This window comes from Stegostoma tigrinum, chromosome 33, assembly GCF_030684315.1.
Source record: "Stegostoma tigrinum isolate sSteTig4 chromosome 33, sSteTig4.hap1, whole genome shotgun sequence".
Lineage (NCBI taxonomy): Eukaryota > Metazoa > Chordata > Chondrichthyes > Orectolobiformes > Stegostomatidae > Stegostoma > Stegostoma tigrinum.
This window is the reverse complement of record NC_081386.1, coordinates 24562545-24706723: the sequence shown is the minus strand read 5'-3', so window position 1 is coordinate 24706723 and position 144179 is coordinate 24562545. Positions and strand designations below refer to the sequence as shown.

Genomic DNA, 144179 nt, shown 5'->3' with positions numbered 1-144179 from the left:
CACTGAATTTATTTGAATTGCAAAGTTTAAGCATAGAAGGGCGGAAAATGTTCTTTCTTAACTACCATTTGTGTTGAAGAGAGGGAACTTCCCACCACTCAGATAGATTAAGAAGCCAGGGCACCAGGAGGCAGTATTAGCTTGAAAAAGTGCTGGATAGAGTTTGTTTAAAAGTGATGGAGAGAAATAATAAAGAAATGTAACTGCATCGGTAATCCTGAGGCCAGGATTAATGATCTGAGGACATGAGTTCAGCCCCACAACAAGAATTAAGGAATTTAAACTGAATAAACTAATCTTGACTAAAAGCACATAATGGTGACCTCGAAATTGTTGGATAGTTGTTTAATAAGAACAAAGAGCAATATACAAGCATGGGACAGGAACAGGCCATTCGGCCCTCCAAGCCTGTGCCAATCATCATGCCCTGACTAAACTAAAAAGTAAACCTTCTGCCCTTATTCAATCCAAACCCCTCTACTCCCTCCCTATTCACGTAACCATCCAGATGCCTCTTAAATATCGCCAACACGCCTGCTTCCACCACCTCCTCCAGCAGTGCATTCCAGGCTCCTACCACTCTCTGCATGAAAAACCTTCCTTGCACAACTCCCTTAAACTGTTGATCTCTCACTTTGAACTTGTGCCCCCTTGTAAGTGAAACTTCAACCCTGCGAAAGAACCTTTGACTATCCACCCTATTCACACTTCTCATAATTTTGTAGACCTCTATCAGGCCTCCTCCCAGACTCTGCCTTTCCAGTGCAAGCAATTCCAGTCTTTTTAATCTTTCCTCATTGCCAATGCCTTTGAGACGGGACAACAGTCCTGGTGAATCTTCCATGCACTGTCTCCAAAGCTTTCACATCCTTCTGGTAATGTGGCGACCCAAAAAGCACACAATACTCCAAATATGGCCTAACAAGGGTTTTCTCTAGCTGCAAAATGGTTTGCCAGCTCTTGTACTCCATACCCCGGCCAATGAAACCAAGCATGCCATATGCCTTCTTAATCACTTTGGCTACATGTGTTGCCACTTTTAGGGAACTGTGGACCTGCTCGCCCAGATCGATCTGTATGTTAATGTTCTTAAGGGTTCTGCCATTTATAATATAATTCACACCTAAATTTGATCCTTCAAAATGTATCATTTTGCATTTGTCTGGATTAAACTCCATCTGCCATCTCTGTGCCCAAGTCACCAATCTATCCATTTCCTGTTGTGTACTTTCATAATCATCAGCAAAATTAGCAACTCCACCAATCTTCATGTCATCTGCAAAGTTAATCAGACCACCCACATTTTCCTCCAGATCATTTACATATGCTACAAACAACAGAGAACCCAAGGCTGATCCCTGTGAAACACCACTAATTACCAGTCTCCATTCTGAAAAACACCTTTCCACTGCTACCCTTGGTGTTCTTTGGCCAAACCAGTTTGTATCCATTCAGCCAGCCTACCGCAAATCCCATGTGATTTTAGTTTCTGAACCAATCTGCCATGTGGAACTTTATCAAATGCCTTATTAAAGCCCATATAAACTACTTGGCACAGCTCTTCCCTCATCAATTATCTTTGTCACCTCCTTAAAAAATTCAATCAGGTTGGTGAGACGTGACCTTCCCCGTAAAAAACCATGCTGCCTGTTGCCAACTAGTCCATTTTCTTCCAAATGTGCATATATCCTGTCCCTCAGTATCTTCTCCAACAGCTTCCCCACCTCAATTTCCTGGATTACCCCTGCTTCCTTTCTAAAACAAGGGAACAACATAGAATAGCCAATGTTGATCCTTTGTTTAAGAAAGGTGGCATGGATAATCCAGCTAATTACAGGCCAGTGAGCTTTAAGTCAGTGGTAGGGAAATTATTGGAGAGGATTCTTCAAGACGGGATTTGCTCCCACCTGGAAATCACTGGGCGTATTAGCGAGAGGGAGCATGGTTTTGCAAAAGGGAGGTCATGTCTCACTAACTTGGTCGAGTTTTTTGAGGAATGGTGTCTCGGTGGTTAGCACTGCTGCATCACAGCACCAGGGACCCAGGTTCGATTCCAGCCTCAAATGACTGTCTGTGTGGAGTTTGCACGTTCTCCCCGTGTCTGTGCGGGTTTCCTCTGGGTGCTCGGGTTTCCTCCCACAGTCCAAAGATGTGCAGACTAGGTGGATTGGCCATGCTATATTTCCCGTATTGTTGAGGGATGTACAGATTAGGTGGGTTATAGGGGGATAGGTCTAGTGGGATGCTCTGAGAGTCAGTGTGGACTTATTGGGCTGAAGGTCCTGTTTCCACACTGTAGGGATTCTATGATCTGTGATCGATGAGTGTAGGGCAGTGGATGTTTTCTACATGAACTTCAATAAGCCCTTTGGCAAGGTCCTTCATGGCAGGCTAATGCAGAAGGTAAAGTTGCACAGGGTCAGAGGTGAGCTTGCAAAATGGATAAAAAGAAACTGGCTCGGTCATATAAGACAGAGGGGACCAGTGGAAGGGTGTGTTTCTGAATAGAGGGCTGTGGCTAGTGGCGTTCCTCAGGGATCAATGTTGGGACCTTTGCTGTTTGTAATGTATAAAAATGAGTTGAAGGAGAATGTAACTGGTATGATTAGTAAGTTTGCTGATGACACAAAGGTTGGTGGAAATGTGGATAGCGCTGAGGACCGTCGCAGGATATAGATAGGTTGGTGACTTGGGCAGAGAGATGGCAGATGGAGTTTCATCCAGGAAAATGTGAGGTGATGCATTTTGGAAGGTCTAATCCAGATGGAAAATATACTGTAAATGGCAGAACCCTTATGAGTCTGATAGGCAGAGGGTTCTGGGTGTACAGGTATGCAGGTAACAGAAGGTAGTCAACAAGGCATATGACATGGGCTTGCCTTCATCGTCCAGGGCATCGAGTTTAAAAATTGGCAGGTAATGTTGCAACTTTATAAAACCCTGGTTAAGTTGCATTTGGAATATTGTGTTCAATTCTGGTTGCCACACTACCAGAACAATATGGTGGCTTTGGAGAGGGTACAGAAAAGATTTACCAGGATGCTGTCCACTATGGAGGGCATTAGCTATGAGAAGAGGTTGGAGAAACTTGGGTTATTCTCTCTGAAATGACGGAGGTTGTGGAGGGACCTGTTAGAGGTCTACAAGATTATAAAGGGCATGGACAGCCTGGAAGTCAAAAGCTGTTTCCCAGGGTAGGAGAGTCAGTTACCAGGGGCCATGGGTTTAAGGTGTGAGGGGCAAGGTTTAAAGGTGATGTACGAGGCAAGTTTTTTACGCAGAGGCTGGTGGGTGCCTGAAACTCACTGCTGGTGGAGGTATTGGAAGCAGATATTATAGTGACTTTTAAAGGGAATCTTGAGAAATATATGAATAGGATGGGAATAGAGGAATACAGTCCCCGGAAGGATAGGCAGTATTAGCTTTGACAGGCAGCATGTCAGTGCAGGCTTGGAGGGCCGAAGGACCTGTTCCTGTGCTGTAATTTTCTTTGTTCTTGTTCTTTGCTCTTTTTATTAGCTAATCTCCAGTCCTCTGGAGCCTCACCTACGGTCAAAGAAGTTGCAAAGTTATCTGCTAATGCCCTCAGCTCATCTTCCCTTACCTCTAGCAGTAGCCTGGTTTACTTGTCATCTGGCCCTTGGGTCTTGTCTACTTTAATGCAGTTTAGGATAGCCAAAACCTTTTCCTATAATATACTGATTTTTTCTAGGTTTTTCACCCACTCATCCCTGATCCCAACAACAGTTGTGTCCTTCTCCTCAGTGAATACAGATACAAAGTACTCATTGAGGATCTCTCCCACTTTCTGTGGCTCCACGCATAACTTCCCTCCTTTGTCCTTGAGGGGGCCTACTCTTTCCCTTGCTATCCTCTTTCTTCTAATGTATGCATAAAAAGCCTTGGTATTTTCCTTGATCCTGTTATTGAACACATTTCATGGTCCCTTTTAGCCTTCCTAATTTACACTGTGGTATTTTTGCAAAAATCCAGCATTTAGTGAAGGAAATCTGCCATTTTCCTCAATCTGGCCTACATGTGAGTCCAGGCTCACAACGTGGTGATTAATTCTATAGTGTCTTGCCTTACTGGCCGGACACCAACTTCCCAAAGGTATTCAAGAATGGGAGATACATACTGGCCTGGCAAGGCCATCAGTTTACCCTTTCTATAAATGACTTTATTTTCAAGTAAAACAGACAATGTGTGCTTGTACTGCTAAATCTCAATTTACTTAGTACGTTCTTTCAAAGCCACAGAATGTACTTAGCTGTATCTGTACAGATCAATTCAAATTTAAACTTGCTTTTCTTTTGAAATGTGCCTGAGAAATTTGCAAATGTGACTGGGTCCTAAAACTATTCCGCAGGCGGATAAATGAGATCTAAATCTCAGTGTGTACACCCACAGAAAGGAGCTCTGTGTTGTTGTTCCCCTAACTCTGGGCCAGAGGTCAAGATTTAAGACTCACCTACCACAGAGGTATGTTATCACATGTCAAAATGTATAGTAAGAGTATAAAGAAAGATAGTGGGGTGGATCATTTTACTCGAGGCCTGGTGGTTAGGGGAGATGGGTGAGTATTGGAGGGAGATGTTGTATTGGTTATCTGACATTTTCCAACTTTGTCCCACTTTCTCCATTAGCTGCTTCAGTGCCGTGACAGTAAATTTCCCAGTAGGGAGTCAATTGACCTTGTTAAATGGCTAATTAACAGCAAATTTCCATGGCCTATGCAATTTTGATAGTATTGCATTGACACAATGCAGCATCAAAATGCTCGTTTGCTCAGAGAAGGTGGTTGCAGAGTAGAAGGTGGGAATGTTATGAAAGAGAGATGCAATCTGACTATTCAATGGTGAAATGAGCAAACATATAAGATTCACCTGGCTTGCATGAAAAGGTAAGTTCCCACGAAAAGCTCCCTAAAAACCCTCACCATGAAAAACAGTTCTGAGTTAAATCTTACTAGGTTGGGAAAGAAAAGTTATAGAACTAACCCCTAAGGAGGTAAGGATCAATTTAAACTGTGCTTGGGAGAAACAAATGATGACAAAATATGTAGTATAAAGTATTTCCATGAAGATTTCTAGTTGGGTTGAAGTAAAAGTGGAATGTTCTCTCCTGTAGTTTAAAATACAAGTTACCTACAAAAAAGCTTCTAATCTGCTTGTTGCATAGCTATATAGGACCATGCTTATTAAACCTACCCTAACATCATACATCATGGTTAATCATCTCTTCAGCACCACTTTCTCACGTTATCTTCATATCCCTGAATGTATCCATAAACGTATCAATTGGTGTCTTGAACATGCTCAATGATTGAGCTTCCACTGTATTCTGGGCAGAGACAAAGATTCACCACCCTTTAAATGAAGAAGTTCCTCTTCATTGGTCAGTGCATCAATCATAGGAGTTGGTAGGTCATGTTGTGGCTACATTGGTTAGGCCACTATTGAAATACTGCATGCAATTCTGGTCTCCCTACTGTAGGAAGGATGTTATGAAACTTGAAAGGGTTCAGAAAAGATTTACAAGCATGTTGCCGGGTTGGAGGGTTTGAACTATAGGGAGAGGCTGAACAGACTGGGGCTATTTTCCCTGGAGCGTCAGAGGCTGAGGGGTGACCTTATAGAGGTTTATAAAATCATGAGAGGCAAGGATAGGGTAAGTAGACTAGGTATTTTCCCCAGGGTTGGGAGTCCAGAAATGTAGGGCATATGTTTAAGATGAGAGGGGAAAGATTTGAAAGGGACCTAAGGGGCAACATTTCATGCAGAGGATGATACATGTTTGGACTGAGCTGCCAGAGGAAGTGGTGGAGGCTGGTACAATTACAACATTTTAAAGGCATTTGGATGGGTACATGAATAGGAAGGATTTAGAGGGATATAGGCCAAATGCTGGCAAATGAGACTAGATAGGATGTCTGTTCAGCATGGACGAGTTGGATCAAAGGGTCCGTTTTTGTGCTGTACATCTCTATGACTTTATCCCAATCTAAAGCCTGCACCTTATCCTGAAATTACATCTCCTGGTGCATGGGGGAGTTAAAATCTAGGGGGCATAGTGACACAAGAAAGGTTTTAAAAGGGCATGAGGGGCAACTTTTTTACGCATAGAGTTGTTCATGTGTTGAATGCACTGCCAGAGAAAGTGATGGATGCAGGTACGGTTACAATGTTTAAAAGACATTTGGATGAGTACATGAATAGGAAAAGTTTGGAAGGATATGGGCCAAATGCAGGCAAGTAGGACTAATTTAGATTGGGAACAATGTTGGCATGGATGGTTGGACTGAAGGGTCTAGTTCCATGATATACATTTAATGTCTCTATAATCAGACAGGGGAAGCATCCTTTCAATATCCACACTATCATGCCCTCAGTAAACATCTTAAAATGTTGAATGTTGTTGTGTCATCCTTTCAAGATTAGCCGGAATTCAAATCTTATTTTAAAAGTGATTGGTCTCCATGGAGATCATGCCACAAGAGAATTTTACTTTACACATTTGCTTGGGAAGTTCAGAGAGGCAGGAAATCTTACAACCTTTAAACGAGCACATAAGATGTCATAACATTCAAAGGTATGGTGCTAGCAAAATGAGCTTAATGTATATAAATTTGATGGGCTGAAGAGCCTCTTCTGTGCTGTGTGACAACGAAATGACTATATTGCACTGATTTTAGAGCACTGGATGCTGCCACTGGGAAATGTTCCATCTTCTAACACAAACAACCCCCATCTTAAAAAGCACAACACATCAAGAAAACTCATCGTAAACATTTCATCGGGCTGCTTGATGCACCGCTTGGATCCTGCATGTATCTCTTGTCTGATTCCCCATTGTGTAGGGATGCAGATGATTAGTCGTTAATAATTCAGACAGATGTCATGAGTCTGCCGTACAGTTGAGACTTTGACTCAAAGAATAATTCTTCAGAACAATACAAACAAAAATGCATAGTGCTGAGCAATCTGTACAAACATATCCGGGAGCGTGTTTGCTTTCGTTTTTCACTTTGTAATAAATTGTACTCATTTCTTGTAGGTCTTCAACAAAGCCTAAGCTGTGAAACATAGACTGTTAAGGCTGATTGATGCTTCACTGGACTGAACAAAACAGTGACAAAGAGGAAAAATTGGAAGATCATTTAAACATGGAAAAGAACAAGTATGTAAAATAAAGAGACAGAAAAGCAGAAACAAATGAGTCAGCGAGAAAGAGCAGCAAGCAAGGAAAGCAGGAAGAATAGGTAAAGTTGCAGAGGGAGAAAGAGAATGAGGCAGCAATAGAGACAGAAAAGGAAGGAAAGAACTCATTTACTGATCCTTCTCTTGCATGCTGAATGCCGATTGTTTTCAGCCTCACAATGCAGAATAAATCTATTACATAATTTTTAATTGCACTGCATGAACAGATAATATGCTTCTTTTGTTTAACTATCTCAATGCTGCAAATTTGCCAGTTTTCTTTTCAGAAGAGAATGGGTGATCGAGAGTTTTTGTAGCTGAGTTCGCATCTTGAAATCATGAGGCAGAGAGCAGTTCTTTTTATTTTTTTCATGGGATAAAAGGATCGCAGATAATGCCATTGTTTATTGCCCATCCCTTGTACTGAATGGCTTGTTTGACCAGTCTGGGGCAGCTAAGAACTAACCACAGAACGGTGGAATTGGAGTCACCTGCAGGCCAGGTTGATGCAGGTTTGTTGCATTTTGACATGGACTGCTGCTAGATGTGAGGAATATTAAACGTTACACAATTGTCAGTGAACCTACCCATCTCTGACCTTAATGAAGCAGCTGAAGATGATTGGGCCCAATACGTTATCCTCAGTTCTGCTCTTGAGTTTCATTTGTTGTCAACCTTTGGATCAAAGCTGCAATGAGGCCAATAGATCAGTAGACCTGACAGAACCCACTCTGAGAGTCAGTGAGCAGGTTATTCTTGTCGAAGTGCCATGTGATAGCACTGCTAATGATATTCCATCACTTTGCCAAAGTCTGAGAATAGACTGATTGATTGAACAGATCGATTATTTTTTGAGCATACCTGGGCAATTTTCTGTTGTATTCATTCATGGGATGAGGGCATTGCTGGCTAGGTCAGCATTTATTGCCCATCCCTAATTGCCCAGAGGGCAGTTAAGAGTCAACCGCATTGTTGTGGAGGTCTGGAGTCACATGTAGATAAGGATGGCAGTTTTCTTCCCTAATAGGCATTAGTGAACTGGATGGGTTTTTCCAGACAATTGACAATGGTTTCATGGTCATCATTAAACTCTTAATGCTAGATTTTTAATTAAATATAAATTCTATCATCTACCATGGTGGGATTCAGACCCAACTTCCCAGATCATTACCAGGATCTATTTGTTAATAGCCTAGTGATAATACTATTAGGCCAGCACCTCCCATAAATTTTCCACATCACTAGGTAGATGCCAGTGTTCTAACTACATTAAATCACCTCGGACAAGGACAGTGGTATTTCAAGAAGCACAATTCTTCTGTACTATTGCGTAAACGTTGTCAGAGCCAATGCCTTTGCACTATCCAGTTACTTCATTTCTTGTCGATATCATATGCAGTGAGCAGAATTGGCTAAAGGCTGGCATATATGAAAGATTTCAGGGCAATATCAGAAGAGCAGGGCATTGAGACAAATTGGATAGCTCTTTCAAAAAGATGGTTCAGTCATGATAGACTGAATGATCTTCTTCTGTGCTGTACCATTCTGTGGATTAGATCCAGCGTGTTACACGGTTGAGTATAAGTGATAATTAGGTGTCTGGATAGGTGATGTCTGCACATGGTGACAAAAAGTCATGATTAAGTAGAATACTTGATGTTTCTATAGTTAATGAGTAAAATGAATAGCTAGAACATTTCTGAATGAAAAATTGCATTAACGTCAAAATAAGCCAATTACATTTTTAAAATAACTTATCTAGAAAGGAATGATTGCTGCAAAATCTAAAGGAAAAGAGGGCAATTTTTGCAAAATAATCCAATTTTCAAGTGCAAGGAGCACACTGATTTTTGAAATCCAAAAGACAGTTTCTGAAATGATTTGTCAAGCTCTTGACAAGGAAAAAAGGCAGAGACATCTCACAGAGGTATTGTTAATTTTTCTCAGAGGTTCAGGAACTAAATACAGGAACAAAATGTTTTATTTTGTAAGATGTGCTGTGTCTTTACTTCTCTGCTCAGCCACAGTCTCTCTAGCCTCCTACTTATTCTTCCCTCAACATCTCTTCGTTTTTAGGTGACCCCATTCATCACCCCCCCAACCCCCACAACTTTTCTTTAAGAAGTTGGTTGACACCTTATTTTCCTCACCTTATAGTTCATGTGCAGATCTCAAATTCGGCAACATGCATTTTCTTTTTCTATTAGATACAGCGCGGAAACAGATCCTTCAATCCGACCAGTCCATGCCGAACTAAATCCTAAGCTAAACGAACCTCACCTGCCTGGGCTTGACCCATATCCCTCCAAACATTTCTTACGCATGTACTTATCCAAGTGTCTTTTAAATGTTGTTAACTGTGCCTGCATCCACCACTTCCTCTGGAATTTCATTCACCATACAAACTACTCTCTGTGTAACAAAATTGATCCTGATGCCTTTTTAAAATCTGTCTCCTCTCACCTTAAAAATATGGCTCATAGTCTTGGAATCCAAGCTACCCCAACAGCAGAATAAGCGTCCTTACACTGTAGAACTACAGTGACTCAAAAAAGGAGCTGAAAATCACCTTCCTGGGCCAATTACAGATGGTCAGAAAATCACACTCATAGCCCATGAATACATTTTCAAAAAAATCTTTAATGGCTTGAAGGAGGAAAGGAAGTTGGTTTTCAGGGTCTTCAGGTGTGGACGTTGCTTAGGCATTTGCTGCCTGTCTACATTTGCCCTTAAAGTTCAATTAACCATACTGATATGGATCTGAAAACATTTTGACAAGAATGGCAGAAATTCTTTCCTAAAGGATGCTAATGAACCAGCTGACCTTTACACAACAATCAATTATTTTATTGTGATCATGATGACAAAATGAATTTTATTTCCCACATTTAAAATTTGATTCCAAATCCATTATTTCTTGCGGTGGTTCTTGAACTTGTACCCCTAAAGAGTTAGCTCGGGCCTCTGGATTACTATTCCAATAACATTTCCACTACACCAGCTTCCGTCCTGATGCCCTAACCTAGTTTCAATGGTCATTGAGTTCTGAAGTGGGACTTGATCCCACAGCTTCTAGCTCAAGACACTACCTATTAAACCACAAGACTTCGTCCTTTGAATGTGAAGAATGGCAAAAAAGGAAACCATGTTCAATTTTTACAAAGTATTGATGTAACTATTTTTAGAGGATTCTGTGTGCTTTGGTCCATTAGAGGGATGAAAACAGAGGTATGGGAAGGGTTTAGTGCTAATTCATGAGGACAAAACTGGGGACGATGGAGATAATGATGAAGAAAGGCTGAAATCCATTATGGTTCACTGAAATGGAAAAGACTAACAAAGCATTTAATAGAGATTTTAAAAATTACAAATGGTTTAGAGAGGGTAAATAACTAAAGATTACTCCTGACGGTTGTAAAATTTTAATATGTATTCCTAAATTCAGAATTATCATGAGATGAACAGAAGAGGAAGTTAGAAAAAAATAAGTTTTCAAAGTATGGAGTTTACAAATAAGAGGATTTTATCCTTTGTTGCCCTGGAAGCAAAGATTATAAAAAGATTATAAAAATACATTATGGAGTTGGCAATTTAAAAATAAGGACAATATGGCTCATTGCTGTTTGTTATCTATATCAATGATTTGGATGAGAATGTACGTTTCCAGATGGCACTAAAATAGGCAGTATCGCGGACAGTGAGGAAGGTTATCAGAAATTGTAACAGGATCTTGATCAACTGGGGAAGTGGGCCGAGAAATGGCAAAATGGTGTTTAATAAGTGTGAGGTGTTGCATTTTGGGAAGTCAAATCCAGGTAGGAGTTTCATGGTGAATGATTGGGCCTCAACGAGTGTAGTGGAAGAGAGGGACCTTGGAGTTCAGGTGCACGGTTCTCTGAGAGTGGAGTCACAGGTAGACAGGGCAGTGAAGAAGGCTTTTGGCACACTGGCCTTCATCAGTCAGGGCATTGAGTATAGAAGTTGGAAAGTTATGATGCAGTTGTATATGACATTGGTGAGGCACCACCTGGAGTATTGTGTTCAGTTTTGGTCACTTCGCTATAGGAAGAATTATATTAAGCTGGAAAGAGAGTGGAAGAAGTTTGCAATAACATTGCCAGGATTCAAGGGACTGAGTTATAGGGAGCGGTTAGACAAGCTGGGACTTTTTTCTTTAGAGTGTAGGAGACTGAGGAGGGTGGTAGGATCTTATAGGAGTGTATAAGAACATGTGAGGAATGGATAGGGTGAATGCATTCAGTATTTTTCCGAGGGTTGGGGAAATCGAGGACTGGAGGGCATGAGTTTAAGGTAAGAAGGGAAAGAATACATGGGAATCTGAGGGGCAACTCTTTTACACAGAGCCGTTGCATGTATTTGGAATGAGCTGTCAGTAGAAGTGTTTGACCCAGGTACATTAACAACATTTAAAAGGTACTTGGAAAAATACATGCATAGGAGACATTTAGAAGGATATGGCCAAGTGCAGGGAAATCGGCTTAGTATGGATGGACATTTTGGTTGACACGGACCAGTTTGGGCCAAAGGCCCTGTCTCTGTGCTGTAGAATCTATGACCCTATGATGGGCTATGGGGTTGTGGGCATGGGTATCCTTGTTTGATTACATTGCTATAGCCTTTGGAGATGGTGCTTTGGTCCTTTTGATCTCAGCTTCCTGGAAAACCACGTGGACCATCTCCTCATTTAGGCTTTAAACATGCAACTGATCTCAGTTTAACCAGTGTCTTGAAGAATATTGTTCAATGGTGTGCTCTCAGATCCAACACTGGAGTGATATTCATAAACTTCCCCAGTCCTGCATTAAAGTGTTAGATTGGATTATCTACTTGGAATGGAGTTTAAATCCATACCCGTTGACCCAGATACAAGTGTGCTACAAGTTAAAACTAGTTGACATCAATTTGGAAGAAGAAACGGTGAAATCTTCATTTAGATAGGAAATTGTACTTTCTTCTGCATTACATTTGTCCATGGAGTAACTAAGTTTTCAGGATTTCAGGAGTCCAGGAAAAGAGGCAAGCACTGCAAGCCTTACTTTCTTTAGTCAGATGTATGTATCTGGAGCCGTGAGGCAGACTGTGATTTGTTGTCAAGTCTCAATTTACAACAACAAAATCACTAGTCTTCCATACTGTACCAGACAACCGATCATTCAAAGCAAGGCCTGCCATTTTTGACCCTTAACCATATGAGCTTTTGTTGACTTAATTGAAGCTGAAAGGGTCCTATTAATTAATACTCTTTTTCTTCTTCTTTCTTGATATATTTAACAATTCATTTATGTAACTGGGAAACTGACAACGAACAGATCTTAGCAATAACAGCAAACAGACACACTTTTAATTCTTGCATGGGATAGGGAAAAGGCCACTATTTGTTGCCCACTCCTAATAACATATGTAATATATGCAATAACTGGTTTGCACATTTCAGTGGATGGTTATGAGTCAGCTGCATTGTTATGTAAGCCAGACAGGGTAAGGATGGCTGATCTCCTTCCCTTAAAGGACATCAGTGAAGCTGATGGATTTTTGTAATAATTGACAGCTGTTACATGGTGGCTTTTAAGTCCAGCTTCTACTGAATTGAGATTTCGTCTGTCATGGCTGGATTCAAACACGCACCTAAGGACATTAGCTTGAGGCCCTCAAATCATTAGTCCAGTGACAGTACCATTACATCACTCCCAGCCCTGTATAATGATGTGCTCTCACATCCAACACGGAGGGATATTGTTAAGCTTGCCAGCACTGTACTAAAGTGCAAATGCTCACATAGCAGGTGAGGCAAGGATCATGGGCATGTGCAAACGAGAGAGAAATCAAAGTCCTCACAGAACATGGCTCAATTATCTGTGACAAGGTAATAAAAAACAGAAGATACTGGAAATATTCAGCAGGTCATGTAGCTTCTGTGGAGAGAAAAACAGAGTCAGTGATGACCTTTCATAGGAATTGTTGAGCATTATCTGATCTTATTTTTCATTTTCAGATTTTCAGCATCCACAGTATTCTACTGCTCTAAGACATAGGATTGTATGTATTCACAGTGGGATGAAAAATATCAAAAGGACAAAGTAAAAACAAAATACAGTACATTTTCTTTCATCAGCCAAGTTAAATGTCCAAACGCTAATTAATGTCATCTGTTTACTTTTGGAAGAGTAAAGCAGGAAATCAGTTCTTAAATTTATTAAAGTGACAAAAATCACATGCAGTGCTAGGTGAACAAATAGATACTAAAGAATATATAGAAAGCTGAATAGCTGAATAAACAAAAAGCTGTCAAAGAAAATAAATTAATTTTCCCCTAAATATTCACCATAGGCATGTCATTTCTTTTAAACAAACACGGATTTTAAATTAAAATTGAATGGTTTTGGCCTGTCATGTGTTCAGCTTTGAAAGTATGTGGAGCTAGGCGATGTCACCTTTCAGTTAATAATTTCAGTCAGTGGGCAAGTTGTGCCATGTGATGAGTGTGTCACTGTGAAGCTGCTCTATTATGTGTGCAAGGTCTTCAGTGACCTTGTGTGTGAGCTTCAAAAAAAAACATATTTCATTAGAGGAGGCTCGTTTTCAGAGGTGATCAGCTGAGTCAGTTCACTTACTGCTCTCGGTCTTTTCATTTCTGTCGCCACTGACCTGGAAGAGACTGCAGATGAAATGAAATGAAGATCGCCCACCTCCCTTCACATTCATCAAACCAGAACAATACAGTGATTGTTCCTTGCAGTGGAATCAGTTTCAATATAGTAACTCCCATACCTTGGTATTTAATAATTGTTTCATAAAGGGTAATGGAATCACGCATTGGTCTTGAGAATACATTGGGTCATTTGTGCATAATTGTGCACTTGCTTCGAAAATTTCATCTGCCCCTTCCTGTCTAGTGCTGATCCCATCTTAAATTGTGAGAAAAGCTTAACAAAGTGTCCTTTGGCAATTCAGAAACACAGATTCAGTGTGAAACTGGATTACTTTGGGAGGAGTACATAGGGGTTTAAAGAAGCCCAAAAATGGTTGCGTTTTGGAGGCACAGCTGAGAAGTAGAATAAAAGTTAGGCACAGGAGTTGAACCCCAGGTAACTTTAATGGACAACGTATGGTTCAATGCTCACTTTTAAAGTGGACCTTCAAGTGGAGATCCATATAAAGGAAGAACCGGGGATGATGACTGTCATTCAGATAGACTCATACTCTTGGAAAAGGCATGGCAGAGAATATTCACAGAAAATAAAAAGCTGAAGGAAAATATCTGTAAATTGGTCAGCTGTGATTATGTGGGCCACATGATAGGGAGTACGATACAGAATTTCACCCGATGTGCCAAGGCAAGGAAAGGGTAAAAATGAGTGACAAAAGAAATGAGAATCTTTCTTTCAATCTGAGGAGTAATTTTGTGAACCTTCTAGTTTTAGAATGATTTATGAAATCATGCTTCCACCAGGGATCCTCCATTGTCTTCACAGGGGCACCATTCTTGGCAAAAAATGCAGCCGTGTGCGCTGGCTGCACAATGTTCCAGAGCAGGTATGTCTTTAAAAGCTTTAAGACCACCCACAGCTCAGCAAGTGGCAGCACCATAGAATTCATAGAACAAGAATGCTCCTCGGAATTAACAGCTACAAAGCTTGAATCCCTGCCTGAAATCTACTTGACTATACATTCTACTCTTTCTCTTTCCTACTTTCTTGCTTTCTGAGTCTATTCTCCTTTCCCAAATTCCACTCCCAGTTTCTTGCTCTGTAAACTGGTGCTGCTATTAATGTGGCAGAACCTCTCTTTGGAAAGCGGTATTTGATGAGACAAGTTGGGGGCTGTACACCCAGCAAGAGGCTGATAATGCTGAGCGCAAAGCTGTGACTATTATGATACAGGGAAAGCGTTTTTCCAGTTACAGAGGCAGGAGCTCTTCCTTTGCACAGCTGTCTAATTAATGGCACACTTATGTTCTTGCACTAAGGCAGAAAATTGGCTGACACTCAACACGTCTTGTTTATTTTGCAGGTATTTGTATTGATGGAAAATATCTAAGCCAGCCAAGCTGATCTGTTGATAAATATGCCTTAATAGCAGGTACATTTTTAAAAAATGGGCCACTAATGCTTTTTGTGCTCCTCAGCAGTTTAGTTGGGAACCTGCTGTCAAAATCTCAGTTGCTCTGAGATTGCCTGCCTGTAGCCTTTGCCTGAAAAGCTGTAATCTTTGTGCTCGCAGTGTGGTTGCTTTCACTGGAGATTCCAAAGGTTTGGAATTAAATGGAACTTAAACACATTAAGAGCCATAGGTCAATGCAAGGGATTAGCTACAACTATTAATAAAGAAAAAAAATGGAAAGGCAAGTTGGCATTTGGAAAATTAGATAAATTTAAATACACATTTTTGGCTATGGGGGTGAATTCTGTTAGATTTGTAACCAGATTTAATAGCAGTTAGGGTGAGGGGTTAAAGGATCTTGTTTCTGCATTCACATTGCTTGTTCAGAACTTATGCTTGCACAGATATTTCTGGCACCAAGACCAAAGATGAGACATCTACTTCAATACTGCCTAAACGAGAGCAGGAGGTGGGAACTTGATATATTATCCATCTCTGGGAAATCACAGGGGGCACATTTCCTTGCTATTCATATGCAGCTTTCAGTGCAAGTTGTGCTTTGGAAAAATTCCCACTATACTGTGAACAGAAGTGAAGTATCCTCCCTCCCCAGTTTTTTCCATAGCACCTACTAACATCATGGGCTTTTAGCTGGCGTACACTTCCTTGGGATATTTCAGCCTTCATTTGAGGATAGCAGAAGAATGTTTGATTGGATCCAAGGCTGAAGCTGTTTTCAGCAATAAAAGCAAAATACTCAGACAAAATGCATAGGAACGTTGGAGAAACTCAGCAAGTCCAGCAGCATCTGTGGAGAAAGAAACAGAGTTAATGTTTTAAGACCAGTATGACTCTCTGCAAAACCCCTGATTTCAGCAAGGGTAGGTTATTATGAGAGGAAAATATAATCTCTGAAGTGCCTGGAGCAAAGTCACAAAAAATACCCACCATTATTTTTAATTCACTGTCTACAGATCTAAACATTGTATCATTGTTCCCAATTAAACTGTTGAGGAGCATAAGAAGAATTAGCATCATGTCATCCCTACAGTATAGATTCAAGCCATTCGGCCCACCGAGTTCGCACTGATCCCTCCGAACAGCATCCCAACTTGACCCACTCTGTAACCTTGCATTTTCTGTGGCTAATCCTCCTAATCTGCACATCTTTGGACACTATGGGCAATTTAGCATGGCCAGTCCAGATAAAATACACATCTTTAGACTGTGGGAAGAAACCAGAGCTTCCTGGAGGAAACCCACAAGGAGAATGTGCAGATTCCACACAGTCGCCCAAGGGTGCAATCAAACCTGGATCCCTGGTGCTGTGAGGCAGCAGTGCTAACCACTGAGCCACCATATTAGGAGCCCAAGATAATAAAATGTGAGGCTGGATGAACACAGCAGGCCAAGCAGCATCCCACTTTTTTTTAAGTACACAAAAACAGGAGTTGCTGGAAAAACTCAGCAGGTCTAGCAGAACTTTTGAGGAAGGGTCACTGGACCTAAAACATTAACTCTGCTCTCTCTCCATGGATACTGCCAGATTTGCTGAGCTTTTCCAGCAATTTCTGTTTTTGTTTCTGATTTTCAGCATCCGCAGTTCTTTCAATTTTTTTTCAATGTACATGCTCATTAAAACATATTTATCAACAGATCAACTTTGAAGATACCCAGTTTGATAGTGTTAGGGTGATCTTTGGATTCATTTGCTCAGATTAATTCAACACTAGTACGTGTACTTATATAAACATCCTAATAACCTGCCTTCTGCACATATTAGGTGTCGTACAGTAGCACAACATCACTATGCATCTGGTTACCTGCTTGCCAGGTCTCAGATATTGTCATTGCTTTGGGAAACTAGGAATAATGAGTTGTAAAGAGAGAGTTAAAATTAGTCAAAAAGGTTAAAGGTCATTTGACTCCCTGTGGGCTGCTTTTTGCAGTTCAAGCACTAGTCCTGCAAAAATATTTCTTTGACATGAGATAGGGTGAAACATGCAGTGACTAGGCACTAGAACTGGAGAAATGGACATGGTGGGGCTTCAGAACGGTTGTGAATTTAACACAATTCAAAGAGAGGGTTAAAATTAGTCAAAGAAGTCAACTTTCTAAAGTAAAACTAATAGAAGTTTGATTCCTCTCTGTCATTGTTTTGTTTTTACAGGTCTCCCCATCACCCCATATGCTCTGGTAGCAAAGTGATCATTAGTTGGTCAAAACTTTGCCCAACTCAATTGAAATTTCTGTCTTGCAGCTGCCATTTAATTCCAAGCTGTATTTTAATTCATGTCAGGTTTATGCACTGCCAGAATTTTCAGTTCTGCTTCAGTACATTTAATAAGTTAAAAAGGATATAACAACTTTGGGAGAGTGGAGGTTTGGATTTTTATGATGCTTAGGCACCCATTATCATCATCAGTACAAGCCTGATCAGGTGTAAAACTGGTTGGGTGCCGAATAAAACTTGTATAATGCCCCATCAAACCTCCTCAGCTTCGGACAGCATGAGTAAAACAGAATAAAACTATTATTATGTCATTGCAGTGAAATGGTTTAATGCAAGTTCTTAAGCACTCCAATATGACTTTTCTAACAGGAGCATGTGCATCAGAGCAGAGCTAGGGTTTACAACAGGGTTTTTGACCATTACATTTGAAGTCAGGTGTCAGACTGACAGTTCAAGTAAGCTGAGGATTTGAACCCCTTGCCTCCGAGCCACATTCAAATGTAAAACCAGAGATGGGAGAATTGTGTTAAATTCACAACCGTTTTGAATCCCCACCATGTCCATTTCTCCAGTTCCAGTGCCTAGTCACTGCATGTTTCACCCTATCTCACGTCAAAGAAATATTTTTGCAGGACTAGTGCTTGAACTGCAAAAAGCAGCCCACAGGGAGTCAAATGACCTTTAACAAGATGAGAAGAATTCACTCAACCTATCGATTCTTCCAGAATGATTAGAGACCCAAAACGTAGGAATGAATTTTCACACAACATCTGTATTCTGGTATTTAAATAACACTTACACAAAATAATTTTTCACAAAGTCACGCAGTCAACACCTGTTTATGTCTCCACAGCTATTAGCACAAACATCAACACCTTAGCTAAGATAAAAGCAAATGGTTTCTGACAGGCTTTATGTCAGCATTTAGAATAAATGAGCATGGATGCATAAATATATTTTCAGTAATTCCTCCTTAGCTAAGCCTCAGGTTTTTTTTTGTTTCATTGTCCCTATTGCTCGCATGATCTTTTCTTTTCAGCTCCTCCTGTTCCATTCTCTCCTCTTCCCTAAATTGAAATTCTGTGGCTCCCCCAGTGTCCCAGTTGGAGACTAATGAAATCCATCTGCATGTTTTCTTCTGGCGTTTCATAGATTTCCCACCAAAGTTAAAGGGAGAATCTGGGAAAACCATCAAGAATGCCCACTTCCTGTACGGTACTGTGGTACAGTTACATCAGTGCCAATTGCCTTCCGGTATCTTTCTCCAATAACCATTTACATTTAATCTGATGATGTGTAACCTCAGTGTTTTGCATGATTTGAGCTTCAATTACATCTTCAACCCTTCACAGAAATTTATTGACTGTTCCAATCTCCACCTGGCATAAGCTGCAAGCCAACTAGTAGAATGGAATAGAATAACAATATATTGTCGCTTGCATTTATGAAAACACTGTGAGATGTGTAATAAGTCATGATGGCTCAGTGATTAGCACTGCTGCCCCACAGCGCCAGGTACACGGGTTTGATTCCACCCTTGGGTGACTGTCTGTGTGGAGTGTGCACATTCTTCCTGTGTCTGTGTGGGATTCCTTCGGGTGCTCCGGTTTCCTCCCACAAGTCCAAAGATGTGCAGGCTAGGTAGATTGGCCAGGCTAAATTGCCCGTAGTGTTCAGGGATGTTTGGGTTAGAATGGGAAGTGCAGGAGAATGGGTCTGGGTGCAGTGGTCTTTGGATGGACGGTGTGGACTTGTTGGGCTGAATGGCCTGTTTCCATACTGTAGAGATTCTACGATTCTACGTTTCCACAATTTGGTGCCATTTTAATCGCAGAAATTATAGAAGGGAAGAATTGGGCAAAGTTAGGACCAAGTTCATCTTTTGAGCTGTTCATGGCTCCTAGCTTGCTGGAGTGGCAATGGGATGTTGCCGAAGATGCTCCTGATGCCACCAAAGCAAGGATTTCTGGACCAGACCCGCCACGCTACCACCGCCAAGGCTAACACCAAAGCCATTGCATCATCATCATCATCATCATGGCAACGAGGGACAGACTGGACCCACCAAGTCACCAGCACTGAAACCATGACATTACTGCCATAGCCACAAGGTACCACCATGCCACTACAGCTACATCCACCACTGAAAGTGCCACACACCATCATGAGGAACGAACCAGACCCACTGATGATGAAGACTTCAGTAAAGCGGGAGGTCACTATGGCCACGAGGAACACACATGCACACTGCCACTGTCACGGCAGGCCCTCACAAACACCTTCCTCCTTCGCAACCACAGCAGGAAACAAAAGGTGAACTTTGATACAAAAATGAAATAAAGAAATGAAGAAACAAAACAAAAAAAAAAGAAGAATGCGGCCGGTCAGGTGTGTGGGAGCGTATGGATGCAGAGCCTGAGCACTCCCTACTCTGCTAATGTTTCGCACCCAACGAGGGCCACCGGACCCGAAACGTTAACTCTGTTTTCTCCTCCATAGATGCTGCCAGACCTGCTGAGCTTTTCCAGCAACTTTGTTTTTGTTCCTGATTTACAGCATCCACAGTTCTTTTGGTTTTTACTCCCTACTCTGCCAACTGCAGCCGTCTAGTAATTCCATGGTACGTGCTCTCATCTACAGTGGGGGTCCAGACCCATGCCACAGCCCATGTCTGGTTTTCTGCTGTTCCAGTAGATCACGGTCCTTCTCTTCAAATCCTTCCTTCCATGGTCTTGCTCTTCGTAGTTGAACCTCCTCCAACAGAATGTTCATGTGTACACCCTCAGTTTCTTTGACATCAGCCTCCTTCTCATTTTCTGTTCCCAGCAGTAGCTGTTCCTTTATTCATTTAGCCCTACCCATCCCCAACTCACCCAAGGTGAGGAGGAATGGACAACAAACAGGCTCGTGAAAAGATGTTCATGGGGGAGATTGAACAGATTAGGCCTATGCCTGCTACAAAAGTTTACAAGGATGAGAGGAGATCTAATTATGGCATGTAAGATGCTAAAGGGGTTTGACAAAGTAGATGTTTCCTCATGGGGAAATCTAAAATGAGAGGTCATAGTTTGAGACTAAAGGGTAGTAGATTTAAAACATAAATGAGGAGGAATTACTTCTTCAAAGTGTGATGAATCTGTGGAATTCACTATCCCAAAAAGCAGTGGACACCAAAACACTGAATGTATTTGAGCAGGAAATAGATTTTTAATGTTAAAGGGTTATGGGAGTGAGCAGGAAAGTGGAGTTGAGACTGAGGTAAGATCAGTTATAGTGTTATTAATTGATGGAGCAGACATGAGGAATTGAATTGCTTACTCCTGCTCCTAGTTCTTATGTTCATTAAAAAGAATGCTCCATAACCGCTGCCCCAGTGGTCTCTGAATTTGCCTTTGATCCTAATGCTGCCATTCTTAAATGCAGAGATTGACCATTCCACTCCCACCCGGTTCCCATTTCCCTAACAGTCCACTATATTTCAAAGTGATTCCAGGCTGCAAGAACACACTCTCACACAGTTTCTTTTATTCCTCTTGACCAAGTCTCTGATTTAACACCCCTTCAGGACATTCATGAAAAATGACATTTAAAAAGATACAGAAAATACATGAAAACACAATAGTATCAGTTGAGGCATTCAAAGGGATTGTGATCTGATAAGGCAGAATGTCCAGGTTTGTGGAGAAAGGGCAGAGAAGGGGCACCAGGAGAATGTTCTGATTGAAAACCAGCACAGATAAGATGGGCTGTATGGCCTGATTCCGTGTTGTAACAATCCAGTAACATGGTGCCTCATCATCCAGGATAAAATTTCCTTGCCAAATCTTTTCTAATTAAGACAGTGTCCTTTAAAAGTTTAAAGCCAGTCAATAAAGTATTTAAATATCTCAATACATCAAAGGAAGACTTATGTTTTTATCACACTCTATGATATCACAATCGTTTCAAAAAGCTTCACCCATATTGAGCGTGGTGATCGTGAATGAGGCAAATTCAGCAGCCATTTTGTATAGAGGAAAAAGCAATGGCCAGACGATCTGTTTTTGGTGAAGATTAAACAGGTAATGCTGGTCCACATGGCTGGAGAACTCTTGACCTTTCTTTGTAGCTATGCCACAGGACGTGGAGTTGGTCGTGCTCACCTGAGCCATCAGATTGAGCGATAAAACTGGTTAATTTCAACAAAGTAATTTTGGTTTATGTTTATTGTCACACGTACTCAAGTTACAAAAGAACAGGAGTACAGTGAAAAGTGTACAATGTCGTCAACACACAGCACCCTCTTGGGTACAAAGTCCCTGAGTGCAAATCTTAGGTATAAAAAGTAGAGAAAAAAAGAAAAAAAGTGACACTACGTCACAGATATACATATTATAAGTTAGGAAAATAAGAAATAAAGCTAAAAAGATGGATGTTACAGTTCTTCTATAAGGACTTCCACCCTTAGTAACAGTTTCAAGCAAGAGCAGCACTCATACCTGTGTCTACAAATGATCAGCACATTAAACTCAAATTGTTACTTTACCTGAGTTTTTTTGGACCTGAAACGCCACCCTCCTAGGATGACAAGATGAATTGTGTTTTATAAAATATCAATTAAAAGTCATTAAGTGGTTGGATATTACCTCAAGTGTAAAATTCTCATCTTTTTCTAAAATTTCCTCCAAGCACATATTGCTTCCTTAAATTTGTAACCCCCTGAAGCCAATATCTGTGTACTCCTCCAAAAGTACCTTCTGGACATCCCCAATCCTCATTTCTCCACTGTCAGTGACCCATGCTTTACTCTGCATAGAACCTGAGCTCTGGAATTCTTTCCTTAAACCATGCTTCCTCTCTTTTCTAATTTAGGATGCTCCCTTAAACCTGCCTCTTTGTTCAAACCATTGGACATCTGCACAAATGTAGCCCTACATAATTCAGTCTTATCTTCACTTAACACTCCTTTTAAGTGCTTGAAACATTCAATTAGATAAAAGGCACCAGGTAAATACAGCTTGTTGTTGATTATAATTTGTTAATTGCAAAGACTATTACAGTGACTTCAGCTTAATCAAAATAATGATATTGTTCTTAAAATTCAAGGTTTTAGTTCAGAGCTGACAGCTGGGTCAGTCAGAAAGTTTGATGTTTACACTGATTTTTTTCTCCCTTTCCCTCTCTACCCAGGCAATTTTCCAGGAACATTTCTTGGCTCGCTTTAGTGGAGATGTTAATTGCTCTCAGGTGCTATCACACCTTTCACTGTAATGCATATTATCAACAGAAAGTCATGCCAGGAAACCACTGATTTCACCAATAATGAGGGGTACACGAGGCCAGGAAGCATCTGTTTGGCCACATATGGAATGGGAAGTAATGACTAGGCCTATAAAGCTTGTATCAATATTGAGGATGGCTGCACAACCAATCTTGGATCAAGCCTCTCAAGCTTTTGAAGAAGCTGCTCAACAATGATGGAAAATGGAGATTAGACAAAAATTGAAATTTGTTAATCTGATCGCTGCTGGTGGGGAGAGTTGCTGTGTGTGAATTGGTTGCATTGCAATAGCCAAACTGATGTTTATGCTGTATCCAAGCAAGTTTTATCATCAAAGATTTAACTTTCGATTTTTTGTTTTGTAAACTCTAGACAGACCTAAAAAGATATCATTGTCAGTATATGAAACAATCTCATTGCACATTTGTAATACTACGGACAGATGAGTAGAAATACTCTTCTGTTTTAGACTTGTCGTGGAAGCTCCAAATTGAGAATTAAACTGACTTAATTCAGGTATTAAGTAAAGAGCTATTGGACATGAAGGTAAAGCTAACACTGATACAGCAGACTATAGATTTGAGAGGATTTCTTTGCAACAACTGTGTACCAGACCTCCATCTAACAGCAGCTCACACTGAGAATCCTTCAAAAAGATTGTGCTGGATTGAGTTGAAAATGAATGAAAGGTTTTGAAGGCAGGTAGATTTGTATAGCAGAGGTGAGGAAATGAGTAAAAGTAGCAGAATTCTGTGGGATCCAATATTGATGCAGAAATTTCTGGCAGAAATTAGTGGTTCAATTTCACAAATTGGGGCAATGTACATGGGCTTTGGTAGAAGATTATATGGACCATTAGAAATCGTGATATCTTGAGGGCTACGGGAGGAGAGCAACGGAATCAAGGGAAGTGATACATATGTTGCGAAAATACCAGATTCGAAGGGCTGAATTACAACCAGTTTTTTTTCAGTGCTGTTATACTGAAGACCAAGCTCGGGAAAAGTAAAAATGAATATTTAATTCACAGGACAGACATTGTAAACAATTCTTCAAACAATTAACTTTAGACATGAGTTGTCAGGAAATAAACTGCATTTTTACTCCAACAAACTCCACTGCTCTGTTAATTGAAGTGTGTTATGTACACTGATCTACAATGAGGCAAAAAAACCCAACAACCTTTGCTCCATCACGTATAATCACTCTGGTAGAGGCCAACACATCTCTTTGCCAATTAGTACAACTCAGTGTCCTGAAGGCCTGTGGAGATACTGTTGAGTATAATGCAGCTGCAGTCAAAGGCTAATTACCTTAGGTTCCTTCCAGGTCATTCACTGAAATGCTGTCAACAACCGCAAGATCTGTAACAAGCTAGCAAACTCCCAAATTCACAAAACATTGCAAATATTAGTATATGATGAGTAGCAGCTCAAGGACACACTCAACTCTTCAATTCATGAATTTTCCTGGACTTTTTGTACAAAAAGCAATTCAGCCCTGACTATCATCAGCACTGACCTTGTGTAATTATGAATCACTAAATGCTAGCTTCACTGTAAGGCCCATTTTTCCTTTCAAAAGACAGGCTCGGTCTGATTTCAGCCAAGGCTCTAGAATTAATTTCTGAATAGAGAAATATCAGTCAGGAGTTTTGTTCTTGATTCCTAATCAGAGACCCTTGCAGAAAAATAATCACGTGCATTTTTAAAAAAAAATCAGTCATGGGATTTCTGCATCGCTGGCTTGACTAGCACTTTTATTGCTCATCCCAAGCTGTCCAGATAGCAGTTAAGAGTCAGCCACATTACTGTGGGTCTGGAGTCACATGTAGGCCAGAACGGGTAAGACTGGCAGTTTCCTTCCCTAAATGACATTAGTGAACCTTGTTAGGATGTTACTGAGGACATGGTCAGGCTTAGCATGTGTTGTGACTCTTCTGTGTTGAAATACACTGCTGACACTCAGCAACCAAGCTCTCCCGTGAGAAATGGTCCCTGCTCCCTAGCATTTTCCCTTCTTCTGTGTGTGACACAGTGTCTCATCAACTAGAAGAAAATCTGTTTGCCAAATATTTAATAAAAACTTATTTGACATTTTTTTTCTCGAGACAGGAGGAAATAAAGTGCTGGGGAGCAGCAATGTAAGAACATAAGAACACAAGGAATGGGAGCAGGAGCAGGCCACCTGGTCCCTTGAGGCTGCTCCACCATTCAACCTGACCATGGCTGATCTTTTTGCGGACTCAGTTCCGCCTACCCACCTGCTTACTATAACATGTAACTCCGTTACTGTTCAAAAATCTGCCTAACCTTTGCATCAAAAACGTTCAATGAGATAGCCTTTACTGCTTTAATGAGCAGGGAATTTCACGGATTCATAACTCTTTGGGTGAAGAAGTTCCTCCTCAACTCATTCCTAAATATGCTCCCCCCCTACTTTGAGACTATGCCCCCTAGTTCTAACAAATACCATTGGGACTCTGAGCTGCATTCTAGCACATTTTGAAGAAGAGTTGCTGCGGAAAGGGAATATAGGGAATTTACATCTAAATTGGTCATAATGACAATTAAACATTCATATCTAGTCTTTTCAGGGTGCTGCTAAAGTGGTGCCAGATGATTGCTGATTTATGCCACAAGCTAAACTCCATCAACAGCTGAAACACCTTTCACTTACAGCTTTCACCAGCTATGGAGAGGGGATTTGCACTTCATAACTATAGACTGTTTCAAGCTCTGGTTCAGAGGGCCAGTATTCAGAATCATGCCATTCCCCAAGTTGCAATGCAGCCTTCTTGACAGTACTCCTAAATGCTAAATAATAGACCTGTTTAGCACAAAGGAATTTTGACTGCTTAATTAAACTTCATCGCAACTGATTAAAATCTGAATACCTGACAAGAAAGATACAGCATGAGAGACAGAAACAAAGACAATGGAATTTGAGACTGGCAGATGACACAGAAGGGCTGGCATGTCATTGCAGAGACAGACAAAGAATGCATGACTACTTGCACATGACACAGAGAGAGTGACAAAGATCGACACATCCTGAAGACAGAAACATACTGACACATAAGACAAAACCAGACAGACAAGAAACAGAAAAGTCAGAACTTATTCCCAACTGTTTGGTTTTGATTGCAATCATTTAAAGCAATATTAATCATTGTCTGAAAGAATATTGATTTAAAAAATTAGCTACATTGACTTGATCATGTTTTTTTTAAAAATGAGCAATTATTGAATTTTGAATGTATATGTTTCTAGTACAGAAATTTAATAACAGCCTTGATCTAAACTGAATCTCCCACAAAACAGATTCAGATGGAAAATTGGTTAATATGGTATACAAATGGTCACTGAATGGCAGGGAAAACAGTGCTACAATCTCTGTTGCACTGAACCTTCAAATTTCGAATATAGCAACCTACACTCTCCTGGCCAGCTTCAAATCATGTGCATAGCAAAATCAAATCTCATAAATTAATTTTATCTTGAAATTCTATAAAACTCTTTTTATTTCTCTATACTTGTCTTTTACTCATAGAATTTATCTATTTTTAAAACTTGTTCATCTTCACACTACTTCACAACTTCAGTGGTCTGCTGCATTTTGAGCCTTGGTTCTTAACAGAGTGAGACAGCTCCTGCCCTGGTAGTGCAGTCGACGTTCTGGGCCAGTGCATCTTACACAGCAGGACCAGCATATGACAAGACTCAAACAGAAGCTGGAAGAAACATCATTAGTTCTTAAAAACACACATTAGTCATCTGTGATGTAAGTGCTGTCTTGTTGTCTAATGACACTGGTGCAAATAGATTGACAGCATGTAAATGATAGAGTAACAGGGGCAATGCAATCTCATTTAAAGATGTCCTCCATTTCACCCACCTGGCTGCGATGGAGGCAGGCCAGGTGGTGGGTAAATGATGAGAATGCAAAAGCAGTCCTGTGTGGCTCAGAGTCTCCTTCTCCAAACTTGTTGCTAACATGTGCCCTCTCAGAGCACATCCAACAAGAATACCACCTACCAATGCAGTTTTGCAAAAGAAAATCGAGGTGAAAGATACCAAATACACCTGATATAATTTTTTGTCAGTTCATTTTGCTTCTAACAATCTCAACAACATTTCCAAAAGCCACTGTTAACACTTTTACATATCTTTGATAAAATTCAGCTCCAAGGCAGCTCAATGCCGTCTGCTCTCGTCTGTCAGGAGTTTCCACTTTGCTTTTGAGAAAGCGTTTTAAATCCCTTCTATATACTGTGTGCTTTAGATGCCCTATTTTAGTGTTGTAAACATGCCATAGTCCATAATAACATTTAATTAAATAACATCCGATCTGCGTGAAAAATGGCCCTGGATTTCTGATGATGAGAGATAATGGGAACTGCAGATGCTGGAGAATTCCAGGATAATAAAATGTGAGGCTGGATGAACACAGCAGGCCAAGCAGCATCTCAGGAGCACAAAAGCTGACGTTTCGGGCCTAGACCCTTCATCAGAGAGGGGGATGGGGAGAGGGAACTGGAATAAATAGGGAGAGAGGGGGAGGCGGACCGAAGATGGAGAGTAAAGAATGCCTCACATTTTATTATCCTGGATTTCTGATGTCCTGTTTGTGTCATGCAGATACATTGCCAGTGTCAGGTCCAGATTTTTCCCTATTTAGTTTGTGGCAGTGCAGCATTAGGTACACATGTGCAAAATCAGTACATCCCGTGACACCATCCTCTCTAACTGATTATCTCTCTACTCATGTTAATGTAGCCTCTTTGTGTAGTCAAACTCTGTGCCTCTCGCTAGCCATGTAAAACCCTGCATTACTGGCACAACTTCTGTGGCTGCTAATCTCGCTGCCTCACTTCTCTCGGTTCAAAGCCTCCCCAGACAAATATATTGTAAAAAAGCAGAGTTGAAAAGCAATTTAAACTCATTGGTATCATATAATGTAACAATTTTGGAGGGGCACTGGAGTTAATGTGGTGCAGCCTGAGAGTGGTTTGTGCACACACACCTGAATTTTGAATACTCCTGCAAAGAAGTTCAGCTCCAATATGGTAGATATTTCAGCATTTTCTCCCATCCTTCCTTTCCATTGATCTAACATGCCATTCCTCAAAAGCCTCATGATTCACAGACCTTTATAAAATTCTCCACTGCAATGTTCGTGATCACTACATCTACCTTGATCTCTGCCAACAACACCTCTGTCTTTCTACAGGGCACAAAGGATTCAATACAATGAAGCACACATTCAGAAATCAAGAAGATCTAGCTCTCGCTGTACGCTGTCTGTGTTACTGTGGAAGGTTTCCACTCAGTAGGAAGGTGCGAGAGAGAAGAGAGAGTCAGAAATGCATTACGCAAAGATAAATGACAGCCAATTAAAACATCATTGCACAAATGACCAATATTCAAGTCCACAGTTTACAGGAGCCACATTAATCATGCAACAACTCTTTGTTAAATAAAGTGCAATCGTCTTGTTCCTTCACTGTCTGCTAGAGCCATTAACAGTGCCCTGTACTGCTGCTGAGCTCTGTACTTATTCCCCATTATCTTCATTTAATTTTTTTGGTGCATGAACTCTGAATGAGTTATCTCTCCAAGAGCATCTTCGGGCATCTGAGAACCAAGGAACCATTCTCACCCATGAGTCGAGGTGCTCACACTGAGGCCTGTTCCTGACTTCAACCACTGTCTACATACAAACACATAGGCACAAAGAAATATTCCAGCAGGAGTCATCTTAATTAGAACCTCAGCAGATTCTCCCCAGTGCTAATACTGCAGTGTTTGTGCTTACTTGAGTCTCAGTAATTGACATTAATTAATTACAGAGGGCCAGGGCCTGGTCAGGTGCATTTCTAACTGGTCATTCCTTGAGTCTCAACACCTTGAACAGCAGACAGAATAATTGGTCTGTACTAATATCCCTCAAACTGATGGCTGCCCAGCTGACGTAATTTCTCCTGAGCATCTATTTTTAAACCAGTGCTATAGTAGCAGGCTCCATTATCAGCATGTTGTGCCAGACCATGCAGCATCCATGAATCATAAGTCAGTGTCCTGGCCAATGGAACCAGCAAACAGCACCACTTACCTGTGACACAGACAGCCAAACACAACAGCACTCCTTGTCAAGCATCTCCTGTCAGGGTTATAAAGGATTAGTCATCAGGTTTCAGAGCTAGTTCTTTGTTTGTGGGGCCTAGCTGTGACAGTCAGCTTTGTTTTAATCACCAACGCGTCAGGCTGCAAGGAGGTTTTGTAAGGAATTTTACACTATTATTTGACTACTGCTCAAAAACATGAAGGACATTGAAAAGAGCATGCCAATTCTTTGCTCACAAAAGAAACTGCTTATCAATTAATTATATTAATTTGCCAAGAACCTCAACAGTTGATATTTTGTCCCAACCGGTTTGTAATGAGGAACTGTAAAATTTAAAACATTCAACTTAACTGCGCCATTGCTTATTAGTTAAAGGCACCTACTACTGTACTGAATCACACAGATGGGGATACAAATTAACCATGATCTACTCAAACAGTCTGATCTGATTTCTGTGTTCTTGGACTAAAGAAGTCCCAAATACAGTCCCTGTCTTTATTTCGTTGGGGTATCTGACCCAATTAGGTGGCCACAGCGATTGGACTCAGTGCCACCAGCCTGGGGAAGAGAGGACACATAGCAGCCAAGGTTTCTGATCCTGATCATTATCTAGTGACAACCTGGGGTTATTGGTACATATCTATGTGTGGATGTTAATTGTGATAACAATTGGCTTTAGTTCTGATGGGAATCATGAGCAGGAATAGGTCATTCAGCTCCTTGAACCTGTTTTGCCAATACAAATAATTGTCAATCATCTGCTGCAAATTGTATCAGAGATAATAGGAACTGCAGATGCTGGAGAATCTGAGATAACAAGGTGTGGAGCTGGATGAACACAGCAGGCCAAGCAGCATCTTAGGAGCAGGAAAGCTGACGTTTCAGACCTAGACCTTTCATTAGGGTCTAGGCCCGAAACATCAGCTTTCCTGTTCCTAAGATGCTACTTGGCCTGCTGTGTTCTTCCAGCTCCACACCTTTTAATCTCCAATTATCTGCTGCAATACCAGATTGCCACACTTTCCCATGTCCCTTGATGTAACCACTTCCACAGACCCCAGCGGTATCCTTCCAGGGAAAGCTCACACTCACCTGCAGCATTTTCTAGCCGTAACGTTCTTTCCCTCAGACTGGTCACATTCTCCAGAAGTCCCTTTACAACTCCGTCACACCTCATATCCTCACCAAGCTCTGTGTCATCTGCAAGCTCAGAAATATTACAACCAGTCCCCCCATTTCCAAATCATTGATTGTGAATAAGTCGAGAAAGACCGAGGCCTAAGCAAATACTCCACTGGTATTAATAAATAAAGCATATCCTGCCAGTCAACATTCCTTTTAAGCTGCATGGCTGCAATCATGCGCAGACACTCTGATGTTCCATACATGTCCTACAGCATCAGTATGCCAATTGTGGCATTGACATCCACCTCTGGAAGCCACTATCATGCACTGATCTCGAGGCCTGCACAGCCAGTTAGAGAATTAAAGGAGAGAAGGTTCAATTTTCCTACTCTCTGCCAACTGCCTATAAACTAATCCTTAATCCATGCTAATAGATTGCCCCTAATTCCCATCCATTTTAATTTTGTTTACTCTGTAGTGATTGTAACGAGGTCAGCCAGGTAGACCTCATAGAATATGAGGTCCCTGATTGGGGCTGTTAATCTGATCCAATCAGCGGAGCCCTGGCTGACAGATATAAATAGAAGCGTCAGACATCCTGTTCATTCCGAGAGCTGGCTCCGAGGGAAATAGATCAGTATCAAATACTATGCACGTGTAAATAAAAGGTGACTTGGTGATGAGATAGCGGCCTCAATGGAAGTATTTCATACTCCTTTGCGGGACTTTATCAAAAACCTTCAGAAAACCCAAATACACCACATTCACTCATTGCCTCTCATCCCATAAAAATTGCATTTTCCCAGAACACCATAGAGCTACTCTACCATCAGATGGTGGTTTAACCGAAGGGTTACCATGCCTCGGCTGAGGGGAGTATCTAAGAAGGAAGGACTTCATGGTAACCTCAGCCTTATTACGCTGCTCATAACATCCACAAACTCTATCAGGATTTGTCAAACATGCTTCACCCATTCATAAAGCTATGGTAACACTACCCAAGCAATTACTTTTAGAATTTACAATGACCTCATCCTTCAGCTTAGTTTAGAAAGACATCATGTGTCAGTGCAGTCTTGGTGGGCTGAATGGCCTGTTCCTGAGCTGTATTGTTTGTTTTTATTATAATAGATTCTAGCATTTTGCCTGCTACTGATCTCAAGCTAACAGGTCTGTACTTCCCCATTTTCTCTCTCCTTCCTTTCTGAAATGGTGCAGTTGCACTTTTAAGCTTCCAATCTGCAATGGGTCCTGGGGATTTGTAAATCTTCCAGTCCTGTTAATTTCTCCAATACCACTTTTTCACGAACACTAATTTCTTCTAGTTCCACACTTTTACTAGACCCTCGGATTTTAATTATTCCAGGAAATCTTACGTCTTCCTTGTGGTCACAGACACAAGGAACTCAGTTTCTCTGCCATTTCTCTATGCCGTGCTATAAGCTGTCCTGTCTCTGTCTATAATGGGCCCACATTTGTCTTTGCTAATATTTTATTCGATGAAAACTTATCCAATATGTTTTTAAGTTTCTTGTTATTTTACATCCATATTCTATTTTCTCTTTCTGCATCAATTTCTTGGTCCTCTTTTGTAAATCGTAAAGTTCTCACAATCCACAGGTTTGCAAATTCTTTGGAAATTTTCCAAGCCTTCTTCTGTGATTTAATACTTCAATTTCCTTGTTTGCCAACATTCTCCTGCTTTTCCTGTTAGACATTTTTGGCTGAAAGCAAAGTACTTTCTAAGCATTAAGTCTTTAAATGCCAGCGTCACCTATCCATCACGAAACATTTCATGTATTTTTACAATCTACAATAGCCAATGTGCTCCTTACACCTTCATAATTACCCTTATTCTGATTTAAGATCCTATTTTCAGTTTGAGATACATGTTTTTCAATCTTAATGTAAAACTTTATCATACTACAATCACAATTTCTTAAGGATTCTGTCATAGCATGATAATTAATCAGTTCTTTCACAATGCTGAATACTAGATCTAAAACAGTCTTCACACTTGTTGATTTCTCAACATACTGCCATAGGAAACCATCTCAAACAAATTCCAAAACTTGTTCCTTCACAATATTATTTTGCATGGAGATTAAAGTTATCTATGATTGCTGCATTACCCTGCAATATGCTAAGTTCCTGATTTATACTGTGTCTTGCATTACCACTGCTGTTTGGGTGATCATAAAGTGCTCCTACCAATGTTTGCTCCCCCTTGCAGTAAAATAAAACAATGAACTGCAATTGCTGAAGATCTGAAACAAAAACAGAAACTCAGCAGCACTGGCAGCTTCTGTAGAAAAAAAAACAGAGTTAATGCTTTGAGTCTGATGACCGTTCATCAGAACACTTCTGATGAAGTGTTGCTTCGCTGAATCATAGAATCCTTACAGTGTAGAAGCAGGCCATTCATCCCAGCTCAGATTCTACATCCTTTTCTTCTATTTGGAGGCCTATTTCACTAACATGCTGAACTTAATCCTTTATTGTCAGCATCACCCTACCTGCTGTTCCTTTATTCCCACCCTTTCTAAATGTCAAATATCCCCTAATATTCAGTCACTTTGCAGCCATGTCTCATAAATTATACCCTTTCACTTCTACTAGTGCTAAGTCTTCACCTATCCTGTGGTATATAAAGTGCATTTAATTCTTCCTTTACAGATCTCTTCTGCAATTTGACACTGGTTAGTTAATTCTAAGTCTTGTTTTTGCTGCTTTCCACGTTTGTTAACAGTTTCCCATAATCAGCTCTGTTTTATTCTATGAACTCTTGCTTAGGTTCTCACCCTTCTGACAGGCTAGTTTTAAACCTCCCCAACAAACAGCATGAGCAAATCTCCCTGACTGGATATCACTCCCAGTCCTATTAAACTGTAACCCACCCTTCCTGTAAGGGTCACACCTGCCCGAGAATTGGTCCCAATTCTTGAGAAATCAAAAGCCCTCCCTCCTGCCACATTTTTTCAGCTACATATTAATTCACTCAGCTTTCCAGTTTCTATATTCACTGGCACGTGGTAGTGTGTGGAAGTGGCAATATAGAAGTCGTAATATCATAGAATCTCTACAGAGTGGAGGCAGGTCATTCAGCAATTGAGTCCACATTGACCCTCTGAATAGTATCCCACTCACTGCCCTACCCTATCCGTGTAGCCGTGCACATCCTAGCTTAAACATCCCTGGACAATATGGGCAATTTGGCATGGCCAATCCACCTAATCTGCACATCTTTGGACTGTGGGAGGGAACCAGAGCAACTAGAGGAAATCCATGCAGATAAAGGTAGAATGTGTAAACTCCTGAGATTAATGCCTTAGAGGCCCTTCTCTTTAGTCTCCTACCTAGTTTCCTAAATTCCACATTCAGGACATTGTTACCTTTTTCTGTGTATTCAGTTGGTTCCAAAAGGACCATGGCCTCTGGATCTTTGCTCTTCCTCAAAAGAATGTCCCACATCTACTGTCCACAACCCTAGCCTGAAGGAGGCAACACACCAACCTGCAGTTACATCTACAGCTACGGACATTGCTGAATGATGTCCCAGCCCCATCCTGGTTGAAATGACAATGCACAACATGTGGGTTAATGCATGGGTATTGGCCAACTGGACAAGTGGCCATAGAGGTTCTGATGACCACAATAATATGCCCAAACATGTAAATCAGAATGTCAGAGGAAAATTAAAATTGCCCATATTTGTCACGTCCAAAAAACAGGACCTATCCAATCTGGCAACTCCATCCTATCAGTCTACTATTGATTATCAGCAAATCGAAGGGGTAGGAAACATTGCTAATGACATTTACTCGCCATGAACCTCTTCACCAATGTTCAGTTTGGGTTGCACCAGAACCCACTCAATTCCTGAATTTATTTTTGCCTTCATCCAACTATGGATGGAAGAGCTGAATTCCAGAGGTGAGGGAAGAGTAACAGCCCTTGACGTGAAGACACTAATTGATTCCATATGGCATCAAGGAACTCTATTAATTCAGTGGAAATCAAGGGGAAAACTATAGTAGCTGGATTCATACCTAGAGCAAAAGAAGTTATGGTTGTTGGGTGCCATGCAAGTCTCCTTCAACTGCATCTTTCAACCTCTGACTTCAATCACTAGAAATTTAAGGTCAACGGGTCAGAAACTGCCTATAAATTCCACTTTGAGCCACACACCATCCTACTTGGAATAATATCACTGCATCTTCCTACAGGTGGGTGAGTCCAAAATAAGAGGGCATAGGTTTAAGGTGAGAGGGGTAAGATATAAAAGGGACCTTAGGGACAAATTTTTCACACAGACGATGATGCCAGAGGAAGTGGTAGGGATTCATGTGACTACAAAATTTAAAAGGCATCTGGATGGGTAAATGAATAGGAAGCGTTTAGAGGAATATGGGCCAAATGCTGGCAAATTGGACTGGATGTAAATAGGATATCTGGTTGACATGGATGAGTTAGACTGAAGGGTCTGTTTCTGTGCTGTACATCTCTATGACTCCCTGGCTCTAACTCACTTCATAGCAGCATTGTGGGCATGCCCACATCATATGGATTGTAGAGGTTCAAGAAAGTAGTGCACCATCATCTTCACAAGGATGGCTACGGCTGTGCAAAAGATACTGGTCTTGCCAGCAACAACTACATCCTAGTAACGAATAAAGATAAATAAATCAGAGAGAAAATAAACACTGTGTGCAGTGTTAGATATCTGTGCCAAAATAAAGCTCTGTTTTGTGAGCATTTGCTGTTTCAAAAGGGGATAGGTATCTTGCTTGCACTGGCATTGTGTACAGGATAAAGCAACATTTGGATGCTGCCTTCGGAAGCAGCTTGAATCCAGCTACTATGGAAGCTTGCCCGGGTTGATTTGATGGTTTATTTTCCAGATCAGTTACTGTTCTGCGCTCCTTCCCATCCGCTTTCATCTTCAGGGAAGGGAAGCAAAGAGAGGTTGGTGGTGTCAGCATTGTTCTTAGTTTTGAGAACAAGCATTTCACAGCGGGGATTTCAAGAGGAAATACCATCGCCAGGCAGTTGGTGACTGAGAGACTCACTGACAACAAAGAGTTAAAACTGCATCCAGTTGTCCTGCAACAAGACAGAAACAAAATAGAGTGGGCAACATGTCACTTGCTGGGTCCTGCGCATTTGCAGCAGCTGATTAAACTCACAGAGGTCGGCAAATTGGTAGCCATGGCAACAAGTGTTTTGCCAGGCAACACACCTTTGTACCTTTGGAAAGTGCTTCTGAAAGCTGCACCGGCCTATTTTCACACAATCATGAATAATTAATTTTCAAATTCAACATATTACAATTGGAGGCAGTAGACCTGAGCACCGATATGCAAAGCTAACACAACTAAAAGAATAGTTATTAGAAAGAATTATATTTATGCCAACTCTCTGAATGTTAGCACTTGGTAATTATAGTTATTCATGCATGGGGGTGATGACCTGTGCTCTGAGCTCCATTTTACTGAAGTGTTTTCACTTGATGAGTCGATGGAAATTATTTCTGACAGAAGCTGAAATCCCTGCTCTTGCCCCCTGAAAGATACAAAAGCATGTGACTCTGAAGAAGGGACAGAAGAACAACCAAAAAATCCTGGTAGGAGGGGAATGAACCTGTAAAGTGCTGCATCTAGAAAATATATCTTTTTCAACTTTCCTCTGTGACTTATGAATGTGGAGGCATTCATTACTGATATCCTTAAATAATCAAGGGTAACAGGCATAAGGCAGGAAGGTGGAGTTGATGATTACCAGATAGCCATGATCTCATTGAATGGCAAACTCAATGGGCCAATTGGCCTGCTTCTACTCCTACAGCTTACAACTTTATGATTTCAGATAGAGAGAGAGAAGAGACTTAAGGAGAGTCACAGTAGGAGCCAGAAAAGAGGAACAGAGACAGATAGAAAAGCACCTAAGTTGACGGGAAAAGGTACGATTCCAATAAGCAATAGGAAGATGCACATTTAAACATGCATATTGGAAGAGAGGCAGACAGATACACATATTCACACAGAGAGTCATAGCAAAAACAAATATAAAAGGAGGAACTGAGATTCATAAAGTTGGAGAAAGACATGGAAAAGGTAAAATCTCAGGCGCACTCTAAGAGTGAGAAAGAATTATGCACTTTGTGTTGGGGGGTGTTAGTGGAGAGGTGGAGGTGGCGAGAGGCAAGTGTATGGTAAGAGAAAATCAGAATCACACACATAGTCAATGAGTCATAGAGAAGCACGCATGCTCCTGCTTGCACTCCAAGGGAGATCATCGAGGACAGAATTAATACATTTGCCTAGAAGCTGATTTAACCATTTATAGGCATTTTGTTGTATGAAAGAGCAGTGTGTTGTAATCACTTTTATTGTACATTCTACAATTAATATAACCTCAACCAACAATATGAGTTGAACATCCTCTCATGCCAGTGATCAATTGTAATGTATGATTTGCTTTGTTTACTTAGTACAGAAAGGAAAGAGTGGATTTATGCTGTTCATAAGATCCTGTTTGCCCAATCCCCATTCTATTTTCTGGGACTCTTAATGTGAAAACATGATTTTGTATAAAGGGGGTTAACTAACAGTTAACTGGCAAAACACAATGGAACATAACAGCAATTGGAAACATCTCAAAACTGGGGGATTCCAAATTTTTCCTTAAGCTTTGCTGTCATTATAATCTTCAGGCTTTTAAATCCACACTTGATGTCACTTGCTAGCTGCTTCTTTACCTTGGTCTCACTCATTTCAGTCAACTGATGCCCTGTACTTTGAGCATTAGTCCTTTAGCCTTATCAATTCCAGTCTTTAACTCACCCCCTCTCTGCTTCTGCAATCTCCTGTAGCCCTACAATACTGTAAGATATCTGTTGTACACCTTTCTGGCCTCTTGGGGATCCTTATTTTCTTGGCATTCTTGGCATTCTGCTATCCTTCCAGTAACCTCACAGCTTTATCTCTTCATTTCTTTAAGTCACCTCTTTTTGAATTTTCTGGTCATCTCAACCAATGGGCCTGTTGTTAAAAGCAAATTTGATAATGCTAGGGTGATAAGCATTAGAGTGTATTGCTACATTAAAGGATGTAAATGCAAATTGTTGTTAGGTCATCTCAAAGGAAAATAAAAGAGCATCACTATCTAAACCAACTCAAGTGGTGCCTATTTCTCAATCCAGGCCTTCCTTATCTTTGTGAGTCTTTGTCTCACTTGGTCTTACTTATAAACTGGGGCCTCTTCCCTCACCAGCTCACATTCTGATAGCTTGAGAAACATTCTTGATAATATGACACAAAGTATTGTTGCACCAATCCCAAATATAGCAGCTAAGATGGGGTGCAGTACATTTATTCCTTTTATTCGTACACCCAGAAAAATAAACACACGGTAAGAATATCGCTTTTCCAGATGTTCAATTTCATTTTATAACAGCAAACCGTCAAAATTGCAAAGTATAATATAATGGAGCGACTTCTAAGGGGTCTATTAAATAAATGCGTCATCGATGCACATAGATTGCTGTGTGCTGGTTGCCAGGCATTGAGGTTAAGTGGCTTATTTCTTTTATCAGTTGCCTCCCTCTGAAAACCCCAGTGAGTTGAGCCCTGAAGCTTTTGTCACAGTGTGCTTAGGTTTCACAGGACCAGAGAAATGCCAGTTTATTAATGGATTAAGGTATTTTATTAAAAGAGTTTGAACCACTCTCTGATCCAGTAAGACCAAATGGAAATTAACTGGATTTATAATTACCCACAGAATGTGAATCTAAATCCCAACATAATAGATAAAGAATTTCTATTTTTTTAAGATGTGGAAATAAAAATGCTGATATCCATTAAAAGTGAGTTCTAAGTGACCAATCTGAAGCCAATGTACTTTATTGTCCTCTTTATTGCTCTGTGAAATGTTCTAGCAAGCTGGTATTGTATTTAGGGATGAACAATAAATCCTGGCCTTGTCAGTGATGCCAGAATTGTTCTAAAGAAACATGGAATTTTAGGAGCTACATAAAATTGGTTATGTTTCGCAGTCAATATGCCAGTCTTCATTAAAGCAATATGCTCATGATATTATTACGGTATTCTAGTATGTAACCTCAGAACATGAAAATCTCATAGACACCTTAACTGAGGCCATTTGAAGCATGACATGCTACTCGAAGCATGCATCTCAGTTATATTCTAAAAGCATGGTGTTAGGCCAGTCACTGATGTGCTCACAAATGCAGTGTTTGAACATAAGAACTAGTTGTAATAAACATCTATTTAATTTTTCAATATCAAGATATACATGTCTAGTTTACTATATGATTAAGGCATTGCCAGCTCAGATGAAATATTCTGCTGAAGGCAACACACGCATTGCAAAAAGCCAAACTCTTAGCAAATTCTGATCAAATGACAATACCGAGGTGCCAAATAGCCTACTGGTATCCTTAATTAATCAACCTATTTGCACTCTGAAAAGGACCCCGATTCTAGCTCTCACTGATGGTGCCCTTGGCTGGGAGGTCAGTTATTTCCAACATCTTTCATATAGAATCCTTACTAGAAACGCTCTAGGCTGTCACCAGATAAGCACAACCTTGGTCAGCTACTGCTGTTGTGTAACATTGCCCGCACATGGTCAGTTAGTGACGATGGAGACTGTCCCATCCCCCACTTCACCAAGCCTGTGTCTTCAAGAAAGGAAGGAGTGAAACTGAGGATGAAAAATTCCTTTTCCTTTCAGGCATCCACATCTTGTTTTACACTCATCCTGTCATTGTCTCTATGACAGCCATTTAATCTCTTTCCCAATGGCATCAGCAATCCAGCCTATCATGAACATTTCCACAATGTGTTGTGAACAATCTCCCTCATTATGGTTCCTGTGTAACCCATTTAATCCCTTTCCACAGTCATGTACAAAGTATCTGGCTTGGACTCTGTACCACCCTCACCCACTTTGTCTTCTGACGGGGTAAACTACCATAAATGTTCAACACAGTGTAAAGCCAAATCCTGGAACCTTCTCATGTCCTTCATTAATAATGGTAACTATTACCTGCTTCCGGTAGCAGTAGATCCATCACTTTCTAGAGAGTATTTGATTAATTCAGCTTGTACTTAGCCTCATGATGTTCCTCTCCATCCCCAAACAGGCATTTCCGCATTGTTCTGGATTTGTGCAAAGAGCTATTTTTGCTTTAGCAGTCCCCTCAGTTGCAACGTGTTTACAAATTCTGCTTGGAACTCTGCCCAGTTACACAAAACAACATTTCAGAAAAATTATCTTGGCAATCTGGATTCTCCACAGTTGCAATGCGGAAATTATTTTTTCACAGCACTGCACAGCAGTCACATGTCTAGTATAGCTTATCCACAAACATGCAAACAGGTGCCACTCGAAGGCAAAGTAGACTGGCTGTCCCTTTATCCTCTCGGAATCTGGGATCCAAATCAACAGCATTGTCAGCTAACACAACAAAGTCCAGATGCTGGGCCTGGCAAGGGTGATGTTTTAAAATAACACCTATTGATTCACAGTTTTACCAGCCCAATTTGAGTTCCCAACATATTGTCTTTTTAATTTCGGGCCCACCACCGCCCCCCACCCCACCTTTCCCTTTTGCTGTGGAGTAAACACAAGAATGACAAGGGTAAAAACGATTGGAATTTAGGAGATCACAATCAGGACATTAACTAAATCTGTTATAAAAACGTTTGTTCTCAGGCGGAAAAATATTTCTTTAATTAGAAATATGACATGTGCTGATACACAAGGAGGGCAAGAGGTATTAGAACTGTGACTGAGGTTACCTAGAAACCAAGCAATGATAATTACAGCTCAAAGAGAGGAAGATGACAAAATATATTCAGACTAACCTTTACTGAGAGCATCAAGGGACCTCCTCCTGGTTGCGTGCAGTCAGCTCCGTGAGCCTATGAGCTTTAAAAGGGGAGATATCTGGTTATAGTGGAATCAAACATACCATTTAAAAAGGTGGGAGGGAAAGATAGACAGATGGACAAAGATAAAGGGATACAAAACAGCAGGGGGACAGAAAAAGAAAAGAAAGGCATGCAGCCTGTGGGAGAGTAACGTGCACCTGCAACCTTACAATGGGGAAATGTGAGGGGTAGGCACCCTCAAAGAAAGGGATGCACAATTTGGGAGAAAAGAAAGACATGCAGAGAGAAAGCTCAGGAAGACATGGGCGGGGAAAGAGAGAGAGACTCAAACAGACTCAAGGCAAAAAAAATCACAGAGAGGAGGAGGAAAGGAGGCAGCATTACCCACAGAGATGAGCAGAGAAGGCAGAATAAAAAAAAGGAAACAAAAGGCAAACAAAACCGAGGATGTTATTTTAAAGGATGATATGGTTACCTTGGAGACAGATTAAAAACAGTTCCTATGATTCTGCAATGTTAAACCTCATTGCAGCAATTTTAACCCATCAGGGAGAGCTTGTGAGAGCTGTTGTGAGAGATAGGGGGACAGGTCTGCTGGAGGAGAGATGGTCGCCATGCATGAGAGGGCAAATATTCTGCCGTTAGAAGTTATAATCGGTTAGAGTGACCCAGTTTACCGTTCCTTTCACACTGTGTTCTGCGCCAATTACTTCTCTTTCAACCACAAAATGTGTCAAACTCTGCTCCCAAATTCCGCCAATAGGATAGGCCCCCATTTCTAAGTCCACTGCCCCTCAAGCAAAATCCAGTTCACTTTGCTAAGGATTGATAGCAGAAGAAATTTCTGCCCCTCAAGGGCTGTGAATCTTTTGGAAGTCTCTATGCCAGTTTGCTGCGGGTCTGCAGTTGGTGGAAACGGTGTTGGTCATAGAGTTCTTGAGGAAGAGGTAGATAGATTCTTCTTAAGCAAAGAGTGAAAGGTTGTCAAGGGTAAGCAGGAATGTGCGTTTGAGGTTATATTCAGATCAGAAGTGATCATGTTGAATGGCCAAGCACGCTCAAGAGGCTGAATGGTCTACTCCTACTATATTTCTTATGTTAATTTGAGGATACTCAAGATTGTGAGTAACATATTTTTAAGGACTCAGAGAATTAAAGGATATGGGAGCACGATAGGGTAGTGGAATTATGGTTGAAGTGATGATGTTATTAAGTAAGCCTGTGGAGGGGGTGTGTTATTTTTCTGCTTGTATTTCTTACCTTCTCATGTCTTGGTTGGTTTTGTTTTTCAGTTTGGCACATGTGCTGTGAAGAATTTGGGGATATTGTGCCAATAATTGATTCTGTTTGAAAGAGAGGCTAACTGAGGCACTGATAATAAATCTTCCTTAATCATCTTTAAAAAGAAGAATAATTTGTAAAGATTGACAGTAGCAAGGGTGTGGTCAGGGAGAAGTGGAGAATGTTTTCAATTTATAACCAGTTTGATGCAATGGTCTTTACAATGTAAAGCCTCTTTATTTTTGTCCAAACTCTATGAATATATAGAATATTCCAGCAGGAATGCCACTGTTCCACCCTGATTGGCTCCCACTTAATCTCACTCTTTCCTCCCCAAAAACATTGTATTTTTGTTTCTTTTGCTTGGGGTAATTCTTGTGCAGGGGCCTAGGGAAGGAGGGAGTAATCTGAAGGCATTTAATAGCCAAGCTCTTGGGTTGGTAGGGTCACTGAAAGTTGAGTCAGTGAGCTGTACAATTCTCATTCTCTCTCTCACTCTTCTGCTCTCGCTCTCTCTCTCTCTCTCACACACACACACACACATGACATAGCATCAAAAGAAGTCAATCCTTTCGCCTGTACTTTGTTGCTGCTTTGGAGTGCTCCCTCCCCATCTTCCTCCTTCTACCCCTCCTCCCTGCTGCACAAATTTGTAACCAGCATCCATAATTCAACACTGGTCCCAGCATAACTCAGATGAAGTAAAGCCTTCAATGTACAGATTGTTCAGATTCCAATCAACTGAGTTTTCTTTGTGTGCATTGAGAGCATTTTAACAGTGTGTTTTATTCAGTTCTCTCCACATTTAAGGACATAATCACGCCCGTTCCATAGTTTTTTAAATCAAGCTCATGAAAACTGGGTCTAGGCCCAAAACATCAGCCTTCCTACTCCTCTGATGCTGCTTGGCCTGCTGTGTTCATCCAGCTCTACACCTTGTTATCTCATGAAAACTTTGGTCAGGATTTCATTCCTTGTAGGAAAAAAAACCTTAAAATTTCAGTGTGAAGGTCGCTGGCCGGTCAATGTCATTTGACCTTGGGTATCTATGAATTATACCCCCATAAACTTCATTTAATGCTGTGTGAAACAATGTATGTATCAAATGTGCAACAATCCTCAAAACAGCACAGTTTTATTGAAATAAAATTCTGACTTGTAACATTAACAAGAAAAGATTGTTTGCAATTAAACACATAAAGGTCTCTATTTAAAAGGATTTAATAAATTGGCTGAGATCAGAAGTCACATGACACCAGGTGAAAGTCCAACAGGTTTTATATGAAATCAAAAGCTTTTCAGAGCACTGCCCCTTCACCTGACGAACAGGTAGTGTTCTGAAAGGTTGTGATTTCAAATAAACCTGTTGGACTATAATCTGATGTTGTATGACTTCTGATCTTGTTCACCCCAGTCCAACACCAGCACCTCCACATCATAACTTCGATGAGGAAAAGCATCATGTTTGTCAAGTTTTCTGAGGCAAATGATGTCTTAACAATGCTTAAAAGAATTAGAGAAGCTCTGCAACACGGCCCTTAATAAAGGAGCAATAAATTGTGAATAATTTAAATTACATTCTGATCTCACTTGTGTATATGAGCTTTTCATGCTCTAAAATAGAAATGGAATTGGAAACCTGTTCAACTGAAAATTAAGCAGAAAATTGGCCACTCAATGTATTAGAGAATTTAGGATTAGAAAAGAAATGTAACCAATTGAAATCTGTTGGCTGGTGTAAATAGCAAAGAAGGAACAGAGAAGGAACATTTTGTTTCTTTGCCAGGGCTGTGACATGTAGAGAAATCAATCAAGGTGTTCAAGATCATTAAATGAAGCTACTCAGAAATCCACACAGGTAAAAATACCGTATTCCTGATATGAAACACAATACACATATCAAATTCAGAGAGCTTAGGTACAGGTCAGTAAGTGCCAAACCTTAGGGATAACTAAAATAAGCCAGAGTTTAACCAGATTTTGGTAAAACTCATGCTATTCTCACCAGGAATGTCTTGTCCATTAAAGCTTTCTAGTATCTCCTGTTAAAACAAATAAAGTTTGGAACAAAAGTTTAACTCTACCGACTACACTAGGATAGCTGAGGTTTAGTCCCAGCATGTTGCTTTGACAGTTGCAAGTGCTAGGGCATGTATTGTGAATTGGGTCTGGATTTGTTTCAGTGCTGCATACTTCTTCACTGATTGGATAACCAGAGGGAAACGTGCATCAGTCTTGAGGCGAATTAAATGCCCATGAGGCGTTTGAATATCTGTTTTCATTCTTGAGGGACTTTAATCCCTCAAGAATGAAAATTCCAACCCTGTGAGCTGCCAATCAATCATAACCCTTCATTGTAGGGAAAATCAGTGGCAGCAATGGCTGCTGCAAATAATGCACAAAGGGCCAGGCCCAGGTTCAATTCTGGATCCCAAGGCAGAGGTGAGTGAGAGTAGAAATATGGTTTTGGGGAAGGATTGCCAGTCAGGGGAAGGGATCAGATAAAAGGACAAGGGATGGGCTTCAGCAGAATTTCTTGGCTTGAAAAACAAAATTATGCCGATGGTGGCGTAGTGGTAACATCAACTGTACCAAAACCATAGGTTGATATACGAGGACTGGAGGGGGATGGATCCAAATTCCAACATTGTAGGTAGTGAGATTTGAACTCAACAAAAAGATCTGGAATAAAAACATCCAGCCTGCTGGTGACCATGTAACCATTGTCAATTGTTTTAAAACCCCATCAGGTTCACACTTGTCCTTTAGCCAGTCTTGCTTGCTCTGGCCTAAATGAGATTCCAGACAACTAGTACTGAAGTTGACTCCCAACTGCTGTCTGGGCAGTAATGATGGGTTATAAATACTGGCATAGATAGCAAAATCCCCAAACTGTGAGAAAATATGAAACCCTTTCCCAATGCTGGGTCCCTCAATTAGATACAAAGTGAAAGTGGGATGGTTCCCCCACCCACCCTCACATAATTAGAGGCATTTAAGAGAGCCGTATGACCACCAGGAGGAATGGGACAGACAAATGAGTTCTGCAGAACTCTGGCCACCACTCGGTGAACTCAGGGTTCACTGCTAGCAAGCAGCTTATTAATGAGTCTAATTGCCTTCTCATCACTGGCAGGAAGGATTCCCAGATTGGACACTCTGACCCAAATTTATTAGGGATAGTCTTCTTGACATCAATGTGGACATCAATTGCCCATTTCCACACCACCCCCATGCCCACATCCTTGCCAACATGCCTGTTTCAATGGGCAGTGCAAAACTCACTCTCTGTTACATTGCAAGAAGCTCAAAAACATATGGTAAAATCAAAGATATCGTCTCACCGATCATGAGTGTAGATCATTGCTGCTTCCCTTACAAAACTGATTCTATCTGATCTACACTCCCGAAGACCATAGCTTGTATTGAAATTAAATCCATTGTCGTTAAGGGTAAAAGCAATTAATCTGGTGTCAGCTTACCTCAGTCAATAGCACTCAGAATCAAGAGGTTATGTGTTACAGCTCCATTCTTGGACTTGAGCAAATAATCTAGATTGATATTTCAATGCAAGACTGCAGTACTTGTACGTTGTGACGAGTTCTGGCTTTTGGATGAGTCATTAAGTCAAGGCTTTGTCCGTCTGTTCCTTAGGATGTTAAAGATCCTAAGGCATGATTCAAAGAAAAGCTGTCCTGATGAATGTTCTTCTCTCAGGAGCAAAAATAAATTACCTGATTTGGCTTCCATTTTCATCTTATAGGGCCTGCTCATGCAGATTGGCTGCTACATTGCTTATATAAGAATAGCGACTACTTCCAGAGTAATTTATTGGTTGTGAAGGGCTTTGCAAATTTAATTTCAGTGCAGGGCCATTTATGTTGAATTTCTTTTTGTTCACATTACATAGCATTTGTTTAATACCCAACTAATTCTTAATTAAGTGCTGGTGCATTAACCCATACAACCCAAGACGAACTAGAAGGAGTTTTATTTGATTGCAGTGCTTGGCAGACTGAGAGACACCAAACACAAAGGGGGTATACCTGAGAAGCATAGGTCTGAATATTAACAATAAACACATTTTCTCCTGCCCATCCATGTTTTATTCACTCATGTGTTTTCTCAAATCTCATAATCTTTCCTTTTTGTTTGATACACAGGCTTTTTAAATTCGTGATTAGCAGAATACATCTATTAATTTCTAATTCACCTTCACTTTTGTGCTCAATGCTATCCTTGTTGCTGTCCTGTGCATTGACCTTTCATCTGACTTATTCAATAGCTGAAGAAAATAAAGGATTCCTGTTTCTTTCTAACAGGAATAGTCTGACTCTGCTTTCAGTTTTCTTCCTTGAACCTTCATTGATGCTGATCTTTTGCCTCCAGCTATTGTCACCAAGTCTTTTGACCTATTCATCCAAAAAGAATTGATGCACTTTCATAAACTGCTACAATATCACCAACATTTCCAAAGAGCCTTGTGCCTTCCTAATATCATAAGAAAGCATTTAAATTTCAAAAACTTAATGCAAACACATTCTACTAACATTGTACCATGAAATCTATAAGTGGTATTTTACACCACAGACTTCTTCACATGTAATAAACATATGATTTTATCACCTGCTTTTTATGTGGTCAGATACAGTTCTTATTTAGATATTGTGCAAAGCTACAAGCATGTGGCAATAGTAATAATCATTATGTAGAAGCTGGTGAGGCTATCCAACAACTGTTATTGATTTTGAAAATCATTGGATATATAAATCATTTGGTATGTGGAAATATAATCACATCCTGATTAAGACATCCAAAGTCATTTATTCTTCATAATCACATTCTCCAAATGCAATCTTTATTGAGTCAGATCATCCTTTTGTTATAATTTAGAAATGCTAATGCAATCTTCAAAGAGTTAATTGCCAACAAAATGTTGGCTGATGATATGTGCCCAGTGCACAAAAGAAGATGAGTTTACTTATAAAGGAATCTGTCCAGCACATAAATAGGGTGGACAATCAGAGGAACAAATGTTGGTACATTTTATGGATAAGCGATCATTGCTGTCATCTCAATAATTCATTTATCTCAAACTGCTCATATGAAGTACATGTATCAGGATTTCAGCATGAACTATTATTTTATAATGAAATAAATTTGATTCCATACATCAGAATACATCTTCTCTTGAAGGGCATTAGAAGTATGTTTGATGTGGAGGAACAAAAATATTGGGCACAATGTACAAGGAAATTGATATTGGGAGGTTTTATGTAAAAATAAAGATGTCTATGTGAAAGGGTCAAAACATATAATGCAGGATGACAGCGCTACTGGGAATAGCTGAAGCAGACAGAGGTGGGGATTAGTTTGCACCAAGTTTTGGTTTTGAATGCCTGTAGAATCTGGGAGGAAAGAAAAACCAAAGGAGATGACCATTCTGAATCTGGAGAGACAATAAGTGAATTTTGGCCGTCTTTCTTATCAGTGGATATATGGACTGTGTGTGTGATGGGATGTGGAGGGCAGGGGAAAATAGGGATGCCATGAGGAGGAATGCTGTGGCTTGTAGGAGAATGCTGACAAAAGCAGCCAGGAAAGGTTAGGCCATCATTCAGATAATAAATTGTTTTGATAATACAGTGAGGGACAATCTAAGTAATAATGAGAAACAATTTTTTCACGACTAGAAATAACCAATGGACTAGAGAATAAATTATTTTTGTATACTGGAGCAATAGATGCTGAACCATTAGAGGACTAGAGAGAGGATGTGTGAACATTAGACGTACACTGTTGAATGTTTGGAAATAGAAAGTGGAAATGGATGAAAACGAGAATAGCAGGCGCAATAACTAGCTAGCTTTCAGTATCTAAATATTCAAAAGTGCACTGTATGTCCACCCATCCTCTTTCTAGCTAGCTAGCACTCTCTATGGATAGATAGATACATCGACAGATAGGCACGGAGAATTGTTCCATGTGAACGCGGCCCTGGGAGCTGTCCCTCTTCTGCCGGTGCTGAAACCAGCCGCAAACTTTGACTTGAAACCGGGACTCTACACGTCAGTATACATCCTCTTCTGGGGGACATCGAAAGTACAAGAGCTGTCCGAAGTTGATGAACTAGAAGGCTGGGCACAATGAACAAGGAAATTGCTATTGGCACGTTTTGTGTAAAAATAAAGATGTCCAGGTGAAAGGATCAAAGCATGTAATGCAGGATGACAGCACTGCGGGAAACAGCTGAAGCAGACAGAGGGGGATTAGTTTGCATCAAGTTTTGGTTTAGAATGCCTGTAGCATCTGGGAGGAAAGAAAAACCAAAGGAGATGAGTGTTCCTATCATTCTAATCCTGGAGAGAGAATAAATTGATTTAGGCAGTCTTTCTTTTAGTGGATATGGGGAGCACAACCCGGGTAGCCGGCACTCTCCGGGAAACCTAAGACGAGGAAGGGAAATGGAACGGGTCTAAGTGGACATTAAAGTAAAACCTTTAAATCAATCTTAAAATAATTGTAAAATCCACCGTTAACAACGTTTCACATGTTAGTCAATACGATTATTTGAACTTGACGCGGATTTCTTCTCTCTCGTTTCACAAATCCGCCTTATCTGATTTGCTTGGGGCCGAATGACGGGAGGTGTCTGGAATTCTGACGAGAACGCGGCTTCATCATTGTGAATCCGCTGAATATAAAAATTGGACAATACAATATACAGGTTACTAATGTGTTACAGTCGGGACCTCCTTCCCTAAAATAACTCGCTCGTGGAGCACACCCAGCAGAAGCTGTGCGAGTTGCAAAAGCGTGTTTGCTAAAGCACCAGGGATGTGAATGACCAAGAACGTGTCAATTCATAGAATCGGAGTGGAGTCAAATAGATTCAGTTTGACAGGTCAAGCCACATTTACACCAACGGGTTTTTTTTATACCTGTCGATGGTAATAAATGTGTGAGATTTACTTGAAAGTATCCAGACATGTTGGGAGTCTTCTACCTTAAACTCAGTTAGAATTTTTTAAAAATCTAAATACAATATTTGTTCAACTCAACATTACAAGCAATTGTCATCACAAAGTTAAAGGTTACGAGGCAAAACTACTGAGGTAAAATGTACTCGAGAACATGCACATACAGACACCGAAAGAGTCGGCACGGACAGACGGGCACAGTCAGGTTCAGAGGGGGCCAAGCAAACATCCAAAACAAGCTAAAATACACATACAGGCGCGTGCGCCAGAGAAATATCCGGATCACAGATAAGAGAAATACATAGAGAGACACCGAGACCTCGATCTACAGATAGAAGCGAAGGCAGAGCGAAACACAGACCCAGGCACAGACACACACACGCGCAGCCAGACAGACTTTCAGAGCAAGAGAGACAGGTACGGGAAGAGAGAGACCCGCCCAGAAGCCTGAGGATATTATCAGATAGACGCAAGCCACAGGGAACCACAACTAAACGCCCAGAGAGCTAACCGTTGCGTAGCTGTTATTTAACAGAAACCGCTCCTAACTGAAAACATCAAGTTTCCCGAGTTGACTAGCAAAATTTACATGGGTATTGATTTACGAGCTGGGTGGGTGTAGGTCCTATTGGAACCTTCTTTTAATATGAAACTCTAAAGATTGCTTTGACAAGTGAGTGTTTGGCTGCATGTCGCCACGGTCCTGATTTATGTCTCTGGTGCTCGGTGAGGGTACAACCCTCTAATTTTATCTGTAAAATTCCCCGGCGCTCCTCCACTTCAGAAATCCTAGAAGAGACTAAGTGCGAGCAATCACCAGCTAGTTAATCTCTGGCATCTCCAACGGGATAACCCTGTGACCGAGCAGACAAATTAGCAAGACATTTAGTTCCGCGGCCGAACATTTCGATCTGACTATATCCCTTGTTGTGTTAGTGACAATACTTCTTCGAAGTCCCTGGTCAGGGTTCAGGTGAACTTTCTCAAGTGAGGGAGAAGGTTAGGAGGTGGACACGGCACTGGACGCACAGCACAGAGGTGGGGAGCTGGTGTGGCTAAGTGAGACGCTGCAGGGCGGGTTGATTTAATGATGACAGTTTAGCGATTCAATCGGGATTAAAACAATCCTAGGTTTGTAATATGCATTTGTATTTTCGACGACTCTCTAATTACCAACCTTCAGTCTCAGTCTGCAATACGACTTAGACCCTCTCCAATTAGAATGTCACTAAAACGATGCAATCGGCGCGCTTTGAAAATAAATGTGGATTAACGTGATTATTCCCGTTCATGTCTCCGGACTAATAGCTGGCAGGAAAGTTTAAAATGTAAACGCGCCGACTCCAAATGTATCGTCGAATGGGGTCTGGCTTGTTGACCACCAGGATATCAGTTACACACCGAAACATTAACACAATTAGCAAAGGTACTTTGAATACAGTTTGAATCAATCAAGTTAGAATAAATAATTTCCTTCCCTCTTCCATTACCTTTGTTCGCTTACCTGCTTCAATTTTTGTAGCTCTTTTTTGTAGCTCGCCGTCCAGCCGTGGGGAGAAGTCTCTTCTTGTCGGTAAGAGGGAGCTGACTTATGCACAGCACAGTGCTGCTGCTGGAGAATTGCAACTGAGCCCTTACTTCACAGCATTGCTGTCTCCTGCCCAGTCTGCCTCTGTTTGTCTTTATAAGTGGTGACAGTAGCAATCAGACAGGGAGACTGGCTTGACGGTGACAGCCTTCCTTATATGTTAGCTTGGAACAATAGGCAGGATTGTTTTATTTTGCCCTCCCCCACGCTCCCTTCTCACCTTTGGTAAGGGGTTGTCTAATGAAGCCCCTCTCCCTCCTCCTCATCCCACAGGTGGCCTGTCAATTACAGGGGGACTCATGGCGTCATCTTAAAGGGGGAATCTCATTTTCAAAGAGAAGACTCGTGCTATACCATCAAAACCTCGCAATGTTGAGAGAAGGCTCTAAGCTGTGAACGAGATGTTTGCCGGAACATTCTACTTCCATCCTTTGAGGAAGGAATTGAAATCTGGTCTGTGATGATGTGGTGTATGTGTGTGTTGGAGTGTTGTATCTCTGTTAGTCTCTGTATTCCTGTTGCATCTTCATCTGTTTATGTGTGTTATATCTGTGACGGTATTTGTGTTAATGTGCTTAACCCCGTGTTTGTGTTGTATCTTTATGTTGTGTGTATTTGTGTGTGTGTGCGAGTGTGTATGTGTTATACCTCTGAGTAAGTGTGTAATACCTCTGTGTACCTGCTTGTGTTTGTACCTCTGTTAGTTTTGCGTTGTCCCTCTGTGTTAGTGCGTGTGTGTTGTACAATCGTGTTGGTGCGTGTTGGACATTTCTGTGTTAATCTGTGCGGTATCTGTCTTAATTTATGTGCTGTACCCCTCCGTGTTACTGTGTGTTGTATCTTTCTGCGTTGGTGTGTGTTGTACCTCTGTGTTAGTGCGTGTGTTGTACCTCTGTCTTCATTTGAGTTTTGTATCTTTACGTTGGTGTGTTGTGCCTCTGTGTTATTGTGTGTCCGTGCTGTATATGTATTTGCCAGATAAATATCAAAAGAAGGAAGGCAGAGGAAGCAAACGATTTCCAAAGCATCCTCATATTCTTCTCTCTATAAAACCGTTAAAATCTGCAAAATAAAGCTGGCAGCAATCTTAAGAAGCCCGTTGCATTTAATTGATAAATGAATTCAATATCAGGCACTCATTGGGTATTGTCCCTCACTTCCTCAGCATGTTCCCGAGCAATTCAATAAATACTAGGAGTTTCTCTGAGACGGGATAGGATAATAATGGAAATACCTTACAGATTTAGGAGAGTGTTTTTAGAGGGACACCGCTTATATGCATTACCTTCAATTCTAAATTCACGTTAGGAAGCTGGGTGACTGTATGAACCTGCATTTTATTGTTTTTTTGCAGGTTATCTCTCTTCGGCGGCTCTTAACCACCCACACGCCCGGGTGATAAAAGTCGCCAAAAATATATAGCGTTGCTAAATAAATTCTTAAACCCTTTGGGCGATATCATCTGAGCCCAAGTGTGAGATTCTGGCTACACACATTTATATTCAGCCCCGGTTGCATCTTAGACACAGCAGAGCTGTGAAAATAATTTAACATACAAATGTATTTCTGCTACCTTGGATGGGATTGACCCCGATCTGCTCCAGTTGATATAAATCTATATTGCATGCCAATCAATGATCGAGGTGAGAAAAGGAAGAGGAGAAAAAACCTTCTGAACTGAAAGCCCCCGTCTTAACTCCTTTTTACATTATGTTTGTAACAGGTGTGTTTTTTTTTCAGCTGTAGCCCATTGCATTAGCCCAACATCGCCTGCCTCCAGGCAAAATTTCCCCCTTTGAATACATCCTTTCGCCGTATTATTTTTTATATACGATGTCGAGCTGTCAGGTTATGTACACACCTTTAAGTAGTGAGACTTGAACCTTCTGGCCCAGAGATGCTACCACAAAACCTTTATAACAGGTTTTTCCTGGATGTGAGAGAAGCGCTGCATTACCCCCTTTCATTTGGTGGGGGACATTTGTGAAATTTTAAGCTAACCTACGGGTTTGGAAACCCCAACACCCATTCCAGAGCACACGCCCCGAGGAAATCATGGCAGTTGGTGAGAAAGTGCATGGCCATGGAGTTTGGATTTAGCCGGGTAGCCTGTGCCTGCCAATATTCCCAGCCGTGTTAAAGTGTCTGTGATAGGCGTCCAGGTTAATAGTTGATCATGGCCTTGTGCAACTGTACTGAAGCAACAGGCAGTTCTTGTACTTACTTAGTTCACCCGTTTCTGTATAAACAGGAACTCTATGGTTCATACAACGAATAATGGGGTTGTGTAGCAGCACACACAGGCGCAAACTAGTGACTCAACTAGTGCATATCAGAATTTGTATTCCGCATAAGACTCCATTCAGCAATCTCGGCTTACACTTCCATTACTTTCTCCACAAGGCGGTTTATCCGCTGTCCCTGAATGAAGCTGGATTCTACATGATTAGCAGACAAAGTGTTGCCACTCTGAGCAAATAGATGAGCCATCACTCGTTCCTTCAGATTCACATTAAACCTGTATAATAAAGGACTTACCCCCATCCCCCTTGCGTTGCATTTATTGTTTGGGGTTCAAGTTTGCTGAATAGTGTAAAATCGTTGACTTAATTCCCTGTGTGCAAAGAGACAGCAGATCCCACACGGCACAACTGGAGGCATTGAATTTGGCTAAATGTTCTGGAGCTAAAAAGCAAGAAAATCAGAACCTGTCCAGACTCTGATCTCTCTGGCGCTGTTAACATTCACTCAGAATCTTTACTTAACCATAAAATGCAGGAGAAGAAATCGGCCATTTGGCCCCTCAAGCCTGCTCCACCATTCAATGAGATTGCAGCCAATCTGATAATCCCCATCTCTATTTTCCCACCTTCTCCCATTAATCCTTTATCCTTTACTGATTAAAAATCTGTCTTGCATATACTTAACGAGCCAGGCTTTCCAGCCCTCTGTGCTGAAGAATTCCATAGATTCAATATCCTCAGAGAGAAAAATAAAGCCTCAACAGTTTTAAACAAGCAATCACTGACCCTGAGACAATGACCTATGGTCCTAGACTGTCCCTTTCTTTAGATAAGGGGACCTAAACTGTTTACATTATTCCAGCTGTGGTCTGACTAGTGCCTCGTATAGTTGTAGCAAGGCTTCACTATTTTTATGTTTCATTGCCTTGAAATAAAGATCAGTATCTCATTTGCTTTCCCTGTTAGCTACTAAACTTGGATGCCAGCTTTTTGTGACCTAGGCATGAAAGCCCCTAAATCCCTCTGTGCGGCAGCTTTTTCCATTGAAATAATGTCTTATCAAAGTGCATAACCTCACCTTTACCCATATTATTTTCCATCTGCCAAGGTTTTGTCCACTCACTTAGCCTGTCATTGCCCCTCTCCAGGCTCCTCACCTCTCCCCACCTATTCATCAGTCTCCTGTGAATCTATACCTAAGCTGTGCTTTGACAGGCATCAAAAGGGGAGCAATTTCTCTGAAAGTGTTTATGAAAAGCTTGGAAGCAAGCGATAGCTGTATGATAGATCAGTCTCACTTCTCCAGCAATGTGTACATGACACAAACCAGTGCATACATTGGTGAGCACTTCTCAGAAACTTGCTGTGCTTTCAATTTAATTAAACAGCAGCCGCACAGATTAGCTAGACACCTGCTGCATTATCTTCAGATCTCCAGCCCCTTAGACAGGTGAAGCTGTGGGGTGAGGTGTGGGGATGGGTAAGGCTGGGGGCAGTGATCTGGTTATGGTGATTGGCAGTAACATAGGTAAACAAAGGCATTGTACTCTTAAAGCTTAGAAACAGCCATTTTCAGTATTCTTACAATTCATCATGTCTAACAGTTAAAACATAAATATAGTTCTCTTTAAGGGTCTGTATTCAAAACATTAATTTGTCTTCTACTCATTGTAGCACTATCATCTAATTTATCTCTTTGTATACATGAATATTTTTAAGACAGACTCTTATTAAGCAAGCAGGTGAAAGGTTATTAGGATAGGTGGGAATGCAGATTTGAGGTTACAATCAGGTCAGCTCTGATATTATTGAATCATAACTCAGCCTCGCGGGACTGAATGGCCTGCTCTGCTCCTAAAGCATATGTTCGTAAATTCATCTATAAGTCAGAAGGTTCAAGTTCCAGTTCAAAACTCAAGCATCAGAATCAAGGCTGATAGTCTGACATCGTTCTGAAGGAGGGTTACTGGACTGAAAGTGCGAACACTGTTTCTCTCTTTGCTGACGCTGTCAGCCCTGCTGAGTTTCTCCAGCACTTTCTAATTTTGACTCTGACACAGTAATTGCAGGAGGATGAACTGTAGGAGATGTGGTCTTTCAGATGAGATGTTCAATTTCATCTGCTGCCACAGATAGGTAAATGAAACCGAGTGTTGTAGCCAATACTTATCATTTGTGATGTAGGTGGTGTGAATTACTTACATATATGTTTCATATTATTTGCATCAAGCTCAGATTTTTGGATTTTGAAGTAGTGACAATATGGGCTTTACAGCATGGTCTGATGAATGGCAGGGGATGCACTCCTGGTGTGAAGTTTGTGTGTCCAGTCTACCACTGTATTTGATCATTTTATGCCTTTAAAATGAACGTAATCAACCAATATCTAGACCATCCTGCCCAGCTATTTTGACTCTCAATGTATCCTCTGGCTACAACTGTGTAACATCATTAACCTAGAACAGGTCTCTGATTAGCAAAACAAAAGCTCAGACTATTTAGCAAAATACCGCAGATCAGATGAAATTAATCACATTCTCAGATGAAGCAAGCTGGCCTCGGGTCATCATTGTTACCTTGTTGATTTGCAGCCAACGTTATTTCTCATTGTGTCACAGAGGGAGATTATTAGCAGAGTCAGTACAAGCTTCCTGTGAGATACACCTTCCCGCCAGTCTAATATTAAGACAGCTTCCAGATTCCATCTCTGATCTGAGATGAGTTTCAAGATTGCAGCAGGATTTTTGTTTGGGGCATACATCTAAGTATTTTAAATTTTGACACTGATGGACACTGTGGAGAGACAGTGGTGTAACAGTAATGTCACTAACATAGCAATCCAGGAGCCCAGGTTAATGCTGTAGGGACACAGGTTCATTTCATGCTGCAACTGGAGAAATTTGTATTCAATTAACTAATTTGTTTGTTTCAGTAATAGTGGAGTATGAAACTACCGCTGATTGTGACAAACAAAAATCTGTTCGAATAATAGATAATGAAGTGTGGAGCTGGATGAACACAGCAGGCCAAGCAGCATCTCAGGAGCACAAAAGCTGACGTTTCAGGCCCAGACCTTCCATCAGAGAGGGGGATGGGGAGAGGGAACTGGAATAAATAGGGAGAGAGAGGGAGGCGGACCGAAGATGGAGAGAAAAGAAGATAGGTAGAGAGGAGAGTACAGGTGAGTAGGTAGGGAGGCGATAGGTCAGTCCAGGGAAGATGGACAGTTCAAGGAGGCAGGTTAGTAGGTAGGAGATGGAGGTGCGGCTTGAGGTGGGAGGAAGGGATGGGTGAGAGGAAGAACAGGTTAGGGAAGCAGAGACAGGCTGGGCTGGTTTTGGGATGCAGTGGGGGGAGGGGAAGAACTGGGCTGGTTTTGGGATGCAGTGGGGGAAGGGGAGATTTTGAAGCTTGTGAAGTCCACATTGATACCATTGGGCTGCAGGGTTCCCAAGCGGAATATGAGTTGCTGTTCTTGCAACCTTCAGGTGGCATCACTGTGGCACTGCAGGAGGCCCATGACGGACATGTCGTCTGAGGAATGGGAGGGGGAGTTGAAATGGTTCGCGACTGGGAGGTGCAGTTGTTTGCTGCGAACCGAGCGGAGGTGTTCTGCAAAGCGGTCCCCAAGCCTCCGCTTGGTTTCCCCACTGTAGAGGAAGCCACACCGTGTACAATGGATACAGTACACCACATTGGTAGATGTGCAGGTGAACATCTGCTGAATATGGAAGGTAATCTTGGGGCCAGGGATAGGGGTGAAGGAGGAGGTGTGGGGGCAAGTGTAGCACTTCCTGCGGTTGCAGGGGAAGGTGCTAGGTGTGGTGGGGTTGGAGGGGAGTGTGGAGCAGACAAGGGAGTTGGGGAGAGAGTGGTCTCTCCGGAAGGCAGACAAGGGTGGGGATGGAAAAATAGCTTGGGTGGTGGGGTCAGATTGTAGATGGCGGAAGTGTCGGAAGATGATGCGTTGTAGCCGGAGGTTGGTGGGGTGGTATGTGAGAATGAGGGGGATCCTCTTTGGGCGGTTGTGGCGGGGGCAGGGTGTGAGGGATGTGTTGTGGGAAATGCGGGAGATGCCGTCAAGGGCGTTCTTGACCACTGCGGGGGGAAAGTTGCGGCCCTTGAAGAACGTGGACATCTGGGATGTGCGGGAATAAAGTGCCTCATCCTGGGAGCAGATGCGGCGGAGGCGGAGGAATTGGGAATGGGGGATGGAATTTTTGCAGGAGGGTGGGTTATCACTGTTTGAATAATGCTCTTTGGGGAAGGAAATCTACTGGCCTTACCCGGCCTTGTTTACAGGAGTGAAGATAATCAGGTGGAGGGGAGAAAGTCAGGAACAGTTCATAGAATCTAGAGCAGGAGTAGACTATTTGGCTGTTTGAGGTTGCTTGCTCCTCATTGCTACTCAGTAATGATTGTTGGTATCAGATATAGACAGAATCAAGTCGGAGAACTTGGGTTAATAAATTTCATTTTTGGCCTGTGGATTCTGCAGCCAGTTATAACATCTGAACTGCTGTGGGTTAAATCTGGACAACATCCCACCACAGCACCAGGCAAATCAGCAGCTAGCCGAATCTTTGGAAAACTGAGTGCAGCTATCCCATTAGGCATTTGACAAACTGAGGCAACAATGATACAGCATTCCTGATTTGCCAAACCTTGATGCAATACTACAAGTGAGCTGCATCCGATCAAATCCATTTCCTCGTTTGATGGAAGGAGCTTCATCACTAAAGTCAGGTCACTTCACACTGAATGACAGCGTGATTACAACAGTCTGATATCTAACGTAATATGGAAACTAAAGCAGACTTTAAGCCTACACCCATCAGATGGAGTCTTGCAGCACATATAAACATTCAAAACAACCATAAATTCTAAAATGTCAGGTTGATGTTGGTGGTCATTTAAATAATACTTCTGTCTCTCTTCAAAATTGTAATGATTATGTCTAGAAAGAGCAAATTGATTTCAGCCAATGACTGGATTCAATCAAAAATAAATAAACAAGAGGTTTCTTGCAATCTTAATAGGTCAATTCTAAATATAAAGAGAATACAATTGGCACAAAATCCCTGTTGATAAAGCTTTCTCACTAGTTTTCTCTACTGAAGCTGCTCATTTTGACCGTGACTATCTCCATGGACACTATGGGCTCAGCCAATTAGCTCTGGCTCTTTCCAAGCCTTTTCCCTTTTCAAGGCTTGAAATTGATCACAACCTCTCAATGAGATCAGAGGGTTCAAGAGAGGGCAGTTGTGCAGCTGTTTGAACTTGGATAGAGTTCCCCAGTGGTCATTACTGTCCCTGAGCTCATGACCCCAAGGCTTCAGCTCGCAACCCCAACTTTGGAAAGCCCTAGGCCCTGCTGTGAGTCTGAGCCATGGATTGCCTGAGTGTCAAGAATATCAGACCTGGTACTGATCTTTCCCTCTCTTGCTGTTTACACAAAGCCACATTTCCCAGTAATGGTGGCGTGTCTGCAAAAATTGAAAATTTCTTTGACTCCCCTTCAAGATTCACGAGTCCTGTTGGGGAGCTGAAGACCAGCTGCAGTACTGTGGGGAAGCACTAACAGTTCAAAGGTCTGCCTTCCAACCCTTCAAACGTATGCTGCTGGAATCCTGACTCACACCAAGTTCTGTTCACCTATCACCTCACCTTCACCTCACTGACATATATTGGCTCCTGATCTGGCAACATCTTTTTTAAAATGCTCAGGTTTTCAAATCCTTTTATGGACTCACCCCTCCTTACCTCTTGAACCTCCTCCAAGGTCTCCTTGCACCTTCAACTGTGCCTTTTTGCACAGCTTGAGTTTTCTCATTGTGCTTTGTTGATTTGTGTTTTTTTTTCCACTGCCCGGACCCCAGACTTTCTCTAAAGCTTTTTGCCTCTCTATTGCTCTCTGTTTCTTTAAGATGTTGATTCAAACCTACGTCATTATTGGTACAAGATAATAAAATGTGAGGCTGGATGAACACAGCAGGTCAAGCAGCATCTCAGGAGCACAAAAGCTGACGTTTCGGGCCTAGACCCTTCATCAGAGAGCCTTTTTGTGCTCCTGAGATGCTGCTTGGCCTGCTGTGTTCATCCAGCCTCACATTTTATTATCTTGGAATCTCCAGCATCTGCAGTTCCCATTATCTCTGATACTCATTATTGGTACAGTTGGTTATCTCTCGTACAATCTCCTTCCATGGTTCAGGGTCAAAGTTATGCTGCTGCATGTGACCTTGGGTTACTTTACTATATCAGAGCCTCTGTAAAAAAGCAAGTTATTGCTCCTGCAGAATATACAGGCTGGAGGAATTGGAGGAGAGTTATGAAAGAGGAACAACTGGCCTTCCCTGCCTTGTTATTCTGCTGGGTAACTTTCTGTGGTGTGATTCCCTCATACCACATACATTCCCAAGTAGGTAAGAAAATCTCTCTGCACCAGGGTATTATTTTTCTCCCCACTGACCTTCAGTCATTGGGAACATGATCATTCTACCTCAGGAGAAATTGGTTGCCCTTAAAGGACACAAATACAAGGAGTGCAGGAGGTATGCAGTGGATCCATTATCCTCTGTGGACAGACAAGAATCAGACTAACATTTCACCTGTCTGAATCCTCTGATTGATCAGAAAAAGGAAGAATTTGTCCTTATACTATTCATGATTTCATAAAAATAAACTTGCCATAGTCCCACCCTGTCATTAGAGAAAGATGCCTGTTGGTGAGGTTGAGTGGACAGGAGGGTTGCTCCACCCCAGATGAGGGATGAGGTCAGGAAGAGAGGACTGTCATTGTGACATCAGTCAATGCTTTTGGCATAACTCTGCACTGCAAACCAGCCATCCAGCTAACTGAGCTTACCAAATCCTCAAAAAGAAACGGGTACTAGAGTTTGCCATTTGGTTGATCCATTCCTGAAATATTGCTTGTTCTTTCACTTTATGCCTCCAGTCCTATCCCCATATTCCCTAATATCCTCAGTATGAATGTCGTCAGTATTGCAGGCCTCAACACTTTAGAACAGAAAATTCTAAAGGTTTCACACCCCTTTGAATAAATGTTTCCTCATCTCACTCTGAATTGGCCACCCCCTTGCCTAAGAATGAGTCAGTTGCATTGTTTTCTTGCTAATCAGTTTGACTGTGAGGCCTTCAACTTTATTTAAAAATCTGTAATCAGTGTTCTCAAAAAGAACACTGAAATATCCAACATTTGGTACAAGGGGTACTGAGCACATATTCTAAATTGATTAAGAAATGTATATGACCTCATATTGAAAGAGATGCAAGGAGAATGGAGGAAACAACGATGAAGCAAAGTAAGGAAGAAAACAGATCAAAACATCAAAAAGAGAAAAGAATGAAGCAAGTGAGACAATGAAGGAATTGAAAGGTGAAAGCAAAGGGAGGAATGCAAGAAAATGGCTAAAGGAGTATTTCCATTAAATTGAAATGAAGCATTTGTGTTTGGGAGACGCATTGTTCATTTGAGGAGGGATTAATAAACATTGTTTGCTGCTGCTTTGAAAATCGAAACCTGTTAAACAAAAATCTCCCAGTCTGGAAGAAGACAATAAAGTAATCATTTCTGATTTACACTCATCCTGCTGCAGATGAAATACTGGCAGCAGCTGAGAAGCACGTGGTTACCAATGCTGATTACCACTGTGATTCTGCTGCTCTTTGCTCCTGGTCAAAGGCTGGTACTGAAACTAAAATAAAAGTGTGAATTGATGGATTTTTTTTTAGAAATTGATACATAATTAGTTGGCTGATAGAATTCAACAGAGACTATCCATGGGCGGGTGTTAAATGTGAAGTCTAATAGGACCTACCAGTTGAGGGACTTAATGAGGCATATATGTTCCTCCCACTCACAACATGGAAATAATTCGTGGTGCAAATGTTGGCCATTCAGCCCAAATGTGCCTGCCGAAAAAATTGAATTCTCCCGCCTCCCCTGCTCTACAAGATAGTGAATCGACACTTCCCCACCTTTTAAGTGAAAAACCTTCTCCTAAATGCCTTTCTCATCATTCTAGCAATTATTTAAAATTAACCCCACGAGTTATTAACATCTTTGCTAAGTGAAACGAATACTTCCTATCAACTCGCTCTAGGTCCCTCCAGGCCGACCAAGCCTGCAGGCTTCCAATCATGTATGTAATGATGCGTATCTTCATTTGTGACAATGCTGTGCTACCATGGTGTCTTTGGGATGGCACAAGGGCTCAATTGTCAGCATTGCTACCTCTCAGTACTGCTGTCCAATGTTTGTTGCTAGCCTTGGGTGACTGTCTGTGTGGAGTTTGCACATTCTCCCTGCGTTTGCATGGATTTTCTCCCGTAGTCCAAAGATGTACAGGTTAGGTGGATTGGGGCCAGGCTAAATTATCCATAGTCTCCAGGACTAGAGGGATTAGCCATGGAACATGCAGGGTTACAGTGATAGGGTAGAGAGATCAGTCTGGGTGGGATGCTCTTTCGTGGGCTGGTGTGGACTTGATGGGCCAAACAGCACATTTCCACACTGTTGGGATTTTGTAATTTCATACATTTCAATTTAATCTGCCCTCAGCCCCTTATTTTCCAAAGAAATGTAATCCTGCCTGTCTGATCTTTACTCATTTCTCAATCCTGCCATTTTAAAAGAATCTTTAATTCTCGGAGTAGGTGTTTTTTCTAACTTACTGACATCCCAGTAAGTTGAGCTTGATAGTTGGAAGAACATGAGTGAAGGGTGACTGGACTGAAATGTGTGAGATTCTGAACAATCTTGAAAGGGTGGGGGTGTAATGGATGTTTCCTCTTGTGGGTGAGTCCGGAACTAGAGTGATGGAAGTGGGAACATTTCATATTTTTAAGGTGTTGGTGGATAGATTCCTGTTGAAATGGGTATCAAAGAGCATCAGGGATAGATGGGAATGTGGATTTTGGAGCACAAATAGATTAATCATGATCTTAATAAATGTGTGAGGGCCTGAGTGGTCTATTTAAGGTCCTATTTTGCACATTTGCATATTCGTGTTGCACGGTGATCAAAGAAGTGTTTTTCTAGGCAACAGAAGCAGAGAGTTTGACTGGAAAAATGTTGTGTTTGCATGTCAATCTTACTGCAATACATCAGATAATGAAGAAAACATAATTGCAGAATATAGCCTCAAGTTAACTTGTGAGTGTTGGACAACGGAACAGTTTCAAAACAGCAAATGTCAATTTATAACATAAACTGAAATTACCGGAGAAACTCAGTGGGTTTGGTGACACCTATGAAGAAAAAGCAGGTCTAGTGGTTCTTCTACAGAAATGTCAATTTAAGATCAATACAAGAGAAATAATTTAAAAGAAAAACTGACAATAAATCTTAACATAGTGTGTGGGATAGGCTCCGATTGGATTAAACACCTGAATATTTGAGAGAAACTATTATTTACTAATGTGGGGAAAAGTCCAGGAACCTGCATGGTTGAGATTAAATGGGCTGAGTGGTCTTTCCTGTCAATTGTGACTTCTGTAAAGACAGCAGCAACTGAGACAGGAGTGGAATGGGGAGCTGAATGAGGTCACTGTTACAGCATAGCACTTACAAAGGCTGAAAATGGAACTCAGAGCCTTTAATTTAAACACAAGCAGTGTGCTCTGCTTCTTCCTGAGCACCCTGCCGTACACACGAGAAAGACAATACGATGAGCAGAAAATCTCATTTTGCCCTAATTTTTGTTTAAAGTAGAGAAGCATGTAAATTGAAGCAAGTGCCAATTGTTCATGAACTTCGTTAATACCGATCTTCAGAGGATGGCCCCTGGGCTGTTTATTGAGTTGGTGATTCGTCAAAAGGAGAGGAAGGGAGAAAAAAGAAGTGTACAATTCTTGGAAGCTATAATCATATTAACCAGGCAACAAAACCAACGAGAAGGTCAACATTACCATCTTACACAGCACAGGGTTTAAAGGTCCAGGAAACAGATGTTCGCCTGTATCAGTGTTACACAAATAAAGGCAGAATGGGCCTCTGTTTGTTTTAGAAAATCATGTGTAATTCATTCTGTAAAGTAACGGTGAACATATGTTTGACTGAACATGGCCAGAGCAGTCTTTTTCTCACCTCCCCCTCAATATCCACAACATTGTGCCACGTCCAAATTATTCAGATGGCACTCACCCAAACTTTGTCCTGCCGCTGATTAATACATTGATGCCTTTTATCCTGTCATCTCCTCTAAGCAACGCAGTGGTTAGATGCAGTCGCATAGACTAGACAATTTCCAGATTCTTTTCCTTGTTGGTGCTGAATTAGCTCACTTCAATCGTGCTAGTTGTTTGAGAGCGTGGGGGAGGTGCATTTGCAGAGCATGAGGGGTCGTTGGCCTAGAGCACATTCGGATGAAATAGGAAAAATCTTCGGTCAGGGTTCCCGCTCCTGATCACAATCTAGTGGCCCATGCTTGGAAGTGCCTGGGGTATTAAGTTAGGGCATCCCAGATGCTGCCCTATGAGACCTCTTCAAGAACTTTTAACCTTTTTAGGAATGCCAAATTTAAATTGGCAACTTCAGTCAACAGGAAAATCAGAGGAAGCCAGGGTAGTGAAGAAGGTGCTTGGTATGCTTGGCTTTGTTGGTCAGCGCATTGAGTGTGGGAGTTGGGAGGTCATGTTGCAGCTGTACAAGATATTGGTTAGGCCACTTTTGGAATACTGCATTCAGTTCTGATCTTGCCATGGGAAAGATGTTGTTAAACTTGAAAGGGTTCAGAAAAGATTTACATGTATGTTATCAGGGTTGGAGGGTTTGAGCTGTAGGCAGAGGTTGAATAGGCTGGGACTATTTTCCCTGGAGTGTCAGGGGCTGAGGGGTAACCTTATAGAGGTTTATAAAATCATGAAGGGCATGGATAGGGTGAATAATCAAGGTCTTTGCTGCAGGGTAGGGGAGTCCAAAACCAGTAGGCATAGGTTTAAGGAGAGAGGGGAAAAAATTAATTCGGGACCCAAGGGCAAATTTTTCACACAGAGGGTGATGCGTGTATGGAATGAACTGCCAGAGGAAGTGTTGGAGGCTAGTACAATTACTACATTTAGAAGACGTCTGGATGGGTACATGAATAGGGAGGGTTTAATACGATAAGGGCAAATGCTGGCAAATGGGACTAGATTAACATAGGATATCTGTCTGGCACAGCCGGGTTGGACTGAAGGGTCTGTTTTTGTGCTGTACATCTCTATGTCTCTATGACTGTACAACAGACTGAGTCACATTTCAACCTTCCCCCTGCCATTCAGTTTTATAAGAGCTGAGCAGTGAGCATGGGAGCAACTGCCAGTCTGCTCCTGTGCAAACACGCAAATGAAGATGTGCTGGGTCAATATTCAGTGGCTTCACAATTTTCTTTTCTCTTGTTCCCCCCTTTCTCCCTGAAGAGGCAAATTGTTGTTGTTGATTGAACTCCACAGGAGCTGACAATGCTGTGCCATCTACAGACTGGCAGCAGTTTGTACCATACACAAACTGCAGTGCATCACCTCACCAAAGATCTCCTTTGACAGCACCCGCCAAATCACAAACATTACCACTTAGAAGGGCAAGGTCAGCAGATGTGTGGCGATATTGCCACCTTCAAGCTCCCCTTCACTGCTGACTTGGAACTACATCACTGTTCCTTCACTTATCATGGGATCAAAACTCTAGAACTCCCTCTGTCACCACACTGTAGGTGTCCTTTCATCACATGACCTTCAGCAGTTCAGGGTGGTGGATTACCAACAGCTTCTCAAGGTCAATTAAGGTGGGGCAATAAAATTTTTCCCAGTAAGTGAGGCTCAAATTCTCCAAAATAATAAAAAGAAACGTGGCTATTTGTGGATAAGATGTGATGGTGACTTCAAACAAGATGGCAGCAACCCTCACAGCTCTGATACATTGATATACAGATGCACAAAGATGGCCAGGAGCAAATACCAAGTTGGATGGTCTCAGCATCGTGGTTGCCCAAGTCACTTGGCTGTAATGACACTGTTGTGTTGTCTGTACTCATTGCTTTAAGCTCTGTGTACCCGTGAAAAGCTTCAGGGAAGCTGAGATAGGAACTGAGAGGTTGCATGCTGGCACGTGTGTGTGACATTGCTGGCGTCTGTGTGTGTGTGTGTGTGTTGAAGTTTGTGTGGGTGTAGGTGTGTGTATGTGTGAGTGAGAGAGACACTGTTGGTGCGTGTGTGTCGGTGTGGGTGTGTGTGGGTTGGTGTGTGTGTGTGAGTGTATGTGTGGTTTGGGTGTGGGTGTGGGTATGTGTGTTTGTTGGTGTGTGCGTGTGACTGTGTGTGTGGGTTGGAGTTTGTGTGTGTGTGTATGTGTGTGTGTGAGTGTGTGTGTGCGTGTGTGTGTGTGTGTGTGTGTTGATGTGTATGTGTGTTGGTGTCTGTGTGTATGTGTGTGTGTGAGTGAGAGAGAGAGTGTTGGCGCATGTGGGTGTGGGTTTGTGTGTGTTGGTGTGTGCGTGTGAGTGTATGTGTGGTTTGGGTGTGTGGGTAGGTGTGTGTGTTAGTGTGTGTGGGTGTTGATCTGGGTATATGTGGATGTGTGGGTTTAGTTGTTTGTGTGGGTATGGGTGTGTGTGTGTGTGTGTGTGTGTGTGTGTGTGTGTGTGTGTGTGTGTGTGTGTGTGTGTGTGTGTGTGTGTGTGTGTGTGTGTGTGTGTGTCTGTGTGTGTGTAGACGTGTCTGTCTGTCTCTGTGCATGAGAGAGAAAGAGAGGCCGGACAGCAAATTGCACAGTATGATTCATCGGTGGCTCTGTGAAATACTCACATGACTTCATATCTGACTTGTGCTCAGGAATATCATTTTCAATTATCAAATGCAGAGTCCCATACAGAAGCCACTGAGCTTAATGTCCTAAGTTAGTCAGTTATTTTCAGGTCCCTGGCAAGCATTTGATTAGATTTCTCCAGTTCAGATCATGGGGTGATAAATAAGAGCCTGGAGTTGATGGATTTATCACTGTGCTTTACAACCCCACCTCTCTCAGCTACCGAGACAGTCTGTGAATCTGAGTATCCTAATCGGACTTAATATCGAGCCTGTCCCTGGCCTTTTATGGAAAGACAATTATAGTGGAAGGTAATTTACTGTCTGTTGCAGCCGGTGGCTATTTTAATCTAGTAAGGTGATGCTGATACAGTTTATGAATCTCAAATGATGAAAGTTAACAATATAGCAAACAAACTTTATACTTGTATGTTACCCACAAGAAGCTCCTTACATTGAGAAGATGTAAAAGAGCTTGCTTGCTACGTATCATACAAATGATAATTGTCCAATAATCAATTGCTTGCCAGCGATAGATTGACTCCATGAGTTATTTCATTTAAAACAGTAAAACACATTCTAAGTATGCAGCAAACACTACAGAAGACCTATTGTACGATACGGATGTTGTAGCTATCAAACTCAGAGCAGACTGACAGCCAGGCAGAGTCACAAAATTATACACAGACAGCATTTGGATTCCTTAAAGGTGAACTGTTTTAAAGGCATGATACACAAACAATAAACTCACTCCCATTGGATAAGTCTCCTCTATGCATTTATAATATCACCCCTTAGATCACAACTCCTAATATTTGCAATGTAAACAAACACAGTAAGGGGGAGGTATCAGACTTCAAAATACAGGAAGTGTTTCTCATCCTGCCATCGAAAGCACGAAAGAATTGCATTTATCTGGCAACTTGTTGGCTTTCTTAATAATTAGATGTACAATTGATTTATTTTCAGGTACTTTGGCTAGTTATGTGCGAAGTGAGTATTTCTGAAGGTTTGTCAAGGTTGTAATGGAAACACGCCAGCCAATTTACACACAGTAACAACCCCACCAAACAGTTTTGTGATAATGTCCAGATGATCAGTTTTAGTATTGCTCATTGGCTAATAGTTATTGACCCCAGGAAACTGGGGAGAAACCTATATTTCTATTTGAAGAATGCCACTAGATCTTTTGCATCCAACTGTGAGGCAGACAGTTTAATGCCTCATCTAAAAGAAATATTCTTGAACTGTGCATCACTCAGCACTGTACTGAAGAGTCAGCCTGGATCTTGTGTTATCATTGTATAGGGTCTTGAAGCTTCAGACTTCAGAGTGGACAGAGTACCACCATTCCACAGCTGACCCGTAAACACCTTCAGATCTAGGTGGGAGGAATCTTTGTGAAGTAGTACTATCCCTACCTTTGTGCAAGGAGGGCTGAATTTAAGTCCTATCTGCTGCAGAGGCATGACATAACATCTCAGATGAGGGTTACAGGGAGAAGGTGGGAGAACAGGGTTGAAAAATATATTAGCAATGATTGAATGATGGAGCAGATGCGATGGGCTGAAAGGCCTAATTCTGTGCTTCACCTGATGGTCTTTTGGCCTTATGGGCAAAAATGAAGTAATTTTGACTAGCATTAAGTTGAATATGGGCTCTTTTTGTAACTCCATAATAGATAAGGAGCTAGTACCCAGGTTCTACCTCACACAGACATGTAAACACACACACACACACACACACACACACACACACACACACACACACACACACACACACACACACACACACACACACACACACAAACACACACACTACAATGATTATAAGAAGAAATCTGGTGGCAGGTATCCTAGAAACGGAGCTTTCACTTCTAACACAAGTGTATTTAAATATTCATTCATTTGACAACTTGTTTTGAATTTGACAGCATGACCCAAATTCAGTTTGGTCTGGTCATTTTTGATGCTACTCATCAGCCTTCCCTTTTGAATTCTATCTGAAGTTTTCAAAGAGACAAAGGCAAGCCAGATGGTGAGCAAAAGAAAGGAATCATTAGATATGAGCGTTTCTTCCATCATAGCTTCACACAGCAATTATCAAAATGTATGTTTGACAGAATAGAAAAATTGTGTTTGTCATTTATATAAATGATTTGGATGAGAATGTAGGAGGCATGGTTGGTAAGTTTGAGGATGACACCAAACTTGGTACAGTGAAGAAGGTTATCCAAGATTACAAAGTGATCTTGATCAATTGAGTCAATGGGCTGAGGAATGGCAGATGGAAGTTAATTTGGATGCATGTGAGGTATTGCAGTTTGGTAATACAAATAAGGGCAAACTTATACAATTAATGGTAGGACCTTGGATAGTGTCATAGAACAGAGAGACCTGGAGTTCAGGTACTTAATTTTTTGTAATTTGCATCACAGGAAGACAGGGCAAGTAAGAAAGCTTTTAGCACACTTGTCTTCATTGCTCAGACCTCTGAGTATAGGAGCTGGGAAATGTGAGGTATTGCAGGACTTAGACAATTAATAGTAGGGCCCTGGGTATTGTTGTTGAACAGGGGGACCTAGGGATTCAGGTATGTAAGTCTTTGAAATTTGTATCACATGCAGACAGGATGATGAAGAACGCATTTAGCATGCTTGCCTTCATTGCTCAGACCTTTGAGTAAAGAAGTTGGTATGTCATGTTGAGGTACGGGACATTGTGAGGGCTCTTCTGGAGTACTGTGTGCTGTTCCAGTTTCCTAGTTATCGGAAGGATATTGTTAAACTCGACAGGGTTCAGCAAAGACTTACCAGGACATTGCCAGGAATGGAAGGTTTGAGATAAAAAATTAGGCTGGAAAGGCTTGGACCTTTTTCACAGGAGCTGGGAGGTTGAGGGGTGACCTCATTAAAGTTTATAAGATCATGAGGGGCATTGATAAGGCGAATGACAAGGGTCTCTTCCCTAAGGTGGGGGAGTTCAAAACTGGGAGGGCATATTTTTAAGTTGAGAAGAGAAAGATTTTAAAAAGACAAGGGGCAAGCTTCTTAAACAGAGTGCTTGGCATGTGGGATGAACTGCCAGAGAAAGTGGTCTATGCGGGTACAGTTACTACAGTTCAGAGACATTTGGTTAAATTCATGAATAGGAACTGTTTGGAGCGATATGGGCCAAGTGCAGGCAAGTGGGACTAGTTTAGTTTGGGAACATGGCCGGCGTGGACTAGTTGGACCAAAGGCTCAGTTTCTGTGCCGTATGACTCTATAGCTAATAACAATTGAAAAGCATGTGTCCTTGAAATCACCTTTCTGAATGCTTTCTGCTACGGTAATGACTTCCCTTGATATCCTGCAAACCAGAACTTCAGGAAATGACTTGCATGACACCCCTGCCTGTTGAATAATGAAGCAAGCATTTTCTACATCTCACCAACTCATTACAGCTTCTTTGACAACACCTTCAAAACCTGCAACCTTTACCATCTGAAAAGCCTAAGGCAGCAAATACATGGGAACATTGCCACGTGCAAGTGCCCCTCCAAGTCACACGCCTGACTTTGAATGCTATCACAGATCTTTTCACTGTCAATGACTCAGAAACCTTGAACTCCCTTTCTAACATCATTGTGCATGCAGCTACAGTATGCGAACTGCAGCAATTCAAGAAAGCGTGTCACCACCATCTTCGTCAGTGCAATTAGAGATGAACAATAAACATATGCCCACATCCCATGAAAGAATCGAAAAACAAAAAGCACCCTGGAAACAATGACCTGGTTCCACTTTTGGTAGAATTTTGCAGGATTGAATGCCTGTTTCCTTGCCATGACTGGTCAAAATCTATTCACACTACAGTAACGTGCTGTGAGGGAAAATTGGCTGCACTGCTTTAGGCACACAAATGAATAATTGCCACTTAGGTGAGGGTCTGGAGGGCAGCTGGTGTTCATTGAGCAATACCTTAGTGTGAGTCTGTGCCTTTAGGATAAGGGGAGGAGGGATGGGTAGTAATTACTTTATTCTGCTTTTTAAAAAAATGGTACTTAGATTATTTTTGACGTGTTACAGATCTTGGTGTAATTTGGAATCTATAACCTTTGAGTGCTTTAAATTGAGTTGTCTACTAAAGAGGTCACCAGATGGTTGGAGTCAATTTATAAAGTGCAGTGGACACCTGACGTCACTTTCTGCTGGCTGATCCTCTTTTTGAAAACATCTCAATACTGTAACATTGCAATTTCAGAAAATAGCACAAAGGGCTTAATTTCAAATATCTAATGTTTGAGTGGTTTATTATGCACTGCTTGAACAGCGTTGCCTTTCGACTGAGCACTGAGTGCATTCCCAGTGAAGTGATTGGCCTGCTTTATTCATTCTCAGTCTCTTTCTACCCACACTCCCACCGAGTCAGCCCTACGGCTAATAGCAAATCTCACGACAAGCAGCAACACTCCAGGATGACTCATTACCCAGTTCTGGCTGGCCATCTATTGATTTATAAGTATTTCCCCCCTAAAACTCTGAGAGATTGCAGCAACAAAAGAGGTCATTTGGTCCACTGGATCAGCGCCACCCTCTGTTGTCATCACACATTGTTCTTATTTGGTTAAAAATGTTATAAATCTGTTTTTTTTCAGTCAACCTCCCTTTGTTTACCTCTCTGTTTCTCCTTTATCTGAACTGGTTTACTTGTCACCTGCTTATTGTGAATAACTCTTTTATCGTTTTTCTTCCTTATGGTTTTATAATTTGCGAGCAATAATTATTATTCAGTTGAAAAACAGAAATTATTCCAACTGTTGGTTGCCTGTATGGACATTCCCTATATATCTCTCTGCGCTTACAACAGTTTATTTGGCAATGTTTAATTTGATCTATTCTAGCAGTATATATTTTGTGCACAGGCCTGATTGGGTTCATACAAGTTGTTCTGCTGTTGTTTTCTCATGTTTCTGTGCAGGGTGTTATCATGCTTGCATATAAAGCCTGAGGACCTTTTCCGAAGTGCAGTGTGTGCCAGGATTGCAAATAATTAAGGTCCTTTTCTATTTCCAGGGTAAGTCAGTTCCATGAGAAAGATGGCAGGGTCTGGCAATAACAAATAAATGCTGGAAAAGCTCAGCAGGATACATTGTGTCTGTGGAGACAAACAAATTTCTCAAGCAAGTTCACTGACCTGAAAAGCAAAATTTGCTTCTTTCCTCCAGAGGCTGCCTGACCCGCTGAGCATTTCCAGTGCTTTTTGTTCTTATTTTTGTTTTCTGGCATTTGCTGTATTTTGTTTCAGTGTTGTAGCAGTATCTAATGTCCTGAAATGCACGTAAGTCAAAGCTTTTGGATGACACAGAGAATCCTGCACTGAAATGGTGACACTTGGAATAAACCACTTTTGATCTCTGTACAGACTGAAGAGGAGTTCTTGCAATGAAGTGCTGCCTCTGAGCCAGTAACTCTGGTCAACTGACATGTCAAGACTTGATGGCCACAGAATGTGGGAAAAATCATTGATTGTCTATCTGTAAACACGTGCAATTTGCAATATGCAGCAAAAGGAGGAGACTGTTTTGGTCAGACAGAAGTGCATGCTGGCTGCAATGCCACAACCTTCCAACATCAAAAGACTCCAGGTACACTTTCTTGCTGTGAGCAAATGATATCCCCATTTCACACACACGTGGACATATTGAAGAGGCAGGCAAATCATTGCACCAAATCAAGAGAGAACAGAAGAGAGAGACAGAGCTTGAGAGAGTCCCTAGCCAAATGAAATGATAGAACAGGGTACTGAGGGAATTATCCAATGACATATCTACAGAATACAGCATAAATGTTTCATTTCACTGGTGTTCTTGCAAATTTCTGATTAGAGTCATAGAGTTATACAACATCGAAACAGACCCTTCAGTCCAACTCACAAGATGAAAAGCTATGACAAAATGTATTGTTTTTAAGCATTGTCCCAAGCTACAGATATTTTTAATCAATCTATTACCACATACCTCTGGGGAAGGTGGGACTGGAACTTGGGTCTTCTAGCCCAGAGGTAGGGACATTACTATCGTGTCACAAGATTAAACAAAGGCAACACATGTTTCTCAGTTTTAATTCAAGCATTTGTAGTCAACTTTAATCAAACTGCTTGGACATCCCATGACATATCTCCAGGGCAGGTAGGAACCTGAACTTTCTCGCCCAGAGGTAGGAACACATTATGGTTATGTGCTGCCTCTATTAATAAATATTCTTTAACATCATCCTGTTCAGTCATGTCACGGAGCAGATGGAACTTGGGCCCACATCTTCTAGCACAAAGCAAGGATACTATTACTGAATTGCAACTGTCTTTACTCAAGCTATTGAATCACAGGAATTGACATATAAAGGGGATGAGGAGAACGGACTCAGGCTGATCAATGTTCTTTTTTTCGTCTCTGTCTATTTCACTCTTGCTGGAAACGTGGAGTTCAGATGAAGGCAGTGTTGTGCTTGGCTGTGATGCCTTTTTTGGCGAAAATTCGCAATTGCATTTATGTAGTGCCTTTAATATATTAACATGTTCCAAGACAGCAGCGTCATTAGATGAAATTTGACACTGGGCCAGGGATGGATATTTTAGGGTAGATGACTGAAAGCTTGGTCAATGAGGTAATTTTTGGAACATGTATCAGACAGCGACTGTTTGTTAAAACATATAAATTTCCATTGTTTGGTTTATGCAATTTCATGGTGTCACGTACGCACATTGTAAACCTTCCCACACAGTGCTGGTTTAACGCTGTTTTTGAGTGTCTTGCCTTCCAAGCTCCCTTTTAAAAAATGAATATAATTGGATTTGATTCTTGCTGCGAGCAGCTCATTTCACTGCTTAGAATACATTGCGATGGCAGAAAGACAATCATTTCTTGCAGATGGTTAATGGAAGAAAATACTTGTAAATTGAAAGCTGAAAGTGCATCCTGTCCTCTGCAAAGATTATTGAACATGCCCTCAGCTTTTTCTCCCATCTTAGCTCTCAATTCCCCTTCACACACCACAATTCAGAAGAAAATGCTATCCTTAGACTCATTACTAACATAACCCTGGACTGAGTGTTTGCACCAATGATAATATTCATCAAAATCCTTTGGACAATTACATCAGCTGCAGCTATAAGGCAAATGGAGCTGAAGTGGCTGTTCACGTCATATAGTGTATTTGGGTTCTTCTTTAAATCTTTCCCTCTCTGCCTCAATTTACTTAATGCAAGGAAGTGAATGCAGCTTAAGTGCAGTGAAATGTTCAGGCCATTGTCTGGACACAAAATGCTTTCGTTTAAAGAGCATGTGATGGTGAGCAGGCCTGTTAAAGGTGCTCACCAATAAGCTGTACCGGAGCCTGCATGACTCATCCTTAATGTTCAGACATGTCTTAACAGTCAACTCTCAGTTTGGCTGATAAGACATGTGGGAGATGGAATTGGCATTACGTGATGAATTCAGACCTATCTTGCACATCTTCATCTAATAACAGGACACTGTTCCATGGGAATCAGGCACCTTATCCTGGTTAACAGTCTTCAAGTGGTCATTGCTCCTCTTGAGTAAGCACAATCAGAAGCTGTCTCAATGATATGACACTTGGGCTTCATATCAGGGCTTCATGGCCACCATTGCAGAGGCTACATTTCAATCCCAGAATTGATTTAGACTCCAGCAGCTGGCCTGATGGCATTTGAACCTGTGACCCAGAGAAGTAGCCTGGGCTGCTGGATTACTAGGCTAGTAACATTGCCACTTTTCAACTGAATTGCATTAGCTGCACACGTCACTTTGATGGACCCTGTACCAGAACACCATTTGACTACAGGAACATTAAGTCTAAACATGACCTTGTTATCACCCAATTCCGATTCACAAGCAACTTTAGGTAGCATGGTGGCTCAATGGTTAGCACTGCTGCCTCCCAGCAACAGGGACTCAGATTTGGCTCCAGCCTTGTGTGTGGAGTTTGTATATTCTCCCAGTGTCTGTGTGGATTTCCACCGGGTGGACCAGTTTCCAACCACAGTCCAAAGACGTGCAGGGTAGGTACATTGGCCGTGCTAAATTATCCCATAGTGATGTGCAGGCTAGGTGGATAGCTGTGATAAATACTGGTTTACAAGAATAGGGTGCAGCTTTGGGTCTGAGCAGGATGCTCTTCAGAGGGTTAGTGTAGACTTGATGGGCCAAATGACCTCCATCTGCACTATAGGGAATCTATGGACTTCGAACAGGAGGCATTCACTGAAGAGTGATTGTACAAACAGGCGAATTAGGACCACAAGAATGCTATTCAGCCCTTCAAACCTACTCCACCATTCAATAAGCCTGTGATTGATCTGACTGTACAACTCCATTTTCCCTGCTATCCCTTTGATAATCATTGACTCCCTTATTAGTGAATCTATCTACCTCTGCCTTTAAAATATTTGATGACACTGCCTGTAAGCAATGAGTATGCTGCTTGGTGACTATTCCCCTGACTGTGGCTGGTCATAGCTGTTGTCACTCATCATAGATTGGAGTGTGTTACATTCTGGATAACTAGATTCTGATTTAATTCATCCATAGCATGCTGTCAGAACTGTGTTCAGTACTGATCTTTGGTTGCTTTGAGAAGGTGGCACTTGACCTTCTTCTTGGATTGTTGTAGCTGTTGTAATGCTCCCACCATTGTGGCTGATGCTGTGAACTGCAAGACCTCGACCCAGGAGTGATGAGAGGGGGATGCTATTTATCCAAGACAGATTTATGTGTGACTTAATGGGGAACACTCAGCTGATGAACCTTTGTTGTTCACTCTTTGTGGTCAAGGTTGCAGGGCTGTAGGTGCTTTTGAAGTAGAAGGGGCATTGTTGAAAGGTATTCTATAGATTGCACACAGTGCTTCAAACAGAGGGTGGTGAGGCGAGCAGTTATAGTGATTTGTGTCTGGGTGGCATTAAGCTTTAATTTGAGTGATGTTGTATCTGCAGGATTCTAGGTGAGTGTCATATTTTATTACTCTGAATATGAGTCTTGAGGACCATTGTGAGGTTAGCCACTAGTTTCAGAGTACCTAGCCCTTGCTAGACTGTTGTGTCAAACACAGGAGTGAAACTATTACAATATATGCAATAGAGAGAGGGTAACACACAATCTCAAATGTATTACACACTGGTTAGAAATGTAACATCTCAGAAAACATAAATTTGACAGTATATTATGGAATAGTAATTTATAAATACGTGACAGACAGGATGAAATGTCTTTCGCAAAGCATGGAAATTATTACACTCTGGACAATATCTGGTTGGCACTGCACACCAATGATACGAGCTGAAGTGGACAGCACATAGGATAATGCACAGTGTATCCTTGTTTAATTCCCTAAAAGGACATGGGTGACAGAGGCTAGGCCGGCAATTACTGCCTGTCCTTAGTTGTGATTGAAAAGGTGGTGGCGAGCTGTCTTCTTGAACTGCTGCATTTTGACACAGCAACATGGAAGGATTGGAGATATATTTCCAAGTCAGGATGGTGATTGGCTTGGAGGGGAGTTTGCAGGTGGTCGTGTTCCCATTTGTCTGCTGCCCATGTCCTTCTAGAAGGAAGTGATTATGAGTTTTGAAGTTGTTGTCTTAACGATCTTTGGAGAATTTCTGCAGTGCATCTTGTAATACACACTGCTGCTACTGAGCATCAATGGTGGGTGAGTGATTGAATGTTTGTGGATGTGGTGTCAATCAAATTGGCTGCTTTGATCTGGATGGTATTGAGTTTCTTGAGTGTTGTTGCAGCAATCCAGGCAAGTGGGGAGTATTCCATCATACTCCTCACTTGTGCCTTGGAGATGTTGGACAAGCATTGGGGATTCAGGAGTAAAGTTACTTGCTACAGTATTCCTATCCTCTTACCTGTTCGTGTAACCATGTATGTACACAGTGATAATGGGAACTGCAGTTGCTCGAGAATCCAAGATAACAAAGTGTGGGCTGGATGAACACAGCAGGCCAAGCAGCATCTCAGGAGCACAAAAGCTGACGTTTCGGGCCTAGACCTCCGATGAAGGGTCTAGGTCTGAAATGTCAGCTTTTGTGCTCCTGAGATGCTGCTTAGCCTGCTGTGTTCATCCAGCTTCACACTTTATTATCTTATGTACACAGTGAGTTCAGTTGAGTTTCTGGTCAGCAATATAATGTTGAAAGTAAGGGATCATTGATGGTAACTCCATTTAATATAAAAGGTTGGTTGTTAGATTGTCTCTTACTGGAGGTGGTTATTCCCTGGCATTTGTGATACACAAATGACACTTGTCACTTTTCAGACCACGTTTGGATATTGTCCACTTCTTGGAGGATTTGAATGTAGACTACTTCAGTATCTAAGAAGTTGTGAATGGTGTTGAACTTCCCTGCTTCTAATCCTATGATGGAGGGAAGATCATTGTTGAAGTAGCTGAATGTGGTTGGGACTAGGACACTATCCTGAAGAACTTCTGCAGAGAGATGTCCTGGAGTTGAGATGACTGACCTTCAAATGCCACGGCCATCTTCCTATGTGCCAGGTAAGACTCCAAGCAGTGAAGTTTCCCCCTGATTCTCATTGGCTGCAATTTTATTAGGGCTCATTGATACAACATTTAGTCAAATGCAGTTTTGATCAAGGCTGCCATTTGCGTCTCATCCTCACCTGAATGCACACATGGTAATGCACAAGATGGAATAACATACAAGCTGCATTGTAGTACTTAGGATAACAGAATGATTAGAATGTGCAACACAAGAAGTATGTTATGGAATGATGTATGTTTCATGCCAGTTAACTCACAGAATTGGCAAGACATTGTGATGAAATCCATTTTGTTTATATCCATTTGTGTTGTGTGGGCTAATGGCCCAATGAACTGCTCCATAGGCATGTGATGTTCCAATGCTTGCTGCATTCAGTCTTACTCAGGAACAAAGCTGGGGCTCAGTGTTTCATGAGGTCACTCAAAACAGTTCAATGTTTACACAGCAGGCAGTTTTTAATTAGTTATGTGGAGGCAGGTGAAGCAGAAGGTTGCTACCTTTGGGCTGCAGTTCAGTAAGGTAGAGAGGGGCAGAGGAAGAGGGCCCACAGCAAAAATGAGGCTGCTGTAGTAGGATCCAGAAAGATAGGGCTCAGAGAACCTTGGAGCCAGTAGATGTAATAAAGAAATAGTAGAAACTGCCGATGCCGGAGAATCTGAGATAACATGGTGTGAAGCTGGATGAACACAGCAAGCTAAAGAGTTGGGATTAGGGCTCAGATGCAGTTGTGGGAACCATCAGAGCAATGGGGCCTTGGAGGAAGTCAAGAAATCATTGCTAGTTCAGTGAACTTAAGTATGCACTGAAGGTGGGCCACAGGTGGTATTTGTTTGATAGAGCTAAAGTAATATTTGAGCTTTAAGTAACTGGGGACAATTCTAAACTTAGCAAAACTGGCTGTGTGTGAATAGTTATAAATACACCTGTGTGTAGGTATTGGAGGGCAATCTCCAGAATCCAGTGGAACAGGATATTGGGGAAAGAGATTAAAATGCCTGGCTTTAAGGAGTCATTGAGGGCAGTCAATGACAAAGCAAGATATTCCAGAGTAAGAACTGGAATTCCTTGTCAGGGAGACAATGTTTTAATGAGATTTGCTGATCTACAATGTCACTAACACCTAGGGGATTGCTGAGAAATCTGTGGGCTTCATGTGTTGCTTAAATCTTTGAGACATCTTACCCTTTATGGGTAATCTGAGGCAAACAAGGCACTTCTCAGATCTACAAGTAACTACTTTAGGACTTTTCATGAGTTTGCATGATAGACAGCAAGAAATAGTCTGATCCTGCCAACAAACAGTATGACTTTGATCCACACAATTTCAGCATCAAGTTTGGACTTTGATGATTGGCTCAGGCCCCATTTACAAGGTTTCTGATAAAACCAATCTTATAGTACATGGAACTGTGAGATTGCAACATGTGCATTGACCAGTGGAGGCAGGCTTTCAGTCAATTGTAGTAGAGAAGGCCCCAGCTGGTTGTCCCTTTGAATTGGTATTCATGCAAATTGTCCTGATGTGTGCAAAATGAAAACTGTGGCAATATGTGTTCTTTTCAACAATAACAAATATTTATTAACTACTTACTCTATTTGCAGAGACAAAGTTGGGCAGGATTCATTAGAACTTACTTCCCTCAGGTCGTAATTTGTCATTATTTGACTTTGCCAATGATGTACTGTGGCTATTCGCACAACATTGTACCCTAACCTAGGTCAGTGTTTCGGGTGAGGAAAGGGTAAAAGTGGGGTAAGGGTGAAAAATTAGACATATTGTTGATTTCGTTGATTTACTCTGGCTCCAACGGATTGGTGACAACAGAAAAATGGAGAGAGAGAGGCTGGAGCGCCCTCTAAAGGCAGAACGTGGAAAGTGCAGGGTGAAAGTCCCTTGTCTTCTTTGGGGGGGCGCTGCGGATGCGCGGTGCATTGTAGGATAGGCTGCCCGGAGCTGGATGACTCTCTCTAGGGGCTGCCGCGCTGTACTTTGGAGTTGGTGAGGAGCTGGGCGGTGAACGGGATCTCTGGCCTGGCTATTGTACCGTGTGGATGAGGTGAGTGTGGTAGGCCCCGAGGAGAGAGTGAGGGAGTGCCCTGATAGTAGACATTCGGCTGTGGGACACATCAGCCCAGGGTCACTGTTTGGGAGCGCCAAGGACGGGAGCTGGCCTTGTATGAGCTTCTTTGATTGTCTGGTGGTTGTCCTCTTTCTGTGCAGAACGGTTAACAATTAATCTGTAAGTTTGTTTCATTAGTTTGACAGCCAAAGCCTGCATGTATCTGCCCATTTCTTCATGAATCACGTTCTCAAAGTGTTAAAATTGAAGATTGCTGCTCATTTGTAGGGATTAAAAAAGGGGTGAAGTAGTTGTAGGGTCCCTACCTCCGAGCTAGGAGGCCCGGATTCAAGCCCAGTCTGCCCCAGTGATGTTTCAGAACACATCTGAACAGGTTCATTAGAAAATATCTATATTTTCTTTTTCAAGCTTATTGACTAACTGGCAAGAGAGGTCCATGTATTTGGTGCACCATTTTTCTCATGCTCACATCAACAGAACTGGTTGCGAATATCTACCCAAAAGGCCATTCACATGCTCACTTCAGCATTCTGTAGGTAAGATTACATTTGACTTTTCTGCCAAATGTAGAGTTGTAGCACGTCAGGATCTCTTGAGCAGCAGTTAAATTCCTTTTTTTGAGAACGTATGGTGGGATTGAAAAAAGAAAAGATTAGAAAAGAATCCACTGAAAGGAAATCTGGGATTCAAATTGGGTAATCACACATAGGCTGAGAAGGTTCGCTTGGGGTGATTGGACATCATTCAAGATTATTGAAAATAAGAGTAGTAGCCACAGACCGGAAGGTGGCTAATATAGTGTTGGCTTGGGAAAAATCCTTTAAATTTGTTTAGTGTAGGAGACACAGCTATTGTTATATTCTTAATCAAACCTTTGTATCCTTAGAGGCTGCTTCTTGATATGGTAAGAAGGATTTTTAGAAGTAAAACTGCGCCATTCATACAAGCCAGGCATTGGTCTTTATATGATGTGATTCAGTGTAATGACTGTGAGAATTGACAGTACGTTGGATGTAAGGCAAAAGCAACACAATGGAATGGAAGAAATAGGTTGTTTTAAAGGATATTTTAACTTCATGCCACCACTAGTGTTGGACTTTACCCCCAGTACTCATGTATTGCACTGTTCAAAATGCTTTCTTTGGATCAGCCTGTGTTTAGGAGGACATAATTCGTAATGGTCTGTTTTTTTAAAATTTCCACTAGGTAAAGAACAAAATTTCAAACCTGCATATGTAGCAATTTATTAACTGCTGGACCATCATAAATGGTTGCAGTACAAAGGAGGCCATTGTGTCCATATTTGCAAGAGCATTTCAGCTAGTCTTATGCCTTTTTGTCCCCCCTGTAGCCTTGCAATTTTTTTTTAACAGATAGTTATCCAATGCCCTTTTGAAATTTATAGTTGAATCTGTGTCCATCATACCCTTAGATTGTACTTCCCAGATCTGAGCCACTCACCGCTTTAAAAAAAAGTTTATCTTTGGTTCTTTCGCCAGTCACTTCAAATCGATGTTCTGTGGATCTTGATCCTTTTGGATATGGGGACAGTTTGTCATCATTGTTCTGTCTCGATCACTCATGTTCTTAAACATCTCCATCAAATCTCCTCTCAACTTTCTCTAAAGGCTATAGTCCTGCTCCTGTAATCTATCCTCATTACTGCAGAGCCTCATCCCTGGAACAACACCTTTCCTGTGCCCTCTCTAATGCATCAAGCAAAAGGTAGACAAGTACTCATTGGATAAATAACAGACAATGATTCAGAGAGAATCCTGCTTATTTATATTTTCTTTCTGATATTCTGATTACTGACTAGATGACAGACTCTGCTTTTCAGTATTCCGTTTACTGGTGTAGATACAACATATGGTTCTGAAGAAGGTCGCTGGACTTGAAACGTTAATTTTGCTTCTCTTTACAGATGCTGCCAGACTTGCTGAGTTTCTCCAGCAATTTCTGTTTTTTTTTCAGATTTCCAGCATTCGCAGTTCTTTGTTTTACAAGATGTGGTGATGGCTGAGAATGGATGATGATGAACCCACCATCAAACCTCGTCGCATCGAGAATCAGAATGTTGTTTACCGCCTGGAGCGCCGGAGGATCTATTCCGGCAGGCCTGGAGCTCACTGGTACATGGTGCGTTGCCTGCATCAGAATGTGTTTCCCAACTTCACTGTGGTTAACGTAGAAAAGCCGCCGTGTTTCCTGCGTAAGTTCTCTCCTGATGGCCGCTATTTCATTGCATTTTCCCTGGACCAAACCTCATTGGAGATCTATGAATACCAGGGCTGTCAGGCAGCTGAGGACCTCCTTCAGGGCTACGATGGGGAGATCATGCTGAATGGTGCCAATGATCTGCAGTCTGTCAACATCCGCGGCAAATTGTTTGAGCGCTTCTTTGTCCTGCTGCACGTCACTAGCGTAGCGTCGAATGGGGAGCACCTGAATCGTGAGTGCAGTTTGTTTACTGATGATTGCCGGTATGTCATTGTTGGCTCTGCTGCTTATCTCCCTGAGGAGCCTCATCCTCTCTTCTTTGACGTTTACCGAAACAATGAGTCTGTTACACCAAACCCTCGCTCACCGTTAGAAGATTACTCTCTGCACATCATTGACCTGCACACAGGGAGTCTTTGTGACACGAGGACCTTTAAGTGCGACAAGGTCATTCTCTCGCACAACCAAGGGCTCTACCTGTATAAGAATATCTTGGCTATCCTCTCTGTGCAGCATCAGACCATTCATGTGTTCCAAGTTACCCCAGAAGGAACTTTCATCGATGTTCGAACCATTGGGCGCTTCTGTTATGAAGATGACCTCCTCACTGTTTCAGCCGTGTATCCTGAAGTGCAGGGTGACACGCAAAATGCCCCGTCACGCCCTTTTAAGGAGAAAACGTTGAACTCTTTAAAGCATCGGCTGCTGGTATACCTGTGGCAAAGGGCAGAGAGTGATGGAAGCGCTGCTTCTAAGCGACGTTTCTTTCAGTATTTCGACCAGTTGCAGCAGCTACGGATGTGGAAGATGCAGCTTCTGGATGAGAACCACCTCCTGATCAAGTACACAAGCGAGGATGTGGTGACCCTTCGGGTCACCGACCCCTCTCAGGTACAGACCACTGGTGAATGGTTACAGGCTTTAAGTGGTTCACTATGATGAGGCTTAATGATGGTTAGTGGAATGAAAAAGATGGTGCTACACAGGCCTTGATTGTGGTGACGGGTGGGGAAACCATGGTGCTAGCGAGTTTTAAGAAGATTTGTAGCTCAGGTTGAACTTCTGGATGTGAGTTTGCTCGCTGAGCTAGAAGATTAGTTTTCAGACGTTTCGTCACTTTTTCTTATTTGAAAAAATATACTTTATTCATAAGATGTACAAAAAATAAAACATTTATACACCTACCCAGTCATGCAAGCCGCTCCGGGTTACCCAGGGGGTACGTACACCAACTAAAGGAAAAAAACAAGCAAAGAAGGAAAAAAAACAAAGCAAAGAAAATACCCCGGCAGTCGTCACCCCGCACAGTCCCAGTTGGGGAAGGCGCCAGCTGGGCCCAGTTATCAGACGTTTCGTCACCATTCTAGGTCACATCATCAGTGAGCCTCCGACGAAGCGTTGGTGTTATGTCCCGCTTTCTATTTATCGGTTTAGGTTTCCTTGGGTTGGTGATGTCATTTCCTGTGTTAGTGATGTCATTTCGTGTTCTTTTTCTCAGGGGATGGTAGATTGATTTGGAGCCAATGTGTTTGTTGATGGAGTTCCGGTTGGAATGCCATGCCTCTAGGAATTCCCGTGCATGTCTCTGTTTGGCTTGTCCTAGGATGGATGTGCTGTCCCGATCAGAGTGGTGTCCTTCCTCATCTGTATGTAAGGATACTAGTGATAGTGGATCATGTCGTTTTGTGGCTAGTTGATGTTCATGTATCCTGGTGGCTAGCCTTCTGCCTGTTTGTCCAATGTAGTGTTTGTCACAGTTCTTGCAAGGTATTTTGTAGATGACGTTCGTTTTGCTTGTTGTCTGTATAGGGTCTTTTAAGTTCATTAGCTGCTGTTTTAGTGTGTTGGTGGGTTTGTGGGCTACCCTGACATACGGACCAAATACTGAACTACAGGAGCAACCATCCCAACACCCACAAACGAAGCTGCATTAGAACATTATTCCAATGAGCCACCACACACTGCAGCACAGAGGAACTACGAAGAGCGGAAGAAAGTCACCTATACAGCGTATTCAAAAAGAACGGGTACCCAATGAATACAGTCCGCCGATTTTCTCAGCAACAAACCAAAAGAAACAGACAAAACGGGCCCAGAAACCATAACCACTCTCCACCATAACCACTCTCCCCTACATCAAAGACATTTCCAAAATGACTGCCAGACTACTCGGACCACTTGGCATCAGGGTAGCCCACAAACCCACCAACACACTAAAACAGCAGCTAATGAACTTAAAAGACCCTATACAGACAACAAGCAAAACGAACGTCATCTACAAAATACCTTGCAAGAACTGTGACAAACACTACATTGGACAAACAGGCAGAAAGCTAGCCACCAGAATACATGAACATCAACTAGCCACAAAACGACATGACCCACTATCACTAGTATCCTTACATACAGATGAGGAAGGACACCACTTTGATTGGGACAACACATCCATCCTAGGACAAGCCAAACAGAGACACACACGAGAATTCCTAGAAGCATGGCATTCCAACCGGAACTCCATCAACAAACACATTGATTTGGAGCCAATCTACCACCCCCTGAGAAAAAGAACAGGAAATGACATCACCAACACAGGAAATGACATCACCAACCCAAGGAAACCTAAACAGATAAATAGAAAGCGCGACATAACACCAGCGCTTCATCGGAGGCTTGATGATGTTACCTAGAATGGTGACGAAACGTCTGAAAACTAACCTTCCAGCTCAGCAAGCAAACTCCCATCCGGAAACCGTGGTTTTGAGTCGTCCATTAAGGGAAAAGTCTAAAATTTGTAGGCACACTTTTATTATATATGTTTTCAGAAAAGCTGGAGTCCAGCCCCTGATATCACTGCTGGTAGTATGGGAGGTGGTTTCTGCATTGAAAGGTTGTTTTTGGAGTAACGTTGCTCAGATATTAATAAGTATATTACAAAATCTCACAGGAAGGATCCACAGATGTTTTGTTTCAACTTTTGAGGCACATCACCTGAGCCAAGTAGTACAGCTGATGCTGCAGCATGGTATGGATAGTTTGTCTCCTGCTTCAGAAATAAAAACAGTTTATTCTTGATCATGTCTTCAGAATTCTGTCAGCCTCTTTCCGTTCTCCAGCCTGCTCCATGTATAATGGAAGTATTCTCCTTGTGCATACTGAGTACTGGGGAAATGTAAGTGATTGTTAGAAATTGACTGTATTGTTTGAGTTCAACCTCGTTCCATGACTCTTGCTACGAGGTACCTCTGTGTAAGGATCAGATTGCCATTGGAGGTGAGGCCACCTGCAATTGAAAAGCCTGCTCAGTCTCCTTTTGATAATGGATACATGGGTGAGATGTCAAAAGTCATTTAAACAGTAGCCCAGCCAGAGGTAGTGCCTTTAATAAAGGTGTGGGCGAGGAAGAAATCTAGGTCACTCTTGATATTTTCTTGATCTTTCTTTATCAGTATCGCTAGGCTAATAAGTGTGAACTCCAGCCTGTTCCTGTGGGGGACTTCAGTGTGCATTATGAAGAGTGGCTCAGAAGCACTCATGGCCCACAGGCAGAAAAGTTGCAGGAAGATGTTAGCACACTGGTATACAGTCAGGAGGAAAATTGACTCCAGTCCCCATGAAGGCTCATGGCTTCAGGTTAAACATGTGCAAGGGCACCTGATGATTACCATGTATTCCCAGCTGATGAATTAATACTCCTCCATATTGAACAGTACTTGCAGGAAGTACTGAAAGTGTCAAGTGTGCAGATTGTACCCTCACTGGGGCCTTCAAGGCCTATTGCCAAGACTGGCTCATTAACACCACTGCTGACCAAACTAGTCAAGTTCTAAAGGACATAGCTGCTAGTCTGGGTCTGCAGCAAATGGTGAGGGAATCAAAAAAAGGGGGAAATACTTAACCTCAGTTTCACCACTCTGCCTCCACGGCTGCATTTTTCAGATAATGGCATTAGGTTTGCCAACCGCACAGTGCTATGGAAATTAAGTCTCATCTTCACATTAAGGTACTGTCCGTTGTGTTGTGTGGTACTCTTACCATATTAAATGAAAGAAAATTCGAACAGATCCATCAACTTCAATGGGTATCCATGAGGTGCACTTGTCCAGTAGCAGCAACAGATTATACTCTAGCACAATCTGCAACCTCCTAGTCCAACATTTTTTCCCACCCTACCATCACCATCAAGCGAGGAGATCAACCTAAGCTCAATGATGAGTGCGGGTAGGCATGCTAGGAGCAGTACCAGGTGTACCTCATAATGAGGTCGCAACCGGGTAAAGTCACAAAACAGGACTACTTCTGTGAGAAACAGGATAAGCAGCAAGTGATAGATAGAGTTTAGTGATTCCACTGCCAACAGATCACATCTAAACTCTGCAGCCCTGCCACATCCAATAACAAGTGGTGGTGGACAAGCAAACAACTCACTACAAGAGGATGCTTCACAAATATCCCCATCTTCAATGATGGAAGAATCCACCATGTCAGTGCAAAGATGAAGCTAAAGCATTTACAGCAAACCTCAGCCAGAAATGCTTTTGGAAGATCATTTTGTCCTCCATGTGAGGTTCCAGCATCATGGGTGTCGGTCTTCAGCTAATTCGATTCACTCCACGCGATGTTAAGAAATGGCCAAAGGCACTAGATACTGCAAAGATTATGGATAAAGCTATTGGAGTTTTTTTGAATATGTAATTAGTAGAATAGATGAGGGGAAGCTAATGGCATGATGTATTTGGACTTCCAGAAAGCTTTTGAAAAAGTCCAGCGAAAGAGGTTATTGTACAAAATCAAAGCATATGGGCTTGGTGCTAGTATATTTGGATGGATTGAGAATTGGCTAGCTGACAGGATACTGAGTAGGAATAAATGGGTTGTTCTTGGAGAGGAAGACAGTGACTAGTGGGGTACCTCAGTGCATGTTTGGAACTCAGCTATTCATAGTATGTATCAACGATGTGGATGATGGAATCAAGTGAAATGTTTCCAATTAGATGACACAAAACTAGGTGGAATCGTGATTGGAGGGGATAAAGTGAACAATCTGGGTTGAGATAACAAAATGTGAGGCTGGATGAACACAGCAGGCCAAGCACTTCCTTCGGGTCTAGGCCCGAAACGTCAGCTTTTGTGCTCCTGAGATGCTGCTTGGCCTGCTGTGTTCATCCAGCCTCCCATTTTGTTATCTTGGAATTCTCCAGCATCTGCAGTTCCCATTATCACTGAGTCTGTGGGTTGATTTAGCCAAGTTGAGTAAGTGGACAGATATATGGCAGGTGCAGTATACTACGTATGCGTGTGAGGTTGTACACTATGAAAAACAAAATTGCAAAATATTCTTTCAGTGGTGATAGATTGGGAAAGATTGATGTATAAGGGAACTGAGTACTGATCTTATGTACGTCATTGACAGCAAGCATGCAGATGTAGCAAATAGGAAAGCAGATAGTATGTTGGCATTCTTTGCAAGAGGGTTTGAGTACAGGAGCAAGGAAGCTTTACTGTAGATGTACAGGACCTCTGTGACATTGCATCAGGAATATTGTGTGCTTTTCTGTGACATAAGTTTCTTTACTCTTCTCAGACAGTGGTGAACCAGTGAAATTCTCTACCCTGAAAGGCTGTACAGGTTAAATCACTGAGTGTATTTAAAAAAAATGATTTTTAAACACCTAAAAATGTTTAGGGGTTATGAGGAGAGTGGGAGAATGACATTGCGACAGAGGATTGGCTGTAATCATTTTGAATAGCAAAGCAGGCACGATGGGCTGATTGAACTACTCCTGCTATTTTCTATGTTTATGTACCTAGCACAAAGGAAGTTGGCAGTCCTTCTTGGAGGTCAGCCATCTCAACTCCCAAGAATGTGCAGGAGTTTCTTAGGGTAGTGTTCCAGGCCTAGTCATCTACAGCTGCTTCATCAATGACCTTCCCTTCTTCATAAGGTCAGAAGTAGAGATATTCAGTGTCATTCACACCTCCTGAGATACTGAAGCTATCCATGTCTAAATACAGCAGGATCTAGACAATATCTGGGTTTGGAATGACAAATAAGAAGTAAAATTCAAGCTACGTAAGAACTAGGCAATTACAACCTCCAACAAGAGAGAATGCATCGATCAGCCCATGACATTCAGTGGTATGACTGTCGCTGAATACCCAACTCTTAACATCAAGAGAAGTTGCTGCAGGTCACACAGCTTCTGGGAAGAAAAATCAGAGTTAGAATTTCAATTCAGGTGACCCTTCCTCAGTTCTGAGTAAGAGTTACTGGACCTGAAAAGTAGACCTCTGATTTCTCTTCACAGATGCTGCCAGATCTGCTGACCTTTTCCAGCAACTTATGCTTTTTTGTTTCTGATTTACAGCATCTGCAGTTCTTTTGGCTTTGTTTTTATTAACATGTTGCGGTTACCATTAGCCAGAAACTGAACTGCAGTAGCCAAGTAAATACTATGGCAACACAAGCAGGTCAGAGTTGGAATACTGCAGCGAATAATCTTATCTCTTGACTCCCCAAAGTCTGTCAGCCATCTATGAAGTATAAGTCAGGAGTCGAATAGAATGCTCCCCACTTACATGGATGAACTTCAATACATTCAATGAAATTCAATACTTTCTTGACATCATCCAGGACAAAGCAGCTGTTTGGTTGGCACCGCAGCTACAAATATTAACTCCCACCACCACCAAAGTAGCAGCAGTATGTACAAGTGACAAAATCCTCTACAGAAATTCACCAAAGCTCCTTAAATAGCACCTTCCAAACCCACAACCACTGACTGATACCTGGAAGGACAAGGGTGGTTGATACTTTGGAACACCAGTACCTGCAAGTTCCCCTCCACATTGCTCAACATTCTGACTTGACAATGTGCCACTGCTGCTTTAGTGTCGCTGGGTTAAAATCGTAGAAGGCCCTTCCTTAACAGGATTGTGGGGGTTCAGAGACCAAGTCGACTGCAATGGTACAAGAAAGCAGCTCAACACCACCTGCACGTGGGGAGCAAATTCTGGCCCAATCAGCAATGCTTACATTCCATGAACTAATTTCTAAAAAATGAGATGTTCTGCTGCAACTTGGCAAAACCATGACACCACTTTTATAACCCTGACTGCTATGCCTTGAAGAAGAAGTGCTGTAGAGGTATTTGAATCCTGCCCCTTGCCAGTTCCCTGACCAAGTGTCTTGACTTGAAACTGTCGCTGTTCCGTTAGTGTCACTGGGTCATTACCCTGGAACTCTCTCCCTAACAGAACAGTGGATGTCCTTCACTACAAAGAATGGAGTGGTTCAAGAGGTTAACTCAGCACCACCTTCTCAAAGGAATTTAGGTTTGAGCAATAATTGGCTTTATTTTGCTGTGTACCTCCCGTGAAACAACTACTGGTGGGGGTGGGGGGGAGCGGGCGCTGGAAAAATGGTGTGGTAAAATCATTTGGGATCCAGGGGCAAGAAGGTGAATGTAGATTTTAAAAAAAAATTCAAGTCATTGGCAAACTGGGTTAAGCCAACATTTATGCTCATCCCTATTTACCCTTGAGATGGTGGTGGTGGTGAACTGCTTTCTTGAATTGCTACTATCCATTTGCTGTCAGTACACCCACAATGCTATTCTGTAGGGAGTTTACAGGATTTCAACTCAGGAAAGCAATATATTTCCAAGTCAGGACAGTGTGTGATTTGGAGGGGCCTTTGCAGGTGGTGGTGGTGTTCTCATGTCTTTCTAGTTTGATAGTAGTCATAGGTTTGGAAGGATATGTCCAAGTAGCCATGGTGAATTGTTGGTTCTCTGATTAGGTCAGGTTTATGCTGGGTTACCTTCTGTGTTTGATAATCTTGATTTAATGATGAAGTCTGTGGTAAATATTTAACCTCACATTTGCTCATTAGCAGATCTATTCACATTGCTCGTCTGCGTCCCTACCCTGAACTCTTGAAACCGTTGTATACGTCTGTGACTCTTACAGATTCTGTTGTAATACCATCACCGCAGAGCTGTAGTTATAAGCATGAAATCTGTCTAAATTCTAATATTAGTCTCTGTCATAACATTAAATTTGTTCATCACTCATTTCCCAAATTAATTACCCTAAAACCCTCTGCGTATAGACTCTTCCTCTGATTCCGGCTTATATGTTTACAGCTTCAACTTTATTATTGCAGTCTCTATTTTCTTTCCATCCCTAACGCTCATCTGTATATCACCTTGGGCAGGTTGGGTCCATTGGCTTTAAGGAGAAAAAGAGGTGATCTTAACTGAAATCCTGTTGAACAGGTTGTTAAAGGAAGGGTGCTTTCCCCTTTTGAGAGACACTAGAAATGGGACACAGTTTATAAATAATGGGTTTCTCTTTCAAGATGAGAATGAGAATCTATTTCTGTCTGATTTTTGAATCCCTTCCCAGAAAACAAACAGAGATAGAGAGATCCTTGACTAACAAAGCAGTCATGGTTTTCAGGGATAGGTGGGAATGTGGATTTGAGATCACAATCACAGTTGCCTTGATCTTATTGAATGGCAAAGTGAACTAGAGGTGAAACAGCCTTGTCTTCATCCTAATTTGTCTCTTTGCATTGATCACTGAACTGTGCACTACACAAATTCAAATTGATGGTCACCTGTGAACACTTTCTAGGATTTTGCTGGCGTGAAATCCTGGAAGAGGGAGATAAAAGCTGGTGGATTTTAGGAGAAATTGTTGCATTGGAAAACCAGTTCATTGAAATGGTTGCTTACAGTGAGCTGAATTGCTTCCTCCACCTCTCTTCCCCTCGCCGGCCCATTCCAGCAAGGTGGTGACTTTCCAGTTAACACGACCATCGGAGAGGAGCCTTAAGGTCTTATAAGACAATGGCAACTTTATCTTGCCTCTTCCTCCACCCCACTGCATCAGTCTGATTTCGAGTTAATGTTTCAGAGCAGGTGCTACTGAGCTGTTTTCACTCTCTGAGCAGCTGTGACAGTTCCCTCCAGACCACGTCCAGGGTTATTAATTGACTGTCTGCAAATGAGTATTGATTTGACCTCAAATTAATTTTTCTTCTTTGTCTTATTCTGCTTCTGTTCCCCACAGCCGTCATTCTTTGTTGTGTACAATATGGTGACCACCCGGGTTCTGGCTGTCTTTGAGAATACTTGTGATGAGCTTTTACAGTTATTTGAAAATTTTTGTGATCTCTATCGGAACGCTACACTGCACAGTGAGGCTGTGCAGTTTCCCTGCTCAGCATCAAGCAATAACTTTGCCAGACAAATTCAGCGAAGGTGAGTGACCCTGTTGATGCCTTATTCTATATTCCACTTTCTGTCTGTGTTTATTGACCTGAGGAAGCCTAACTGCCAGAAACATAAAGCTACGTGTTCTGAATTCACTTTAGAGAAATTTCCTGACTGCCTGTCAGTGTTTCTGAAGCGAATTCGAAGTCAACATAGAAGATGCAGAGAATAGGTCATTTGGCAATCTGCATCTGTGAAGGGAAGAAGCATGCCATTATCAGAATCTCCCCTTGCTTGTACAGTGTCTCAGCGGAGTCCACCTTGCAGAATTCACAATACAGTAGTCATGGAGATATACAGCACAGAAACAGACCCTTCAGTCCAACTCGTAGCATGAATTTAAATATGGCACAAAGTTTCTTTGATACAGTGCTGCACTGCAGCAATGCACTGATGTAAACATCACTTCTGTGTAGAAGAGGAGAAAATTGGGCAAAATGAGATTCACTGTGATAAACAAATAAGAGAATGTAGGACAGAGACACGTGTTGAGAGTTGAGGAAGTGTACTCTGCAAGATTTGTAATAGCACATATTAGTAGATTGTTACAATTTTGTCACTCATAGCTTCATTTTGTTTTGACTCTGTCCTGAAAGAAGTTGGGCACTGTTTTTCTAACCGCGTACAACTGAATGTGTTCTAGATGTTAATGCTGCATTTGGGCAGGGTTTGTATTGATAAAGCCACCACTGAGGTATTCAGCAGCTAAAGCCCTTACGGGACATGTTTCATGATTGACCGATTTCTGCCCTTTGTGAGAAGTTTAGAGTGCCAGATAGATGCATCCACGTTAGAAGTCAGTGTGGACCATCTTTGAGCTTGCTGCACTCTTTAATAAAATTAAGGGTGATTTGTTAGTGAGATACTGCTCTGTTGGGAGTACTGCACGCAGCAGGAGAGGCAGACAGTAGGGGAAGATGGATAATGTGCTGTCTCGATTAAAAGGGTGTCAAAACACCAAAGAAAAGGAAATACTGCTGGTGTCTTAGCAAGAATTCTTAGCTCAACAATAATTGCCACCTCTTTTTATGAATCTATTCCTGGAGATTTGATCACATAATAATTCATCTGTCAATATACTGCAAACTGAATGGCCTACGTTTCTTGCCAATATGTATCTTTCCTCCTTTGGGCTTTCTTTTAAATTAGAAATTGTTTCTGATAGCTTAAAGACTATCAGTTGTTCGCTGACTAGCTCCGCTTATTCTCTGTACGGCAGTTTATTGCAGATTCATGTGACATTGCAGTCTACTTCATTAGTTCATGGCTTTGCACGTTCATTGTAAAAACAACTCATTATGGACATGAGACATTGCCATGGTAACAAATCTTCAAGACATTCTCCATCTTGAGCAGTTTTATGACTTTGTGTGCTTACGTGTGCATATATAAGGTTAGAACATTCATGAATATCTTATAAATGATAAAATGCTGCGGATGCTGGAAATCTGGAACAAGCACTGAAGTGCTGGAGAAACTCAGCAGATCTGGCAGCACTTGCAATAAAACAATCCCTTGCACTTAAAAACAATTTGGTGATTGTGCATCTGCTTGAAGCTTATAGAAATAATGCGATGCGATGCAATGCAATGCAATACTGTGTTCTCATTCACTCATTAATCCTTGAGTCCTCCTTTGACTGCTTTATCTGTGGTAGTAATCAGCCTTAACAATTGGAACTGTATTTCCATCAAATTCTCAGCAGAGACTTCATATGCTTGATTTTGCTCACTTTTGCATTTTTTTTTGCTCCGTGCTCATTGTATAAATCCATAGACTGTGTCAAAGAAGAGACTGCAGCACCTGATTCCAATTGTGACCTTTATTTATAGGTTTAAAGACACTATCGTGAATGCCAAATATGGGGGACATACAGAGGCAGTGAGGCGACTCCTTGGGCAGCTGCCAATCAGTGCGCAGTCCTACAGCAGCAGTCCATACCTTGATCTCTCTTTGTTTAGCTATGATGACAAGTGGGTCTCTGTCATGGAACGGCCCAAGACTTGTGGTGATCATCCTATCAGGTAACGTAAACCATCGCTGTTGGTTTAAGGGGAGCATCTGTTCCCTGGTTAAATGTTATGTGGGCAAATGCTAATTTCAGGGTACGGTTTTAACTGTTTCAGGTCCATGAAATGTGACTTCTACATCTGGGTTCTTACTCATAAAATTTGGAGTTGAGATTATTTCAACCCATTGTGTCTGTACTATCTCTGAATGAGCCAACCACTTGATTATATTCAACTATTCTTTTCCCATGCTGTTTTACACTTTCCTTCAACTATTTCACCACCACCTTTGAAAAGGTTATGGGTCTGATTCACTGTAAGTTACCTGACTTATCAAATTCAAAGTCACAGTTTACAGCATCTGCTGACGGAAAGATAGGATGGCTTTCTCAGGCTTAAAGTGCAGAGAAGTAGCGATTGTAGCTGCTGCAGATCTGGGTCTGTCTTAGTCTGACTAGCTTCTCACTGCCTTGTTCATACTCTGGGCTGTTCGTCTACTTGACACAACAATCTCAATTGGCTACAGAGGACCTGTGTCATTAACTTTCTATTTTTAAAAAATATTTACCTATTTTTCTCTTCACCTATTCAGAGATGTTATTACACAACTCTGGAGCAGGTGGGACTTGAAACCAGGCCTCTCAGTCCAGGGGTGGGGATACTAACACAGAGCTACAAGAGGGCCCCAGACTTGACTCTGGTGGGACTTGAATACCAGCTCTTTAGAAGTCCTGTGCACTCTCCATTGCACCGCAGAGCTGTCATCTTGTTATTGGTAACTGGCCACTAATTCATACCAGTCAGCTTCACTTGAAACACCCCCTCAGCTACAGTGTGACTGCACAATAGGTATCAGATTATTTGCTTTCAAAACATGCAGCTGTTTTCTTGTGAAAATCTCTCGCTTCAAAATGGTTCTTTTCATTTCAGCCCACAGTTTTAAAGCGCACAGAAATAAAACGACACAGTCCTTCTCAGATGTAGCAGCACGCTGGCACCTCTAATTCTATGCAAGTCAGGAAGAGAAACTAGAATTTTCTGGTCTGTATAGTACAGTACAATGCTGGGTAGAACACTTTGTGATTTCTTTCTACAGCTTAGCATCCTTCTGGGGGACAGTATGCTCAACACGTTTCAGCTCCATTTATAACTGAACTCTAACTGTGATTGCAATATTTGAGGCATTGTATTGGTAGTCTGTTGCTGCTGATGTTTACAAAGAATTTTTTTTTTGTTTCCAGATTTTATGCTCGGGATTCAGGTCTGCTTAAGTTTAAAATCCAAGCGGGGCTCCTGGGACGGCCAATTAACCACACAGTGCGACGCCTAGTGGCTTTCACCTTTCATCCTTTTGAGCCATTTGCCATATCAGTGCAGAGGACTAACGCAGAATATGTTGTTAGTTTTCACATGCGGCACACGTGTGTATGATGACAGTGTGCAATCAGTAAGCAGTTGTGCTGCTTGGATTTACTGTGGACCTTCGTGGACTGTCATGAATAGATCCTAACAAACCTCAAACTACCAAAGGTGGAATTTTGAACGTTGGTCAACAGTGGTATTATCCTTGGGTTAAAGTTATATTCAGGCTTCTGATTCATCTTCGATATCTGACCTGCTACATGATCAACAGCTTTAATGCAACACTTGTCTCAGCTCAGAAAGTAAACCTTTCGTATGTGGCGTGTCTTGACTGTTATCCCTATCCCAGTGAGCCTTTTATTCATTTTTATTTTGTCATATGTTAAATGCTAAAACTATGGTATATCCAGACATTTAATTAGTTAATTCCCAGCTAGAAGATGGTGGACTTGGTGCAATAAACTCTGTTCATAGTTTTACCATTGTGGGAGGGGGGGGGAGCGGGGCAGAGGGATGGTAGTGGGGTGTTAGTGGTTGGGGCGAAGAAGTTTCATTTTTAATTGGGAATTGTAGATGAATGAGTCTTGATGGTGACCCTGAGGAGGTGAATGGGATTTGGAGAATTGGAAATAAAAATAGAATCATGCTGGAAATAGAAAGCTTTTTAGTTCAATTTGAAAAGAGGAAGTCCAGACAAATAGCCTTGTTTTGAATGCTTCCAAATATCAGGTGGTCCTCCAAAATTATGACCTACTCTTTATTTCCAGCAGTTTTGTATTTGCTCCCAGTATTTGACAAGTGAAACTGGCTATAAACTACCAGCTCTGTCAAATTTAAGGTACTGTAGTCTTCTTATTTCATCGATGTGAATTTACTGAACGAGAATTAATTTTACTTTGAAGTGTCCTTTGTACACTTCAACTCTTCAATATTTTTGGATAAGAATTACTGTATCATCAATTTCTAATTTTACAAATGAAATGACACATTGGCTTTAAATTTATTTCTTCATGTGAATGCTACATTTGGAAACACCTTTTTATGTATGAATTTGTCACATCAACTGTCAAACATTTTAGAAAATATGGCATGTTTGGTGTTCTGTTTCTTACTTCATTTATCACAGTACGCATGATGTGGAGATGCCAGTGTTGGACTGGGGTGGACAAAGTCAAAAGCCACATGACACTAGATTATAGATCAACAAGTTTATTTAAAATCATAAGCTTTTGTAGCTCTGCTCCTTTGTTAGGTAAAGAGGTGCACAGGCACAGAATATATAAGCAGAAAAACTTTGTCTGTGTCAATATACAAGATATACTATAGAAGTGGGTCAGGTACTGATGGCTTTCAATGATATCACTTATGTGGACAATGCCAGAAACTATTAGGTTAACTGTGTACTCACTTTTTAAAATTTCTCTATGAAAAACATCACTATTAACTGGTTATCTTGTTTGTCAAACATTTCTGTTGGCAGGAGCTTGTTGTGTGCAAATTGGATGTTACTATTCTTGCATTACAACAGTGACTGTACTTCAAAAATACGCTCTTGGCTGAAAAACAGTTGGTGATAATCTGAGGATATGATAGGTGCTATATAAATTGAAGCTCTTTCCACTGTAATTGGCATAGATCAACACCCCTTACTTAGAGAAGTAATGCTCGCTTAATACTGCCCCCTTATACCCATTTGAGTGAGATAATCTATTTTGTGTTGCAGTTGGGGTTCTTTTTGTTCTTTGGTCTGTGCTTATTATGAATTGGACTGACACTGTGCTCATTAACTTCTGATGTTTAGACAATCTTAATCCAGCTCCTAAATTACCCTTAATTCTTTAACTGACAGGCTAACTCACGGGTACAGGTGGCTTGTGTGGGGAAAAGAGAAAACCACAACTGTTTTTGTTCTTGCATGGAATGTGTGTATCACTGGTAATGACAGCTTAGTGGTTCCTGAGAGGATTCTTCGGAGGCCAGGTATGCGTCAACTACATGACTGTAGGTCTAGAGTAATCTGTAGGCCACACCAGCTGAGGATAGTAGTTTTATCATTGGAAAAAGGTACAGTGCTCCTCAAAATTTGGGTTTGATACCTGAATTAAAACACCAGGTATACTGTGAAAATGACTCTGCCCTAATCGGTCTACTGACGTCAATGACGCACGTCATGCTGCTTCACTTATATCTGTTCTGTTTCCTGCCAAGTCTCCATATCCTTTAACAATGACTGGGAAGGGTTCCAGCTTTAGAAAGAAAAATCAATTGATTGGAACTCAGGATACACAATAAATCACAAATCATGCAAAGACTGTAGGGTGGGGTGGGATGAAGAATGAATGGAGCATCCATATTCTATAGTGGATTTGCCTATTAAGATTGAATGAGAAAGGTCATCCTATGATCAATTACAGTAAAACAAGAAGGCAAATTACCAGTTTATCCTTTGAAGTTAGTTGTTGTTTTGGAAGTTACATGTAATGCCTACTGTTGGTTCACGAAGTGAGCATGATAACTCCTGTGATACTGATTTACATAGGTCAGGTAACCCTGATTCCAGTTCTTGTCTGGCCTGAATTTCTTGATCCTTATATATGTAATTGATCTTCCATATACGCAGCCATCCATGACCAGAAAAAGCCATTGTGATTCATGACTTTAGTTACCCATGTCCCAGGTCAATAACTCCATAGTTTTAGACCTTCACAATTGCTTGTTCCTTGTCAAAAACCAATCAGGATTCCTGTGAAAATCGCTGATGCTTTCTACTTCCGCTGAATCCAAGAACAGAATGTTTCGTGCCATTCAGCATTTTCCATATGTAGTAGTTGCTGTGCTGACCTCTTGGAAAGTTTGTACCCATTTCACATTATTGGACTCTTGAACTCCATGATAAGGCTTCCTTGAGTTTTCTTCTTCACAGTGGGTTGTGAGATGGCAAGGGTGAGAAAAAAGGGTGACTGCAGTTCTTGTGTCAGTTGAGGACTTAAGAATGGCTAAAAGTTCTGTTCTGCTGATAGGCTTAAAAGAATCCAATAATTTGAGTGATTTGAGCATTTTCTTTCCCCAGAACTCAGTGGCCAACTAATAGCTTTACCCTGGCAATGCAGAGAAGCATAATAGAAATTGTGAAAAGTATTTATTTGCTTCAAATTTGTTCTCTATTGTTGTAATAAAAAAAACAGAAATTGTCACAAAGACCCAGGATCTGGAAACAGAACAGTGAAGATAACATGTTGGCTAGAGGTTTGTCCTCCTTCCATGGGTCTGAGGTTACAGGAATTTGCACTGTTTTACTGGGAATGTTTTTGTCCTGCTGGAACTGATGCCATGATTTTATGAGTGCAGCATGTCTAGTGTCAGTGGAGGATGGAAGGAGTTTGCAATACCAGCAGTGTTAAAGTGAAAATGTGAAATTTAACAAAGCGATCATGTTTCCCAGTGAAGCCCTGGTAAGAGCCACTGCTGAAATTCAATACTGTGTTAACTTTAAATGCTACGTTGGATTACCTTCCCATTCTTATGAAGTAGTTCTTCCTGGAGATGCTGACATAAATGAGTGATAGCAGTCCTGTAATATAATTTGCCATCTTCAACATTGCCTCACTAACATTTACAGGTGGCTGCACTGGTTGTGGTGTCTATAATTGTGTGCCAGTGCTTGACATTGTGCTAGCCTGTATTGCTTAACCTGCTGCAGCTTCTGCTACATCTTAAAGCATTTTGCCCAGTGAGAAGTCCTGTACTTAAAATCGGATAGACCCCGGCCACCACCCATAATAGGATGATTTTGTGATGAATACCATCCTGGATGATGAGTGCCAAGAGCATTGCTTGTGAGACGAGCACAAACACTGGAGCAGTGATGTTGCAAATTGAAGATATGATCTCCCTCAATCCCATTTGAGCTCCCGTCATCAATCTATAGCTTAACGCTAGAATCCTTGCCTTACCCTCAAAAGTTTCACTTACCTCCCCTTGTCAGCTATGACCTCATATTAGTGAATATCAAAATCTCCCTTCCCAGCACAGTGGTAACCGCCAGCCTGCCATTCATCATCCACCTACTCATTTTAACTCCAGCAACAATAACATATCTGCTGCATGCCACTGCTATGCAGTCATGAATCTGCAAGCACGTATTCCTCAATTGCAGGGAACTTAATTTGAAAGCTGCACTTCACTTTGGTGAAAGTCTTTTAGATTAACGTAGATGCATGAAGAAGGGCCTCCCAATGCTTGCTGCGAGTAAGCTCGATCAGCTACTAAGTCTGCGAGACTGTAATCACTTCGTTTCAGCTTATACTCAGGAAGCTAATTTTTGCCTCCTGTACACTTAAACTTCTGCCCGTAATGCTTCCTGGTCCTGGGAGTAGCTCAAGATTCTTCCCTACTCTAATCTTCAAAGTTTGACAATTAAACAAATTCTGTTTTGTTACTGTGAATCCCTTTGAAGTAAAAATTACAATTAGCAAATTATCAAATTTCATACAAAAGGGGAGGACATTGGTCATTTAACTCACAAAGCCTGTCTTTGTGTTAGCTCTTCAACTGGAGGTATCTAGTCAAATATCCATTTATAACGGCAGGAGAGAAATCCATTGTTAGAAACAGGAGACCGTTCATTAAGATGCTTCTGGACGTCTTCTAACACATAAAGGTGACTAAATCCCCAAGAAGAGGTCAGGTACATCCCAGAACTCTGCAGGAAGCTAGAGAATTGATTGCTGGGCCCCTTGCTAAGATACTTACATCATTGATAGCCAAGAGTGAGGTGCTGAAAGATTGTAAGGTGGCTAATGTGCCGTTATTTACGAAAGGTGTTAAGGAAGAGCCAAGGCAGTATAGACCAGTGAGCTTGATTTCAGTGGTGGATAAGTTGTTGGAGGGAATTCTGAGGGACAGGATGTACATGTATTTGAAAAGGCAAGGACTGATTAGGGATGGTCAACATGGCTTTGTGAATGGGAAATTGTGTCTCACTAACTTGATTGAGTTTATTTCAGTAAGGTGTTTGACAGGGTTCTGCATGGTAGACAACTTAGCAAGGTTGGATCATATGGGATCCAGGGAGAGCTAATTTGGATATAAAATTGGCTTGAACTTAGCCAGAGGGTGGTGGTGGACAGTTGATTTTCGGACTGGAAACCTGTGATCAGTGCTGAGTCTCTGCTTTTTGTCATTTATATAAATGATTTGTGTGTGAAAGAGAAGGAATGGTTTGTAAGTTTGCAGATGACACCAAAATTGATGTTGTAGTGGACAGTGAAGAAAATTTAGCTCAAGGTACAAACAGGCTTTGATCACTTGGGTCAGTGGGCTGAGGAGTGGCAGATGGAGTATAATTTAGATAAATGTGAGGTGTTGCATTTTGTTAAGGAAAATCAGGGTAGGACATTTACACTGGATGGTAGGGCCCTGAGGAATGTTGCCGAACAAAGAGACCTTGGGGTGCACGTTCATAGTTCCTTGAAGTGGAGTCACAGGGAGACAGGCTCGTGAAGGAGTTTGGTGCATTTGCCTTTATTGGTCAGTGTGTTGAGTATAGGAGTTGGGACATCATGTTGCAGCTATACAGGACGTTGGTTAGGCCACTTTTTCAGTATTGCATTCAATTCTGATCTCCCTGCCCTAGGATGGTATGAGTTAGGGAAAGGCTGAATAGGCTGTGGCTATTTTTCCTGCAGCGTTGGAAGCTGAAGTGTGTCCTCGTACAGATTCTAAATCTGCTGATTACATTTTAACTTTCCTTTTTTTCCCCCTTTGTCTCATGCCTGCACACACATACATATGCGCACACACAGTGGAAAAAAAACACCGGGTGTACAAATAACTTTATTAACACCTCACCACCAGGAAAATCACCCCTGTGACCAAAGAATCAGTACCAAGCAGAGCCCCTGTAGGGGCAGTACCTATGTGAAAGAAAAAGGGAGGGGGCGGGTACGGATCACATCAAAATAAAGTTTGTGGGTAAATTAAAGCACTCCCTACTCACAATACACTTTGCCCATGACTCCCAAAGGCATCGAGAGTGCCAGTGCACAGCGTGTGCTGCTACTCCAGGGACACCCTGGGGCAGACCTAACTATGGAAGAGGGATAGGCAGTCATTCCTAATGACCTCCTCCATCGTCTGCTGCTGGGATCTATTAACGACCAGTTTGGCCAGGCCCAGAAGCAGACCCTTGAGGAGATCCTCTGGCCTGCCTGCTCCTCTCCACACCGTGTCCAAAGATCAGGGGCAGAGGGCTGAAGTGCTAGCAATGCACAAAAGAAGTTTCTTGAAAAGGGAGTGCAAGTGCCCACACCTAATTTACACATGAGCCACAGATTCCACAGCTCACAAAACAGTCATTCAGGCTGGGAGTCTGTGAACCACCGCAATCTACAGTTACATGGGACTGCTGTGTGAAATACCTGCATCCCAGCTCCCTGAGGGAAAGTGGGAAGAATCTTCTGGTTATATTGATGCTTTCCTGATTGGAGGTTGTTAACCTGGGCCAGTCAAGGATCTCATAGCCAACAGATCCAGCTGGTTACAATCACTATATCCCTGTCCCCAAGTCCGCTTACGCAGGCCTGGTCCTTCTGTTGTAACTTGTGACCTTTTCACCCCAGGTCAGGTTCCTGTGACTTGGACTCTGACATGGGCAGTGCGTACTGGATCCTAGCCCGCCTCTTGTGTCCAGAGCATCTTGAGGGAATTTCATCCTGTTCTTCCAACGGAAACAGCATTGAGGCCTCATCCGTTTTGCACTCTGAGGTTTCCTTGACACAAGAGAGTGGTGAGAGCCTATGGTTTCTATCAGGCCTTCTGGCTGTTCCAAGGGGCCAGGTATGTTTTGCTCTTGCCCCATTTGCAAGGTAACAGCTTTCAGTTGATCCACATGTTTGTTCCAGACTGTATCACCTACCCAAACTTTGTAAGTGATGTGACCATGTATCAACCTTACCTTGTACCCATACAGGGTCGTTCCCATGGATCCAGCACGTAACTTTGTCCCCTGAATTAAATTGTCCTCTCACTTAGAGGAGGTATATGGCTAGCATTAGCTTTCCTGCTGCTGTTCCAACCTCCCTCCCCAGGTCTGGAAATATCGAGTTTGACTTGGTGTGGAGTCTCCTCCCCGTCAGCAACTCTGCTGGAGCTATTTCTGTTATTGGTTTCACTAGGACAGGATCTTCTTATGTTCACAGTGGAATATTGTCAGCAGTGACTGGAAGAACGTCCATGAAGTTTAAAACCAAAATGGATTCTTCCATGGAAGGCACTACTAGCGGACTATCTGCCAGTACGAGGCAGCTCATGCTGTACACACTGAGAATAAAATCCAACACTGAATTCTACCAGAAGCTATGGGCCGCATTGTCTTGTCTTCCTTCACTAGCCCCCACAGGGGTATGTGATCTGTTACTCTGACAAATTTCTGTCCATGAAGGTACTGGTGGAACTTCCTCACACCAGAGAGGACTACCAAACCTTTCTTCTCTAACTGGACACATCTGCATTCGGCATCAGCCAAAGTCCGGGAAGCATACGCTATCAGGCGTTCCTCTCTGTTGGGCTACTGATGGCCAATACTACCCCGATACTGTATGGGGATACATTGCATGTCAGCACTACCTCTCACTTTAGATTGTAGTGGGCCAACACCTTAGATGACAATAGCTGCTTTCTCACTTCCCTCAAGGCTACTTCATGGCTACACGGCTATTTCCAAGGCTGAATGAATTTTCTGTCATAATTCACTAACCCAAAGAAAGGCCTAAGCTCCTGTGCAGACGTGGGAGCCAGGACTCCTTTGATCACCCTCACTTTCTCTTCTAACAGATGTAACCTGGTTTTGTTGACTCTGTAGGTCACTTGAGACACCTGGAATACACATTTTTCCCTTTTAAGGCAAATGCTTGCCTCAGAGAAATGTTTAAGTGCTATGACCGAGTTCTTCAAGTACTTTTAATTGGTCTTCCCTGTTATTAGTACATCATCCACATAAAGGGTAATCTGGTGTAGCCCTTGTAAGATGTTCTCCATTGTCCACTGGAAAGGGTACAAGTTAATGATACCCGAAATGGTACTCCTGGGTATTTCACTAGGACCTCACTGAGATAGCCATTTTCTAACTCAATAATGTTGAACCTATCCAAGTGAATCATTTGTCACCAATTCTGCTCCAACAGGCTTGGGCCCAAGCTTTTTACTACCATCAGTGGTAACCGCACCAACTGCTTCTCTTAGGAGACTGGAACCGAAGTTGTACTGTTAATCTGCAATGGTTTTCCAGTGTATGTTCTCAGTCTGGATGAGTTCTTGCGCAAAGTTAAGGGTAGGATTCCTGAGCGAATTTTGTTAAAGACAGCTTCTGTAACTGCAGATACAGCTGTGCCAGTATGGACCTCTGTGGGAACTGGGTGACTGTTTACCTTGACATTAATCTTAATTGGTTCTCATTTGGATGTTGCTAAGTAATTTATTTGTTCCAAACCATACGTATGGGAACTTCTGACTGTGTGCAATCTCCTGGGTACTGGCCTACAAGTTTTCTTACTCAAGTCAGGCCTTGTAGGAATCCTTTGCCCTCTCGAATCTACATAACAGCAGCAACTATAATGGTTTGCTGGCCCAGATCTTAAAGAACTTTTTAGCCACTCGGCTAAGGATTGGCTTTGTTGTGACGTTCTGCTGTGGGCTGGCTTGGGCCCCTCTACTCAGAATATACCTTGCAGGAGGGTCTGCAATTGCCTATGCTCGAGTGGTGTTCTCCAAGCTTAGTTAGACTGGTAGGAGTGTCCACATCCATTGGGATACCCTGTAGCTCCCATGTTCCACTTGCTGCATTTTCTCATGACAGAGCCAGTTGTAGTGCCTTTTTGAAGTCCATTTGGGCTTCAGCTAGTAGGCACGTCTGCATGGTTACATTGTCAATCCACATGCCAAATGGTTTCTCAGCATCTCGTTCGGGGTTAACCCAAAATCACATGCCTCTCAACCTTGTCTGAAATTCCAGTAGACATTCCCCTCGTTCTCTAGCAGTCAAATAAAACTGATAGCGTTTCAGAATGAAAGGAGGTTTGGGGCCAATAATATTCCTTAACCAAATCCATCAAATCTTGGAAGGTTTTAGTGTCTGGTGCCTCTGGGAATGTTAAGCGCCTCATAACCCAAAATGCTGCAGTATTTGAATGCTTGAAGTATTACTTGTTGCTTTTCGTCTGCCCCAATGCCATTTGCCTGGGAAAAAAGTGTGTTCTTTCCACATACCAGGCCCAGTCTTTGACAGCAGGATCAAACAAGTCAAGCTTCCCAAATAAAGGCATGATGCCAGAAACTTCTACCTCAACTCCAAGATGACTGTTGCAAGCGAACGTTCTTCAGGCACATCCTGTTTTCTCCTGTCGCCACTGTAATAACTGCACAGAGGCCTGTATCTCTTCACTGAGTCACACTTTAATTACTTGTACACAGTACACTGGCTGTGACCAGTCAGCTAGGAGGATGTCCCCTGAAGTGGGGAGACTCTAAATTTCCTGTTTATATTTTTTTTTCTTTTTTTTTCAAAAATTGAGCTCCCTCCTCCACAGTACACTGCCTGTGGCCAGCCAACTCAGAATCAGTCTTCAATGGAGGAGATTCTAATCTCTTGGTTATTTCAATCAGCCAGGGTTTTCCTGATTAGCTCAGGTTAACAACACTAAGTTCCCTCATTGTTTAAAGTGTTGTGCCAGGTTGGGAGGGGTCAGAGAGGAAGAAATTCTTAATGGTCCCCGCTGGAAAATTGCTTGGAAACTGATGGAGCACCAGATTGGACTTGGATATGATGCTATCTATAAATTCATAACCTAAGGATGATTCATTTAAGCTCATACTTTAGTAATAGCCAACTACATGGATTGTACCTATGGAGCAAATTTCCCACACAATTTAGTATTAGAGTTTGTGCAAATAAATCAGAGAAATTGAAGGAAAACAAAACTAACAGAGCATAGTTGGTCCATCAAGGAAAACCACCAATACTGGAAATCTGAAATAGTAGCATATTCACTTAAAAATTTGTGGTACTCGTTTGTGAAATGGGAACTATAAGTACATTAAAAGCTCATTGAGCATAAAACACTTCTTTTAGTGGGTGCACCAGCTGTAAAACTAAAAACAGCTCTGCAGTTTCAAGCACCAGGCACTCAAGTACTGTCTGCATAACAAGAGCTGAATGGTACTTTAATTATAAAGGAATAGACTGGGTGAAAAGCTCTAAGTGCACTTTGTCGTCTAAGTAAATTGATCCTCACCCTTCTTTTCTTTCCCTTTTACAGGCAAGTACATGTTCTGAGGGGCTCCAGGATATAAAATACACAGAGGAAAGAGAATGAGTTCAAAATTCTGGCTACTAAACCACTGATTGACTGCAAAGTTTACAATGTTTCAAAAATGGTGCTAATTATGTAGACATGATGCTAAATGAAAAATGCATTGTATAAACACCAAACATAATGATTGCTGTGGTATTGTTCTTCAGAACCTAATATTTGAAATATTTCTGCAGAATTAAAAGTGCAGCTGATGATAGAAGTTTTCAAGAGGTAGTGGAGGAGATGACAAGAGGGTTGTTTACTTTATCCCTCAGACACTGTCCTTTATTTCTTTCACAAGTATGGCTGTCACCGTTCAGAATGGAATTTGTTGCTCATCTTTGATTATTCTTCGGAAAGGTGCTGGTGAGCTTCCTCTTGAACTGCCGCAATCCATCTGGTGCATGTACACCCTGGGACAGGAATTCCTCCATTTTGATCCTGTGACAGAGATTGAACAGCACTATAGTTCCAGTCAGCATGGTGTGAGACTTGGAAGGGCTGGTCTGTTACGTACTCTGTGGTATTTTCCCTTTACCAACATAATCTATTTGTTGCTGTCGGGTTGATATCAATGTCCTGGTTAAAGTTTAGTTGTGTGTGGTCTGATTTTTCTGTATGTAGTCCCTTTAATTATTTTTGTGCAACAGTGCACAAATTACCACAGAGCAAAGTCAGCGTGGTATCTTCTAGGCTGAAGCATATTTTAACAAGAACATTGGTGCACAGTGACCAAATCATTTCACTTGGGCCCATGACAGGCAGGAATATAGAATATTAATCCAAACTATTGCAATTCAAAACTGGGAAATTAACTCAGTAAGGAAAATAAATCTCAAGAGAAACTGAGCCTTGGGGAAGAGCAAAATTATAATTTATTCTCTGGTTAAACTGGCATTCTAGTCAGACAATCAGTATAGACATCAAGTAGTTTTTGGAACATAATTGCAATAGAAATGTTTTCATCCAGTCTGGTATTAGGTTCCTACTGACTTAGGTAGTCATCCATGCATTCTTCCACATCTTGTTTATAATCTGGGTTAAAAACAGAATGTGCTGTAAATATTCAGCAGATCAAACAGCATCTGCGAAGATGGAAGCAAAGTTAATGTTTGAGATTGCTGACATTTCATTAAAAAATCTGTCTGGATACAACACACTGTGCAGCAACCACCTTCATGAGACCACAATCAATACAAACTTAAGATCATCAATTTGGCCCCAACTCTGCTTCATTTGAAACAGAACCTGATCTAATCTGCAATTAAAATCACTGTCTGACAGTGATTTAGGTGCTGGAGGAAATGTTCATTAATATCTTCAATGTATTCATGAAGCTTTTGCTTATAAGTAGCAAATTTGCAGGGTTGGAATGAATCTATGCATTCAGCAGCTCCCCTGCTGAACACAAATATGGGCTTTAATTAATATTAAAGGTTTTTGATGAACAATAAGCCATTCGCACTATGCCCTGAAATCAATAAGAATGATGTTGCTCTGAGATGAATTAGTTTCTCTTACTATTCAAATTGCGCTGGGAGCACATTGGACATTAACAGATTAGAGCAGGACTCACGTACAGGGTAGTTAGCAACAACCAGACTGTTGGATGCACCTTATTTTAATCCATTTCCATGAAACTTGAATTGGTCTCACTTTTTTCTCTCCAAATTACGAGGAAGTTATAATTTCAACCATTGTAGTTAAAACGGCTTTGTTATTTTAGTTTTCAGATTTGCTGTAAAAAAATGACTGGCTAACGATCAAACAGGAATCTACAGAATATAAAAACAGTTGGATGGTTCCAATTTTTGATATGCATTATTGCAAAATTTTTGTGATTTTTGTTCTGCTGATTGAATAGTTAGCGCTGAGGAAATGTACAATTTCCTCTTCAAAGCTGGCAATTCAAACACATATAATTGAAACCTATTTCCTCAAGATTTACACAGTACAGTCACTTTTATTGCCTTATTTGCTCTTGAATAAGAGGTTAACTTGAACCCTTAACGTCTGGTTATTTTGAACTTTCTGTCTTTGGGACATATTGGAACAAGTGCTTACTTCTGTTGATGCCTCATTATCAATCACATATCGTGAAGCTTCACATTCTGCGCGCTTTCCTTGGTCGGCAGCCATTGTGAGGAATAGGAGTGTTATCTGTGAGTGAAACCACCTGGAGGCCACCCATGCTTAATCCTTTAATGGCAGACTGCAATGAAAATTAAATGGGGGAAATTAGGAATACAGCACTGAAGGTAGTACACGCAGATCCTCAAACACATTTAAAAACATATGAACATTTTATCAAAAACCATAAACTAAGCTTCCTGATAATTCAGTGAGTTCATATTATCAATAGCTCTTCCAAGAAGGTCCAAGGTTCTGATCCCTAGTTCTCATCTGAGGTGGCAGTGGGAATATTAAACGGATACTGGTTCCACTGAGTTAGGAAGTGAAAGAAAAACCACTAGGTTACACCTCTTGAACATGATCCAGTGACCTCTGCTGGGAAGTGTATATGAGGTTATGCCAGGAACAGTCATGATCAAATATGACACTCACCAATGTTTTATCACAGGGTGCACTCAATGTCCCAGCTTCACAATGAAAAAGTGCAAATATACGTGAAGAATTAAAGGTCAATTGGAAGACATGGAACTGTACCCCAGGTAGAGTTAATGCCTTCAAGACAGGACAGAATACTAGATGGAGAAGTGTACAAATGGACACAATGCAATACCAATTAACAATGAGATGTGGAGTAGAGTCAATGAGTAAATCAGACACAGAATGACATCATTAGAGACATAATAATCGGTTAAGACTTACTGTCAATGAGAGATGGGGGTAGTGATGACACAGTGCTATTATTGATGGAGTACTGACCCTATCAAACTATGAATTCAGAGACCCAGGTCAAATCCCATGGTGGTGGAATTTGAATTCAATAAAAACCTGGAATTAGGACACTAATGATGGCTATGAAACAATTGTCAATTGTTAGAAAAACCTATCTGCTTCACTGAATTCCTTGCGGGAAGTAGAACATAGAACATAGGGCGGCACAGCACAGTACAGGCCCTTGGGCCCATGAAGTTGTGCCAACCTATTATCCTACTAAGATCAACTTACCCTGCATATCCTACATTTTACTATCCTCCATGTGCCTATCCAAGGGTCGCTTAAAATTCTCTAAAGTATCCGACTCCACTACCACTGCCAGCAGTGCATTCCACACGCCCACCACTCTCTGTGTGAAGAACCTACCTCTGACACTTCCCCATACCTTCCTCGAATCACCTGAAAATCATCCCCCTCGTAATAGTCATTTCTGCCCTGGGAAAAAGTCTCTGACTATCCACTCTATCTATGCCTCATCATCTTGTACACTTCTATCAAGAAACTTCCAATCCTTCTTCACTCCAATGAAAAAAGCCCTAGCTCCCTCAACCTTTCCTCATAAGACCTGCCCTCCAGTCCAGGCAGCCTTTTGGTAAATCTCCTCTGCACCCTCTCTAAAGCTTCCACATCTTCCCTATAATGAGGTGACCAGAACTGAACACAATATTCCAAGTGTGGTCTAACCCGAGTTTTATAGAAGCTGCAGCATAACCTCCCAGCTCTTAAACGCAAATTCCCCTGCCTGCCAGTGAAAGCGAACACACCATACAGCTTCTTTACAACCCTGTCAACTTGGGTGGCAACTTTGAGGGATCGATGGATGTGGACCCCAAGATCCCTCTGTTCCTCCACACTGCCGAGAATCCTCCCATTATCCCTGTATTCTGCATTCAAATTTGACCTTCCAAAATGAATCACTTCAGACTTTTCTGGGTTGAATTTTATCTGCCACTTCTTTGCCTAGCTCTGCATCAAGTCAATGTTCTGGTGCAACATACAACAGCCCTCTACATTGTCCACAGCTCCACCAACCTTCATGTCATTGGCAAACTTACTAACCCATCCTTCCACTTCCTCATCCAAGTCATTTATAAGGATCACAAAGAGCAGAGGTCCCACAACAGAACCCTGTGGCACACCACTGGTCACCAAGCTCAGGCTGAATACCTTCCATCTACTATCACCCTCTGTCTTCTATTGGACAGCCAGTTTTATATCCAGACAGCCAAATTTCCCTAAATTCCATGCTTCCTTACTTTCTAAGTGAGCCTACCATGTGGAACCTTATCAAATGCCTTGCTAAGATCCATATACATCACATCCACTACTCTACCTTCATCGATGTGCTTTGTCACATCATCAAATAATTCAACATGGCTTGTGAGGCATGACCTGCCCCTCGCAAAGCCATGCTTACTATTTCTAATCAAACTGTGCTTTTCCAAATAATCAAAAATACTATCTCTCAGAATCCTCTCCAATGGATTGCCCACCACAGAAGTAAGACTGACTCGTCTGTAATTTCCAGGATTATCCCTTTTCCCTTTCCTGAACAAGGAAATGAAATTTGCCACCCTTCAATCTTCTGGTATCACTCCAGTGGACAGTGAGGACGCAAAGATAATTGCCAAAGGGGCAGCAATCTCTTGCCTTGCTTCCTGTGGCAACCTTGGGTATATCCCGTCTGGTCTAGGGGACATATCTACCCTCATGTTTTCAAAATTTCTAGCACATCCTCCTTCCTAACATCAGCCTGTACAGCATATCGCTGTACTTACCTGATCTGGCTACACTTGACTCCAGACTCACAGCATTGTGGTTGATTCTTAACTGCCCTCTGGGCATTTAGGAATGAGCAATATATACTGGTCCATCCACGAATATCCCAGGAAAAAATAATAATATTAAAGAATCAGCACCACCAGAGACAGAATAATCACCACTGAATAATATCCGAGGTAAAAACTAACATGACTGGGGTCCACTAGTTCCAACCAGGCCACTGAAATGCCATAAGCCAACAATATATTTCGCATCATGTACCGTGCTACGTGATTTCCTCTACCTCACCCTCAACCACTGTTGGACTTGGCACTGAAGATGGGAATGTCATAATTATAGATTCAATCCTGTGTCGCGGTTCCAGGATAAAACACCACCTATACATATATGTGGGAGAGATGACCACAATAATTCGCAACCCATGTCAACTTCAAACTGCGCATACTAAGAATCCAAACATTGCATCACATGATAGACAGTTATATGGCAGGAAAGACAAATTCCATATTGTATATGTGAAAAACATCAGTACACTTGAAATAATTTTAACTTTGCTTACTAATGTTAGGCATAGGAATTAATATTCCCTGGAAGAGAATATACTGCACAGGATCCATTTCAAACTCTGTCCCAGCACTTTTTTTGCTCTTTTAGACAGATAAAAATACAGGAAAGAAGAGCAGAAGATCAAGGCCCATAAATCTAGCTGTAGCTATAAATCTGAATAGTCTGCCTCCTCAACTTTTCTTTTTATCACACTCTTAATACTCTCATGCCAACACACCCACAGGGAATTTGATAAACGCTGGGAGGAAATTATTAAAAGATAATTGTGATTATACAATACAAATCCCTAAAGCAGATCAAGCACTGGCATAACCATGATGGGCTAAATAGCCTCCTCCTGTACTGAAATTTCTATAATGCATAAGGAGCAAACTCCAGTAATTATCCCAATCAGTTATACCAGCAAGTGAGAGAAAATCAAGTGTTTAAAGAATTAAAGTCAGAAGGAGAGGCTAAAACTCAGCATGGAGACTAACACCAATAAGGCAGTCTAATGTCATCAGCAGATGCAACATCAGATCTGGTTTTCCAAATAGATTTCCCTTGAGATTAATTTGCTAAGAATTAATCTCTGGGATAATAATGATGAGTAACTGTGTGTGTGCAGAATTCTGAGAAGATGTCTGAGGGATGCAAAGATTTTTTGAGGCATCAGGGAACTGGCTTGTTGAGCCAAAGGCATTTGCTTGCTTAACTTTTTTTTACAGTAAACTTTTCCTCCTCAGGTGGCAGAAGTTAACCTATTTCAGCAATCTACCTTATGACATGGGTGATACTAGTTAACTGCTGTTGTGATTCTTTGTCCTTCCTGAATAATCTGCAATTTCCTATGTTTATAATTTTAATACTTTTAGTGAAAGCATAAGTAAGTGAATATATAGACCACAGGAAGTGCCCCTCACAAGACACACATTTAAGGACTGTTTCAGTAATGGTCTCAATTCATTAATAATAAACATTTATTTGAAGAACCAATGTGAACCAATCTTTTGTTTCCTTAATTGTCCTGTTTACCACCCCTTACAGCCTTGAATCCTTATCGCTGTGGTTGGTTAATCACTCTGGAAAAATAATAAAATTATGATACCAAATGTACAGGCAACCATGTTGGTAGGAGTATTTTGTTTAGCAAGCTGACTGCTTCTCTTGGTAACTTGATTGACATTATTGTGCATGGGATCATATAGTGGACTGCATTACTATTAATGATGAGTTCAAATCTTATCAGGGCAGTTTGAGAAACTGTATTTGATTTAAAGATGCTTGAAACAAATTAAAACAAAAACAATCCTTTAGGAAAGGGAACCCAAGCCTGGTTTGATCTGTGTCCGATTCTCCCACACCAATACGGCTTGTCCCCCATTTTCTTCTGAAAGCCCAGAAACATACCTCAGTGGCTACTTTCTACAAGGATATAGTTGCCAGTAATGCCCGTATTCTAAAGGTTAATGCTGAAATAAGTGAGGATATGGGTCAAAATCAGACTGATGGGAAGCAAGCTCCTTCTTGGCTAACTATGAAGACTTTCTCTATCTGGTTGTGGTGAGAAGTTTTCTCAGTGCAGACACCTGCCTGACCCACTCCTGACTAATGTTTGATGTTATCACTCTATGTTAGACATGAAAATGATTCCATCATGCAGCATTATCATCCTTTACCTAAATAAGCACAAAGAAGTCGAGGCAGTAAATGCTGAAGTATATTCATCCAAGATAAGTTTCATTACAAAATCCTAGGTATTCACTCTTTTCAACGTAGAACAAGCTTCTAAATATCTTAGCTGTTGTCTAGTCAAGAACAGATATGTGGAGTTAATGCTGCATATTATTTTCTGTTGTTGCAGACTGCAATGAGTGTTTCAGAACAACAGATTATTTAAATATATAGCAACAGCATGCAGAATACATATAAATGGTGATCTCGTTCATCTGCTAGTGAAATGCCTTCCTTCACACTGGAGCTGTTGCATGAGACACACAAGGGTATTGTCAATAAAGAGATGCAAAGAGATCAGCAGGATCCATTTCAGCAACTGAACTCTGTAACTCACCAGCCTGCCAGGTCCCAAACCCTTCACCACCACACGCACAAAGGATATTCCTTGATCAGTTGCTTTCTGCCAAGAAGACAAAAAACATGAATATTTTGTTTTACATGTAATGATAATGTTTTAAAGTGTGTTATTTCTTACTTTTTATAACATATTCATAGAATCCCTACAGCGTGGAAACAGGCCCTTCGGCACAACAAGCCCATACCTACCCTCAGAGATTCCCACCCAGACCCATTCCCCAAACCCACCTAACCTACACATGGTCAATCCACCAAGCCTGCATCTTTGGATCATGCGTGGAAACAAGCTGTTTGGCCCAACAAGTCTATGCTGACCCTCAGAGCATCCCACCCAGACCCATCCCCCATAACCCACCTAAACTATACATTCCTGAACACGATGGGCAATTTAGCGTGGCCAATCCACCTAGCCTGCACATCTTTTCACTATGGGAAGAAACTGGTGTACCCAGTTGAAACCCATGCAGACATAGAGAGAACGTGCAAATTCCACACAGACGTTCGCCTGAAGGTGGAATCGAACCCAGGTCCCTGGTGCTGTCAGGCAGCAGTGCTAACTGTTGAACCACCATGCTGCCCCATACTACTCTCCCTCATTACTGATTCCACCTCTTTCTGCTCGCATACAGCCACCCTGTATTGTGCTAAAAACAGATCTTGAAATAATTTCACTGATTTTTCTCTAATGCTAAGCAATCTGCCACTGTTTGCTTAGTTCAGGTGGTAGCATAAAGCCCCATCTGGTGATTAAAAGGTCTCATAATACTGTTTGAAAAGCAAGATCATTTTCATGGTATCCACTTAGTTGTAAGTGGATTGCCCTCACTGCGATTTCCAGCATCAAATTAATGGCAAGCTTTGGGCGGTATGAACATCTTAGATAGGGAGCTCACTGTTCAAATAGGTACTTGGTACTAACAGGCCAAGGTTTAAAAGGCCTGCAGCTGTGTAAAGAAGGCAATACACATAAACATTGTTCAGCCAGGAGATTTAAAATTTTAATTCGCAAAGAATGTCTGAGAGATCTGCATGAAGACACAACATGATGTGATTCACTGATGAAGCAGATTTAGGTTGGGCCAGAATACTGTCAGTTTCAAGGAAATCAGAACAGCAATACGACAGTTAGTGTCAATATGACCTTAGCTTGTGTGCTGGAGCTTACACATTTTATGATAACTGTTGTTAAGCTGTTTTTGTACTTCTTATGTGTATTTCAAATGACTGTCTTTCTTAGTTAAAACTATTCTTGGAAGAATCATTTTAGCGTTAACAAATGAATAAAAGACATTCAGTACTCAATAAAGTGAATCTAGTCCATCCCGTTTCAGTGATGTGTGCCAGTGGCAAAACGCTTGTTTTAGCTGCATTTTTCTTAAAGTACAGTTCATTGCTGTTGTAACCAATTTACTTTGAACATTCTCCTTTTAACAGAAGTTGATTGTATGTGAACAAATTGAGGAGTTAAACTTATATAGTGAAGAAATTCATACACCATTAAATTTGCCAGAGAAACCTGACACAGGAAATGTTGCAAAAAGTAAATACACATACACATTTTATAAAAAAACCTATAGATTTAGTTTCCAGTGAGTCATACATAGGGTGCTCAGAGCAAATCAGAGCATGTGTTATTATTGACCAGAACTAAGATCGTATCAATGCGTATGTTACCTTAAAACTACAGGAAGTCTGAGTGAATTGATTCAAACAGTAACCGATGTTGAGGCTGGAGATCAGATAAGGCTTGGTTTGTAATTAAGAGTCTGTAGATATTATTGGATCTAATGTTGGGTGTTCCAGGAGAGCTTTCTCCACAGTGTAAATGACTGCTTTTGCTTAACTCCAAGACAGTTAATGAAAGTGTCAGGTCTAGCGTTTTGTTATTAAGAACAGAGACGAGGTTGAGTGAAATAAGCACAATTTTCTTTGATTGTTTACTTGGCATCTATAAGACAAAGCAGCTTAACAATTCTTATTTGACTCTGTCAGTCAATCTTCAGGAAAACACTTCAGTGCTTGGGCAAAAGACAGGCAGTTCAGTTTTATTCAAACAGGGAATGGGTGGGTCCTACTATTGTCGCCTTGGATTTCAATAAAGTAAAATTAAATACAAAGCAGTATTGAGCACACATAGACATTAGGCACACCCCATTACTGTACTCAGGAGAACATGTATTACAGACCCAAAACTTGTAGCAATAGGTATATATATATATATATATATATAAAAACAATATTTCATTTTTCACCGTTTGTGTGTGTATTTTTGTTCTGTTAATCCATGCGTACATGGTAATAGCACACTCTGCTGGAGTTACTCTTTAATGTGCAGTATTAAACATACAGTGAGGTGTGTGCGTAAGGGATATGTCCATGAATAATGACAATTTCCCAGAACTTCCGTGCAAATTCACAGTATCCCTTATTCAACTTTCCAAGCAAGAAACAAATGCAGTATTAACATACAGAACTTGAGATAACTGGCTAGTAAGTAGACATGTATTAAAAATTCCATGCTTTACATCAACTGTAAGTCATAAATAGCAATGAGTTTCACTTCTTTTGCAGTAATGTTAAAGCATTAATTAAAACAGATTGTACAGCTAAAATACAAAATGTTGTGAGGACTTAATAAATTGAATATTTATGACAAATAAAATGGCAATAGCAATATTAAAATACAAAATTTTCTGCAAATATTGCAGTAAGTAATATAAAATGAATGCATTACACTGGAAAATTAGTTAGTGAGCCTTGACACAGAAAAAAACGTTATCACGTAAGATAATGGCATAAAACTAGACACTGCAGACAAGAAAGCAAGAGAAGGTCTTTCCACTGATCCAGCTCACCATCTTCCATGTGGTATTTTGAGGGACGCTCTAGGCAAAGTTTTGAAAAAACTAGCAATGGAACCTTTCACTTCATCAAAAAATATTTATCATGTTCTTACAAAAAAAAAAGCAGAAACAAAGAATCCATTTCTAAATTAAAACTAATCATGTGTAATTGTGGACTCTTCTCATATTTCCATCTGAATAATGACAAATTTGAAAGGGTCTGCAATGAGATCTTGAACAATCATTTGTTTTTACTTCAAGAGATTAAGGCACCATTATAACCACCCACTCAAGTTAATCCCAGTCTTACTGCAGATGATTAGGATGACCTGTCCGACATCACATTTCATTTCAGTTTAATTCTTTTCCAACTGACAATGTTTTCTTGCAGCTTCTCTGGTACTCTGCAATCATCTTACATTTTAAGATTGTTATGCTTTGTTGCTGATAGTCAACAGCGAGCAGAATGCCTGCAAATTGATGGGGTTAGTTCTCAGAATATTAGTTCATTGTGAACTCACAGAATTGGGTTCATTTGGGGTTTTGGGGGAAACAATGATGTGAAAGGAAACTCAACACGGAGAGATAAAACTGGTCGTGCGTGCCTTTAACAGCATGGTGAATTGGTGTCTGGCGGCTAATAAAGTGAGATGTTTTTAAATTGACTGTGCACCTGCATTGGGCGGATACAATGATGATTGCATTTCATCCTTTCCAGAGGCCAACCCGTCCACACCATTCTCTGCAGTTTGAGATAACCATGTTCAGGACCATGGACAGATACAAGAAGTTCAGGACGCACCTAAAGAATCTACCAAGTTAACAATATTACAAAACCGTGAGTGGTTAAATAACCCCTGACTGCATGCCTTCATTAGTTATCTCTCAATCTTTGCAATCAATATTTGCAGCTCACAGAAGCCACTGCCCAGACAAACTTGTAGTCTCTTGACTGCATCTCATACGAGTCAAGGATAAGCATTAATGCTGAATGTTTGTGTTGAACAACCAATTTGCATGCTGTAATATCCATGTAGTTCAAAAACATCACATTCAATATTCAAGGTGAAAATGTGTAATTATTGCGGATACAAGGCTGAACATGTTGGTTAGCCACAATCTGTCACAGTGAAGATCCTTCAACATTACTGGCACCTCAGGACTAACCTTTTGCTTACGCAGGATGACACAATGCAGGATGAAAACCTCTATGAAATGTATGTTACAGGGGCATATCTGCTCTGCCAAGGCACAAGTAACCATAATTGCACCTTGAGATGTGCCTCATGCTTAACTGCGACTTGAGACAGTTCACAGACATGGGCAGATCCTCATTCACACAGACTTACAAAATACCTCATGTTCCAACTCAAGTGAAAGCAAATTTCCCATCCTTCAAATCGAAGTGGCTGAAATAGAGTTTAACTCCCTACAACAATACAAGAAAGCAAAGGCTGACCAAAAACAATATAGTTCATTAAGGGCAACAGAAACCTAAAACAGATCTAGATATGCTGCACCTGCCAAAACTAATAAAAAGAAACTCCTCCACAAGTACATCATTAACATTCATAAAGTGTGGTATGAAAAGTACCAAATCTGAGGGATTGCAAAATTGAGTGAGTACAAAGGGTAGTGGAAAGCTTTCCTCTCCAGGTTTTTAAACAGTAATTCTTTCATGGGCTATGGACATCACTGCAAGGGCAGCATCTGCTGGCCATTGTTAACTGCTCTAGAACTGAGTGACTTGCTAGGCTATCTCATAGGGCAGTTAAAAGTCAACCAAATTGCAGGGGGTCTGGAATCACATAAAAGACAGACCAGATAAGGGCAGTAGATTTTGTTCCTTAAAGGAGATTAGTTGAGCTTTTACAACAATTGATGATGGTTGTCATGGTGAACAGTTTGGAGATCACCTTTACATTCACTCTGGTGGGACTTGAACACATATCCCACAGTATTAGCCTGGATCTCGCCCTTTGTATTTGAGCCTTGAAGCTTTGAACAGATAGAGTTGAAGATATTACCAGCGACATTGCCACTAATTTTCCACAGCGAGACAGTCTAATGACAACTCAACATCACCAAACAGGACTCCAAGAAGCAGAACTGAGACACAATTCTTCAAAGGAAACTGTGAAGCTGGATGCACACAACAGGCCAAGCAGCAACTCAGGACCCCAAAGGGTCTCGGCCCGAAACATCAGCTTTTGTGCTTCTGAGTTGCTGCTTGGCCTGCTGTGTTCATCCAGCTCCACACTTTGTTATCTTGGATTCTCCAGCATCTGCAGTTCCCATTATCTCTTCAAAAGAAACTGTTATTTTATACAAGGATCAGGCCTTTCCATTTCCAGACAGTAGAAAATCTGAGGCCAAAGACAAGAAAAGTTAAAAAAAACTGGACAAAATCTCTAAATCAACAGCTTGCAGTACCCCACAGACAGAAACAATGATCTAAACATATAATGCAGCGTTCATTTGGCGTATAGCAGAGACAGTAGGAACTACCAATGCTGGAGAATCTCAGACAACAAGGTGTAGAGCTGGATGAACACAGCACACCAAGCAGCATCAGGTGAGCAGGAAAGCTAAGATTTCAGGTGTAGACCCTTTTTTAGAAGTGGAGGAGGGGAAGGCGATTCTGAAATAAACAGGGAGAAAGGGGGAGGCGGACAGAAGAAGGATAAAGGAGAATTTAGGTGGAGAGGAGACAGACATGTCAAGGAGGCCGGGTTGGAGCCAGTCAAGGTGAGTGTAGGTGGGGAGTTAGGGAGGGGATAGGTCGGTCCAGGGAGGAAGGGCAGGTCAAGGGGGTGGGATGAGGCTAGTAGGTAGGAGATGGGGGTGGAGCTTGAGGTGGGAGGACAGGTTAGGGAGGTGGGTACAAGCTGGGCTGGTTTTGGGATGTGGTCGGGGGAGAGGAGATTTTGAAGCTTGTGAAGTCCCCATTGATACCATTGGGCTGCAAGGTTCCCAAGCGAAATATCAGATGCTGTTCCTGCAACCTTTGGGTGGCATCGTTGTGGCATTCCAGGAGGCCCAGGATGGACATGTTGTCCAAGGAGTGGGGGGGGGGGGGGGGGGGGGGAGTTGAAATGGTTTGCGACTGGGACGTGCAGTTGTTTGGTGAGAACCGAGCGTAGGTGTTCCACAAAGCAGACCCCAAGCCTCCATTTGGTTTCCCGATGGTATATAGTACCATTTATTGCTGAGTTCCAACCTGTGATCGATCAGGAAACTGTGTGAAGACAATTTACAACTGCCCTGAATGAACTATACTCATCTCATAGGGAAAAAGAAACTGTTATTCATGAATTTATGCAATCAACAGACAAAGTTGGCAGACGAAGAAATGGTAGCAGTTTGAACATGAAATACTCTTTGTGAGGTAGAAAATGGGTTAAATGCGGAGTAATGCACCCTTTGCACTGTTGAATCAAACTCTGCACAGCACTTCAAGAACATTATTCCAATACTCAAAATACGTAGGTGTATGTGGGAAGGGGTAGGGTTTGCAAATCCACCTCCTTAAGACCCAAGCTGGGTAAATTCACTCACAGGATGACCAATCAGAGAAAAGTCACCTGCCGCACCCCTGTAAGCTGATGAGAAGGAAGCAGCAAGGAGCTGTCCTCCAATCTCAGGCTTGATCTCCCTCTTCTTATTCCTGATAGGCTCACATAGTGAGCCTAAACACAGGAAAGAAGTAACCCATGAATGGAAGAACAAACAGCAGTTAGAAAATTAACTTTTTGCAGTGAGGCAGTCACCGGTAGAGCCTTCAGCCAGAATGGTGGAGGGGGGAAAGGCAACTGGAAGAAGGGTTGTGGAGGAAGGAGTCCAAATACCCCATAAAGGAACACAAATATTAAAGCTACTGTTACTATTTGACTGCATCACCAAATTAATTTGTTTGAGAGAATGAAAATGTAGACAAAATCACATAGTAACCTTCAGGAAAATCTCAAGAGGAGCCCTTGGGGAAAAAAAAATGACTCCTGCTTCTCTTCTATGGTAACCATGTCCTAATACCAAAACAATGTTGTAATCCTTACTATACAATTCCAGTACTGGAAATTCCAGTTCCCCTATCAGCGACCATTGTAAATTAACTTATAGAATCTACATAGTCAACAAAAAGAGAAAACTAAAACATTATTTTGGGTTGGCTGGATTCTTCAGCTAAAAGACGCCAACTTCAAAATAGTGTGCAACTCAGCCTCTGAAAGGTGTTTAATGAATTCTGAAGAATGGCAGTCATTAAAACTAAAAGCAGCAGTGAAAGTGCTTTTAGGTGGTTTGCCAGTTGCTTCGATGAAACACAAAGCCAATCCATTACGCAGGTTTAAAATAAGCATTCATACTATAAAGGAAAACTGCTTTACCGCTGCTGCTGAAATGCCGGCAGTCTGTGCTGCAACTGGGGTCCCCTTCTTGGCGTTCTTAAATCCTTCTGTACCACATGAAGTCCGCACTATGCTCAGTCCCTCGTGGGTGGTAACGTGAATGTGTGTGCTCAGGAAAAAAAATCAAGTGATACAAAAAGTGAGGCAGAAATCCCTGAAAATTTGAATCATATTTCAACCTGTACACATTTAGAGTCATAGAGCTTTACGGCAAGGAAACAGACCCTTTGTTCTAACTTGTCTGTGCTGACCAGACATCCCAAACTGATCTAATCCATTTGCAAGTATTTGGCTCATATCCCTCCAAACCCTTCCTTGTTGACGTACCCATCCAGATGCCTTTTAAATGTTGCATTTGTATCTGCTTCCACCACTTCCTTTGGCAGCTCATTCCAAACATGCACCAACCTCTGCATGAAGTAGTTGCCTCTCAGCTTCCTTCTAAAGTTTTCTCCTCTCACCTTAAACTTATACTCTCTAGTTTTGGACACACCTGCTCTGGGAAAAAGCTTTTGACTGTTCACCTATCCATGCCCCTCATGATTTTGTAAACCTCTATAAAGTCGCCCCTCAGCCACGGATGCTCCAAGGAAAAAAACCTGAACCTATTCAGCTGATCCCAATAGTTCAAACTCTCCAATCCCAGCAACATCTTTGTAAATCTTTTCTGATCCTTTCAAATTTAACAACATTTTTCCTATAGCAGGGTGCCCAGAATTGAATGCAGTGTTTTAAATGCAGCCTCACCAAAGTCCTGCACAGCTGGAACAGATGTCACAACTCATATACTCAATGCACTGACCAATGAATGCAAGCATGCCAAATGCCTTCTCCATCACTCTGTCTACTTGTGACTCCACATTCAAGGACATATGTGCCTAAAGCATTAGGTCAGCAACACTCCTCAGGGCCCTAGTGTTAACTGCATAAGTCCTGACTTGGTTTGCTTTACAAATACAACACCTCACATTTATCTAAAATAAATCCTATTTATCACTCCTTGGCCCATTGGCCCATCTGATGAAGGTCCTATTGTACTCTGAGAAAACCTTCTTCGCTGTCCACTACACCACCAAGTTCGGTTCAACTGCAAACTTGCTAACCATATCTCCTATGTTCACGTCCAAACTATTTATGTAAATGACAACAAACAGTGGACCCAGTACTGACCCTTGTGGCACACCGTCCGTCACAGCTCCAATCTGAAAAGCAATGCTCTACCACCACCCTCTGTCTCCAAACTTCAAGCCAATTTTGCACCAAATTGGCTAGCTCCCTCTGAATTCCATGCGATCTAACTTTAGTAACCAGTCTATCATTTGACTGTTTGGATCTCATTGAATGCTTTGCTGAAGTCCATATAGACAACATCTACTGCTCTGCCTTTATCAGTCTTTTTTGTCACCTCTTTGAAAAACTCAATCAAGTTAATAAGACATGATTCCCCACACACAATGCTATGTTGACTATCCCTAATCAGTCCTTGCCTTTCCAAATACATGTAAACCCCATCCCTCAGAAACCCCTCCAACAACTTATCCGCCACTGACATCAGGCTCACCAGTCTTTAGTTCCCCAGCTTTTCCTTACCACCTTTCCTCAGTAATGCCAGCACATTAGCCACCCTACAGTCCTCTGGCACCTCATTTGTGGTTGTCGATAATACAAATATCTCAGCATGCAGCCCAACAATCTCTTCCCTAGCTTCCCACAAAATCTGGGAGACACCTGGTCAGGTCCAGAGGATTCATCTACCTTCATGCATCTTAAGACATCCAGCTTCCCCTCTTCTGCAATGTTGACACTTTCAAGTCATCACTACTTTCTTCCCAAGTTCCCTAGCTTCCATGTCCTTCTCTACAGTAAATACTGATGCAAATATTTGTTTAGTACCTCATCCATATTCCATGGTTCCACATATCACATTATCAATGAGCCTCATAAATAGGACCTTATGAGGTCCTATTCTCTCCCTAGTTATTCTTTTACCCTTAATGTATTTGTAGAATGTCTTTGGATTCTCCTTAACCCTATTTGCCAAAGCTATCTCATGTCCCCTTTATGTCAGCCTGATGTGCCTTTTAAGTATATACCTACTGTCCTTACACTCTTCTAGGGATTCACTTGATCTCAGCTGTCTATACCTGTCATATGCCTCCTTCTTTTCCTTGACCAGAGCCTCAATTTTTTTCTCATCCAGCATTCTCTACACCTACCAACCTTGCCCTTCACACTAACAGCAACTTACTGCATCTGAACCCTCATTATCACATTTTTGAAGGCCTCCCACTTTCCAAGCATCTCTTCACCTGCAAACAGCTTCCCCAATCATTACTTAATGTTCATTGAGGTAAAGAATGTTAATGCTGATGTTCCAGATGAAGTACAATTGCACGCAAACTAAACATTGCTCCGCTTTGCCCACACCATAGCGGAGCCCAACATACTTTACTGTATTCTGATTTTTTTTCTGTAAACTTTACAATGAGATATGGGTAAGATTGCCAATTACTGTCAAGTAAGGGACAGTTTAGTGCTGTGGGCAAATTATCATGGGTAATGGGTTGAAATGATCCCAATGTCATTTCAGCCAATTAAAGAAATTTCCAATGAGAGAGTCTGAGTTCCAGTAATCTTAAGAATTGAAAACCAACATCCACCTCCATCCTCCATTGCAGTCCTCCCTGTGAAAGAACATGCCAATTACTTTTTTTAAACTACAACAAAATCCTGCATTTATACAACAGACTTAGCAGTATATCAAAAAAACTTCAAAATGATGGAATGAAAAAATGGAGAGGGTCCAGAGAGATTAACCAGGATGTTGCCAGGAATGGAAGGTTTCTGTCATAAAGAAAAGCTGGGACTTTTTTAACTGGAGTGTAGGAGGTTGAGAGGTGACTGTACAGAAGTTTACAACATAATGAGAGGTGTAGATATAGTTAAAAGTAGCTGTATTTTCCCTAGAACGGAATATTTCAAGACCAGGGGCCACATTTTTAAGGCGTGAGGAAACAGATTTAAAAAAAGATGTTTTTATACACAGAAGGTAGTTCATGTGTGGAATGAACTTCCAGCGGAAGTGGTGGATGTAAGTACAATTACAACATCTTAAAAAAAAATATTTCGATAAGTACACGAATAGGAAAGGTTTGCACGGTTTTGGGCCAGGAGCAGGCAAATGGGACTAGTTTAGTTTGGAATTATGCTTGGCTGAAGGGTCTGTTTCCGTGCTGTATGACTCAATGACTATCTCATTGAAAAGAAGGACATTTTAAGAAGGATGATCAAATCAAGGTGAGGGATGAATTTTGACGAAGGGTTTTAATAGCAAAGAGATAGGGAGAGAGAGATGTGAAAGGCAAGGGAAAAAGATGGGGAAAGTGAGCAAAAATTCTACTTCGAGAACAAAAAAATGGGATTGCAATTTTCTGAAATAACACAGGATTCAAGGATGATTATTTGAATTTAACACTGAAGGTGACATTGGATGAGTGGGGAACATCTCATCCAAAGGATAGGCAGTTCCTTATTAGTGCACTGGAGAGTCAGCCTCAATTTTTTTGCACACATTCTGGAGTGGTATTTGAACGTACTGCTGCTTGACCAGAGGTGAAGATGCTATCTTCTGAAACACAGTTGACACATAAAAGAAGCTAGAGAGAGATGTGAGTTCAGGATTGGTCCTGAAGGTACCATGGATAAAAATTTGGTTATTGGGCAACAGGAAATAAGAAGCAGAAGAATGATATTATTTTCAACCTCAAAATCATAATGTAATAATTACCAACCTAAACATGGTGTGCTTTTATTAGCAGGGAGTTATTGGTATTTTCCGAAAGTGAACTTAAACTAACTTGAATGGATGATTTAATTTAAAAAAAAAGTTAATTCAATTTTCAAGAAGTCAAGAATTGCTGGGGTTTTTTAAAAATAGATCTAATTCTGAAATATAATGCTTTCTGCATCAAACATGTGAAATTAGTTACTGATTTAAACCAAATGCTAGTAAGTTACTATTTACACTGCAATATCTACTTCCAGGTTGCAACAACACATTTTGAGTTTTTACTACCATGTTTTCTCTGTCAAAATTCTCCCTTTAAGGTAATGACTGATGCTTGGGCAAGTGGCTACTTTTTATCTGGTAAGCAAGTGTCTCGAAACCATCTAATTACATGGTCAATCAAAGCCAAGAAAAATCTTATCCTCAAGAAAAACCACAGTTGTATGTTCTGGTAGGAATTAATGAATATAGATCAGTAGTCAGCTAAATTGCTTGTGTTTATTAACTGGAAAAATGAATTATTGTTCCAATTATAGTGCCCTATCAGGTAGTCATCTCAGATTAATGAATCTAGTATCTGTCATTAAACATCGCTACATCCAGTACTTACTTATTATATGTTGCTTTGATGTGCACTATGTGTAGATCTTCAAACTTTTTGCCTCCCCAGCGCAAAGGGCTCTCCTGTCCTGGCATTGGAGGTAGGATACTGTAGGTGACACACAAATACCAATAATTCAGCTGTATGAATAATAAGAAAGCTCATATTAAATCTCCTGTTTGGGTCTGCCACTATTTTTTTCAATCTACTGGATTGCAATGTTGAGCTCTCTAATTGGGTATATTGCACGACATACATAGGCAACAGGTCCACAATGGACCAGCATTGTTCCTTGTCCTCCAGTTGGCTTGAGGAACTGACCCATTTAGTATCATCTGTGACTATGACCCATCTTTGTTGATTTTAATTGCAGCGAATTGAATCTTCTGATCTTTAAAATAGCTGGCACGCAGTGAAAAATTTGTAAGCATGAAGCCAATGAGAATTTTATCGTAATCACTGTAAAGCCAGCTGAAAAGGTTGAGAGGGATGCAGATCAGACCAATGTCTCCAAAACTGTTTTCATTTCAAGTCAAGCCAGCACATAATGATTCTGCTCTATGCTTATAAGATACAACAGCAACATCTCTTCCTATATGACCTCACTTTATAGAACGTATTCTTGCTGGAGTATTGTTCTGCAGGCAGAGGGACCCCTCTGGTTGCTCATGTGGCTAGTCATCCTTTGTAGCGGTATCTAGGTTAACTGATAACATATTAATTTAAATCATATGTAAGTGGAATTAAGATACAGATAAGCCATGAACAGGCTTGAGGGGTTAAATGGCCTATTCTGATTTCCAGCACTCTCACCTCTGAATCAGATTCTCACCGTCAAGCTTGACTACATAACATTTAGCCTTTACTTCTGCATTATCAAAGAGCTGTCTAGGGAATGAAATTATAATGTAAACTGACCAGCCTCTGTGAAAATATTAAGGATCCCACAGCATATTTTTGACAGATGGAAGGAAGTTCCTTCCATGGCAAACATTCTTTGTTGATAAAAAAAAGGCACCAAAATAATTAACTGGTCATTACTGCACTATTTTTGGAATACCTTGCTGTGTACAAACTGGCTGCTGAGATTGCCCACAAAACCGTGACAACAATCTAAAACTAATGTATTAACTGCAAAGCAATATGGGATACACTGAGCACAGAATATAAAATCTAGTTCTTTCTTCATTGGAGAGTGAATACTTGCAAACCATTTGAACAAGAAAAACATCAGAGCAGGGTCTAAACCTGATCTCACTCGAATTTCACTTTCAAACAAGGGTCAATGCAGAGTGAGCCTAAATAATTGCCTGGCTATTTTATCTGCGGTCTAACTGAGAAAGCAATTGTTGTGCTGCCTACAAAATATCTTAGATTTTACACTACTAAACAGAAAGTATCTGAAAAAGCTCTGTCTAATTATCAGAAAGGAAAAGGTTAAGCACTTTATCAGCAGCTCAAAGCCAAGTGTGCATTTAAAAAACACTGCATTTCACTAAACACCAGTCTGATTTCCAATACCCAAAACAGGGACTGGCTCCATGTGAAAGACCACATCATTTCGCTTCTGGCCTTTACTAAGATCCTGTCTCAGAAATCAGGGTTTAATGCTGTTCAGTTTTTACAGTATTTTTTCCGGACAGCCACTCCTGAAGTTGAACTATCTGGTTTAAAATTTGGTTTTCCCCAACAAATATTTACAGTTTAAAACAGCGCAGCTGATAAGGGAGCAGGAATACCTGAAATCTGCTGAAGTCTTGCCTTCTGTTAGTTCTGTGGAATTGTTCTCATTTTCTGCTAATCCTTGTAACTTCACAAAACTCATATGTACCAAGCAGCTCTGGCTCTCCATTGAATTAACACGACTACTGGGCGAAGAACATGTAGACATTAGTATGCACACAAATAAAACTCCACACAGTAAAGCTGAAAGCAAAGATATGTTAGAGATAGTAGGAACTGCAGATGCTGGAGAATCTGAGATAATAAGTTGTAGAGCTGGATGAAGACAGCAGGCCAAGCAGCATCAGAGGAGCAGAAAGGCTGACTTTTTGGGCCTAGAACCTTCCTCAGAAATGGGGGAGGGAAGGGGATTCTGAAATAAACAGGGAGAGAGGGGAGGCAGATAGAAGATGGATAGAGGAGAAGATAGGTGGAGATGAGACAGACAGGTCAAAGAGGTGGGGATGGAACCAGTAAAGATGGGTGTTGGTGGGGAGGTAGGGAGATAGGTTAGTCAGATGAGGTTAGTGTGAACCGAGCGTAGGTGTTCCACAAAGCCACAATGGGAACAGCGGATGCAGTATACCACATTGGCAGATGTGCAGATGAACATCTGCTTGATGTGGAAAGTTTTCTTGGGGCCTGAGATGGGGGTGAGGGAGAAGGTGTGGGGGCAGGTGTAGCACTTCCTGTGGTTGCAGGGAGAAGTGCCAGGTGTAGTGGGGCTGGAGGGGAGTGTGGAGCGGACAAGGGAGTCACGGAGAGAGTGGTCCCTCCGGAATGCAGATAAGGGTGGGGAGGGAAAAATGTCTTTGGTGGTGGGGTTGGATTGCAGATGGTGTAAGTGTCGGAGGATATCCGTTGGATCCGGAGGTTGGTGGGGTTGTACATGAGGACGAGGGGAATTCTGTTTTGTTGTTATTGCAGGGAGGGGGTGTGAGGGATGAGTTGCAGGAAATGGGGGAGACACAGTCGAGGGCGTTCTTGACCACTGAGGGAGAGAAATTGCGGTCCTTGACAAACAAAGACGTCTCAGATGTACAGGAGTGGAATGCCTCATCCTGGGAGCAGATGTGGCGGAGGCGAAGGAATTAGGAATAGGGGATGGCATCTTTGCAAGAAGGTGGTTGGGAGGAGGTGTATTCTAGGTAGCTGTGGGAGTTGGTGGGCTTGAAATGGATATTGGTTTCTAGGTAGTTGCCAGAGACCGAGACAAAGATGTCCAGGAAGGAGAGAGAGGTATTAGAGATGGTTCTGGTGAACTTAAAGTTGGGATGGAAGGTGTTGGTGAAGTGGATGAACTGTTCGAGCTCTTCGTGGGAGCACGAGGTGGCGCCAATACGACCATGGATGTAATGGAGGAAGAGACGGGGTTTAGGGCCAATGTAGGTATGGAAGAAGGATTGTTCCACATAACTTACAAAGAGGCAGGCATAGCTTGGGCCCATGTGGGTACCCATGGCCACCCCCTTTGTCTGTAGGAAGTGGGAGGAATTGAAAGAGAAGTTGTCGAGGATGACGACGAGTTCGGTTAAGCGGATGAGGGTGTCAGTGGAGGGGGACTGGTCAGGCCTGCGGGACAGGAAGAAGCAGAGGGCCTTTAGGCCATCTGTATGGGGAATGCAGGTGTATCGGTACTGGACATCCATGGTAAAGACGAGGTGTTGGGCACAGGGGAATTGGAAGTTCTGGAGGGTGTGGGTGATGTCACCGATGTAGGTAGGGAGTTCCTGGACCAAAGGGGAGAAAATGGAGTTGAGATAGGTGGAAATATGTTTGATGGGGTAGGAGTAGGTGGAGACAATGGGTCGACCAGGGCAATCAGGTTTGTGGATTTTGGGAAGGAGATAGAAGTGGGCGGTGCGGGGTTGGGGAACAATGAGGTTGGATTCTAATCCTGTGACAGAATTAGAAAAAAATGGGTATCAAAAATTAATTGGATGGCGAACAAGAAGGGTCTCCACAATGCAACCAACATTTTTTTCCAAATACCATCAAAATCAAATGAACTGGTCAGTCAGCAATTACATTTATTAAAATAGTATCACCCCAATTAGAAATAAGAAAGCTGATGTTGAATCAGAAGGAGAAAATTAGGAATGATGACCAACAGCTTTTTTTTAATAGAACAAAGAAAATTGCAGCACAGGGCCAGGCTCTTCAGCCCTCCAAGCCTGCACCAACATGCTGCCTGTCACAACTAAAATGCCTTACCTTTCCGGGGACTGTATCCTTCTCTTTCCATCCTGTTCAAGTTGGATAAATCAGAGTCGAGTTTTTATAGGGTGGGGAGAGATCAAGAACTTTGGGGGCTGAGGTTTAAAAGTTAGGATTGAAGTGGCTGAAGGTGCTGGAACTAATGATGGAGCCAATGAAATAGAGATGCTTGAAAATATTCAGTTAGGGATGAAGAGTTAAGAGTAGATCACAGAGAGAGAGAGAGAGAGAGAGAGAGGAGAGAGGTTCCTTTGGCAGGATTTATTGACAAAAGCAATGCTGAGGCTAAGAACCAAATCAGTCCACGCTGGAGAGCTATAAGACTGTGGGCGAACATACTTATTCATTTTTTGACAGATTGAAATCTATAGAAGAATGGTAAAATTACTAGGATTATACACCTTTCATGGCCCGTTGTTATCACAAAATACAGTCAACTGAATAGATTTTTGAAATCATCACTTCCCCAGCACTAGACTGGAATGGTTACCTATCAGGATTATTTATTCAAAATAAACGACACACAGCAGTCCATTTGCACACAGCATAATTACACAAACATTGTCACATACTCACGACAATGTCACAGTCTAAGTCTTACTCCAGGACATGAGAAGAACAAACAAGTCCAAAATCCCAAAGTGGGTCTAAGGGAGTTGGCACGCTGTGTTGAGAATTTATATAGGGGCCCTGTCTGTCTGCTATGGTAGATGTAAGAGATCTCATGCTGCTACTTCAAAGGAACTCTGACTGATATTAATTATTTAGTCAAAAACCAGATTGCATGAAGCTTATCACATTACTGTTTTTGGGAGCTTGCAATGTGTAAATTGGCTGCTTAGTTACCAACATTTAAAATTCTTAATTGGCTGTACAGCTCTTTGAGCTGTTCAATGATCATGAAATAAAACACTAAGTTTTTTTTAGTGATCACGGTTAAAGCAGCAAAGATACATGCTGGAATGAAATTTTATAGATGGCCATGGAAGAAAATCCAAGATTATAGGAGCAGGAGCAGGCATTTCAGCCCCTTGAGTCGGCTTCAACACTAACTTACGACTGCTCATTGACCTCAACCTACATTCTCCTGCTAATCCCATATCCCTTGATATTATTAGCATCTAGAAATGTATATATAGCTTCCACAGCATCTGAACTAGAGAATTCTTTGAAACTACTACATTCCTCCCCTGATCAGTCCTATATGGCTTGCTCATCATTTAAAAAACTACAATCCTCTGGTTTTACATCTTCCTTTTCTCTAGGCAGGAAAACATCCTTTTCTATATCCACCTTGTCTACCCCGTCAAAGCACGTTGTGAGTTTCTACAAGATCTCCCTCCATTCTCCCAAAATTAAACTCTAGCAAATAAAGGACCCTTCTTCAGAGCCATTTCTCAGGAAGGGTCCTGACCCAAAAATTCAACTTTCCTGCTCCTCTGATGCTGCCTGGCTTGCTGTCTTCCTTCAGCTCCACACGGTGTTATTTCAGACTCCAGTACTGGCAGTTCTTACTTTCTCTGACGCAAGTTATAACCCTACTGCGAAGCATCTTCCAGGGATGCCTACCTTAAAGAAGTTATCCTCCTCCCTCTGGAAAAACCTCAATGGACCTCTCTCCCACTACAACCCTTGGTAATCTCTTCAGCCCTGAAACTGCTCCATTATATACTGAAGCAAACCAGGTACTATAGCCACATTACCCTCCTGCCTGCCAATGGAACCGGATCATCTCCAATGGACTTCAATCTACATTCAGGCCATCCCAATTTGGCCCTGACCATCACAACCTCTAACCCCATTTCTGAAGAAGGGACCAGACCCAAAACATCAACTTTCCTGCCTCTCTGACGCTGCCTGGCCTGCTGTGCTCCTCCAGCTCCACACTGTGTTATTTCTGACTCCAGCGTCGGCTGTTCTCACCATCTCTAGCAAATAAAGGCCCAGTCTCCTCAATCTTTTCCCATAGAGTGTCTCATCATCCTGGGGCTTATTCTGGCAAACCTCAGCAGTGGCCAAGTAGTCGAGGTGTGGTCTCACCCAGGTTCAATACAATTGGTGCAAGGCAGCTTGAATCCTATGTTTGATTCTCTCACTTTAGAGGCCAATATACCATTTTAAAATATATTATATATATACTGCAGGCCGCGCCAGCATTTATTGCCCCCCCCAACTCCATTGCCCCTTTAAATGAGTGGTTTGTGAAGGCCATTTCATGGGGCAGTTAAGAGCCAAACACATTCCTGTGGGTGTGGTTTCATATGTTGGCCAGACTGGGTAAGAATGCCAGATCCCCTGCTCTAAAGGGGATTAATGAAGCATTTGGCTAATTGGTTGCTGCTGTGCCAGCAATATTAGCTTCTGGTGACATATGAACAAGGACACCCCAATCCGTTTGGTTCTCAGCGCTTCCCAATCCTGAAAGAGAGGCGAAGAAGCGGAGATCGGCTTGGGCGAGGCGAAGTTCCAGGGATAATGGGAACTGCAGATGCTGGAGATTCCAAGATAATAAAATGTGAGGCTGGATGAACACAGCAGGCCAAGCAGCATCTCAGGAGCACAAAAGCTGACGTTTCGGGCCTAGACCCTTCATCAGAGAGGGGGATGGGGGGAGGGAACTGGAATAAATAGGGAGAGAGGGGGAGGCGGACCGAAGATGGAGAGTAAAGAAGATAGGTGGAGAAGGTGTGGGTGGGGAGGTAGGGAGGGGATAGGTCAGTCCAGGGAAGACGGACAGGTCAAGCAGGTGGGATGAGGTTAGGAGGTAGCTGGGGGTGCGGCTTGGGGACCCCCAGCTACCTACTAACCTCATCCCACCTGCTTGACCTGTCCGTCTTCCCTGGACTGACCTATCCCCTCCCTACCTCCCCACCCACACCTTCTCCACCTATCTTCTTTACTCTCCATCTTCGGTCCGCCTCCCCCTCTCTCCCTATTTATTCCAGTTCCCTCCCCCCATCCCCCTCTCTGATGAAGGGTCTAGGCCCGAAACGTCAGCTTTTGTGCTCCTGAGATGCTGCTTGGCCTGCTGTGTTCATCCAGCCTCACATTTTATTATCTCGAAGTTCCAGGGATGCTGTTGACTGCGAGTGAGATCGACATGGGGCCGAGGGGCTGAACGGCCTCTCCACGGCTGGTCCCCATGGAAACGTGGCTTAGCAAGGCGAGCCCATCCTCACAGGGAGGCACACTTACTCACCTGGCGCCTCCAGCTTGCAGTAACCCTCGACCCAGCCGACACAGCACAGCCCGTGGCCCCAGCATCATGAACGCAGGGTGACCCCCAAAATCTGACCCAATTCTTACTACAATCGAGCTCCCAGGCCCGGACTCAGGCCTGAGGCCACTACCAAAACAAAGGGAGGGGAGCAGCAGAAGTTAAACTAACAACAATTTTCTTATTCTTTCCATCAAACCACAACAGAAGTTAACATAAGAACGGTTAGTGTATTTTACACTTTATGGCCACTGAAATTCATAAAGACTTGGTTATTTTTCCGTGTTTGATATGTGTATGATTTCAACCACCCCAAACAACACTTGGTGTCATCCTACTTTCGACTGTTCCATTTAATTACTCGTAAGGGACTAAATTAAAAACTTCCAACGAATGTAGCAGTTTTCGGTTGTTATTTTGTTGTATTTCTCAACAGGCAATAATTTACGGTGTTTCACTTGCTTAAAGGGTGGGATGGATGATTTTAAGGAAGGATTCATTCCAATGTAGGTGTTGATTATGCTTAGTTTCCCAACTCTCCCCCCCCCCCCCATTGCGTGTGGGGGCGGCAGCGTCGGGTGCACGATGGCGGCGCTGCGTCGCTTGGTGCCTGTGGCTGGGTCCGGAGTCAGACTCTGGGGGCTGGTGCGAGGATCGGCCCTGCATTCCCTGGGCACCACGGCCGATAAAGGTCCGAACCAGAGCCACGGGCCGGGCTGGCGGTGCTGCGGCGCGGTGTGTCTGCAACGGGCGGCCGTCTTGTCGCGGGAAATGAACCCGATGGAGCGCGCGTTCGCGCAGACGCTGGAACAGGCGAGTGCGCGCATCGAATCACAGCGGGAGCGCGCCTGTTGATGCCGGGAGCACAGCGCGTGAGACATAGGAGCAGAAATGAGGCCATTCAGTCCATCCAGTCTGCTCCGCCTTTCAGTCTTGGCTGAAAAGTTTCTCATTTCCATTCTCCCGCTATAAGAGCAGTGAGCTGTAAAGAGTCTACGTTATCAGTTATTTAATTGTAGATTCCTTGTACCCCTTTTTAATCACTTAAGGTTGGTACAAGGTCAATTTTGCTTTTAATGGCTCATAGGGTTACACTCTTGGCTCTGAGTTAGGAAGTTTTGAGTTTACTTCAGCTGTGGTGCTGAGGCAGTGCTGTACTGTCCGAGATGCTGCACCACAAATTCAATTACTGCCTCTTTAGTCTATTCTTGATAATCATTAAAATGATAGTGGTGGGGCGGTTCATAGATATTACTATGAAGCAGCAACCATTTCGCAATAAGCTGTGTGCTGATGTCGAAGTTACGCAGATCCTGACCTCATTCCATTCAAACATGGACAATATAGTCGAACTCCAGAAGGGAGATGAAGGTGACATTGACATTCAGGCCACAGCTTTTATTTGAACATAGTATTGTGGAGTCTTACCAAAACTGGCAATGTTTGGAATCGAGGAAGATGGGGAATTCTTCACTGGTCGCAGTCATACTTAGATACAATCCATTAGATCCATAGAAACCCTACAGTGAGGAAACACTGACTCTCTCGGTAGCATCCTACCCACATCCTCCCCATTCCTGCATTCCCCTGATAGACTTTGGGCAATTTAGCACAGCCAGTCCACCTAACCTGCATACTTCTGGGCTGTGGGAGGAAACTAGAGCACCCAGAGGAAACTCACGCAGAGACACGGAGAATGTGCAAATTCTACACTGTCCCCTGAGGCTGGAATCAAACCCAGGTTTGTGGCACTGTGAGGCAGCACTGCTAATCACTGAGCCACCATGCCACCCACTAGTACGTACCCAGAAGATGGTTCTGGTTGTTCGAGGTAAGTCATCTCAGCTCCAGGACATCCCGGTAGGAGTTCCTAAGGGTAGTATCTTAGGCGCAACCATCTTCAGCTGTTTCAGCAATGACTTACCCTCCATCATAAGAGCAGAAGTGGGGATGTTTGCTGGCGAGTTTCAGGACCATCCATAATTCCTCAGACAGTGAAACAGTCTATGTCTGAATGCAGCAAAACTTGGATAATACCCAGACTTGGGGTGGCGAATAACGATCGTGCCACACAAGTATTTGGCAAACACCATTTGCAACCAGATGGAATTTTAGAATTACGGGTTTAAACTTTCTGATTTTTCTGGAATATATTGGTATGGATTCAGTGTTCTCCTTTGCTACTGTCTACTATAGTTAGACCTTGAACCTTAACTGAGGAATCTAACTATTGGCCTGTTACATTCATGGAATTACTGTTCCTGAAACCCCTGCTATCGACATCCTAGATGTTACCATTCACCAGAAACTTAATTGGACCAGCTACATACATAACATTTGAGATGTCATTTGCCTTCCAAAGTGTTTGATGCAATTGCATGCATGCTTTTAGTGACTGGTGTAAGAGAATACCCAGGTCCCTATGAATATCAACAATTCCCAGTGTATCACTATTTAAATATTCAGTCTTTCCCATTTTCCTATCGCTGTAGATAACTTCACACTTATCCATGTTGTAGTGCATCTGCCCACTCACTCAACTTCTCTAAGCCTTTACATTCACGAGCGCGCAGCCAAATTCTGCCCCAATCCATTTACAAGTTTGAGATGACATCATCATTGTAGGTCAGATCTTAAACAATGATGAGACAGAATATAGGAAGGAGATTGAGTGTGTAGTGGCACGGTGTAAAGACAACAAGCTCTTCATTAGTAAGCAAATGAAAGAGCTGGTCATTGATTTCAGATAGTGGATTGGAGGGCATGCTCCTGTCTACCTCAACAGTGCTGAGGTGGAGATGGTTGAGTGCCAAGTTCCTGGAATTGATGATGACAGACAATCTGTCCTGGTCCACCCATGTTGACATGATTGTCAAGAAAACACAACAACATCTCAATTTCCTCAGAAGGCTAAGGAAATTCAGCATGTCTACAAGGACTCTTAACAATTTCTATAGATGGACCATAGAAAGTGTGGGACTTTAGGAAAAAGATTTCTGAAGATTCAAAAACACCACATCCACTGGTTTTTACCTTATCTCAAGATGCAATATAAATTTTTCTGTTTATTTTGAGCAATGTTTGTGTTGAGCAGTATGATTATTTGATGCAATATACTTTGTCCATCAGTTTTCAGCTTTGTCTGTACTGTTATTTGATCTTTGCAGGACAGTAGTGTAGGTTAGCCTTAGTGCCCTGCATCAGAGAAATTAGGTGGGGGTGGGGGTGGGGGTGAGAGAGATAATGGGAACTGCAGATGCTGCAGAATCCGAGATAACAAAGTGTGGAGCTGGATGAACACAGCAGGCCAAGCAGCATCTTAGGAGCACAAAAGCTGATGTTTCAGGCCTAGACTCTGGTTGTAGAGGCGTCATCCAACATTACTACATGGCATGCAATAATCCCTACTAGGCAATATCAAATGTGGCTGTGATGGTTTCTACTGTCAAATATCTTTCTGACATTGGGTGTCAGATGCACACCTGAAGCATGCTTGTGTGGGAGATGCTGCCATTGAGTCAGTCTCATCAAAAGGGAGAAAAAGGGGATTTCTTTTTCATATGACTGTCTGCATATTCCTATCTAATTTAATCAATGTGAATGTGGAACCTGAAAGCTGAAACAAGTGTGAATCTTAACAGTTGAATTAGAGATCATCATGAAAAAACGGGTGATGCTATGTTAATTTAATGTGTAATAGTGCATCCTGAATCACTATTGATGTCAAAGTTTTATTCTGCTTGTTGTGAAACACTTCGGCTGGAGGCTACTCCTTACAAAGCCTAATTGATAGTTCAACACCTGCCGCATTCCTGAAATGCAAATGATCTCCTATATTTTATAGATAGAACTGGAAAAAAGTCTGTACTCTGATCACGAGCTCCGAGTATTTGAAGATGAAGAAAAACTTCGCTGGAGGCAGGCAGATGATTACAATTCAGATGAAGAAGAGAATGTAGGCCAAGATATTGTGACTGCCCAAGATCTGGAAGATATGTGGGAACAGAAGTTCCGACAATTTAGACCTGCTGAGAGAATACAAGGTCTGTGTCCTTTGATGTTACAACTGTAGTGTATCACGTTTGTCGTAGAGTGCTTTTTTTTGCTCACTTTTTTTTGCCATAAATGTGGAATTTTTCATCCAAAGTTTTTCTTTTATCAAAATGATTTCCATTTGAATTAAATCGTTCACAATTTCAATTCGATGATTATTATGTGATCACCCATTTCCTACTTCAGCTTACTTTTGCAGAGAGTTCTTACTTCCCTCAATTTTGCCTTCCTCTATGCAGTCTTGATTTTTCCAACTCAAGCTTGATGTCATTTAATTACTTTCTTCATTTATCTTGGTGCGTATTCCTTTCATCCTGGAAGGTTAGGTAGAATTGTGAGAAATGATTGAAGATATGCAGCAGATTGGAATATATTCTTGGTATTTACAGTATTTTGTTTTTAAATGTTAGAGGATTTAAGCTACTGAAATAATCTGTTTTCATAGTATTCATAAATAGTTCGCTTCACAAAAAATTACTGGCAATTTTGTAGCATAAAACTCATTTGTCCCAAGTTTCCCATGAACCTTTAATCTCTTATAAACCGAGTTTAATCCTTCTAATTTTGCTGGAATTAACTAACCTTCCAGCTCAGCGAGCAAACTCACATCCAGAACCTCAACTTGAGCTACAAATCTTCTCAAAACTCGTTTGCTGGAATACATTGGTGTGGCTCAGGGTGCTCCTTTGCTACTGTGTGCCTTTGTGAGACCTTTAACCCTTATCTAGGTATTTATGTCATTTAAAAAAAAGTTGTCAGACAGCCTGGTTGCATTGGAGAATGAAATTTAAAGTGACTAGTGTTCAACAGCATGTGACTTCTGATGTTTGTAATATAGTTACATGTTGCTAAGCATAGCAAGCTTTAAATTGCAGCCTCCCCCCTCCCCCTCCACCAGATCTTTCACATCAATCCCCTGGGGGTAGTGCAGAATGTCTGCAGTCTTGTTGAATTTCATCATAAATTTCCTGGTGGAATGCACTTTTGAATCTGAGGAACTTCAAGCTTTGAGAAATTGTGTGTCTCACAGAGCTCCATTTCTGGTAAAGTCACGCACATTAAAAAGGCACCTTCTAAGAGATTCTATCGAAGCCCAGTGTTGGAGGTTTAGATTTTGCAACCAGCCTTTGCTGTCAGCCTGATATTTGTTGAACTTATTAACTAGAAGTATATAATTCATTATTATGGATTTATAATCTCAGTGAACAAGCTATAATGATCAATATGGCTTTTAAAACTGCCACTGACAATCTCAAAATATTTTGAATTTTATTCTTTCCTTGAAACATTGTAAATGACTCCATTGGAGCAAAGCAAGTGCTATCATTCGTTACAGAGAATATATAGCGACAGGGAAATTTGAAGGAATCCAAAATTCTATGATTCTATGTGCAGCTTCAAGGTGACCTTTCTAATGATAATTGCAAATCTTAAATGCCTGTTACGTCTGTAAACAGAGTTCCAAACTGTAGTACTTTTCCATAATTTTATCTACTTCAAATATTTGTTGTTTTGCTTTCCAAATAATTGTGCAATAATTGTTCCCTATTTTGTGCAATAATAATAAAAATATATCAGTCTGCATGAAGAAAATTCGACTATTCATTGTCCATTTGTGATAATTTTAACAGAAATCTGCCTTTTGCTGATCAGGAAAACTGCAGAGGAGAGGTTGCTGAATTATGTCTGGCAGCAGTATTGATAGTTGTCTGGCCAGTTATTCAAAATGTGGTTCTTTACCTTTTATTTTAGAAGCTGACAAGAAGAGTGACAGATCTACATTGAATAGGCGACTGGATGAGAAACTGATATTACTGGTAAAAGAAAAAGTGGGAGATGAAGACATCTGGTTGCTGCCACAGGGTGAATGGAACCCGGGGGAAACCATGAGACAGACTGCAGAACGTGCCCTGTCTACACTATCTGGTGGGAGTGCTTTGATAGCTTTTTATATATAATAGTGTATAGAATTAGAAACATAGATGGTACAGCACAGGAGGAAGTTACCTAGCCCATTTTGCTTACGCCAGCTCTTTGGTAGAGCCGTCTAATTAGTCCCACTCACCTTCTTTCACCAATATCTCGTACTTCATTTCCTCCTCTGACATTTTCTAATTTTTTTTAGAATGTAATGATTGAATCGGTTTCCACCATCCATTTGAGCATTCCAGATTACAATTTGCTGTTTTTATTTATTCTTTAATTGTCACGCAGCCTCTGCTTGTTTTTGCTAATCTGAGGTGTTTAATCCTTAATCATACTTTTGTTTTATGCATTCATGGGATATGCGCAATGCAGGCATGGGCAGCATTTATTTCCTATTCATAATTGACCCCAAGAAGGTGATGAATAGCTGCCTTCTTAAGCTGCAGCAGTCCTTGGAGTGTAGTTGCATCCTCAATGCTATCTCTTCCAAACATGTTTGCTTTCAATGACAATACTCGTAGCCAGCAATTTTTAAAATATCATTTTCTAATTCATTTTGTTCCTCATCTTTTAAATTTTGTAGGAAATGAATTGCACGCTGTTTTTCTAGGGAATGCTCCAGCTGGCTTCTATAAATACAAGTATCCCAAGGCCTTGCGAAATTCCAGCATTGTAGGGGCCAAGGTATTTTTCTTTAAAGCCTTGCTGATGAATGGAGACCTGAAGACAAGAAAGAAGGGTGACTATGTGTGGGTAACTAAGAGTGAACTGAAGGACTATCTCAAACCAAAATATTTGCAACAAGTTAATCGCTTCATCTTTGACACCTCAACAATATATGAGTAAAAGTTTATTTTGTTATAATTGAATCGTTGTGAAAATTAAATTATACGATGAATTTAACATTTCTCCTATGTTTCTCAAATTATGTTTTTGCATAGTTCCTGAGTCTTCTGTTTTATTATAATTAAGGTTGAAGATTTGACTGGGAATATGCTAGTTTCAAATTCTGGTTTGTACTCAGTTGAATGCTGTTGCATTCGCTTTAGTGCTGTTAATTTGGAAAGGAGAAACCAGCTTGAATCCAACTACTCGCCTCCTGACTCCTCAAATCCTGTCCACCATCTACAAGGCACAAGTCAGGAGTGAGATGGAATTCTCCCCACTTGCCTGGATGAGTGCAACCCCAACAATACTCAAGAACCTTGAAACTGTCAAGGGCAATTCAGCCCACTTGATTGGCACTACATCCACAAGCATTCACTCGCTCCACCACTGACGCTCAGTAGCACTGTGTGTACTATCTACAAGATGCACTTGGATCCAACTACTCGTTGGCTATGTTGTGACCTCTGCTGGAAAATATGTCTTTGGGAATCACATTGAGGACATGATAAAGCTTGGTGTTTAACTAAGATTTGCTGCTGCCTTCCAAATTGTACCCAGTATGAAATGACCACTTCTGGAAAGGAGAGAAGATAAACGGAAGTGAATGGGGTCAGTGCTTGTGGGTGGAGGAATTGCAAGTATATCGTTTCCTCTGACCAAAACTCTCATCCTTAAACCTCTCACGGAGAAGTTATCCTTCGTGCTTTCTTGTCAGTTCCAAGTTATTGAGTGGTCCCTCCTTCACCAAAAAACTGGGCCTTGAGACTTGATTCAAGCTGAGGTTGATTTTAAGATACAGAAATTGCTTAGATGTTATGTCTCTGGCAAACCCCATAATTTTAAATTTAGCACCTAAAAATTCTTCTGTTGAAAGTTAGCAGGTTGGATTTACTCTACTCTGTAGCTCCGAGATTCTATGTTTTATTGCTACCCATCTTGGTTTTTGTGAAAATCATTCTTTGTGGGTTCATATCAATGCCTATGTCAATAAGTGGTCCTTGACACCCTTGTGAACCAAAATGTGCATTTCCCTGTCCAATATATGTATCGATTTACCAAGATCTTTAGATTGTGGTTGAATTGGAAATTTTTGGCTTTTTGGAATATATCACATGTCACAACAACTTCTGCTTCACAAGTTGGAAATGTATTTACTCCATCAGACAGAAATTCTAACTTCAACCAATCACTGAATTTACTTATTGTTAAACTAGTAAACAAACAGGTATTTAGTGTAAATGATTAACAGTAATTAGAAACTTCTTTCAGCTTTTCTATCTGAAAATAAAGAACCACCACCTACAACATTCCGTATAAACCTGATCTTTCAAGAGTGAATATCCAGTTATTACATGATCAAATGCAACCAGAGAGCTTAGAACCTTTAGTGATTATAGATGCTAATCAGCTACATGTATATCATCCCAATCTTTTCAATATATAGTGAAAGGAAGAAGTTTCAAAAGCAGCTGTGTTATTTATTTGCCATTGTACAGGATATTTGAATTAAGTTGGAATGGCTTGATTCATATTTGAGTACCACAAAAGATCTATCAGACAGTTTCTTGTCCACGATAAATGTTAACAATCAAATCAAAGAAAGCAACTTTCCTGAACTGACATCTGTTTTTGCCTATTCTGAATATAGTCAAATGTGCTATCCAACCTTCAGAAACAGCTAATATCTGTGTGCATTCTGACTATTAAGAATGTTGTTAGTATTCTTGTGCTCCAAAACAAACCGCTCTCTGAGCCAAGCTGTTCCGATGCAGTTACATCACAGGTATCTATCTGACAATGTGGAAAATTGCCCAAGTATGTCCTGTACACTAAAAGCAGGACAAATCTAACTTGGCCAGTAACTGCCCCATCAGTCTCCTCTCGATCATCAGTAAAGTGACAGAAGGTGTCATCAACAATAGTATCAAGCAGGACCTGCTCAGTTTGGATTCCACCAGGGCCACTCAGCTATTTATCTCATTATAGCCTTGGCTCAAACATGGACAAAAAGGCTGAATTCCAAAGTTGAGGTGAGAGTGACAGCCTTTGATATCAAGGCTGCATTCGACTGAGTGTGGCATCAAGGAGCCCTAGCAAAACTGGATCAATGGGCATCGGGGACAAATGCTCTAGTGGTTGGAGTCATACCTGATGCATAGGAAGATAGTCGTGGCTGTGGAAGGTCAATCATCTCAGCTCCAGGACATTTCTGCAGGAGCTCTTCCTGGTAGTGTCTTAGGCCCAATCTTTTTCAGCCGCTTCATCAATGACCTTCCCTCCGTCATAAGGTCCGAAGTGGGGATGTTCGCTGATGATTGCACAATGTTCGGCACCATTCGTGACTCCTCAGATACTGAAGCAGTCCATGTTCACATGCAACAAGATCTGGATAATATCCAGGCTTGAGTTGACAAGTGGCAAGTGACATTTGCGCCACACACATGCCAGGCTATAACCATCAACAATAAGAGACAATCTAACCCTTGACATTCAATGGTGTTACCATCACTGCATGCCCCACTATCTACACTTTCTGCATTACCATTGACCAGAAACTCAACTGGATTCACCACATTAACAGAGTGGCTACAAGAGCAGGCCAGAAGCTGGGAATACAGCGGCGAGTAATTCACTTCCTGACTCCTCAAATCCTGTCCACCATCTACAAGGCACAAGTCAGGAGTGTGATGGAATACTCCCCACTTGCCTGGATGAGTGCGACCCCAGCAACACTGTAGAACCTCAACCGTCAAGGGCAAAGCAGCTCACTTGATTAGCACTACATCTGCAAGCACTCCCTCTATCACCGACGCTCAGTAGCAACAGTGTATACTATCTACAAGATGCACGGCAGAAATTCACCAAAGATTCCCAAGCAGCACCTCCCAAACCAACGACTACTTCCATCTAGAAGGACATGGGCAACAGATATATGGGAACACAACCTCCAAGTTCCCCCTCCAAGTCACTCACCATCCTAACTTGGAAAAATATCTCCTTCCTTCAGTGTCACCAGGTCCTTCCCTAAGGCCATTGTGGGCCAACCATTGCAGGAGGACTGCAGCAGTTCAAGAAGGCAGCTTACCAACACCTTCTCAAGGGCATCTAGGGATGGGCAAGAAATGTTGGCCACCCAGCAATGCTCAATTCCACAAATTAATTGAAAAAGAATAGTAATATTATAGACGTCAGAACATCGGTCCTGCTGCACTGATATCCATCTCCCAATGCTTTAAGATCCTAGAATATATGTGTGGTCACTGCACTTTTGCCTTCATTGAGTTGTACAAATTCCTAAGAAGCACTATTGGACCGGATGCTTTTCACCACACCTATTGTGACTAATCTCCAACAATGAGTGCTGCCAGGTCCTGATACCTCCTGACTCAATGTTACTGGAGCATCTCACTTCCAGTACTGGCACATTCTGGGATTCTGTTTTGCCTACATGTCACTAGCCTTTCTATAACACTTGTTGATTGGTTGGAAGTTAAAAACAGTATCAAATCAGAAATAGTAAGTTAGGGGATGTGTCAAAAATTTGGAGACCAGCTTTAAAAACTACCATTGAAAAGTCATTAAATGTTAATGAAGAAGGAACAATTCTATATGGCATTTTAGGAGAACAAAAGTGGTAAGTAAACCATTCAAATTGCCCACAAAATCTTCAAAGTTCTTTTGACGGTTTATCCCCTGTCATGTTCAAAACAAAGTAAAATGTCAAAACAACACATTTTTGCAACACAGTGTTTATGTTTACCGATTGAAAGATTTTCTGTCTCTTAATGTCTTCAGTGAAGTTAGAGTCATGGATTTACAGAGTTAAACAGCATGGAAATAGACCCTTTCGTCCAACTTGTCTGCAATCACCAGATATCCTAAATTGATTTAATCCCATTACCAGCATTTGGCCCGTATCCCTTTTAAGCCCTTCTTATTCACATACCCAACCAGATGCTTTTTAAGTGTTGTAATTGTACTCATATCCACCACTTCCTGTGGCAGCTTATTCTAAACATGCCCCACCCTGTGTGTGAAAAAGTTGTCCCTCAGGTCCTTTTTAAATATTTCCCCTCTCACCTTAAACCTTTGCCCTTTAGTTTTGGACTCACCTAACGTGGGGAAAAGACCTTGGCTGTTCACCCTACCCATGCTCCTCACGACCTTATAAACCTCTTAAAACATCACCCCTTAGCCTCTTATGCTGCAGGGAAAATAGCCCCAGTCTATTCAGCTTCCCCCTATAGTTCAAACCCTCCAACCCTGGCAGCATCCATGTAAATCTTCTATGAATCCTTTCAAGTTTATCTCCATCATTTAATATAGCAGGGAGACCAGAATTGAATGCAGTATTTTAAAAATGGCCTAGCCAATGTCCTGTACAGCTGCAATGTGATATTCTAACTCCTATACTCATTGCAATGACCAGTGAAGGCAAACATGTCAAATCCTTCTTCACCAGCCTGTCCTACGTGTGACTCCACTTTTATGGAACTATGCACCTGCACCCCTAGGTCCTTTTGTGCGGCAGCACTCCCCAGGGGCCTATCATCAAGTGTATGAGTCCTGCCCTGATTTGCCTTACCAAAATGCAATATCTCACAATTATTTAAATTAAACTTTATATGTCACTAACCATTTCTCCTCATTCATATCCAAATTATTGATGCAAATGACAAAAAGGCATTGGATCCAACACCGACATTTGTGGCGCACCACTAGTCACAGGCCTCTGTGCTGAAAACCAACCCTCCACTATCACCCCCTGTCTCCTACCTTGGAGCCAATTTTGTATACGTATGGCTAGCTCTCCTTGGATTCCATGTAATCTAACTTTGCTAACCAGTCTACCATGCGGAACCTTCTCGAGTGCTTTACTGGAGTCTATATAGACAATGTCCACCACTCTGCCTTTGTCGATCCTCTTTGTCACTTCTTCAAAAAACTCGTTAAGTCAGTGAGACCTGATTTCTGATGTACAAAGCCGTGTTTGACTGTCCCTACTCAGTCCTTGCTTTGCTGTTTTTGGTCTGTCTCAAAAACGTAATCTTAAGATGAGTTTTAATTCACTTCTCTGAAGTGGTTGTGAGTTATCTATTGGTACGTTTTCCCAGCTTGTATCAGTTTGTGTCCCTCGGTTAAAGCAAGCCTTCCCTCTTCCATATTGTGAAGAGTTGTTAGTGCTTTGTGCGTTTTTATAAAAACAACTGAGATTGAGTCTTTACCTCAGATCAGGTGCACATTGATATTGTTGAGTGCTCTTTCTCGGCTTCAAACTGCACAATTTTTAACTTAAGGTTCAGGCAGCACTTATCGATAACTTGAAAGTAAAACTAAAACTGGTTGTTGAGTGTTGACTTCTTTTCCTCAGTGAACAGGAAGAAAATTTTCATTTTTTTTATTCCCCAAATGATTTAAACGAACTGAAAGAGGCAGTTAATTATCGGTTCCTCCTGATTAGCTATTAACTATGCCATTCCCAACATGCTGCTCCTCTTCATTTTGACTCCAAATCTAATTTAAAAATCTGTTCCCTTAAATAAGTGTATTAATTGTGGGGATAAGTGTAAAAAGTTGAACAGAATCTTAGCATCTGCATAAGAAATTAATTTTTGAGCTATTAATGACAAATTGTTTTGTACGAAAATACATATTTACTACCATGTACCAAGAAGTACGGTTCTAGTGCACTAAGTACTTCAAAGCAATACTTTGCCTTTACCTCATGCCTAATTGTAGCTGAACATCCCAAGGTGCTTCACAGAGGTGTAAACAGACAAAATGGGTAGAAAGAAGGAACTCACATAACTGGGATAACTGTACTCGGATACAGATTTGCCTAGAGCTGGCAGTTTATGGGATAAGACTTACAGGCTGGAGTAGACTGTTGCAAAAAGATATGGATCAAAAGAGGCCAAACAGCTCCCTTTACTGGACTGTTGTCCACCTGTTAAAACCTGTTAAAGTGCTCAAAACTTCTAAATCCCATCCCAATACTTCATTCCAAGATGCCTTTCTCGTGCTGTAGATGCTGGTACAATTACAGCATTTAAAAGATACATGATGAGAAAGGATTTTAAAGGGATATGGGCAAAATGCTGGCAAATGGGACTAGATTAATTTAGGATATCCGGTCATTATGGATGAGTTGGAATGAAGGGTCTGTTTCCATGCTGTAATGGCGGCACGGTGGCTCAGTGGCTTGCACTGTTGCCTCACAGCGCCAGGAACCTAGGTTTGATTCCATCCTTGGGTGACTGTCTGTGTGGAGTTTGCACATTCTCCCCAGGTCTGCGTGGGTTTCCTCCAAATGCTCCGGTTTCCTCGCCCAGTCCAAAGATGTACAGGCTAGGTGGATCGGCCATGCTAAATTGCGCCTGATGTTCAAAGATGTGTAGATTAACTGAGTTTAAGGGGATGGGTCTGGGTAAGATGTCACTTTAATGAAGCTAGCTGTGGGGGTCAGTGTAGTGAAGGTAGCAGTGAGGGTCAGTGTAGTGAAGGTAGCTGTCCGGGGGCGTCAATGCAGTGAAGGTAGCTGTGGGGATCAGTTTAATGAAGGTAGCTGTGGGGGGGGTCACTGTAGTGAAGGTAGCTGTGGGGGACAGTTTAATGAAGGTAGGTGTGAGGGTCAGTGCAGTGAAGGTAGCTGTGGGGGTCAGTGCAGTGAAGGTAGCTGTGGGGATCAGTTTAATGAAGGTAGCTGCATGGGTCAGCTTAACGAAGGTGGCTGTGTGGGTCTGCTTAATGAAGGTAGCTGTGGGGATCAGTTTAATGAAGGTAGCTGTGGGGGGGTCACTGTAGTGAAGGTAGGTGTGGGGGCCAGTGCAGTGAAGGTAGCTGTGGGGGTCAGTGTAGTGAAGGTAGCTGTGGGGGTCAGTTTAATGAAGGTAGGTGTGGGGGGTCAGAATAGTGAAGGTGGGTGTGGGGGTCAGTGCAGTGAAGGTAGCTGTGGGGGTCAGTTTAATGAAGGTAGGTATGGGGGTCAGTGTAGTGAAGGTAGCTGTGGGGGCCAGTGCAGTAAAGGTAGCTGTGGTGGTCAGTTAAAGGAAGGTAGATGTAGGGGTCAGTGCAGTGAAGGTAGCTGTGGGGCACAGTTTAATGATGGTAGGTGTAGGGGTCAGTGTAGTGAAGGTAGGTGTGGGGGTCAGTGCAGTGAAGGTAGGTGTGGGGGTCAGTGTAGTGAAGGTAGGTGTGGGGGTCAGCGCAGTGAAGGTAGGTGTGGGGGGGTCAGTGTAGTGAAGGTAGGTGTGGGGGTCAGTGTAGTGAAGGTAGGTGTGGGGGTCAGTGTAGTGAAGGTAGGTATGGGGGTCAGTGCGGTGAAGGTGGCTGTCCGCAGGGGTCAGTGCAGTGAAGGTAGCTGTGGGGGACAGTTTCATGAAGGTAGTGGGGGTCAGTGTAGTGAAGGTAGCATTGGGGGTCAGTGCAGTGAGGGTTGCAGTGGGGGTCAGTGCAGTGAGGGTAGCTGTGGGGGTCAGTTTAATGAAGGTAGCTGTGGGGGTCAATGCAGTGAAGGTAGCTGTGGGGGTCAGTTTAATGAAGGTAGCTGTGGGGGTCAGTGCAGTGAAGGTAGCTATGGGGGTCAGTGTAGTGAAGGTAGGTGTAGGGGTCAGTTTAATGAAGGTAGGTGTGGGGGGTCTGTGTAGTGAAGGTAGGTGTGGGGGCCACTGTAGTGAAGGTAGCTGTGGGGGACAGTTTAATGAAGGTAGGTATGGGGGTCAGTGTAGTGAAGGTAGGTATGGGGGTCAGTGCAGTGAAGCTAGGTGTGGGGGTCAGTGCAGTGAAGGTAGGTATGGGGGTCAGTGTAGTGACGGTAGCTGTGGGGGGTCACTGTGGTTAATGTAGCTGTGGGGGTCAGTGTAGTGAAGGTAGCTGTCCGCGGGGGTCAGTGCAGTGAAGGCAGCTGTGGGGGTCAGTTTAATGAAGGTAGTGGGGGTCAGTGTAGTGAAGGTAGCAGTGGGGGTCAGTTTAATGAAGGTAGCTGTGGGGGTCAATGCAGTGAAGGTAGCTGTGGGGGTCAGTTTAATGAAGGTAGGTATGGGGGTCAGTGTAGTGAAGGTAGCTGTGGGGGCCAGTGCAGTAAAGGTAGCTGTGGTGGTCAGTGTAAGGAAGGTAGATGTAGGGGTCAGTGCAGTGAAGGTAGCTGTGGGGGACAGTTTAATGAAGGTAGGTGTGGGGGTCAGTGCAGTGAAGGTAGGTGTGGGGGTCAGTGCAGTGAAGGTAGGTGTGGGGTTCAGTGCAGTGAAGGTAGGTATGGGGGTCAGTGTAGTGAAGGTAGCTGTGGGGGCCAGTGCAGTGAAGGTAGCTGTGGGGGACAGTTTAATGAAGGTAGGTGTGGGGGTCAGTGTAGTGAAGGTAGGTGTGGGGGGTCAGTGTAGTGAAGGTAGGTATGGGGGTCAGTGTAGTGAAGGTAGGTGTGGGGGTCAGTGTAGTGAAGGTA

The 144179-nt window shown here is 41.8% G+C and overlaps 3 protein-coding genes and 1 long non-coding RNA gene across 12 annotated transcripts; 2 read left to right on the top strand and 2 right to left on the bottom strand.

Moving 5' to 3' along the window:
• Positions 1-13791: 13791 nt before the first annotated feature.
• Positions 13792-49975, bottom strand: LOC125467399 (uncharacterized). Its single transcript, XR_007250627.1, has 3 exons — positions 49747-49975; positions 39955-40018; positions 13792-13875 (listed from the first exon to the last, which is right to left on the bottom strand). It is a non-coding gene; the product is annotated as an uncharacterized LOC125467399 (long non-coding RNA).
• Positions 49976-77400: 27425 nt separating this feature from the next.
• Positions 77401-102900, top strand: det1 (DET1 partner of COP1 E3 ubiquitin ligase). 7 transcript variants are annotated; one of them, XR_009442900.1, is made up of 7 exons: positions 77401-77511; positions 77944-78071; positions 79460-80646; positions 88831-89021; positions 90866-91057; positions 92284-92752; positions 102718-102900. XR_009442900.1 is itself a non-coding variant. In XM_048562703.2 (6 exons), exons 3-6 carry the CDS (start codon positions 79561-79563, stop codon positions 92471-92473), a joined length of 1659 nt encoding a protein of 552 aa, XP_048418660.1. In that variant the 5' UTR covers positions 77401-77511; positions 77944-78067; positions 79510-79560; the 3' UTR covers positions 92474-95970. The 7 variants fall into 7 exon arrangements, 5 of the variants coding, with proteins under 5 accessions (XP_048418660.1, XP_048418659.1, XP_059495301.1 ...); XR_009442899.1 differs by having other exon boundaries at positions 92284-93242; XM_048562703.2 differs by lacking the exon at positions 102718-102900 and having other exon boundaries at positions 77944-78067; positions 79510-80646; positions 92284-95970.
• Positions 102901-103605: 705 nt separating this feature from the next.
• mrps11 (mitochondrial ribosomal protein S11) lies at positions 103606-129017 on the bottom strand. Of its 2 annotated transcripts, none has more exons than XM_048562707.2 (7): positions 128855-129017; positions 123456-123584; positions 121726-121824; positions 117308-117437; positions 110057-110122; positions 104818-104965; positions 103606-103788 (listed from the first exon to the last, which is right to left on the bottom strand). In XM_048562707.2, the coding sequence occupies exons 1-6, from the start codon at positions 128920-128922 to the stop codon at positions 104858-104860; spliced, it is 600 nt and encodes a 199-aa protein (XP_048418664.1). In that variant the 5' UTR covers positions 128923-129017; the 3' UTR covers positions 103606-103788; positions 104818-104857. The 2 variants fall into 2 exon arrangements, with proteins under 2 accessions (XP_048418664.1, XP_048418665.1); XM_048562708.2 differs by having other exon boundaries at positions 123456-123581; positions 128855-129016.
• Positions 129018-129439: 422 nt separating this feature from the next.
• Positions 129440-135754, top strand: mrpl46 (mitochondrial ribosomal protein L46). 2 transcript variants are annotated; one of them, XM_048562821.2, is made up of 4 exons: positions 129440-129685; positions 132717-132915; positions 134678-134851; positions 135462-135754. In XM_048562821.2, the coding sequence occupies exons 1-4, from the start codon at positions 129458-129460 to the stop codon at positions 135695-135697; spliced, it is 837 nt and encodes a 278-aa protein (XP_048418778.1). In that variant the 5' UTR covers positions 129440-129457; the 3' UTR covers positions 135698-135754. The 2 variants fall into 2 exon arrangements, with proteins under 2 accessions (XP_048418778.1, XP_048418777.1); XM_048562820.2 differs by having other exon boundaries at positions 135435-135754.
• Positions 135755-144179: the final 8425 nt, after the last annotated feature.

What these genes read in the sequence shown, in the direction of transcription:
- mrps11 (XM_048562707.2), bottom strand. Translation starts at nt 128,922, where the DNA reads ATGATGCTGGGGCCACGGGCTGTGCTGTGTCGGCTGGGTCGAGGGTTA. An exon ending in CCGGCATTTCAGCAGCAGCG is followed by an intron (nt 110,123 to 117,307) that starts GTAAAGCAGTTT and finishes TCTTCTTGGCAG; the next exon opens with AAAGCAACTGATCAAGGAAT. An exon ending in GTTTGGGACCTGGCAGGCTG is followed by an intron (nt 104,966 to 110,056) that starts GTGAGTTACAGA and finishes TTTTCATTGCAG; the next exon opens with TCTGCCATTAAAGGATTAAG.
- mrpl46 (XM_048562820.2), top strand. Translation starts at nt 129,458, where the DNA reads ATGGCGGCGCTGCGTCGCTTGGTGCCTGTGGCTGGGTCCGGAGTCAGA. An exon ending in TCGCGCAGACGCTGGAACAG is followed by an intron (nt 129,686 to 132,716) that starts GCGAGTGCGCGC and finishes TATATTTTATAG; the next exon opens with ATAGAACTGGAAAAAAGTCT. An exon ending in TGCCCTGTCTACACTATCTG is followed by an intron (nt 134,852 to 135,434) that starts GTGGGAGTGCTT and finishes TAAATTTTGTAG; the next exon opens with GAAATGAATTGCACGCTGTT.
- det1 (XM_048562703.2), top strand. Translation starts at nt 79,561, where the DNA reads ATGGATGATGATGAACCCACCATCAAACCTCGTCGCATCGAGAATCAG. An exon ending in GCCAGACAAATTCAGCGAAG is followed by an intron (nt 89,022 to 90,865) that starts GTGAGTGACCCT and finishes CTTTATTTATAG; the next exon opens with GTTTAAAGACACTATCGTGA. An exon ending in TGTGGTGATCATCCTATCAG is followed by an intron (nt 91,058 to 92,283) that starts GTAACGTAAACC and finishes TTTTGTTTCCAG; the next exon opens with ATTTTATGCTCGGGATTCAG.